Here is a 144,179-nt window from a genome sequence, read left to right on the forward strand (position 1 = left end):
AAATTGGTAAAATGTAGTTCTTTCACCAAAAGTGTTTCCAATTAAGTGGATAAAATTCCAAAGCTTTTAAACTTTAAAAACCCTCCCTATTTACTTCATCAATGTATTGTGAGAATTTAACGAAAGGGCTTATGTAAAACTGTTTTATGAATTCTGAGTTGCTGTACACATATACAGATATTAACATGAGATCCTCTATAAGAAATATGTATGGCATTGAAACTGCTGTATTGATACAGAAAATATTTTTCTCCTTAAATGGACATTTTGTTAGTTTCATTTGAAGTACTTGGCAACACTGAGGTGGGACAAAAGGAAAGGAGGAATCAAGATTTGGAACAGACAATGTGGGTGAAAAGATAAGAAAGGGGTTGAGAGGGAGTCACGTTGAAGTCTAGAAGAGGAGTGCTGTGACAAACAGGAGGCTTTGAATTCATCAAGCTGGCCTCTAAGCAGGAGTACGAAAGAACTGGGAGTGAAAGGAAAGGAGGGTGGAGTGGAGTACAAGAGTGTGGGTGGCATAGTTTTTACTCTCAGTCCTTTCTCAAAGACACATAGAAATCATCTTTAATGTGAAAGAGCAAGCTTTAGTTTCTATCTGTCTTAGGGATTATTCACTTGCAAAAAACACTAGGAACAGAAATCTACCCCAAGAAGATCAAAGAAAAAAAAACAGATTTATTATAAGGATTCAGGGAATCTCATAGAAATCATTGCAGGAAATAAAGCTGGAATTCACAGAAAATAGAAAATGATCAGGCCATTTCTCTCCAGCATTCTTCCTTCCCATTGCCATTCCCTGTCCCTTTCTTTCCCCCTCCCTCTATCCCCCTCCATCTTCTTTTACTCTGAGGCTACACGGTGCCTATTGTCTGCTTCTCTCTCCATATCAGCCTTGTTCTTTTCTCTCTGTAGACTGCTTTACCTGTTTGCTCATGCCTGGTCCCAAGTCTGTGGGGTTTCCTCCATAGTTAAGAGCCTGGACTCTAGAGTCAGGATGCCTGGTTGAAATCTTTAATCTGTTGTTTCAATCTGTGTCACTTTTACTGAAGGGACTTAATCTCTATATTTCTACATTTCCTCATCTGTAAAATGGAGGTGATGAATAATAACTATCTTCTACTGCGTTGGGTTGAAGATGAATTACAGTTGACCCTTGAAGAAGATGGATTTGAACTGCATGGGTCAACTTATACAGCGGATTTTTTTCAACAGTAAATACTACAGTACTACATGAACCGTGGTTGGTTAAATCCGAGGATACAGAGCTGCACTGAATACAGAGGCAGGGAGGATAAGGAGGACAGACTGTGAAGTTATAGGCAGATTTTCAACTGCACAGGGGTGGGCACCCCTAACCCCTGTGTTGTTTAAGAATTAACTGTACATTATTATATAAAAACACTTAAAAGACTGCCAGACTCCTAATAAGTGCTTCACAAGCACTTTATACCATCATTTAGTCAGTCAGGCTCCCCACAGAAAATTCACTCAGGGTCTTTGGCCAATTCTAACCTTCCAAAGGAGAGACTATTTCTTCAGTTCTGAAACTAACTTGCTATTTGAGCTTGACCAGCTCCCTTCCGTGCTAGGCATTTCGGTTTCCTCTAAAACAGAGTGAGAAGGCTGGATTTGATGCATTCCAAAAATTCCTGCTAGTATGAAGATTCTGTGATTCGATGAAATGGTTCCCTTGTATTGGACAAACACAGACATGCATTAAATCTCATTTACTGTGTAGTTCCCTTGTAAATAATATACAGTAAACAGCTAAGTTCCAAGAGTAAAGGTAAATCTAAATCACAACAGATATAAATATATTCTCAAGTTCCCCCACTCCCTGCACCCTACTCTCAGGGGGTTAAAATTAGCTACATTTCTGTGAGGCTTTAAAACATAAGGCATTGATTTGGCACACCAAATACACTCCATAATAAATATGCATTTGCTTAGAAACTGAAGCAGTTTAGATAGGGACTGGTTGGAAGAATGAGAATGGAAAGGGAAATTAGCAAGAACAAGTGAAGGAGGAATAAAGCATTGACAATCTGCATAGCTTTCGTTAGTCTCCATTAGGAGAGCAGAATCTGGCCATGTGGTGATATTATTCCACAAGCAGATGAGATTAGTACAGAGAGGGATAAGTGTAAATAAACAGGACTGTATTTTTCACTTTGCATTGTTTTGTTTCCAAAAGGGAAACATCCCTTCTGAGTAAGACATTTTCTTGCTATACATATAACACCAAAGGATATTACCCACCTTGGCAAACCAGGAAGCAGCATACCAATTAATAAACTGATTAGTGCAAGACCCCACTGTGGAAGGATTTTCTGAGCTTCCAAATTGAAAGCTTTGCCAGTTAACAAAGGGAGATGCTTCACTAGCTAAAACTAAAAGAGGTTCCTTTCTCCAAATGAAGCTTCTAGCTCCACAGGGAAATGAAAGCTACCTATCTAGGGGTTAGGAGGATGTGTGTGTATGTTTGGGTGTGTGCATGTTTGTGTGTGTGTGTGTGTGTGTGTGTGTGTGTGTGTAGGGGTAGTTGTGTATTCTGAGTGCTTTCTAAAGCATTACCAATTAGAAAACTCAAAAAATATTTGAATTTTCTATAATGCTTTCATCGTAAGAAACTGAATGCTTAAATGTGCTATTCTGTTTCATTTAGTTACTCTGTGATTAGTTATCTTGTCCAAATGAAACAGAACTCTAAACACATGAATAAAAGAGTTCATAAAAAGTCATGGTTAATGGCTACATTAAAAGGGAATTTGTTGCAACCATTTCAAAAATCTCAGTCTAGTTTTGTCTCCTCGTAAATATGTACATAGTATAAGTACCGATCACATATTTAAGTTTACTACGTTAAAATATGTGTGGAGAGCAACTGCTTAGTGTGTACAGGGTTTCCTCTTGGAGGGATAAAAATGTTTTGGAACTAGATAAAGATGGTGGTTGCACAACATTGTGAATATACTAAATGCTACTGAATTGTAAACTTTAAAATGGTTAATTTATGCTACACCTTAGTAAAAATAAATAACAAAAATGTGTAATGGGTGTTTTTAATAAGTTAACAGTTTCTGTTTTCTTTTGAGTATAATGAATTTAAAGTTTGGAGTTTTGGTCCCTCTGGAAGCTATATCTGGCCCCTGTTGAATGTCTGCCTACAAAGCACACTTTAAAATGGGCTCTCTATAATGTTGCTAATGTCATAGAGCTACTTCCTTTCAAAGTGGCATCGCATCACGTGCAGGATTTCTCTTGTTTCAACCCTGATCTCTTAATGATTACTTTGGTAATAGATGCTGGCTTAATCCAGCAGGGCTAAAGCAACTCAGAGACAGTATATTAGACTGGGAATACTCATTCTGTGACTGACTAGTAGTAAAGGCCAGAGTAAGTCCTATTCCTTTTCTTATACCCAGTTGCCTCATCTGTATAATAAGGAAGTACACTAGATGATCTCTAAGAGTCTTCCTTTTTCTAAAATGAGGGGATTCTGTGGTCTCTATAAACAGCTTTTTAATAACAAGTATTAGAGTGTACTTACTGTAAATATCAACTGCATGCTTGATACAGGGCTTTGGATCCTAATTAATTGAAAGGCATGGTTCCTACTCTTATTGATTTTAGACTGCTTTTGCAGAACTAAAATAAAACTCCGGGTTGTTTTAGAAACTACAGTGCTGTGGGTGGTTGTAAAAGATAAAGATGAATGCTGACTAGAGGCATGGGTTCTAGAGGGTCTGGAACCTGAGCCGGAATTGGGATGAAACAGAACAATAGGATAGTTTATTAAGAAGATGTCCATTTCCCCTATTGCGTAAATGAGGAAACACAGCTCGTAAGTGATGGAGGTAAGATTTTAACCTTGGTTGATACAATGCCACAGGCTATCAACTTAAGACCTTCCCTCTTGAATTCTTTCAGTCAATCATTCATTCAATTTACAAATATATTTAGAATCTGCTATGTGTCAGATACCAAGATAAGCTCTGAGATAGAACAATATATAGGACATAAGTGGTCCTGCCCTGATGGAGCACACAGTCTGTTGGAGTGGATGGAAATTAACAAATAATCATAAAAATGAAAAATCAAAAGCAGTGATAAGCCCTGTGAAGAAACACTTGAGGGTGTTAGAAGAGAATATCAGGACTTATACCATTTATATCTGGAGTTCTTGAGGACTTTCTTAAAGAAACTATATTTATGTGGAGATATGAAGAACAGATATGAGACAGAAGGTAGCCAAGGATGAAAGAAGTGGGAAAAAATTTTCCAGGTAGAAAGAATAGCATGTATAAAGGCGTTGGAACTGATAAAAGCTTCACTCCTTTGAGAAAAAGAAAGAAAAGCAGTGTAGCTCAAGTGCAAACAGCCAGGGAGCTAATAAATAAGAATAAATATGGAGAGATTCACATTATCTTTGTGAGGCTACTTGACATTCTATGATATGTTGATAAATACAAAATAAATAGAAGTATATACCATATTCATGGATTAAAAGACTCAATGTCATAAATTCTCCCAAACTTCAATAAAATTTCAATAAAAATCCTAGAAATGTGTCCCTGTGTCTGTGTGTGGGTGTGTGTGTGAGAGAGTGAGAGAGAGAGAATTCTACAAGTTATATGGAAACGCAATGGGACAAAATTTCTAAAGAAAATCAAAATATCATGAGGAAAATCAATGCTCTCAACCCAATAGCAGTCCTTGGATATCAGCATACACAATAAGGAATAACAAAATATGTAAATTATGTACTTTTATGTGTCTGAATTCCTTTGTTCAACATGTTGTTACATGTTTTTGTAGTTTGTTCATCTACACTGCAGTATACTGTTTCATTTTGTCATTACACTACATTTATGAATTCTTTTTGTTGATGCACATTTGGAAATTTTAACATTTGAGGTCTTACAAATAATGCTGCTATGGACATATTTGTACATGTCTTTTCGTAGAAATATACACTCATTTTGGGGGGTATACATCCAGGAGTAGTACAGCTAGATCTTAAGAGTTTTCATATATTTGGCGTTAGTATATATTCTGGAATGATATAAAGAGCTAATGGATGATCAAAATTAAAGTTTGTTAAACTGACAAGAGAACTTTATCTGCAAATGGCCTGATATTTTATTCTTAGCCTTGACTGCACTCCAGTCTCCTCCTGCTGAGTGACACCAATCGTCTCCATACAAAATAATAAATGGCTGACCCATGAGAATTCCCTATTTTCCTTGGGTTTTCAAAAAATTCTAACCTGTCAATTCAGATTCTCTAAAATACTACAAGTGAATTATTAACTATAACCACACTTGCCATCAACAGGTTGAAGCTGCTTTTCCTCCAGTTTTAACATCCAAACCACTCCATAACCTAGAAATTGGATCTTTAGTTATCTGGAGGCAATATCACTAGGAAACTAATCTTGAACTCTGTTTAAAGTGCCCATACTTCATCCTCCTTACTACTAACACTGCTCCTAAACTCCAGGAGGTCCAACCCTGTGTTCACGTTTCTCCAATTCAAGAGGTATAAGAGATACTCTGAATATAAGTCCATCTCAGTTAGAGACCTGAAACTTAGGCTCTCTCAAGAGCCCCTAGAAGTAGACAATGCACTGAGGTAGATAGCTTTCCCAAGAATTTTGGACCAAGTAGATGACATCATGAGGTAGTCAGATTCTATCCAAGATGTTTTTGAAACAAGACCCTCTAGGATTTCCTTGTCTAATTTCTATTCTTTCCATTTTTATTGTCCTTCTTTGCTGCATCGTTTTTCTTCTCTCTCCTCCAGCATCACCTTTGCTATCCACATAACTCCCACACTGCAACCTCAACCTTTTAATTTTACAACATTTTCTTTAGATTTCAAATATGAAATCATTGTCAAATGATGTGAGCATTTTTTTACTCTTTATAAATTTTATTTTTGACATATGAATTTCAAAACCCTTACACAATTATAACAACTCAAATAATAGAGAAGCACCCAAAGTAAAATTAAAATATATGATAATATCCAATTTGGTAAGGGTGTGAGGAATGATATTCTCATACAGAGCTGATGGAACTGTAAGTTGGCACATTCACTCTGGAGAGCAATTTAGCAATCAATACCTTGAAGAGTTGAAAATGTCCAAATTGTACAAACCAGGAGTTCCTCATTAGAGAATCTCTCCCTCAGAGGGCGAAGAAACACAAGCAACACTGCTCATTTTATAACTGTTTATCATAGTTAAAAATGGGAAATAGACTGAATGTCCATAAACATGGAACTAGATCAATGACTTGTTGCATATTCATACAACAGAATACTATGCACCTGTGAAAATAAATGAACTATAATGCTTTTCAACACAGATGAATATCACAAACATATTCTTGAGATTAAAAAAGGTAAGTTGAGGAAGGATTTGCAAAATTTGTCATTTATATGAAATTTTAAAAAGAAAAACTCTACTATATTTTTTCTATGGCTGTTTATGTAAAAAATAAAGACTGGAAGGATACCTTTCAAATTCATACCAGCGCTTATCTGTATGGGGAGTGGGAGAGAAAGAAAAGAGGATAGGGATGGAAGTTAAACAGGGTATGAGTTTTACCTGTAATATTTTAACAGAAGGTGATACAGTCGTTATATTCCTTTTGCAACTCCCAACTATGAGAGAGAGAGAGAGAGAGAGAGAGAGAGAGAGAGAGAGAGAGAGAGAGAGAGAGGGAGGGAGGGAGAGAGGGAAAGAGAAGAATATTCACAGTGCGTTATTCTGGACTGTGGATGTATCATTGGCTATTTTATCATGTATATTGTTATGTTTTGTTGTTTATTCTTTTGGAGGAGGAGGAAGAGGAGGAGGCATTAATGACTAATAAAACTATTCTTCCCTCTAATAGACCTCTATCCTAGTTTTTTTTTTTTTTTAAGCTGCGTTGGGTCTTTGTTGCTTCACATGGGCTTTTCTCTGGTTGCGGCGAGTGGGGGATATTCTTTGTTGTGGTGCGCAGGCTTCTCATTGTGGGGGCTTCTCTTGTCGTGAAGCATGAGTTCTAGGCATGCGGGCTTCAATAGCTGTGGCACACGGGCTCAGTAGCTGTGGCTCGTGGGCTCTAGAGCACAGCTCAGTAGTTGTGGTGCATGGGATTAGTTGCTTCGCGGCACGTGGGATCTTCCCAGACCAGGGCTCGAACCCGTGTCCCCTGCATTGGCAGGTGGATTCTTAACCACTGCACCACCAGGGAAGCCCTCTCAATCCTTTTAGTCACTCACTCACGTATACTCACATATGAATTTCTTTCTGTAGGTGGAGCAATATTTCAACCACCATGGCTCATAAATTATCACTTGCTAGAACTAAGACAATCCATGTGATCAAACTATTTAAGGATCTAGAAATATTCTGAGTGGTTTCCCATGATGGAGGGGCATAGGCAACTTCCTATTAAATGCTATACATGGTTGCCAACCAAGGAAAAAATTGTGTTACCTTATATTGTAATATATTATATATAATATATATAAAATATATGTATGTAAATATATACCTGAAATCAAAAGTCCATCAGAGTGGTTACATTTGGACTAGAATCTCCTTTCCAACTATGAATATGAATAAGAATTAAACTATCACCTAAAAAGCAGAGGGAATACTGCCATAGGTTAACTGCATTTTAATCCAAACGGCCTGAACAATTTAACTCATCATTAATCACTGATGATGTGTTCATGTCATCTCAAACTGCACTGACAGAATATAGAATAGTTTGTGCTCTTGTGCAAATGCAAATTATGAGCATTTTGGTGGCTTTTAAGGAGTAAAAAGCCAAGATTGTGTGTTACAAAATAAAAGTTGAATGGTGAATGACAACAGAAGGAAAGAATAATTAGAAAATGAACCTATCCTGTTTCTTTCTAAGTAAGGGATTCTGCCTTGGTTAGGATTACTATAACATGGAAATACTCTAGCTCAGATGGCTTTCCTGATGTGAAGTGCTTATGGAACATCAGTCCATTTCTGCCATGCATATCATTTAAGCCACATCATAGATTATCAAGCACATACTCAAGGGATAACTACTTGCTTATAATGTCTATAGTCTGTTACAAATCATTTAAGTATTATACTATATTTAACAAATCACAGCACTTGAGTATATTATCAGACTTGTTTTATACTGTATACACTATTAATATGTATTTAATTAAATATTTTCAACAATGAATTTTCTGAGGTTAAGGTGATTTTCAAAATTTCTATGTAAACGTTATTCACTCTAGGGCATTTCATACTTTTTTCAAATGCTTTTATGACTTCTGTGATCACTGAAGAAAAGTAAATGAGTGATTTAAAAAATATAATAACTTTTGATTAAGTGACTTCTTTCTTTAAATGACTGACCTTTTAAAAGTTCTGCTACCATTATGCCATTTTCCATAATACCTGCTTGACCCCATTCTAATTGTTTTTAAAATGTTAAACACTTAGAAATTTATAAGCACAACATTTGCAGATTTTATAATTTAATATTATAAATTTAGGTCAGCAGGAGAGATGCTACTACTTGAATTGTAGTGCACTTTTGTGCATACCCTTATCTTTAATATCCAGATGATGTTCTTGAATGTCACATAATAGTGAGATGTGTCTCTGAAAAATTCTAAAATCTGATGCTGCGTCAGTAACGTGAAGGTTACATTTTTATAGGGCAGCATCAATCATCTCAAGATCAGTAAACTGAGATTAAAACATGCTTTTTAAAATTTAAATGAAGTAGCATGCAAATTTTTACAGAACACAAAGGCCAATTTTGTTTTATTAAAGAAGCATTGATATTGTTACCGGGTCTTGGTGCTCAGTCCTGGTGTCAGGCCTGAGCCTCTGAGGTGGGAGAGTGGAGTTTGGGACATTGGACCACCAGAGACCTCCCAGCCCCACGTAATATCAATCAGTGAGAGCTCTCCCAGAGATCTTCATCTCAACGCTAAGACTCAGCTCCACCCAACGGCCAGCAAGCTCCAGTGCTGGATGCCCCATGCCAAACAACTAGCAACACAGGAACACAACCCCACCAATTAGCAGAGAGGCTGCTTAAAATCATAAAAAGTTCACAGACACTCCAAAACACACCATCGGACATGGCCCTGCCCACCAGAAAAGCAAGATTGAGCCCCACCCACCAGAACACAGGCACCAATCCACTCCACCAGGAAGCCTACACAAGCCACTGAACCAACCTCAGCCACTGGGGGCAGACACCAGAAATAATGGGAACTACAAACCTGCAGCCTGTGAAATGGAGACGGCAAACACAGCAAGTTAAACAAAATGAGAAGAGAGAGAAATATGCAGCACATGAAGGAGCAAGGTAAAAACCCACCAGACCAAATAAATGAAGAGGAAATAGGCAGTCTACCTGAAAACGAATTCAGAATAATAAGAGTAAAGATGATCCAAAACCTTGGAAATAGAATGGAGAAAATACAAGGAACATTTTAAAAGAGCAAACAAGAAACGATGAACAACACAATAAATGAAATTTAAAATACACTAGAAGGAATCAATAGCAGAATAAATGAGGCAGAAGAATGGAAAAGTGACCTAGAACATAAAATAGTGGAACTAACTCCCACAGAGCAGAATAAAGAAAAAAGAATGTAAAGAATTGAGGACAGTCTCAGAGACCTCTGGGGCAACATTAAATGCACCAACATTTGAATTATAGGGGTCACAGAAGAAGAAGAGAGAAAGAAAGGGACTGAGAAAATATTTGAAGAGATTATAGTTGAAAACTTCCCTAACATCAGAAAGGAAATAGTCAAGTCCAGGAAGCACAGAGTGTCCCATACAAGATAAATCCAAAGAGAAACACAGCTGGACACATATTAATCACACTATCAAAAACTAAATGCAAATAAAAATATTAAAAGCAGCAAAGGAAAAGCAACAAATAACACACAAGGGAATCCCCAGAAGGTTAACAGCTGCTCTTTCAGCAGAAACTCTGCAAGCCAGAAGGGGGTGGCGGGACATATTTAAAGTGATGAAAGGGAAAAAACTACAACAAAGATTACTCTACCCAGCAAGAAGCTCATTCAGATTCAACAGAGAAATTAAAATCTTTACAGGCAAGCAAAAGCTAAGAGGATTCAGCACTACCAAACCAGCTTTACAACAAATGCTAAAGGAACTTCTCTAGGCAGGAAACACAAGAGAAGGAAAAGACCTACAGTAACAAAACAATTAAGATAATGGTAATAGGAACATACATATCGATAATTACCTTAAATGTAAATGGATTAAATGCTCCAACCCAAAGAAATATACTGCTTGAATGGATACAAAAACAAGACCCGTATATATGCTGTCTACAAGAGACCCACTTCAGACCTAGGGACACATAAACAGACTGAAAGTGAGGGGATGGAAAAAGATATTCCATGCAAATGGAAATTAAAAGAAAGCGGGAGCACCAATTCTCATATCAGAAAAAATAGACTTTAAAATAAAGATTATTACAAGAGACAAAGAAGGACACTATGTAATGATCAAGGGACAATCCAAAATGAAGATATAACAAATGTACATATTTATGCACCCAACACAGGAGCACCTCAATACATAAGGCAAATGCTAACAGCCATAAAAGGGGAAATCGACAGTAACACAATCATAGTAGGGGACTTTTACACCCCACTTTCACCAATGGACAGATCATACAAAATGAAAATAAATAAGGAAACACAAGCTTTAAATGACACATTATACAAGACGGACTTAACTGATATTTATAGGACATTCCATCCAAAAACAGCAGATTACACTTTCTTCTCAAGTGTGCATGGAACATTCTCCAGGATAGATCACATCTTGGGTCACAAATCAAGCCTCAGTAAATTTAAGAAAATTGAAATCATACCAAGCATCTTTTCTGACCACAACGCTATAAGATTAGAAATCAATTACAAGGAAAAAACATAAAAAACACAAACACATGGAGGCTAAACAATACGTTACTAAATAACCAAGAGATCACTGAAGAAATTCAAGAGGAAATTAAAAAATACCTAGAGACAAATGACAATGAAAACACGATGATCCAAAACCTATGGGATGCAGCAAAAGCAGTTCTAAGAGGGAACTTTATAGCAATACAAGCCTACCTCAAGAAACAAGAAAAATCTCAAATAAACAACCTAACCTTACTCCTAAAGGAACTAGAGAAAGAAGAACAAACAAAACCCAAGGTTAGTAGAAGGAAAGAAATCATAAAGATCAGAGCAGAAATAAATGAAATAGAAACAAAGAAAACAATAGCAAAGATCAAAAAAACTAACAGCTGGTTCTTTGAGAAGATAATCAAAATTGATAAACCATTAGCCAGGCTCATCAAGAAAAAGAGGGAGAGGACTCAAATCAATAAAATTAGAAATGAAAAAAAAGAAGTTGCAACAGAAATACAAAGTATGCTAAGAGACTACTACAAGCAACTCTGTGCCAATAAAATGGACAACCTTGAAGAAATGGACAAATTCTTGGAAAGGTACAATTTTCCAAGACTGAACCAGGAAGAATTAGAAAATATAAACAGACCCATCACAAGTAATGAAATTGAAACTGTAATTAAAAATCTTCCAACAAACAAAAGTCCAGGACCAGATGGCTTCACAGGCGAATTCTATCAAACATTTAGAGAAGAGCTAACACCTATCCTTCTCAAACTCTTCCAAAAAATTGCAGAGGGAGGAACACTCCCAAATTCGTTCTACAAGGCCACCATCATCCTGATACCAAAACCAGACAAAGATATCACAAAAAAAGAAAATTACAGACCAATATCACTGATGAACATAGATGCAAAAATCCTCAACAAAATACTAGCAAATAGAATCCAACAACACATTAAAAGGATCATACACCATGATCAAGTGGGGTTTATCCCAGGGATGCAAGGATTCTTCAATATACACAAATCAATCAATGTTATACACCATATTAACAAATTAAAAAATAAAAACCATATGATCATCTCAATAGATGCAGCAAAAAGCTTTTGAGAAAATCCAACACCCATTTATGATAAAAGCTCTCCAGAATGTGGGCATAAAGGGAACCTACCTCAACATAATAAAGGCTATATATGACAAACCAACAGCACACATCATTCTTGATGGTGAAAAACTGAAAGCATTTCCTCTAAGATCAGGAACAACACAAGGATGTCCACTCTCACCACTATTATTCAACAGAGTTTTGGAAGTTCTAGCCATGGCAATCATAGAAGAAAAAGAAGTAAAAGGAATACAAATTGGAAAAGAAGAAGTAAAACTGTCAATGTTTACAGATGACATGATACTATACACAGAGAATCCTAAAGATGACACCAGAAAACTCCCAGAGCTAATCGATGAATCGGGTAAAGTTGCAGGATACAAAATTAATGCACAGAAATCTCTTGCATTCCTATACACTAATGATGAAAAATCTGAAAGAGAAATTAAGGAAACACTCCCATTTACCACTGTAACAAAAAGGATAAAATACCTAAGAATAAACCTACCTAGGGAGATAAAAGACCTGTATGCAGAAAATTATAAGACACTGATGAAAGAAATTAAAGATGATACCAACAGATGGAGAGATATACCATGTTCTTGGATTGAAAGAATCAATATTGTGAAAATGACTATACTACCCAAAGCAATCTACAGATTCAATGCAATCCCTATCAGACTACCAATGCCATTTTTCACAGAACTAGAACAAAAAAATCTTAAAATTTGTATGGAGACACAAAAGACCCCGAATAGCCAAAGCAGTCTTGAGGGAAAAAAACGGAGCTGGAGAAATCAGACTGCCTGACTTCAGACTATACTACAAAGCTACAGTAATCAAGACAATATGGTACTGGCACAAAAACAGAAATATAGATCAATGGAACAGGACAGAAAGCCCAGAGATAAACCCACGCACCTATGGTAACTAATCTATGACAAAGGAGTCAAGGATATACAATGGAGAAAAGACAGTCTCTTCAATTAGTGGTGCTGGGAAAACTGGACAGCTACATGTAAAAGAATGAAATTAGAACACTCCCTAACACCATACACCAAAATAAACTCAAAATGGATTAGAGACCTCAATGTAAGACCGGACACTATAAAACTCTTAGTGGAAAACTTAGGAAGAACACTCTGATATAAATCACAGCAAGATCTTTTTGGATCCACCTCCTAGAGTAATGGAAATAAAAACAAAAATAAACAAATGGGACCTAATGAAATTTCAAAGCTTTTGCACAGCAAAGGAAACCGTAAACAAGACGAAAAGACAATCCTCAGAATGGGAGAAAATATTTGCAAACGAATCAATGGACAAAGGATTAATCTCCAAAATATATAAACAGCTCATGCAGCTCAATATTAGAAAAACAAACAACCCAATCCAAAAGTGGGCAGAAGACCTAAATAGACATTTCTCCAAAGAAGACATACAGATGGCCAAGAAGCACATGAAAAGTTGCTCAACATCACTAATTATTAGAGAAATGCAAATCAAAACTACAATGAGGTATCACCTCACACCAGTTAGAATGGGCATCATCAGAAAATCTACAAACAACAAATGCTGGAGAGGGTGTGGAGAAAATGGAACCTTCTTGCACTGTTGGTGGGAATGTAAATTGCTACAGCCACTATGGAGAACAGTATGGAGGTTCCTTAAAAAATAAAAATAGAATTACCATATAACCCAGCAATCCCACTACTGGGCATATACCCAGAGAAAACCATAATTCAAAAAGACACATGCACCCCAATATTCATTGCAACACTATTTACACTAGCCAGGTCATGGAAGCAACCTAAATGCCCATCAACAGATGAATGGATAAAGAAGATGTGGTACATATACACAATGGAATATTACTTAGCCATAAAAAGGAATGAAACTGGGTCATTTGTAGAGACGTGGATGGATCTAGAGAGTGTCATACAGAGTGAAGTAAGTCAGAAAGAGAAAAACAAATATCGTATATTAACGCATCTATGTGGAACCTAGAAAATTGGTACAGATGAACCGGCTTGCAGGGCAGAAATAGAGACAGAGATGCAGAGCACAAACGTATGGACACCAAGGGGGTAATGTGGCGGGGTAGGGGTGGTGTTGTGATGAATTGGGAGATTTGGATTGACATATATTAATATGTATAAAATGGATAACTAATAAGAACATGCTGTAGAAAAAAATAAAATTCAAAAATTCAAAAAAAAAAAAGTAGTCTTTTGTCTCAAGGAGCTTACTTTTGTGTGTGTGCGTGTGTGTGTGCGTGTGTGTAGTAGTAGTAGTGGTGGTAGTGGTAATAGTGATGTGTATGGACTCTGGAGTTAGTAAGCTGGATTGGATTGATAGGTCAAACATTTAGTATTCATATGACTTTGGACTTGTTCCCTAACTTTTCTTCACCTTAGTTCTTTGTGTGTAATGAGAGGATATTATTATTATTGAATCATAAGGTTGTATGTGGATTTAAGAGATCACATATGTGGCAGTAGCTACTAGGTGTCCATCAAAATCTAATCAACCTATTTTCACTTAATCACCTATATCCAAATACAGTCACATTCTGAGGTGCTGGTGATTAGGACTTTAATATATAAATCTGGGGAGACACAATCCATCCCATAACAGTGAATGGCCCCAAATCAACAAATGAAGAACTCTCCAACAATTCGAGATGTAAAAAGCTGGCATGGGCTGTCTTGATAGCTCTCTGCTACTAGAAATGTTCAAGCAAGCTATAATTGATGTTTAAAAGGGAATTATTTTAATTGGGAGAGAGTTTTGGCTAAATTACGTTCCTGCTTTTTTTTATATGATGATAAATGAGTAATTTGAAATTATCCACATACATTATGATCTGTTCATAATTATGTTTCCTTATGCAACCAATTGGTAACCAATATATTAGTCAAATAAAGCTGTCTGGGTAAATTGATCAGTATAAGAACACATCTGGATATTTTTATAGAACTTTATAATTTACAAACTCCTTTTTATGTATGTCATTTTAAAATTTCACAGTAACACAATTAGTATGATAGAGGAATTATTACTATCTCCTATTTACAGATGTTGACAGAGAAAGAGAGATCAGGAAAATTGCCCCAGATCACTAGCAAATCTAAAGCTCAGATCCACATAAAATTCCTTTTTCTTTCTACTATTCAACCCTGGGTCTATGTGACACTAGGAAAATACAGCAGAGTATCCTGAGCCACAGTTTGCATCTTTCTGAAGCAAACTTTTTTTGATGGTAGTCAATTAAATCATTATGTTCAGATCTAAATAAACATCAATATATTATGAAGTGAAATGCAATCTCTATTTAAATTTTTAAAATAAAAAAGATTTACAGAAGTTTTTTGTTCATGGAAGACTTATATGGAAAAGCTCCAAGACATTCCTAGTTTATGGTTACTCATAGAACCTTCTATGCCTTTAGGAAGTTTCAACAGAAAAGTTTATACAAAACTCTGCCACAGGATGCTGTCACCTTGCTGTGAAGGGACACTGGTCCTACCTGAAGAAGTGATTTTTGTATGCAAGTGATCATCCATCTAATAGAAACTGCTTATAAAATACAGTTTACTGCAAGCATTTGCTTCATTCACAGCTCATTAATCCATCAGAGAGAGCCTCTGGTAGTAAAGACTTTTACTCCTCTCCAATCAACCTGGGTCAGATTTATACCCCTGACCCTGAGAGAAGACTCTAATCTTAAAACTCTGGATATGTCTTTTATAATATCTTCTGGCATGTTCAAAATAGGGATAGCCAATTAATGAAGGTTATTCTTTTATTTTTAATCTAGCACTAGAAAACACAAATTGGGTTATGTTGCCAAAGGGGTTGAATTCTGAGATCCTGCTTCTGAAACAGGATGGTTTAAAATGGCCAATTCTACATGAACATTTTGATTCTGGGGATATTTTGATATGACTGAGTCAAAACAGCTATGGTAAATTGCAATAACTTTTTTTTTTATTATCAAGGAATGTGAGTACTGTACATCCTTGGCTCTCATCTCATCCCTGAGACTTGTGACATTTGTGAGGGTTATGGATGAGTTCAGATGTAAGTGATGAGTATATATTACTTGGGTATTAAAAAAAACAAAAAGACATACTTTGATGCGGCTCTTTTGACTCAGCTGCACTAAAATTTTCCCCATATCTAATCAACTATATCCATTTAGTCTCTTCATAGTCCTTTTCCAGAACCTAAATTCAGCCCGGCCGGGCTATAGGTCCCTTAGTTGCCTCCCATAGCGTCTTTCAGCAGCCTCCCTCCCATCTCTAGAAACTCCAAGAGTTTCTGATTCATTAGGTTTTGTGGGGGAGTGGGAACAATAATTTGCATTTCTAACAATTTCCTGAATGATCCTAATGCTGCACATCTGGCTACTACACATTGAGGTCAACTTCCCTAGAATTAGGCCTTGCCTTCGATCTCAGTCTGGGTGGTCTAAGAAGTTCTTAGAAAGATGTAAGATCTCACGTTTGAGGGTATATAAACATCTTACAATGGTAATTATATTTAACTTCTCTCTTCTAGTTCATCAAAAGCCTCTGTCAACACTTTTCTATGCATTGTTAATGAGTGTTCTCAGTCCTGCAAAATTCTGTCCCTGGATCTCAGCACAAGAAGACCTTTTGCATCTGTCTTGCCTAGCAGGCAAGCCATCACTGCATGGATTTGCCTTGTGGTTTTCCTAAGAAATCTCCACTCAACTCCTCTGCTCCAGATGTGACACCAGCCTAGTGTCCATTCCATTCTGCAAATGCATCTTTTCCACAAGTCACTCTGGCATTAAGAGGCAAGTACCTGTTTTATGGTCTCATACCCACAGAATCCTGCTTCTTTTGATCTTTTACTGACAGTCCTCTTTTCTCTGTGTATAGTATTCCCAATGCCAGATTATCCTTCTAGCTCATTTTAACAGTACTGAGAGGCAGTGTTGTTGAATGGTTAAGAGCCCTACTTACAATGCTTAAAGTGCCAAGGTTCAAATGCTATCTTACCATTTACTAACTGTGTTAGTTTGGGCATATTATTGAACCTCTGTGTCTCAGTTTTTTACATGTAAAATATGGATAAGAATAACATCGAACCTCATATGGTTGTTGTTATGAGGTATGAGGATTAACTTAGTTATTATTTGCAAATGGTTTCATACAATGCCTGCCTAGTATACAGCAAGTACATCAGTGTTTGTTGGATAAACTATGTTATTATTTATTTCTTCCTAGACCTAAAATACTTATCCATCAATATTTCAGAAAATGCAATTTTATCCTCAATGTTGCTTAGAAATTCATTTGTTCAAACTTTGTTGATTTTTTTAAGCTCCCACTCCTCAATGTATTGCAGGCTTGCTTCTGCCACTAAGCTCTCCACCTTCTCAAGGTTGCCATCAATCTTTCATCCTCAAATTTAAAGTCTTCTTCTCTGTCCCCACTTTCCTTCAATACATCTTTCAACACTGTGGAACAATCCATATGATTGCTTAAATCATATTTTTCTTCCTCATTACAAAGCTAGCCTGTGCCAAATACCAAAGAAACAAATCTGAAAAGCACAATTAAAGATAATGAAAATCTCATAATCCTAAAAAATATTGAATAACATGTATTTATAAAGACTACTGAGAATCATGTGTGCCACAGGCAAGTTAATCACTTGGTACCCCTTCACATTAGTATTGCTTTGGAGGGTCTAAGTATCAGGTGAAAGAAATCAGACATTTAGGGGCATGGATCAGGCTTCATCTAGTCTTTGTGCTACTCTGGTCCCAAACTTGTACACCTCCCAGATCCAAACAAAAGTCACACAGTTAGTATAACTGAACCACTTTGCTATACACCTGAAACTAACACAATATTATAAATCAACTATACTTCAATTTTAAAAAAATAATAATAAAAGCCCTATAGGGAAATGAAATCAGCAAATTAAAAAAAGAAGCCATACAGTTAATTGGGTGTACTCTACTTAAAAGAAAATTTCATGACCATGTTTTAATACTAGAGTATGGGCTCACCACCCCAGACCCACTCTGATTGCCACATTGAAGTATCTATTCCCTCAAAATAGTGCTCTCCCAAAAAGATGTTCTGATAACTATGCTTTTCTCAGTCTCATTATTTTCCTAGTGATGCTCTAGTGTCCCAGATATACTGACACATATGGAGCTCCCTGCTGGTTTGCCCCTTCATTTGGCTCAGGCATATTTTAGTCATTTTATAGAATGGTAACTTGTTGGAATATTTTCAACAAATACTGTCCTGCAGTATAATTTTCAGTGGATAATCAGTAGTCCATGGGACCAAGTGTCACAATTTATTTAAAGAATCCCATCATTTTGGCATTTATATTTTTTCATATCTTGATAGTGTTCACAAATATACTGTACTACTTATATATCGCCGCCTAGAAATTTTTACATTTGTAATGGGTTATTTCCTTAGGAGGAATTCTTAGAAGAAAACTCAATGGTTCAGATAATATAAATAGTTTAAGGCATCTCATGCATATGTCCTTCCAAAAACACTGTCAATTAGTATATTTTGCAGATATGAACTATAAAACCAGGAAAATATTTGACAGAAGAATGTTCCTGGGAAGTGGAACCTGAGACCATGAGATAAGTACATGTTTGGTGTATTCCCGGAAAGATAAGGTGGGCAGTGTGGCTTGAACTGAGTGAAAGAGAAGTGGTAGGAAATAAAGTCATAGAGATAGCAAGGGACCAGACGGAGTGGTGGCCTCACAGGACATTGTAAGAACTTTGGCTTTCTCTCCGAATGAGATGGAGAGCCAATGGAATGTTTTGAGCAGAGAATAGACATGATGTATCTGGTTTAACAGAATTACTCTGGCTGTTGTGTTGAGAAGAGGCTGATGGGGTATAAAGGACAGAAGCAGTTAGACCCATTAGGAGACTAGTGCAATAATAGAGAAAGGAGACATGAGATGGCAGTGATTTGGAATGCAGTGATGGCAGTGACCTCACATTTTAAATCTATTTTGAGGGTGGAACTGACATGAGTTGTTAATTGACTGAATATGTGGTGCTAAAGAAAGAGAAGAGTCAGGAATGACTAAGCATCTTAGTCTGACCAGCTGGAAGGATGGAGCTGTCATTTAAGAAGATCCAGAAGATCGAAAAGAGGAGGATTTTTGAGATGCAAAGAGACCAGTTTATGTCCCAGACAAAAAGGGTAGGAAAATACATACCGTGATGGGTTAAGGACTGGGTCACTGACCTGAATAACTATTTTAAAGGGGATGGAACAAATCTGTTTTATTTACTTTCTCAATATCTTAGTCACATTTTTCCCTGTGTTATAATTACCTGCATGCTATCTCGGCTGGATCACGTACTAAGTTTGGGCAAGCCATTTAATTTTCTGAGCTTTAGTTTCCTCAGCTATGAGATAGGGCAATGGAGACAACATTATTTAATTGCAGGGATTAAATGAGAAGACACATAAAAGGTGCCTAGTACAATGCTTGCCATACAGTTACGTTTCAAAAAATGTTAGTTTCTCTCTTTTCCTCCACAAATTATTATTTCCTTCAGAAAGGAAACATTGCCTTTGTAGCAGTCACAGCATGCTGTACATTACCTTATATATACTAGGTATGCAGTATTTATTTATTGAAATGGAGTAAGTACTTAATAAGCACTTGTTTTTAACCACCATGATCAGTGATCCCAAATCATATGTATAAATGTCAGGTATGGTTAGTTACATATATAATTCTTTGTACTTAACATTCATATCATTTCTCTAGCCTACAGTTCTCTTCTGATAAAGTCTATTTTACTCAAAACTACTTTCGCTGCTTATATCTTTCATTTTCAATTTCAAGTAAAAGTGTTTTTTGTGTATATTATCTTCTGCCTCCCCCATTCAACTCCTCTATCAGAAGTGAAGGGCTCACTGACCCCTCTTCACCAGGCCTACGAAGAATGAACTCAATGTTGTTTCCTCTCAGGAAGAGGGACTACAAGGTAGCTGTGTCTGAGAAGTCTGCTCTGAGGTTGGGTACCACTGGCAGGGGTGTGGATGTCTTCCAGCCTCTGCCACCTGTGATACAAGATGCTCCACTCTATGTCATATCTCTTAGAAACAACTGCTTGGGCTCCACTCTCATGTTCAACATTGACATAATCATCTGTGGGTGCCAGGAGGGCTGGCTGTGAACACACAGACCCTCCTCCACTTTCAGCTTTGGTCACCAGTGGAGGAGAAGCAGCTTGGGGTTCTTCATGAGCTCTCCAAAACTCTTGAGATAACTGCCTGCCTCTTACTTCACACTGCCTTCGAGAGTCAGAAGAAATGGATGTTCTTTGGATTGGATGTACTCCATATACTAGGGTTCACATTCTTCACATCATAAGTCTAAGTTGCCAGGATACCCAATCTTCAGGCCACTGTGAGAAGGTGAATCGTGCTCCACGCATAGCTCAGCTCATACTCCTTGACTGAAGTCAAAACATCCCAAGTGATAGCATTTTTCTCTTGTTTACCATTTCAGGAATTGTACCCAATCACAAGGAGACATCTAATCAGCTAAATTGACTAAATTCAGACAGGATGTCATGGAAGTATTCCCAGACAGATTAGTATTTATCTTCTTTTTCAATGTCTGCAGGGCAGGTAATTCCCAAACCTTCTTCAGTTTATGCTAGAACTGAGTGAACTTCACCACCAAGAAATGCTTCTTTATTTCATACCTACCGCTCTCAGTTTGTGGCTTGTTCTTTTTTGTTCTCAACTCCTTTGACCACACAAATCTCTATTTTGCAAAGCCTTTTAAAATCCATGCTACATTAATTCCAATGGCAACTTAGGTAACAACTGTTCTTTAAAAATAAAGACTCAGTGTTTTCTAAACAAATCATCTTTTTTATGATCATGAAATATATCAAGTAAAACCCTCAAAATAATTACTTTTGTGCATTCTTAAGCCAGTTACAAATCTCAATTTAAATTGTAACAGCTTCTATTTTGTTTTTAAATTAACAAAGAGAAAGTTAAATGTATTTATATATATATATTTGTTTAGGTATTTAGATCTTCCCTCCTTCTTAAAAGGCTCTGAGGCATCTGGAAATCTAGGCTGTTACAACTCAGTGTTTAATAAAAGTCAGAGTGCAGTATACTAGCATATGGAATAAATTAAATAAAATGAATAAAGAACAAATAAGCTAATATAACCTTAAAAATAAAAATGAAAGATCAAGAAAATAAACAATTAATTAGAAAAGCAAAATATTACAGATGGGACCAGTCATTGAACACCGATGAAACAGCCAAATAGAGGAACCTAAATGCAAAAGGTCATGATGAAATTAGATAATGAAATAGATACTGGGATTCTCATGGTTTGTCTCAATTTTGGTTCGTATTTATAAAATTATAAGTGACTAAAGTTTAAGACATTTGCAATTTAGTGTTAAGCAAGTGTTGTTGTTGTTGTTTCTAAATATATGATTTTGGTCTTTATTTAAGTCAGTCTGTGTGGCCAAGGAATGATGGAAATCTAAAATGCCTGGCTTAAAATGATCACCTAGGAATAAGAAGTTCATGGAAATGAGCAGAGTGCCATTCATTAGCATGTCAATGATGCTTCTTCAACAGGATGCCATTAAATTATTGTGGTGATAATTGAGACACTAAAAAGAGACAGATGCTGGGCCTGTAGTTCCTAAGATCTTATAACCCATTAGCAATTAAATTTCAATGAGCTAACATAACTTCACTCTCACTAAATTAACAACTGGGAATATTCTTTTTGAAGCTGTCTTTTTTTTTTTTAGGCATGTTTCTGCCGGATTTTAAAGGCAAACTGCAACTCCATTATGGTACAGGATTCAGGAGACAGAGCATCCAGGTATTAGGGATGTTCTCTATTCTCCAAATTGGAACCTGGGTGGCAAGCAACCAAGGCAGGGCTGGAACTGGCAGTCCAATTAAATCAGAGCAATCTGATGGATACTGCCATTGTAAAGAGCAGAAATGTGTGGTCCGTTTCTTCAGGGAAGGCATGTGAGAGCTCCTAAGTAAGGAAAGCAACCTCAGGGATTCTTTGGATGTGAGATAGAAGGGAATATAGGAAGGCGACAAAATTCCAATCTGACTGGCCTGAATTAGTCAGGATAGACAAACATATGCTGCAGTAACAAATTAATACAAAAATTTCACTGGCTTAACACCACAGGTGTATTTCTCGCTCCCTCAATTCCCAATGCAGGTACTCTGATCCAGGCAGATTTGATCCCATGATGTTAGCATTTCGACATATAGCTTTGAGGTCTCTAGAGTAGGGAAAGAGGGAGTAGAGTGGAAGCTTGCAATAAAGATAAATAATAGGGGGAGGAGCTTCAAGATGGCAGAAGAGTAAAATGTGGAGATCACATTTCTCCCCACAAATACATCAGAAATACATCTACATGTAGAACAACTCCTATAGAACACCTACTGAACGCTGGCAGAAGACCTCAGACCTCCCAAAAGGCAAGAAACTCCCCACATACCTGGGTAGGGCAAAAGAAAAAAGAAAAAACAGAGACAAAAGAATAGGGATGGGAGCCGCACCAGTGGGTGGGAGCTGTGAAGGAGGAAAGGTTTCCACACACTAGGAAGTCCCTTCGCGGGTGGAGACTGTGGGTGGCGGAGGGGGGAAGCTTTGGAGCCACGGAGGAGAGCGCAGCCACAGGGGTGCGGAGGGCAAAGCGGAGAGATTCCCGCACAGAGGATCGGTGCCGACCAGCACTCACCAGCCCAAGAGGCTTGTCTGCTCACCCGCCGGGGCTGGCGGGGCTGGGAGCTGAGGCTCGGGCTTCGGTCGGATCGCAGGGAGAGGACTGGGGTTGGCGGCGTGAACACAGCCTGAAGGGGCTAGTGTGCCACAGCTAGCCGGGAGGGAGTCCGGGAAAAAGTCTGCAGCTGCCGAAGAGGCAAGAGATTTTTTCTTCCCTCTTTGTTTCCTGGTGTGCAAGGAGAGGGGATTAAGAGCGCCGCTTAAACGAGCTCCAGAGATGGGCACGAGCCGCGGCTATCAGCGCGGACCCCAGAGACAGGCATGAGACGCTAAGCCTGCTGCTGCCGCCACCAAGAAGCCTGTGTGCGAGCACAGGTCACTCTCAACACCTCCGCTCCCGGGAGCCTGTGCAGCTCGCCACTGCCAGGGTCCCGTGATCCAGGGACAACTTCCCCGGGAGAACACATGGCGCGCCTCAGGCTGGTGCAATGTCACGCTGGTCTCTGCCACCGCAGGCTCACTCCGCATCCGTACCCCTCCCTCCCCCCGGCCTGAGTGAGCCAGAGCCACCGAATCAGCTGCTCCTTTAACCCAGTCCTGTCTGAGCGAAGAACAGATGCCCTCAGGCGACCTACACACAGAGGCGGGGCCAAATCCAAAGCTGAACACCAGGAGCTGTGCAAACAATAAGAGAAAGGGAAATCTCTCCCAGCAGCCTCAGGAGCAGCAGATTAAATCTCCACAGTCAACTTGATGTACCCTGCATCTGTGGAATACCTGAATAGACAACAAATCATCGCAAATTGAGGAGGTGGACTTTTGGAGCAACGATATATATATATTTTTCCCTTTTTCTCCTTTTGTGAGGGTGTATGTGTGTGTATGCTTGTGTGTGTGACTTTGTCTGTATAGCTTTGCATTTACCATTTGTCTTAGTGTTCTGTACATTTTGTTTTTGTTTTTGTTTTCATTAGCATAGTTTTTAGTTCTTCTTATCATTGGTGAATTTGTTCTTTGGTTTGGTGGCTTCTTTCTTTCTTACTTTTTTTTTTATTACTTAAAAAATTTTTTTTAATAATTATTTTCTATTTTTTATTTGAATAAATTTATATAATTTTATTTTACTTTATTTTATTTTATTTTATCTTCTTCTTTCTTTCTTTCTTTTTTTTTTCTTCCTTTTATTCTGAGCCATGTGGATGACAGGCTCTTGGTGCTCCAGCCAGGCGTCAGGCCTCTGCCTCTGAGAGGGGAGAGCCAAGTTCAGGACACTGGTCCACAAGAGACCTCCCAGCTCCACGTAATATCAAATGGCGAAAATCTCCCAGAGATCTCCATCTAAACGGCGAGACCCAGCTCCACTCAACGACCAGCAAGCTACAGTGCTGGACACCCTATGCCAAACAACTAGCAAGACAGGAACACAAACCCATCCATTAGAAGAGAGGCTATCTAAAATCATACTAAGGCCACAGACACTGCAAAACACACCACGAGATGTGGAGCTGCCCACCAGAAAGACAAGATCCAGCCTCATCCACCAGAACACAGGCACTAGTGCCCTACACCAGGAAGCCTACACAACCCACTGAACCAACCTTAGCCACCGGGGAAAGACACCAAAAACAACGGGAGCTACGAACCTGAAGCCTGCGAAAAGGAGACCCCAAACACAGTAAGTTAAGCAAAATGAGAAGACAGAGGAACACACAGCAGATGAAGGAGAAAGGTAAAAACCAAAAAACCTGACAAATGAAGAGGAAATAGGCAGTCGACCTGAAAAAGAATTCAGAATAATGATAGTAAAGATGATCCAAAATCTTGGAAACAGAATGGAGAAAATACAAGAAACGTTTAACAAGGACCTAGAAGCACTAAAGAGCAAACAAACAGTGATGAACAACACAATAAATGAAATTAAAAATTCTCTACAAGGGATCAATAGCAGAATAACTGAGGCAGAAGAGCGGGTAAGTGACCTGGAAGATAAAATAGTGGAAACAACTACTGCAAAGTAGAATAAAGAAAAAAGAATGAAAAGAACTGAGGACGGTCTCAGAGACCTCTGGGACAACATTAAATGCACCAACATACAATTTGTAGGGGTCCCAGAAGAAGAAGAGAGAAAGAAAGGGACTGAGAAAATATTTGAAGAGATTATACTTTAAAACTTCTCTAATATGGGAAAGGAAATAGTTAATCAAGTCCAGGAAGCACAGAGTGTCCCATACAGGATAAATCCAAGGAGGAACACACCAAGACACATATAAATCAAACTATCAAAAATTAAATACAAAGAACAAATATTAAAAGCAGCAAGGGAAAAACAACAAATAACATACAAGTGAATCCCCATAAGGTTAACAGCTGATCTTTCAGCAGAAACTCTGCAAGCCAGAAGGGAGTGGCAGGACATATTTAAAGTGATGAAGGAGAAAAACCTACAACCAACATTACTCTACCCTTCAAGGATCTCATTCAGATTTGACAGAGAAATTAAAAGCTTTACAGTCAAGCAAAAGCTAAGAGAATTCAGCACCACCAAACCAGCTTTACAACAAATGCTAAAGGAACTTCTCTGGGAAGGAAACACAAGACAAGGAAAAGACCTACAATAACAAACCCAAAACAATTAAGAAAATGGTAATAGGAACATAGATATCGATAATTACCTTAAATGTTAATGGATTAAATGCTCCTACCAAAAGACACAGACTGGCTGAATGGATACACAAACAAGACCCGTATATATGCTGCCTACAAGAGACCCACTTCAGACCTAGGGACACAAACAGACTGAAAGTGAGGGGATGGAAAAAGATATTCCACGCAAATGGCAATCAAAAGAAAGCTGGAGTAGCAATTCTCATATTAGAAAAAATAGACTTCAAAACAAAGACTATAACAAGAGACAAAGAAGGACACTATATAATGATCAAGGGATCAATCCAAGAAGAAGATATAACAATTGTAAATATTTATGCACCCAACATAGGAGCACCTCAATACATAAGGCAAAAACTAACAGCCATAAAAGGGAAAACTGACACTAACACAATCATAGTAGGGGACTTTAACACCCCACCTTCAACAATGGACAGATCACCTATAATGAAAATAAATAAGGAAACACAAGCTTTAAATGATACATTAGACAACATGGGCTTGATTGATATTTATAGGACATTCCATCCAAAACCAACAGAATACATATTCTTCTCAAGAGCTCATGGAACATTCTCCAGGATAGATCTCATCTTGGGTCACAAATGAAGCCTTGGAAAATTTAAGAAAATTGAAATCATATCCAGTATCTTTTCTGACCACACTGCTATGAGACTAGATATCAAATAAAGGAAAAAATCTGTAAAAAATACATACACATGGAGGCTAAACAATACAGTACTTAATAACCAAGAGATCACTGAAGAAATCAACGAGGAAATGAAAACATACCTAGAAACAAATGACAATGAAAACACGACGACCCAAAACCTATGGGATCCAGCAAAAGCACTTCTAAGAGGGAACTTTATAGCAATACAATCCTACCTTAAGAAACAAGAAACATCTCAAATAAACAACCTAACCTTACACCTAAAGCAATTAGAGAAAGAAGAACAAAAAACCCCAAAGTTAGCAGAAGGAAAGAAATCATAAAGATCAGATCAGAAATAAATGAAAAAGAAATGAAGGAAACGATAGCAAAGATCAATAAAACTAAAAGCTGGTTCTTTGAGAAGATAAACAAAATTGATAAACCATTAGCCAGACACATTAAGAAAAAAAAGGGAGAAGACTCAAATCAATAGAATTAGAAATGAAAAAGGGGAAGTAACAACTGACACTGCAGAAATACAAAGGAGCATGAGAGATTACTACAAGCAACTATATGCCAATAAAATGGACAACCCGGAAGAAACGGACAAATTCTTAGAAATGAACAACCTTCCGAGACTGAACCAGGAAGAAATAGAAAATATGAACAAACCAATCACAAGCACTGAAAGTGAAACTGTGATTAAAAATCTTGCAACATACAAGAGCCCAGGACCAGATGGCTTCACAGGCAAATTCTATCAAACATTTAGAGAAGAGCTAACATCTATCCTTCTCAAACTCTTCCAAAATACAGCAGCAGGAGGAACACTCCCAAACTCATTCTATGAGGCCACCATCACCCTGATACCAAAACCACGCAAAGATGTCACAAGGAAAGAAAACTACAGGCCAATATCACTGATGAACATAGATGCAAAAATCCTCAACAAAATACTAGCAAACAGAATCTAACAGCACATTCAAAGGATCATACACCATGATCAAGTGGGGTTTATTCCAGGAATGCAAGGATTCTTCAATATATGCAAATCAATCAATGTGATACAGCAAATTAACAAACTGAAGGAGAAAAACCATATGATCATCTCAATAGATGCAGAGAAAGCTTTCGACAAAATTCAACACCCATTTATGATAAAAACCCTCCAGAAAGTAGGCATAGAGGGAATTTTCCTCAACATAATAAAGGCCATATATGACAAACCCACAGCCAACATCGTCCTCAATGGTGAAAAACTGAAACCATTTCCACTAAGATCAGGAAGAAGACAAGGTTGCCCACTCTCACCACTATTATTTAACATAGTTTTGGAAATTTTAGCCACAGCAATCAGAGAAGAAAAAGAATTAAAAGGAATCCAAATCAGAAAGAAGGAGTAAAGCTGACACTGTTTGCAGATGACATGACACTATACATAGAGAATCCTAAAGATGCTACCAGAAAACCACTAGAGCTACTCAATGGATTTGGTAAAGTAGCAGGATACAAAATTAATGCACAGAAATCTCTTGCGTTCCTATACACTAATGATGAAAAATCTGAAAGTGAAATTAAGAAAACACTCCCATTTACCACTGTAACAAAAAGAATAAAATATCTAGGAATAAACCTACCTAAGGAGACAAAAGTCCTGTATGCAGAAAATTATAAGACACTGATGAAAGAAATTAAAGATGATACAAATAGATGGAGAGATATACCATGTTCTTGGATTGGAAGAATCAGTATTGTGAAAATGACTGTACTACCCAAAGCAATCTACAGATTCAATGCAATCCCTATTAAACTACCAACGGCATTTTTCACAGAAGTAGAACAAAAAATTTCACAATTTGTATGGAAACACAAAAGACTCCGAATAGCCAAAGCAATCTTGAGAAAGAAAAACGGAGCTGGAGGAATCTGGCACCCTGACTTCAGACTATACTACAAAGCTACAGTAATCAAGACAGCATGGTACTGGCACAAAAATAGAAATATAGATCAATGGAACAGGATAGATAGCCCAGAGATAAACCCACACACATATGATCCCCTTATCTTTGATAAAGGAGGCAAGAATATACAGTGGAGAAAAGACAGCCTCTTCAATAAGTGGTGCTGGGAAAACTGGACAGCTACATGTAAAAGAATGAAATTAGAACACTCCCTAACACCATACACAAAAATAAACCCAAAATGGATTAAAGACCTAAATGTAAGGCCAGACACCATCAAACTCTTAGAGGAAAACATAGGCAGAACATTCTATGATATAAATCACAGCAAGATCCTTTTTGACCCACCTCCTAGAGAAGTGGAAATAAAAACAAAAATAAACAAATGGGACCTAATGAAACTTAAAAGCTTTTGCACAGCAAAGGAAACCATAAACAAGACCAAAAGACAACCCGCAGAATGGGAGAAAATATTTGCAAATGAAGTAACTGACAAAGGATTAATCTCCAAAACTTACAAGCAGCTCATGCAGCTCAATATCAAGAAAACAAACAACCCCATCCAAAAATGGGTAGAAGACCTAAATAGACATTTCTCCAAAGAAGATATACAGACTGACAACAAATACATGAAAGAATGCTCAACAACCTTAATCATTAGAGAAATGCAGATCAAAACTACAATGAGATAACATCTCACACCAGTCAGAATGGCCATCATCAAATAATCTACAAAAAATAAATGCTGGAGAGGGTGTGGAGAAAGGGGAACCCTCTTGCACTGTTGGTGGGAATGTAAATTGATACAGTCACTATGGAGAACAGTATGGAGGTTCCTTAAATAACTAAAAATAGAACTACCATACGACCCAGTCATCCCACTACTGGGCATATACCCTGAGAAAACCATAATTCAAAAAGAGTCATGTATGAAAATATTCATTGTAGCTCTATTTATAATAGCCAGGACATGGAAGCAACCTAAGTGTCCATCAACAGATGAATGGTTAAAGAAGATATGGCACATATATACAATGGAATATTACTCAGCCATAAAAAGAAACGAAATGTAGTTATTTGTAGTGAGTTGGATGGACCTAGAGTGTGTCATATAGAGTGAAGAAAGTCAGTAAGAGAAAAATAAATACCGTATGCTAACACATATATATGGAATCTAAAAAAAACTGGTCATGAAGAACCTAGGGGCAGGATGGCAATAAAGACGCAGACCTACTAGAGAATGGACTCTTGAGGATATGGGGAGGGGGAAGGGTAAGCTTGGACGAAGTGAGAGAGTGGCATGGACATATATGCACTACCAAATGTAAAATAGATAGCTAGTGGGAAGCAGCCGCATAGCACAGGGAGATCAGCTCAGTGCTTTGTGACCACCTAGAGGGATGGGATAGGGAGGGTGGGAGGGAGGGAGATACAAGAAGGAGGGGATATGGGGACATATGTATATGTATAACTGACTCACTTTGTTATAAAGCAGAAAGTAACACACCATTGTAAAGCAATTATACTCTAATAAAGATGTTAAAAAAAAAGATGAATAATAGGCACAGAACGAGGACACATCATTTCCATAGCCTAGAACTAAATATGTGGCCCCACATAACTGCAAGAGGGCACGGAAGTACATGTATATTTGTAATCAGTAAGTACATCTGAACCAAGGTCTGATCTGAAATAGGGGAAGATTATTACAAGCAGAGCAAAACTGATAAAAATCTTAAAGCTATAATCAGACAGGCAAAGTCAGAAAATCAAGCAGCGGTTCTAGAGAACACTGGGGCTAAAACCACCCTATTAAAAAGAAAGTGGCAGGGGATAAGGAGCAAGATCCAATTTCAGTAGTTTCATAACAGGAGCTTGGAAAGGCTGTGCCATGGTGTAGAAAGAATATGAATTCTAGACTTACACAGACATTAGATTATATCATAGTTTATTCCTTGCTTACTAGGATAACTTGGCAGGTTATATGACTCCTCTGATGCTTAACTTTCTTGTTTGATATTATGGGCTGAATTTTGTCTCCCCAAAATTCATATGTTGAAGTCCAACTTTGAATACTTCAGAATGTGACTGCATTTGGAGATAGGGTATCTCAAGAGGTAATGAAGTGAAAAAGAGGTGTTTACAGTGGGCCCTCATCCAATATGACTGATGTCCGTATAAAAAGAGTAGATTAGGACACGGAGAGACACAGAGGGAAGACCATACGAAGATAGCAGCGGAAGAAAGCAATCTACAAGCCAAGGAGGGAAGCCTTAGACAGCAGTCCCCAAACTGTTTGGCACCAGGGACCGGTTTCGTGGAAGACAATTTTTCCACGGACAGGGTGGTGGGATAGCTCAGGCGGTAATGTAAGTGATGGGGAGCAACAGATGAAGTTTTGCTTGCTCACCTCCTGCTGTGTGGCCCAGTTCCTAACAGGCCTCAGACCAGTATTGGTCCGCGGCCCAGGGGTTGGGGACCCCTGCCTTAGAAGAAACCAACCCTGCTGACGACTTGATCTCAGAATTCTACCCTCCAGAACCCTGAAGAAATCAATTTCTGTTGTCCAAATCTCCCTGTCCATGGTACTTGGCTGGCAGCCCTAGCAAACTAATACTAATACATGTGCCAAAGTATAATAACATCAATACTTGCCCAACATATATACTTTCCTGTGAAGCACTTTAATAAGTAGTAAAATGTTATCATACAGCTTATTGTTTTTGTTCTATGCTGTTTAAAAAAGAATGATTGCTTCTCAAAGATGGCATTGTTATTTATTACTGAATTCCCAGTGTTTCACGCAAATCCTGGGCATATATGGGTGTTCTGAAATAGTCTGTGGGAGGAAGGAAGGAAGGAAGGAAAGAAGGCCAGCCCAGGGGAACTTATTATCAGGGATCCAGAGAAGAAGTAACAAAAGTTATAACCCAGTTGAAGAGACTGGGAAGAAAACTTAAGACATCAGTAAGAATGACCATGGACACTGAGCCAATTTTTACTAATGCAAGTGTTCCTAATATGCTTGATGCTCAGGGCAGGAATCAGGATCCAAGGAGAAGACAGCTTATCTTTTGATAATAGACGTGTGCAGTTCTGAGGATCTAGGCATGTATATACTAAAAACATCAAATGATACTGACTTTACCATCTAATGACATTGTGAAATACTCAAGAACCTCATCATGGGGCTTCCCTGGTGGCGCAGTGGTTGAGGGTCTGCCTGCCGATGCAGGGGGCACTGGTTCGGGCCCTGGTCCGGGAGGATCCCACGTGCCGCGGAGCAACTGGGCCCGTGAGCCACAATTACTGAGCCTGCGCGTCTGGAGCCTGTGCTCCGCAACAAGAGAGGCCGGGACAGTGAGAGGCCCGCGCACCCGGATGAAGGGTGGCCCCCGCTCGCCGCAGCTGGAGAGAGCCCTCGCACAGAGGCGGGGAACCAACACAGCCAAAAATAAATAAACAAATTTATTAAAAAAAAAAAATGTTAAAAAAAAAAAAAGAACCTCATCATGAAGTTTTACTGTGTTTCAAATGACGGCAGTACATTTAGGACCTTATATGAGGGGTTTCAGTGTAAAGAGAACATCTTCACGGAGGACACCTCAGGTATAAAGAATGATTCAATGCGACAAACATTTAGTGAGCACATTCTCATACAAGGCACCAGCTCAGTTAGAGGGAATAGAAAGGTGACTAAGACCCAGTTCCTGGCACCAAGAGCTTGTAAAACTCTGCTATTTTGGAAATGATTCCTATTTTCTCAATCAAATAAACAAAATATCAGCAAATACACACCTGTGTTTGTATAGTTACATAAAAATAAACAGCAGCACAGCCAGGCTGGAAAATAACAATTGCATCTCAAATAATCCCCCTGAAGCTTAAAATAACTTATTTGCATTTTCAGAAAAGGAAATTGAATTTAAAAAATGCACACAGGCGCTTAGTAAATGCATACTGAATGGAACAGAATTAATTCTTGTTACAGTCAACAGCAAATACCTGCAGGTCAGCTAGTAGAGGTAGGTCAAGGATATAGTTTGTGGTTTAAAAGAAAAACAACAAAAAGCAAAAACTACAAAAGACTCTGTCCTGGATTGTCAAGGTGTCGAAGGTCAGGGCATGACCTAAGCACCTGTGATTGTCTCTTATGGAAGAGATTAAATATGTCATTCCAAACCTTCCCAAGAGAGCCTTCAAGATATTTGAAAATGTGCCTCTTTGGCATATATGAAGTGCCTTATCTGTTACTGTTCCCCACTGTATCTTTCTATTGTGAGAATTTGTCTGTGTATTGGTGTGTGTTTGGCAGGAACAGGATAACATTTTGGAGTAGTAACCAACCCAATGAAGTTTATCACCCTGAAATTAATTTTATTCCTACCTTTATCCCTCATTCTACACTGCAAGGGAGCAGAATGTCTTCCAGATGATCTGAGAGCAGGTGTACATGGTATTTTGAGTCAGCGGTCCTAGAGAGGCCCTACAGTCAGAATGAGGAGGGCATAGAGTGAACTGTGTAGATGGATGCAGGAAGGTGGGAGAAATAGTAGGGACATTTCAGCAGAGACGTAGATAATGATCCCAGCTTAGACTTGAGCTGAGATCACTGCTCCTATAGTAGAGATGAATTAACAATAGTAGCTACCATGTATTAAAGTGCCTACAATGTGCCAGGTACTATGTAATATAACTTACAGAAGGCATCCACAATAGCCATATGTGTCTCCTAGGAATTCATGTTGTTATGCACATTTTCTATTGTCAAACTGAATCTCAGAATAAATTCCAAAACATCACAAAGCTAGGCAGTAGAAACAGCAGAATTTGTACCAAGGTCAGTGTGATTCTTGATCTGCTACAGTACTCGGTGGCAAAAACAAAGACAAAACAACAGAGTAAAGCAGCCATTCTCAGCCTCAGTGTGATAACACATCATCACATCACAATTGTTTATTTTTATTGTAGTTGATTTACAAGGTTATATTAAATTTAGCTGTTAGTTTTAATACGCATCTCCAACAGCGATGTGCTGATAATTGTTTAAAATTTTTCTGATTTGTAGCATTTGCTTATTTCTGTGATGTAGATACCCCTCCCATGGTCAATTTTGGGCTCTTCATGTGAAGGTGCTGAATCTGCCATTGGGAAGAGATGTTCACAGCCAGCTTTCCTGAGTTGTTTGGGCCAATTTCAGCACACAACCAATGGCACAGGTCATAGCTGCTGTGTTAAAGTTTGAAGAATGGTTTCTATTTTTATATGCGCTAGAGTGGATTCAGGATTATCCCTAAAATATCAACACACTTAGGCACTTGCAATCAAATATATTTCTTTTATTAGGAAAATGTACCATACATGTAAGTGTCATCATCATGTGTATTAGAGAAAAAAACAAAAGGCCAAGAACTGAATTTAATGCTGTACATCAGCAAAATCTAGCATTATGTAGCAGTTTGTTGAAAACTGTTTTCACATGCTGATCAGTAATCTAGCCACATCTGAATCAGGTGAGATTGTGTTAAAATATAGATCCCTCTCCCATCCATAAGAAAAGGAAAATGGTCTGAAAGTGGGACCATGAAACTGCAACACGGCAGCGTGATTCAAGTGTGCAGGAGCCACGCTGAATGCAAGGTTTGATCAAGCTATTGTCCCATTTTCAAGATCTATGTCAGTCAACTGTCAGTTAGTAACATGAACGGGAACGTGACTTCATAAGGACTTAGTGTCCTCAACAGCCAGTCGCCTAGTTAGAGGGACGATGGGCTTGTTCCAAGACTTGGCTTAGCTTATATTCAGCATGCCTGTGAAGGTTTCTCAAGAAGTGCCTCCAGGATCCTTGAAAGCCAAAAGGGGACTTCTGATTATCTAGAAAAAAGATGGGAAGGGACTCCCACACTTATATCAAGATGATCAAGGCTTGAACTAAGCTTATTAGAGTGCCCTGAAGTGGCGGAGTGGGGAATGTATCCACCAGTTACACACACACGCGGTACGTCAGTAGATGTTAATGTGTAAATAAAAATGGTCCATGAAAAATTAGATTTGGAGATGCTGGATTAAGTAGACAAAAATGAATTATTGAAAGACTTCTTAGAGCATTTATTATTCAAATAACTTCTGAATCTCCAAAAACAGGATACAGTATGTGATGCTTCTGAAGCATAGTTCACCATGGAGTCTTTTGTGTGTGCGCATGTGTGCATCTGAGATTAATGTTCAGTGGTTTGGGATATGCTGAAATAAGGAGATCTCAAGAGAGTTGATTTTAGTTATTATTAGGTTAAATGGAAAAATTAAGGGTCTAAGATACCATGATGCTCTAACCTTCTAGCTGGGGAGAAAAATACTTCTTGATTCTTGTACATATCTCCTTCCAGACAATATAGCAGTTTAAACTTTGACATTTTATTAGATGTTTTATATGTATTTTGATGATCTATGATAGGATTTACAAATTTTTTAAAGGGCCACTTAGTAAAACATTTTAGACTTTGTGGGCTACATATGGTCTCTGTCAAATAGTTTATCTATCTATCTATCCATCCATCCATCATCTATCTATATACATACTTATTTTTATAGTACTTCCAAATTGTAAAAAAACAAACAACAAAAAAAAACAGCTCACTAACTATATAAAAATATGCTGCAGACCAAATTTGACCCACACGCCACAGTTTGCCAACCCCTGATCTATGGTGACAGTTTCAAAGCTCATTGAAGGATTCAACATCAAACTGAAGGACAGACAAGCTTTCAGTGTTCTCAAAAGAGGCTTTCCACTCCTCCTCATCCCGAGCTCTCCTGATATGAGTGTTAAGGTCTCTAAGATCAGACCTATTCTTTCTATGCTTCTGAGAGTACACAGCCCCTCGTGACAGCCAAAACCAATAATCTTCCCTCTCCTGGTATTGACAGGTCTGTGTTGTCCCTTCCCAGATTGTTATGTGTGATCAATAGAATGTGGCAAAAGTATGTGATATCTGAGGCTAAATTATAAAAGACATTGTGCCGCCTGCCTCACTTTCATTTTGCTTGTTGATCACTTGCTCTGTGGGAAGGCAACTGCCATATTGTGAAGATACTCAAATGCCCTAGTAAGGAACACAGTAAGGAACTAAGGCCTCCTGCCAAAAGGCATGTGAGTTATGCATCTTGGAAGTGAATCCTCCAGCCTCAGTCAAGCCTATGGATGACTCTGCATCCCAGAGGACAGCTTGATGGCAACCTCATGAGACACCCTGTGCCAGAACCACTCAGCTAAGTGATGCCCAAATTCCTCACCCACAGAAACTATGAGGTAAAAATGTGTTGTATTTAAGTTGCTAACTTTTGGGATAGTTAGTTACACAGCAATAAATAATACCCTCCTTTAGCTAACCATTCTGACACAGCCAACTTGATGTCAAGAATATTTTTTTCAGTCACTTTCCCATAGGCATTTTTATGTAGGGATACTTTGACAAGTCTGTTCTGTTTAACCTTCTAAAAAGTACATGGATTACACAAATTCAAACTCTCCTGTTTCCAGCTGTGATCTAAATGGTTAGAGACAGGTGAGATAAGGGATGGGCTGAAGCCTAGAATTGAAGTGAAGCTCAGGAATAAATTGAGAGTACAGTAAGACGTAGGGATGGGCCAAGGATGGGGTGCAGGTCAGATATCGGTTGGAAAAAAACAGGGTTAGGGTAAGTCTGCTTACATCCTTTAATAATTTTATTTTTTATTTTTTCATAATCAATTGACAATTTTTTAATTTACAATATTGTGTTAGTTTCAGGTGTACCACATAGTGATTCAATACTTTACAGATTATACTCCATTTAAAGTTATTATGGACCTAGAGATTATCATAGTAAGTGAAGTAAGCCAGACAGAGACAGACAAATATGATATCACTTATATATGGAATGTAAAGAAAAATGACACAAATGAACATACAATAATTTTTAAATGACCATTATTTTTGGCTAGGCCCATCTTGATTCCTCCTGCTTTATTTTTTGAATAACCAAATTGTTATGCAGGTTGTATACAGGCAGGACAAAAGACTTAACACATGTCAATTACAATTAACTGAATAATTTACTCTATACCCCTACCAACCCATCCCTTTCTACCCATAATTACTCATTTATACATTCGTGAATGCTAATCAACTGCATGTATTTTATCAAGTGAAACAAATACAAGCTACTTGAGGGCAAGTGTCCTTAGTTCTCAATCTTTGTATCCTTCCCGGTGCTTAACATGGAACCAGATACATAGTATGAAGCTAAGCAGAACAAAATCCACATAATATAGGACTGTGGGTTACAATGCATTTCTTCTACTTCCAATTAGTAGCTTACAAGAGTCATTTTGATTATTTGAGTCTCAATGACCTCACTGGAAAATGGGGATAATAATACTTTCTCACAGGGATATTTTGAGGTTCAAATGGAATGATGAATGTGAAAGAGCTTTGGCAACTTGGAATCTATGGAAACGTTAGGTGTCGTTAAAACAAAGCTCCATAAATATGCACTGAGTTAATCTATTCAAATGCTTTAGGGACTCTGATATTTTTGTTTTCTAAAAATATGAGTCAAGTTTCTTTAAATGTATCAGTTAACAACTGTGTTTCCCTATTAAAGGAAAGCCTGGTCTGCATTTTAAAGACGAAATGAAACATATGGAAATTCTGATATAATCCATCTATATCAGCATAAATATATAAGAAGGAAATGCCAACATTTTATGTATGTTTTGGTTTTGTCGCTTTTAAAAAATTTTACTCTATAGGAATTAGTACATATTCCCACCTGTGATTAAAATGCATGACTTAAATTTAAAAATCTATTTCAGTCTCTTCAAGAATGTGATGTTAAATATGTTATCTCTCTCAGTCATGTGGTGAGATGCCTGAGATGTTGCATTTTCTTTCATTACAATTCAGTTCTCTTGCTCTGAATTCCTCTTTGTTTCAATTTCTTAAACTATAAAATCAGGGCACGTTGCTTGGTAATGGATTTGCTATTCGTTATTTTCTGGCACAGTAGTAGCTTAACTAAATCATTCACAGTTCATCAGTCTAAAAGAGATCCCACTCCAGCACTGCCATAGGGTGTCAGGATGTTATTAATTTAGAAAATATACAGATTCTTATATGTGACCCAAGTGTTTCGAATCCAAAGAGAGCAAGAGAGAGCTTTTTGAAACTGAAAAGAAAATCTGATCTTGCAGAAAAATTTTGCCAGAAGCTCCATTCTCAGACTAGACAGACTAGCAATTCACACAATTGAACAGATTTTGGCATCAATGGATGTAAAAAAATAACTCTTTATGTTTTCAAATAGAGTTGAAGAGGTTACATGTTATCTGATTAAATGCAATAAACATTTCTTGTGTTCATTTAATGTACAGTCATTGTTCTATGTGCTGTGAGGCTGTAGAGATGATCTTTGCCCTTTAGGGGTTTATACATTAGAAGACATATAGATAAATACTTTGCATTATATGAGACATGATGAAATAAATGTTAAATCCATGTATAAGTTTGTACTCTGGATGCAGAAAGACAAATGATTAATTGTGAATAGAGAGACCAGGGCACTGAACCTGTGCCTGAGGGAAGACGGAATCTAATAAGCAAAAACCAAGTGGGGCATATAGCCAACCAGACAGAGGGAACAGTCTAAACAGAAATGCTGAGGCAGAAAAGTGTTTAGGATCCATAGAGTTAAGTGCTTTGTTAAGGACTGAGTTCCATATTCAAGGAATGGTGAATTTGGAGAAACTGAAAAAGTGGTTTGGGGGTCCAATTGGGAATATCATGCTAAGAAGTTTGGAGTTTATTTTGAAGGAAATTGGGAGTCACTGACAAATTTTGAGAAACAGAATTTAAGATGTCACCTTTGCTTTATAAAGACAATTCTGAAAACAATATGAAGATTGGTCTAAGGATATAAGAGACTGGAAACAGGGTTGCTAGTGAGACCAGAAGAAAGAAGTGTGCCTGAATGAAGGTAGTGGCAATTTGAATAGAAAGGCAGGGGATAACTGGGACTGACGTGGAAGACATTGCAAAGACAGGATCACCAGGATTTAACTGATTGGGTGGGTGGGAAAGTATGGATATGAAATAATTTAGAACGAATTTGAAGTGTCCACCATGGGTGACTAGGAGGTGTGATGTGCTGGTGATCTGGAAACTGAACAATCCAGTTACAGAATGGTGTTGTCAGAAATGTTTGCATACGCAAGAATCTACTTGTGGATTGAAAAAAAAAAAAGATAGGCTGGAAGCGATTACTGTTCCTTATAGAAAAGGAACAGAACAAGATGCATCCAAAAATCATGTGTACATAAGTTAAAGATGGTGACTTCTAGTAAAACGACATTAGTTCACCTCCACGTGGAGAAATAAGGAAGTAGTCAGCACTTAGCATATAAATCATGCCTTCCGCTTAGGTGAGCCAGGCTCACAGCTGGAATGGTGGCAGGCTTCCACGTGGTCTTTGAGACCCAGAAGAGTAGAATAAAGAATCATCCTGCAGGAATGGCCAGTTAAAAGTCAGGAAAGATTTTAGAGACATGGAGACACCCCAAATGGAATGACTTCTCAGGTATTCAGCAAAATAACAAAAGCTACAGCTAGCCTTGATTGAATATCTATTATGTGCCACAGACTGAGCTGGATAGTTCACATCTATCATTGCATTTAATCCTTACAACAATCATATGAGGTGGTGATTGTTATTCCAAAATTTTAGATAAGGAGATGGAATGTGAATTTAAGACATTTTCTCAGAGTCACAAATGTAATTATTGCAGATAGAAACTGAACACGTATCTGTTTCAATTCAAAGCTCACTTTCTGCTTTAACTCAGGTTACTTATTCAGGAAACTTCTGTATAAAACTGAAGAAGGAAAGTTGGGGAATTACAGATATTAGTCAGAAAATCTCTGGGAAGAGGTAGGCGGTGAGTGTGGAAGTAAGCAAGAAACTTGAATTGGCAGAAGTTTTCCAGGTGGACATGTGTGAGGGGAAAAAAGCAAAAGGAAGGGAAAGGGGAGCAGAAAACACCAGCCAAAGCACTGAACTAGGAATGACCACACAGTGAAGCATCAGAGACCTGGTCTTCAGGAACCCACTGCCATATTGAAAGATGCATAGCACTTCTCATTTTTAGAATTGTGACCCAACTTCAGTCAGTGAACCTCTGGGAAACTCCACTGGGATGTGGCATGGTTCTGTGGGTGATTTGTTTCTTCCAGTTCCACCTCTGCCCAAGTTTTTAATTAGCTGAATGCTCCTAGAAATCTGTGAAAGTGTAAACAGGTTGCAGCATAATATATGTGAAAGCAACTTCCAGCTGTGAAAAGCTTACCTACTGGGCAACGAGCTTTCAGGTTGTTGCTAAGTACAGTGCAGTTCCAGTTCTGAAGCCCTGCTGGAAGGTTGCCGCTGCAGATGTGTGTGTCAGCAAACAACTGTTGCATCTCCCAGCAGGAAGCTACCTGAATCACAATGCCCATTGGAAGCAGCACTGTCCTGGGACTGAGCTTCATGGGGATCTGATTGTAGTCTAAGATTGTCATTTCATATCCCTATTGTATCCTTTGATGGCATGCCTTAATGAGTTGATTCAGGACCAAAATTATGGGAAAAAACTGTTACTAAAAGCAACGAGTTCCCACCAATATGTTTGATCCAATCTCTATACTTTATATAAAGGAAACAGAGACTGACATTCATTCATTCATTAAAACTTTTAAATCTCTCTCCATTTCAAAAACTGTGGTAATCACTGAGAGCAGGATATAAAAATTAATAAGATAGTCTATGCTTATCATCAATTACAGTGTAGAAAGAAAGATAGTATATCTCGATATAATAGTATAATGCCTTGCTTCTGAAAAGAGTGCCTGCGGACATATTCTCAGGGTTCAGAGATGAATCTATCAGATTGTGAGTGTGCAGATGTGTAATTCTTCAGAAACTTAATAAGTAATACAAGCCTATTTGGATATCTGGAAGTCTACTTTATTATAACATATGTTATATATTATATATGTTATGTTATGATATGTTGGACTATAACATATTATAACTTGAAATTTCAGAGCCCAGAGTTCTGTTTTTGTTTTAAAGGAGGTAAGTGCCAGGTTTGTGTTTATGTTTTTAATCAGATTGGTGCCAATTAGTATCCTTTTTGTTGTCTAGTGGAAATGAAAGGAACAGTTTTATGGTACATATAATGAACTCAGGCCCTGCAAAGGCCAAATCATAGCATGATGTGATGTGCAAACAAAAGTGTGATAGGAGAAAAGTCACGGGAGAATTCAGTCATTACAAAGCTCAAGCTATTTGACAAGGTACTTTATATAACTGTAGATTAGTTCTGAGATGTACTTTGATTTCCATACGATAACACCATTGCATTAAATTATTTGAACTGTGTATTTATGTGCTTAAATTGTATTTTTTGGTAATAGCATATACATGATTTTAGGTTTGGAAATATTTGAGTAGCATGATAAAAATCCTTTGTTACATAACAATTTTTCCTTTAAAAATGGTCCATATATTACCTAAATATTGGAAATCATTGTTATCCTATTATCTATCCTGCCTGCCTCCACCCCCCAAGTGCGCTGATAAAGATCACGTGATGTTGATCTCCTAATATCCCAGTTTTATGGCCTCTCACTAGTCCTCATCTTTTTTGAGTTTTTGGAGGTATTTGATACTGTTTTATATTTCCGACTCCTTGAAACTCCTTTTTCTTCTGACTACTGAAAAATTACTCTTGTCTTTTCTTCTGCCTCTCTGGCCGTTCTTTCTTATTTTCCTTCTGGAATTATTATTCTTGTCAGTCTAATAGGTATTGACATGTCTGAGAGTTTTTCCATAGTTTCTTTTTATTTTTATCACCTCTTACACTTGACATGGGTAAATGCTCCTAATGTTTCAATTACTATCTATAGGATAATGACAAAATATAAATAATGTAGCCAAATCTCTCTCTGAAGCACTTCTATAACTACAACTCTCTACTGGGAATCTTCACCCAGATGGTCCATAGCCTTCTCAAATTCAAGATGTATAAAACTGAACTCATCAGCTACATACACACACACACTCGCAACCACTCCTCAACTCCTTCTTACTTTAGTGTCCCCCATCTTGTGAATGGCAGCCATTTTGCATTCCTTATCTATTTTTACCATGTATCCAAGTCAGAAATCTGCAAGTATACTTAAGAAGCTATGCTTAGTCAGATGCAAGCAGACAGCAACTTCATTCTTTCTTTCCATTTTCTATTTCAAGTTTACACATATAACTTGTTTTAATACCTGCAGATAAAATAGTTGGGCAGCTCCAATTGGTTTTTCACTGACTTTCAAATTCTTGTGAGAACAGGATTAATTTATGGTTTTGTTTATTTTGCTCACTGCTATTTCCCAGATGAGTTTTCTCTCGTCTTTTTGCTGTCTAGTGGTTCACTCTTTTTCTGGGATCACCTAGCTCTCCAATAGTCCTTTTGGGCAGAGTCCCTACCCAAAGGGCTTAGTCTGCCTGTCTTCCTGTGGACTCCCCATCTGGCCCACAGGAAAAAGAATTCCATGTTTTTCACCATAAACTCTAGAAGTACAAGCCATTCACTATGCAGCCCTATGTCTACATTCTGCAGAAATGCGGATGAACTTAAACCATAGCTTTTTTACTTCCAACTTTTCAGATGTGAGTCAGATAACAAACCCTGAATCCCTTAAAACTCCAGGGAATGCATGTCAAATTCTTCTTGAAGCACCCCTCACTTGATTTGAGGTAGGTGGAAGCTTGCTCCTCTCTTCACCCATGGGAAGCAAAACATATCCACAACTCTGTCCAAATAAATCTGAATCCCTGGCTTCTTCAACCTTCCATGAATTCTTAGCCTTTTCTTAAGAATATGGTTGGCGGGTTATTGCTGGCAGAATCAGTTTGTGGCTATCCCTTGACAAGTGCTGTTAAAATGACTAGTGTCTGTCTTTAAAATATTGCTTTTATTTTTATTTGACAACTATTGCTTTCTCCTCAAGTTTTGATGACCCTTCTGAAATTCATTGACATTAGGATAATTCAAATATGACTTCTTATAATGCAATCTTGGCATTCCCTTTCCCTTATCCCTGAAAGCAATATCTTATATTTTATGCCCAATTAGTCCCCTATTCCTTCATTGCTAACTTTTAATATCTAACATTCATTCATTCTCATATCCTCTCTTCCTCACACTATTTCCATATTCTAACTTACTCACTTATCTCCACTGATACCATCTTCTTTCTATATACTAATTGCAAACTACCATCCACATATCAAATTGGATGGTGTCTTCAAAATGCTGGTTTGGTCATATCAAATAACTCTCAGCTTCTTACATGCTATACTCAGAATTCCTTGAAATAGTATATGAAGCCTTTTATGATCTAACCTATGCTTCCACCTTACGCCTTCTCTCTTATCCTAAATTTTATGAAGGTTCCATCCCAAAATCTGATATGTCAACCATACTGAAACACCTGCACTTCCTGGAATTATCTGTTTGAAACTGCCTTGATTTTACCTATACAATTTCTTTTTTCTAGAATGTCCCTCCCTCCCACACCATCCCATTTCATCTACAATCTGGTTGAAAAACTTGCATTCATCTTTCAAAACTCAACTCAATGATGACCTACTCTACAAAGCCTTTCCTGATCTTTCCAGAGGCTTATGAATTTATCTATTATTATTAGAGGCCCCCCCCCGTGTTATTATGGAAGGGCTGTCACTACCATAAGTTGTCATTAACAGTCTCCAGTCACATACCTGATTTAATCTATGTTGACTTCTATTCTCAATCTACACATGGGTCGAGCTATCAAATATCATGGATGTTTGAATTAGGAAATTTGGAGGAATATTTGTATTGTTTTGCTTGGCATGGTACCCAGAAGCGTTTTTTCCAATATGTTGGCAAATTCGTAGGGTAAAAATTGCTTTAGTTTCTTCCTTATAACATCCTACTAGAATATAGCAGAGCTCTCTGTCCTAATTTGCTCAGTCCCCTCACTCATTGCTTATCTCCCACCTTTGTAACAGAATAACATGGATCTTCAATTATTTTATAGGTTCTATTACTAAAACAACACGTCCAAATCTACATATATTTATCTCTCTTAACCCATATTGATTACTAATTCCACTTTTTTTTTTTTAACAATTATCATCAGCAAATTCAAAGATATAAGATACCTAAATGAAATGGATGAAGCAGATATGGAGCCTATATGAACCAACTGCATTATGACAGAAAGCAGACTGTGAGGTCCTCTCTAGGTTCTGTTACAATTACCTGGCACAGCCTAATATCCAATGAGATCTGCTGCTTATTGTCAATGGTTATTATTACAGACAGCTGTGCATGGTGCTCCAAAAACAAAAACAAATAAATACTTATCAACACATCACTATCTTCTATAGCTAAATTGTAGCACTACTAACAAATGTGACAAAATCTTGGAAAATGTTAGAAGACTAAGAAGGAGTCAGTAGTTACTGCTCAACAGTGCAAGTAGATAAGGTGTGTCGTGGTTACATTTTTGTGGCAGCAGTGCTTTGGGTAAGATTAAAAATTTCTGGGTATATTCTGTTAGAATTACTTGTAATTTGTTATGAAGAGCATTATCTTGTTAATGGAGCAATTTTTCTTAATTTACTTAATTTTTGAATGGATAATACATTCCCATATTCATTTATTCAGGCTGCTATAACAAAATACCGTAGATTGGATGGCTTAAGCAATAGACATTTATTTTTCAGTTTTGGATGCTGAGAAGTCCAAGATCAATGTGCCAACCAATTTGATCCCTGGTGAGGACCCTCTTTGGGGCTTGCAGATGGCTTCATTCTTGCTGTCTCCTCACATGACAGAGAGCAATCTCTCTCTCTCTGTTTCTTCTTATAAAGCTATTAATCTCATCATGAGGGCCCCACCCTCATGACCTCATCTAACCCAAATTACCCCTAAAGGCCCCATTTCCAAATACCATCATGTTGGGAGTTAGGGCTTCGACACACAAATTTGGGGGTACATAATTCAGTCCATAGCAATCCCTATGGTTCAAAATTTTAAAAGGATAAAGGGCTATACAGTAAGATGCTTTTCTATTTCCCAGCTATTTACATTGTCTCTTATACAAGCACTATTAGTTCCTTATATATTGTGTAGAGATATTTTACCCATATACAAGCACATATAAATATCTTTCCCATTTATACATGAATGCTAACATACTATATACACTATAGTTCACTTTCCTTTTTTCAGTTAACAATGTATCTTGGCAACCACTTCATATTGGAATACAAAGAACTACCTCATTTTTTTTTATATAGCATAAAATTCCATTGTTGGTTGTACTACAATTTATTTATCCAATCCAATTTATTGATTGATTGATTGGTGTTTTGTTTCAAATGTGTTGCTATTAGAAACAATGCTTCATTAAACAAACTTATTCAAATTTTATTTACATATGTGGGAGTATATCTGTAGTATAAATTTCTGAAAGGGAAACTGATAGGTAAAAGGATACATATTCATAATTTTAACTAAAATTCTAAAAGTACCTTTCACAAAGGTTGTGCCAATTTACATTCCTTGAAAACATAGTATGTTTTTAAAATTTTGAATATTTGCTGATCCAGTGAGAGAAAAAATAGACTTTTAATGTAGTTAAATATAGCTTGATGCAGTTTAAATTTTCATATTATAAGTACATTATTTTTTTGTTTAAGATCTATTTTTATTTCCTTTACTGTTAATTGTCTATTCATATTATTTACCCAATCTGATGTACTGATGTTCTTTCCTTTATAAAATAATCACATTTCTTTTTCTTAGTTTGATGTTTATCTTTTGGATTTGTTTATGATGGATTTTGACACCTATTTCCTATTAGTAATATATATTTAAATATATAAATTATTTATTTGATGGCCTATGAGTTTATATGAACATTAGGAATGACTTTTCCACACCAAAGCTATAAAAGATTTCTCCCATAGTTTATTCTAGGGTTTTCTTTTTTTGTTTGTGTACTTGTTTATTAGTTTCACCTTTTAAATTGAAAACCTGACCCATGTGGTAGTGAGCCTCTAAGATAGTCCCCACTTCCTGGTATTTATATTCTTATATAATCTTCTCTCATACTATTCCAACGTTGGTTTGTGAGAGCAGTAGGAATTAACAGAATTGATAGTATGTTACTTCTGAGTTTAGGTGATAAAAGATACTGCAGCTTCTGTCTTGGTTGTTTGTTATGTCTCAGATCATTTGATCTGGGGGAAGCAAGGTGCCATGTGATATTCAGCCTTCAATGTTTCCTTTCTTTTCTTGAAAGTAATACATTCTATATCCCTAGATGTATTTAAGCAGAAATTATACGGTCATTAGTTAAATGTTATCAGTTCAGTATGTTTTCTGATAGGTCTATTTTGAGAATGTTTGCAACTCTGACTTTCTATAATATTCCAATATGTAATGTTATACATATTATATAATGTATAATAATATACATTATATATAATATATAATAATACAATTATAAAATTTTAAAATATATTAGCATATATAATAAATATAATAATATACTGTAATATAATATAATAATTATAAAAGTTAAAAATATGATATTAGCATTACCAGAGCTCAAGACCCAAACTTCCCCAACTCATAATCATGCCAACCAAATAAAGGGGGTATTTTTGTTTGTGGATATTTTTTTTTTCCAGTATGAATCTCATGTCTCAAAATCCTATTAGGAGCTTCTGCTCTTGCTTAGAATACAGAAAGTTACAAGAGAACATTGCTCCTTCCCCAACAATATGAACAAGCAATTTACAAAACCACAAGTTTAAAACTCCGTCAGAGAGTTCAACAAGTAACAAAGAAACCTAAAAAACTAAAATACAAATTCTGATGTTCCAGTCAAAAAAAAAAAAAAAAAGAAAAGATACTCATGACTTTTTTATATTTGACAGTTGATTGGGAGGAGGAGAAAGTTTTCACAGATTCTGGTAAGAGGAAAACAGCTGAACTGTTCACAAATATCTAAAGGCTGAGTGATTTAGATTTGTCCAATAAAACTTTTTTGTGATGATGGAAACATTCTATGTCTGCACTATCCAATATTGTAGCCACTAGCTATTCATGGCTTTTGACAACTTGAAACGTGCCTAGTATGACTGAGGAACCAAATTTTTAGCATAATTTAATTTTTATATATCCACATGAGGCAAATGGCCATCATACTGGATGACACAGGTTTTAAATCTCTAGGATCTCCATAAAAATGATATATTACCCATCAAAAACTATTTCCCATAGATTCAACAAGTATTCACAAGAAAAACTGGGCTTGGGTCAGGAGATCTGTTAGAACACCCCCTGTGAGAAAAACCCACTGGTACTCTGGGAATTAATCTGAGTATGAAGCAATGGTTATCTACAAATGCTGGAGGGGTAGAAGAGGGTGAGAAGCCCCCTCTACAAGGGATAGGCAAGTGGGTCCTCCTGAAGACTGAGAACAGAGCAGATATATGAAAAAAACAAACAAACAAAAAAAACCCCACCAGGTACTAAGACACAAATCCTGCCAAAAAAAATCCGATTCTTGCATCAAACACTTTCAAGCAAGTAAATTGAATCTCAAAAGTCAAAACCCAGGCAAGACCCAGCTTAAGCAGAGGCTAATAATTCAAAACTCAGCACTAATGGCCTGATTGGATAAGAGGCATACCTTTTCTTTGGTCTAAATATTATTTGCATTAAAGGACACTAACCTCTCACAGTAAATATCCAACATTTCAGAAAAAAAACTATACCCAAAGAGTAAGACAAAGTGATCCATCATCAAAAGAAGAAATCATTTATATACTCAACCCAGAGATTCTTCTATATATTATGAAATTATTCAAGGGATATTTTAAAATATCTAAGAAAAATATGTCAGAGTATCTAGTGGGAAGAGTGTACAACATGCTTAAAGAATTAAGGCATTTCAGCAGAGGGCAGGAAACTATAAAAATGAGTCAAATGAAAATACTAGAAAGACAAACTATGTTACTGGATATGGGGAATGCTTTCAATAGGTTTATTAACTGGAAAACAGAAGAAAAAGCAGTGAAATTGAAGGAAGGTCAATAAAATTATCCAAAGTAAAATACAAGGAGGGAAATGAGAGAAAATAATGGAATATAGCATGAATACCATGTGAGACAATATTACACAGTCTAATGTATGTATAATTGGACTAGCAGAAGGAAACAAGAGTGAAAATGGAGTAGAAGAAATATTTGAAGAGATACTAACCAAGCATTTTTCAAAATTTAAGACATCTATCCACAGATCCAAGAAACTCAGAGAAAGCCAAGCATGATGAATACGAAGAAATCAAACATCGTATCATCATAGTCAAATGATTGAAAATTGAAGACAAAAATAAAAGATACTTTGATGGCATCTAGAGACAAAAGACACCTTAAATAAAGAGAAACAACAAGAAGTCATGTGTCATCTTTATTAACCGAAACAAAGGAGTACAGGAAACAATGAAGGGAAATCATTTACATGCTAAAATAAATAATAAACCACCAGCCTAGAATTGTATATCCAGGAAAATTGTCTCCAGAAGTGAAGGAGAGAGTGAAAATAGCTAGTGAAAAATAGCTAGTGAAAATACCTGAAATCATTAATTTTCAGTAGAGTTAAGCTACAAGAAATCCTAAAAGAGATTATTTAGGCTAAAATAAATGATACCAGATAGAAATCTACTTCCACAGGAAGGAATAAAGACAATCTGAAAGAGTGCATATGTCAGTGAATATACATGACATTTTTATAAATTAGTGCTATTATATGTAAAATATATTATTTCTGTTACATACACACATGTACATATTTTTAAAAAGACTTCACTGTTAAAAATAATGTAATTTGTGATTATATCATATGCAGAAGCTAAATACTGATATATAACTAATAGGGCATAGAGACTAGGAGGGGTAATTAAAAACACATAATTGCAAAGCTCTAATATTATTGGTGAAGTAGGATAATGCTGAAAGGTAAGCTATGATAAAATAAAGATACATATTATACTCTACAGACTATCTAACAAACATATACACATTACATGTGCCTGTATACACACACAAACATGAAAAATATAATGGAATACTACAAGATACTTGATTCACCTCTCGCAGTGAAAGCAGCAAAGGAGAAACAGGCACAAGAAGTCAGGTAGTACTAGTGAAAATAAAACAAGAAGAGAGTAGACTTAAACCCAAGCAAATCAATTATTATATTAAACATGAATAGACTAAAGATTTCAAATAAAAATCAGAGATTGTCAGAATGAATAAAAAAGCAAGAACCAACTATATGTTGATTATAAGAAACATATTAAATACAGAGAAACATACAGGTTAAAAACAAAAGGATGGGAGGGTATGTATCATGGAAATACTAAGCATAAGAAAGCTGGTATGGCTATATTTGCAACGGGCATAAGACTTCAAGATGAAGAGGCTTACCAATATTAAAGAAAAGCATTTTGCAATGTTAAAAGGGTCAATTCATTAAGAAGACAGTTATCTTACTGTAACAACAAAGCTGTAAGATACATCAAGCAAAAATGACAAAAGTAAAAGTAAAACATTGTTAAATCCATGATTATAGTTAGAGATATTGATAATCTTCTCTTAGTATTAATAATTAATAGATCAAATACACAGCAAATCAGCAAAGATACAGAAGACACAAATGACGCTATCAATGAAGCTGACTTAATTTACATTTATAAAATACTATGCCTGACAACTGCTAAGTGTAAGTGCTAAATAAAACTGCTAAGATACACACAGATCAATCACAACAATAGAATATATATAGGCTGTTAAACAAGTCTAAATAAACTTAAGTGGATTTAAATCTTATATAGTATTTTTCCTCATTAAACTTGTGAGGCAAAAGAAGCCAGACACAAAAGAGTACATGCTGTATAATTCTGCTTAAATGAAGTTGAAAACAAATGAATCTAATCTATGGTGATACACTTCAGACTAGTTGTTGTTTGGGGTGGCAGGGTGAGTGGTGATGGCCTGCAAAGGATCATAAAGGAACATTCTATGGCAATAGAATAGAACCACCATAGCTCGGTGGTTTGTGACCATCTAGAGGGGTAGGATATGGAGGGTGGGAGGGAGGGAGATGCAAGAGGGAAGAGATATGGGGATATATGTATATGTATAACTGATTCACTTTGTTATAAAGCAGAAACTAACACACCATTGTAAAGCAATTATACTCTAATAAAGATGTTAAAAAAAAAAAGAACAAAATGTGGAAAAACAAACACTTAACAAAAACTGATCCATTAACATATGTGTGTGGGGAATGGAGGGGGAGGATAGATTCAAACATGAAAGACGCTTATAAGAAGCCAGTGTGATATCAAATTCTCCATGTCATTTAATAAGCAGACTACCCACGACTGGGTGTCTGACCTTTTGACCCAAGTAACTCATAACTGAAGTGTTTGCTAGATAATTTTCATCCAACAACAAGGCTCCACCTTCATGACCTTAGCACCTCCCTAAGACCCCACCTCCCAATACCATTATCTTTAGGGGTCAGGCTTTCAACGTATGAGTTTTAGGTGGACACAAACATTCAGATCAAAGCAATGTGATACCACTCTCCTGTACTTATCCCCAAAGACCATGCCCTTTGAGAGCTGGCCTTTGTTCACACCGAGCCTTCATTCTGGAATACCTTGTTCCAACTATAAAGATACTACTACTCCCTAAAGGCTTCTGCATATTTGTATTGTCATCTTCAGTACAGAAGGACAGAGATCTTACCACTATACTAGACATGTTTATAATAAATAATTTCATGGATTCTCACAAAAACTCTGTGAGCTATTATTTCTGCACTTTACATAAGAAGAAACTGAGTCTCAAATAGGTTAAGTACCTTGCTCAAAGGCACACAACTAATTCATGTAGGAATCAGCAGCTACCATGTCCAATTCTGTCTAACTCCAAAGCTTGCATTCCTTCTATTCTTCACAGTGTTGTCTCTAAAGTGCCATACTCATACTATAAAAAACATGTTTTTTCCCCTCTGTAATGTTAAGTGGAATCAAGCAACTAGTTCTAGAGTGTCCACTCCTGTGCTAAGCAATGGCAAGAGAACGTTAAAAGAAACTGTGTTTATCACCATCCTCCTCAAGATAGGTAAAGCAAGTTATTTATCTAGTAGACCTTGACTCCATAGTAGCTTGACCAACTGCCCCAGTTTGAGCGAGATTGTCCAGTTTGAGCACTGAAAATCCCCCATCTCGTGAAACAACTCAGTCCTGGGCAAACTGGAAGGAATGGTTGTCATAACTCTTCCAGCAGAGTAGAAACACCTTGAAATATTTTTTTTTAATTTTTTTTATTTATGGCTGTGTTGGGTCTTCGTTCCTGTGCAAGGGCTTTCTCTAGTTGCGGCAAGCGGAGGCCACTCTTCATCGCGGTGCGCGGGCCTCTCACTATCGCGGCCTCTCTTGTTGCGGAGCACGGGCTCCAGACGCGCAGGCTCAGTAGTTGTGGCTCACGGGCCCAGTTGCTCCGCGGCATGTGGGATCTTCCCAGACCAGGGCTCGAACCCGTGTCCCCTGCATTGGCAGGCAGATTCCCAACCACTGCGCCACCAGGGAAGCCCACCTTGAAATATTTTTAACGCTCATAATATGACCAATTAAGTAGGAAAGGGGGGGCAAACATCAATATTTATTTTTAAGTTGCTAGAATTAGGAAACACTGTTCAAAAGCAGTGGTTCTTTTTGAACCAACAGCATACACATCACCTGGATACTTGCTAGAAAAGCAAATACTCTGACCCTACCCCAGACCTAGGAAATCAGGGGCTCTGGGGCTGTGGCCCTAAAATCTGTGTTTTAACAAGCCCTCTGGGTGATGCTGATGTGCACTCAAGTTTGTGAGTCACTGCTCTAAAGAAATGACAGGAAAGCACCTGTCCCCTCCCAGTGTCTCAAGTGCCATCTCCCGTGAACTCTGCTGTGGTCAGCCTGCCGTCACACTGCTGCTTTCCTTTGTCAGCTCCTACATGCCATTTCAGTCTCCTTTTGCACTTATTTGCCGCTGCTTTGAATATGAATAATAACAACATTGTGACATGTTTATAGATTAGTAAACCTTTCATAAATTTCAGTGCCTCTCAGAATTTTTTTCCCACTGAAATACCCATAAAGTAGAGGTGAGGGAAAGCACATCCCCCCAGGCCTCCCGGAAGTGCTGCCTGAAGCAGCCCACTACAGAAACAGAACGTGATTGAAGCTTCGTATTTTAGCCTCAAAATTCACGTGGACCTTTTGTTTCTACCTCTTAATATATTCATGTTTGTTTTATTATAAAAATTATTTCTTCGCATTTTCAAGTAAACTTGACTTTGCAAGAGGACCTTTGTCCCCAGTTTGGGTTGGCTTTTTGTTTCATGCCCATGGGGTGCACATATTTCCGGCTGCAAAACACAAGAGAGGTTACTCCATTTCATTCTCACAATGCCCCTGAGAAGTGTTAAACCTCACCATTACTAAAGAGGATACGAAGGATCTGAAAGGTTAAGTCAGGGGTCCTCAACCCGAAGGCCACGGACAGGTACCGGTCCTCGGCCTGTTAGGAACCGGGCCGCACAGCAGGGGGTGAGCGGCGGGCGAGCAAGCCAAGTGTCATCTGCCGCCCCCCATCACTCGCATTACCGCCTGAACTATCCCCACCCGCGACCCCACCCGCAACCCCGGTCCGTGGAAAAATTGTCTTCCACGAAAACGGTCCCTGGTGCCAAAAAAGCTGGGGACCGCTGGGTTAAGTGGTGTGCCCAAGGTCACAGAGTGGAGAAATGTCTGAATCGGGCCTGTATGACTAAAGGTCTGCTTCTTTCCTCGCTCATGTATTTATCTGACGTTTTGGCCTATAAACTCCTGAATGACAAGGACAAGGGCACTATTTTATATTCTATATGCAATATAATGTAATACTTCATACAGTACCATATATATTATATGAATGAATAAAAGTGTATTAGTAATTTAAGAAGTTGACTGTTTTTTCTTTTTATTCCCTTATACTTTGCAAATTATGGAAATATTTGTAAGGACCTTTTCAGCTCCACAGATATGGGTTAAAATGCAAAACAGAGTCATGAAAAAGACTGTGGGCTTTGACTATTAGATTAAGTACCTATGAGTATTAGAATTCAATACCCCACCATGGCCACCCCCTCCCACAGGCTCCCTGAGACAAACAGATGTATGAGGTTCTATGGCAAAGGACAGTCAACTACCAGTGTAATGTGAGCCTGGCTTATATCCAAACACAGATTCAGGGAATGTGGGCACATGGTTTAGGTCCAAACTCAAATCCTAGGATCTTACCAAACTCTAGCACTGCCAAGAAAGCATAAGACAGCCAGGGTGGCCCAATAGAAAAGAAGGCTCTAGTTCACTGTACCACTTTAGACATAAGGAAAGATGATTTAGAAGAGAACAGGGGGAATATGTGTATCACCTTTTAACACAGCATCCCTGCTAACTGGTAAAGAGTCCAATTCTCGGCCGCTGAATCTAACTGAAGATCTGTATTCATTGAAGAAGGAATTTGGAAATGAGAGAGAGGTACTGAACTTTCTCCATCACCTACCCCCAACTCTCATTTGGAATACTGGAGTTAAAAATAAATATTCATTCTATATTTAGGCAGGCAGCCTAGAATAAAATAGTACTTCTCAAAATGTTTTCTTAGGAGTAAAGGGTTCTCTTGTCAATTAAATTTGGGAAACCCTGCGCTGTACGGTTTCTTTACTGAAAGTCTTGTTCGGGGTGCTTAAAATACTGTGAGCATCAGGAATCTTAAATAAAGGTCACGATATGCAACCTTTTCAAAACCTATTTGGCCAACAAACATTTTTCCCCATTGAAACACCCATTTTACCAAATACATTGTAGGGATGCCAATATAGAGGAAAAGATAATGGGATTTGGCATTGGAGAAACGTCATTTCACTTCATGCTACAGCACTTACTAGCTGCATTAACATGATCTGATCATGTAATACATCAGAGTTTCTGTTTTCTCATATGTGATGAAAGGATAATAATCCCAACCATGCAGATTCATGAAGGTCTTATGAGTTGACAGATATAAATTGTCCATAGGATTGTGCTTCATTTTAGAAGTTGCTCAACAAGTGGTACTTCCTTCCCCTCTCTCTATTATTTCCATATGCCCTTGCTTTGGCAAGTGTTTGTAAGTACCAAGTCATTGAAGAATTTAGTCGATTAACTGAAAACAATCAGTCAAATATATAACAAGGTAATGGAGAAAGCTAACTCTCCAGATGATGGAATACTCAGTTGTGTGTAATGCTGTGGTACTGCATGCAACCCTTTCTCAGTTATTACCACTGGTCTGGGAGAGCTTTCAAAGGTTGAAACTCAATATCTGTGAGTCGTTTCTGTTCTATTATATACATTCGTTTTATTTTTTAGATTCCACATATAAGTGATAACAGACTATTTGTCTTTCTCTGTCCGACTTATTTCTCTCAGCAGTATACTCTCTAGGTCCAGCCACATTGTTGCTAATGGCAGAATTTCATTCTTTTTATCACTGAGTAACATTCTATTGTATATATATACCACGTCTTTATCCATTCATCTGTTGATGGACACTTAGGTTGCTTCCGTATCTTGGCTACCGTAAACTGTGCTGCTATGAACATTGGGGTGCATGTATCTTTTCGAATTAGCAGACTCACAGATATAGAGAACTAGTGGTTACCAGTGGGGAGAGGGAAGGAGGTAGAGGCAAAATAGAGGCATGGGATTAAGAGGTACAAACTACTATGTATAAAATAAGTAAGCAGTTAGGATATATTGTACAGCACAGGGAAATATAGCCATTATTTTGTAAAACTTCAAATGAAATATAATCTGCAAAAATACTGGATCACTACGTTGTACACCTGAAACTAATATAATATAGCAAATCAACTGTACTTCAATGAAAAAAAAAGGTTGAAACTCAGAAAAGTGGCATGTAACTCAGTGAAAAAGTTGACTTTTATTTTTACTCTGCCAATGTTTATGGGTATATTAGGGAATGTCTCCTCTGATTTATGCAAAATAAATTTTGAGCTGCTATATTATATCCTGGAAGCAGACACCAACCATTTACTGTTTACAAGAAAGTATTACTTCAAAGAAAGTCAGAGCTAGACCAGTTTGGGGTTTGCATTAAGTAAGTAGTTTAGGTCAAGTGTTAGAAGCAAAGAAATCATATCCGATCTAAGTAGGACCCTCCATTTTGGAGAAAGTTTAGGTTTGTAAAGAGTTTTTCCTCCAGCCAACTTTTCCGTCCAAAAGATTCAGCAGTACTTTCTTTCATCAAACAATGAAAGGCCAATACTGTAGTAAAGAGTCTTGAAGCCTTTTGTCCCTCCATCCTGAGTGAGTGAAAGATCTAGCAATTTTAAAGTTGAAGCTCAGGACTGGCCGTATTTAGGGGACACTTTTGGGTTGCAATGCCTGGGGTTTAGGATATGAGTTGATGTTTCTCAAGGTATGGTCCCTGGACCAGCAGCATCAGCCACACCCCTTGGACTTGTTAGAAATGCATATTCTTGTGACTTTCTCCAGACCTATTACATCCGGAAATCTGGAGCTGGAGATGATAAGCAGAATTTTGTGTTTTAACAGGCCTTCTAATTCTGATACATGCTAAAGTTGGAGAACCACTGATTTAAATATTGCACACGTGTGTGTGTACAAAAGATGCTCCTAAAGAATAAGGTTCTTGGAGTGACATCAGCAAGATGGTGGAACAGGAGATCCCCATTCATATCCTCCACAGCAACAATAATTCGGCAGCCATCCACAGACAAAAGTGTCTTTGGGGGAGCTTCAGGAACCAGGTAGGGGGTTATAAAACACCAGTGGAGCCCAAAACTGAGCAGGGCCATTTTGAGAAGGCAGGCCCACACCAGGTAGCAGGCTCACCAACCGTGGTCCCAGCTACAGATACAGAAACAGCCCTGTCTCCCCCTGGACTTGGCTATGGCTGCGTTTGGCCTTGGTCCTGCTATCAGCACCATCCACCAGGGAACCTGGAAGGAGTCACACCTGACTATGCCTCCAGTAACAGGCCTGCCAACTTTGATTTGACTGTGGATACTGAAGCAGTCCTGTATCTCAGTTCCAGCCCCCTTCCAGCCATGGCTCAAGAGAAGTCCTATCAGTTCAAGGACCCACCAGGAGAAACACTATCTGTGCACCCAGAGGCGGGCCTGCCAAACTTGGTCCAGCTGCAGATCTTGAAGCATCCCTGTAACTCAGCTGCAGCCCCTCCCAGCTGTGGTCTGGGAAATGGCTTGTCCACACAGGGACTCAGTATCCTTGTGCTTGGAGGCAGGCCCACAACCCCAATCCAACTGAGGATCCTGCAATGGCACTGTAACTCGGCTACAGCCCCTCCCAGCTGTAGCCCAGGAGCGGTCCTAATCACCCAGGGACCTACCCAGTGTCCCAGCAGGAGCTCTACCAAGGGACCTGGAAGGAGTCAAACACATCTGCATACTTGGTAACAGGCCTGCCATGTGCAGACCCAACTGCAGACCCTGAAGCGCCTTTGTCCCAGTGCCAGCCCTACTGACCAACATCCTGGAGGTAGTCCTATTCACCCAGGGACCAGACAGGGTCCATAGCCGCCCAAGCCCCTGGTAACAAGCCTGACAAATACAGACCCCATTGTATATCCAGCAGTATCCACGTTACCCAGCCCAGACCCTGCTCGACTGTGATCCCGTAGGCTATCCCATCAGTCCAGGAACCTGGCATGAGAAGGCCTCTACCTGCTGAAACCAGTATGTAAAGACTGAGAACGGTGTTTACCCATCAAATGCTCAGACCCCAATGCAAGGCTACACAGATCACAAACAGGGAAACGTGATACCACCAAAGGAAACTAATAGAGCCCCAGCAACCAACCTAAAAAAGTAGAGATCTCTGAAATGCCTGACAAAGAATTCAAAATAATCATCTCAAAGGAGCTCAACGAGATGCAAGAGGACACATTATTCTGCCACAGAAAAGAAGGAAATCCTGTCATTTGCAACTTGTATGAACAGGGAGAATATCACGCTAAGTGAAATAAGCCAAACTCAGAAAAACAAATTTGCATGATCTCACTTATTTGTGGAATCTACAGCAGTCAAACTCACAGAAGCAGAGTACAATGGTGATCACCAGGGGCTAGGTGGTGGGGGAAATGGGGAAATGGTGGTCACAGGATATAAACTTTCAGTTATAAGATTAGTAAGTTCTGGGGATCTAATGTACAGCATGGTGTCTAAAGTTAATAATACTGCACTATATATTTAAATTTGCTAAATTAGTAGATATTAAGTGTTCTCACCACAGGATAAAAAATGGTAATGATGTGAAGTAATGGATGTGTTAATTACCTTGACTGTGATAAGCATTTCACAATGTATACGTATACCATATCATCACTTTGTATACCTTAAGTATATACAAGTTTTATTTGCCAAATATTCCCCAACAAAACTGGAAAAAAAGGTTCCTGCACAAATAACTCTCTATTCATAGTAGGGCTGACACATCTGTGTAACCAGTTATACTGCAGGGCAGAGTTGAACAAATTCTATAATGCCATTGTATACAGAGGGCTAGGGAATTCTCTTTAAAGGAAGTAGTATTAGAGCTAATACTCTAGTATGACTTTCTGTGATGATGGAAAAGTTGCCTGCCTGTGCTGTCCAATATGGCAGCCACATCCTGATGTGGCCATTGAGAACCTGAAATGCAGCTGGTGAGATAGAGGACAATTGTTTTTAATTTAAATAGCCATATGTTTCTAGTGGCTACCATATTGGAGAGCCCAGTTTTAGGAATTATAATAATGATATCTCCTCTATACGTCCTCCTCCCCAATACAAAGACAACCTCATGACTTTTCTAATCACTAATCACACAGCTGCATTTGTGAAGGACATTCCTGGGCTCCTTGCTTTTAACTTGCAACTCTTAGAGAAAATTGTTTATGTGGATAAAATGCCCTTGAATTTTTTCAAGTTCCAGAATGCCTTGATATGGCACTGTCTTGGAAACAATACATTTTTGGAGCCAGCCTGGGCTGGGAAATTCAGGATGACAGCATGATTTAAATATCATTATGTTTGTAGCCCCTCAGGTCAGAAGGCCAGGTTATTTCTTAGTTTTTGTATTAATGAGCAGGACTGTCCTTTAACAGATATTCCTTTTAAAACCATCCCTTTTGTGTTCATCTGTACATATAATCCCAAAGGCTAAGTAAAGGAGATAATTAAATTGAGTTAGAACCTGTCTTTTGACTGTCTCATTGAACTTTACAAGATTCCTTTTCAGGATTTGTGGGGTTTTGGGGAAACTGATTGGGGATGGGGCCAGAGACCTGCATTGCTGCCTGTCTCTACAACAAGACAGGTATGGCTTGTACCGGTAGATCCTCCCCTTAGTGGAGAAACAATGCAGTGAGCACTGGCCCCTCTCATCCCTGTAAGTGAAAGCAGTGGCTTCAAAGCCAGTTATGAATAGATGGTGCCTGAACACACTGAAATCTCAGAGATTCAACAACTGGATGATTCTAGCCCCACCCTTTCACAGAGCTGGATGAGCTATGTTAATAAATAGAAATTAGAAATTATATGTTCTCAATGATGTTAATATTTAAAGTATGTTGTCCAAAGTTCTTTCTCAGAAACTTTGTTTAAAAAATGAGACAATCAAGATTAGAGTGGTGAAAATGACATGGCAGATTTAGAGCTCAAACTTTTGTGTGTCCGACTTCAAGTCAACTGCATACAACTATATACTGCAATTGTATACATTGATCCTTAAAGGCAGAACCCCGTTGGATTTAGTTCCTAAATCTCCATAAAGGCAACTTGTGTGATTGTGCCCTAACATAATATCTGCTGATTAGAAATATATTTCCAACCCCCTTTTTCTTTCTCTGTATCTATGTATTTCATCTTCCTCTCATACACTCCTAGAGCTGCATGATACCAGGATAAACCATTCTCTCTCATCCCGTCCCCCAAGCAGAGAACATATTTTTGTGCAGGTAACTATGGTTCACATGGACATGAAAGGCAGTCTTGGAGGAGTAAGTTATCAGCAGTACATGAAGCCAAGCAGGATGATCCTTGGTAGTGGGAGTATGGAGGGAACATTCTAGGCAATTGGCCTTAGTTTATCGGTAATAGCACTTAAGCAAGATTTCTTTACACATTTCTAAGTTCTAACACACTCCACATTAACCTTCAGTTTATGTTATAAATGTACTCATCCTTTGTAATCCATTAGCAGTTAGCCAACCGATATTTATGAAACACTTACTAAGCAATAGTTACCCTGTTAGGTGCTATTGCATTTCATAAATCTGACCAATGAATGTGATTTTAGCACCAAAGGGATGAAAGAAAAAAACAGTGTAGGATTAATATATGTTACCTTTGATGCAGGAGTGTTTCTGGCTGGGGAGAGACTGACTTGGGACCAATTCTAAGTTCTTCTGCTATGAGGGCTGGTGGGAAAGAGATGGAACTAAGACCTGCTATGGGTTGGAAACTGGCAAGCACTTTAGAAATATTGTGTCCTGTAAGCTTCCAACAGCCTTATGAGGTAAATACCATTATGGCCTTCATTTTACAGATGAAGAAACTTAGGCTCAGAAAAATGGTCACTTGTCCAGGATCACAGAGCTAGTGAAAGGATGAAACTGACTGCAACGCATGTGCTTTCAACCACTATGCTCCACTGTCTACTTAGGTGCTCCTGTAATCGCTTCTCCTTTCCAAATACTCTGCCTCTGCAAATTTAGAGGAGTTGTGCTCAGAATCGGTAGGAATGCTTTTGACCTGACAAGGACAGGATATTTTTTTCCAGATCTGAGCAATAATAAAACACATTCTTCATAGCAAAGAGAGGACCTATTCAGGTTGGTTTGAACACAAGTCCAGAGATGAGGCTTTGGGAGACGGCTGAGCACTCCTGACATAAGGATAACAACCATTATCATTTAAAGAACTCTTACTATGTTTCAGAGCCGTTTTATACATTTTCTTTTGAAATCCTCATAATGAACCTGTGAAATATGGATTATTTGTGGACCCATTTTACGGATGAGGACAAAGGCACAGGGAAAAAGAGACTAACTGCTAAGTAATTCCACATTGACTGCGATTTGCTATTCAGTTTTCTGTCTTCTGCATTAGAATAGGAGTTTCTTGGGTAAAGGTCATTCATTATTCTTTTTAGGATCTGCAGCACTGAGCCCAGGGCTTAGCACAAAACAAGCATGCAATAAATGATAATCTTTATTATTATCACTGTAGTGCTAATTCCAAGAATATGAATATAAGGCTGAATGCACCTAAGAGTTTGGTATGTTAATTTTTGCCTAAAGAAATGTATTATCTATAAACATATTCACCACTATTCTAGATAGTAAAGGGAAAGCTATTTCCCTTTTTGGAAGATGGGAGGGAATATATACGGCTATAGCTAAAGTTTATGATAACTTCCTCTTAAATCTTGCCACCTACAATAACATTTTAATAGGTCTTGCTAAACTGTGATCCTAGACATCAGATCACCATGTTTATCACAAACACATTGATGGGAAAAACATGCTCTGATCTTTACCTTTATGAGAGTCCAGAAAATCAGAGAAATGACCTGAGTGTAGGGTAAACAAACTTGAACACAAATAAATGTTTGTAAATTACGGAAACAGTATTGGGTATTGTAAACTTCAGACTGTATACTGTCCATGTTTGATTTGATTACTGAATTCATCCTAAAAAAAAATTGGGGCTTTGGTAAAATATGTGTCTTAACCATGTTATAGTAGATTCAACAGCTGCCTTTTGGTAGATCTGAGAGGTTTTTATGTCCTCTTTTATTTTTATTAAAACTTTTAAAATTTCAAAATAGTTTAGGACTCACAAGAAGTTTTTCCTTCACCAAACTCCCCTCACAGATAATATATTAAATAAACATAAGACAGTATCAAAACCAGGAAACTGATGTTGGCCCAATACTATTAAATCAGTTACTTACCTTATTCAGATCTCACCAGTGTTTATCTGCGCTTTGGGTATGTGCATGTATGTAGTTCTATGAAATATTGTCACATGTCTAGATGCAAGTAATCATCATCAAAATCAAGATTCAGAATTGCCCCATCACCACAAAGAAACTTCCTCATGTTATCCCCCTGTGATGGTTAATTATATGTGTCAACTTGACTAGGTCATGGGGTGCCCAGCTGTCTGGTTAGGCATTATTTCTGGGTCTGTGAGTATGTTTCTGGAAGAGATTAACATCTGAATCTGTAGAATGAGAGCACTGCCCTCCCCATTGTGGTGGGCATTAACCAATCCATTGAGAGCCTGAATAGAACAAAAACCTGAAGAAGAGAGGACGCTTGCCCTCCTGCCTGCCTCAGTGTGGACATTGGTCTTCTTCTGCCCTTGGACTTGGATTTATACCACTGGTTCACCCAGTTCTCAGGTCTTCAGACTCGGATTGGAATTATACCACTGGCCTTCCTGGGTCTGCAAATTGCAGATGGAAGATCGTGAGACTTCTCATCCTCCATAATCGCAATTCCTCATAATAAATATTGTTGTTTATGTGTATATGTACATACACACATACATGCACACACACACACGTGTGTGTGTGTGTGTGTGTAACCTTTCGGTTCTGTTTCTCTGGAGAACCATGACTAGTACATCCCTTAACGGTTACACCCTTCCCCCACCGACACCTGGCTACAACTAGTTTGTTCTCCATCTCTGTAACTTTACCATTCTAAAAATACCATATAAATGGGATCATACAGTATTGTAACCTTTGGGACTGGCTTTTTTCACTCAACATAATGCCCTTGAGAGCCATTCAAGGTGTTGCCTGCACCAATAATTTGTTCTTTTTCATCGTTGAATAGAATTTTATTGTACACAGGTGCTATTTGTTTAGGCATTCACCAGTCGAAGGACATTTGGATGGTTTCCAATTTTTAGCTATAACAATTAGGGCTGCTACGAACAATAGTATACAGGATTTTTGCAAACATGAGTTTATATTTCTGTGTAATAAATGCCCAGGAATATAATTACTGGGTTGAAGTTCAGGTGCAAGTTTAATTTCTTTTTCTTTTTTTTATAGAAGCCATCATGTTCTGTTTCAGCATGGCTGTACCATTTTAGACTCCCACCAGCCATACAAGAGACCCAGTTTCTCTGCAACCTGGCCACCACTTTGTATTGTCACTATTTTTTTATTCTAGCTGCTTTAATAGGTGTGTAGTGATACCACATGGTGGTATGATTTGCATTTCTTAATAGCTAATGATATTGAACACCTTTTCATGTGCTTATCTTTCATCTCTATATTTCCTGCAGTGGAACATCTCTTCATGCCTTTGCCCATTTTCTAACTGGATTGTTCATTTTCTTTTGTTGAGTTTAGAGGTTTTAACAATATATAGCAGACACAAGCAGTTTGCAGTATTTCCTTCCAGTTTGTAGCTTGCCTTTTTAAAACATTAATTTATTTATTTTTGGCTGCACTGAGTCTTCGTTGCTGCATGTGGGCTTTCTCTAGTTGTGGCGAGCAGGGGATATTCTTCACTGCGGTGCGCAGGCTTCTCATTGCGGTGGCTACTCTTGATGCAGAGCACAGGCTCTAGGTGCACGGGCTTCCATAGCTGTGGCAAAGCGGGCTCAGTAGTTGTGGCACACGGGCTTAGTTGCTCCGTGGCACGTGGGATCTTCTCGGACCAGGGCTCAAACCCTTGTCCCCTGCACTGGCAGGCGGATTCTTAACCACTGTGACACTAGAGATGTCTTGTAGCTTGCCTTTTACCTTTCTAACAGAGTCTTTTGTGGAGCAACATTTTTTTGAGGTCTACTATTATCTTTTTTTTTTTTTAAATAAATTTATTTATTTATTTATTTTTGGCTGTGTTGGGTCTTCGTTTCTGTGCGAGGGCTTTCTCCAGTTGCGGCGAGCGGGGGCCACTCTTCATCGCAGTGCGCGGGCCTATCACTGTCGCGGCCTCTCTTGTTGCGGAGCACAGGCTCCAGACGCGCAAGCTCAGTAGGTGTGGCTCACGGGCTTAGTTGCTCCGCGGCATGTGGGATCCTCCCAGACCAGGGCTCGAACCCATGTCCCCTGCATTGGCAGGCGGATTCTTAACCATCTGCGCCACCAGGGAAGCCCCTATTATCTTTTTTTTTTCTTTGATGGACCATATCTTTATTGTCATATGTACAAACAATTCTCCTAACCATAGGTCATGAAGATTTTATCCTACGTGTTTTTCTGTTTTTCAATTTATGTTTCACATTTAGATCTATAATCCATCTTGAGCTAACTTTTGTATAAATTTGGGGTTTGCATAGAGGTTAATCTATTTGCCTGTGGACTTCTTGGATCTAGGAGTTTAAATATGCTTAACACATATATGGGTTTACAATAAAGCAAAAGTGACAGGAAAAAGAGCTAAAGGAGAATGAGCTACCTAAGTAGGACCAAAAGGAAAGGGTTCTTTAAAAAGTAATTTACCGGACCTTAAAGATGGCGGAGGAGTAGGACATGGAGATCATCTTCCTCCCGACAAGTACATAAGAAATACATCTACATGTGGAACAACTCCTACAGAACACCTACTGAACACTGGCAGAAGACCACAGACTTGCCAAAAGGAAAGAAACTGCCCATGTACCTGGGTAGGGCAAAAGAAAAAAGAAAAAAAAAAGACAAAAGAATAGGGACGGCACCTGAACCTCTGGGAGGGAGCTATGAAGGAGGAAAGGTTTCCACACACTAGGAAGGCCTTTCGCGGGCAGAGACTGCGGGTGGCGGAGGGGGGAAGCTTCGGAGCCACGGAGGAGAGCGCAGCCACAGGGGTGCGGAGAGCAAAGCGGAGAGACTCCCGCACGGAGGCTCGGCGCTGACCAGCGCTCACCAGCCCGAGAGGCTTGTCTGCTCGCCTGCCGGGGCGGGCGGGGCTGGGAGCTGAGGCTCCGGCTTCGGTCAGATCGCAGGGAGAGGACTGGGGTTGGGGGCGTGAACACAGCCTGAAGGGGTTAGCGCACCACAGCTAGCCGGGAGGGAGTCCGGGAAAAAGTCTGCAGCTGCCGAAGAGGCAAGAGACTTTTTCTTCCCTCTTTGTTTTCTGGTGCGCGAGGAGAGGGGATTCAGAGCACCACCTAAACGAGCTCCAGAGATGGGCGTGAGCCACGGTTATCAGCGTGGACCCCAGAGACAGGCATGAGACGCTAAGGCTGCTGCTGCTGCCACCAAGAAGCCTGTGTGCGAGCACACGTCACTCTCCACACCGCCCCTCCCGGGAGCCTGTGCAGCCCGCCACTGCCAGGGTCCCGTGATCCAGGGACAACTTCCCCGGGAGAACGCACTGCGCGCCTCAGGCTGGTGCAACGTCAGGACGCCTCTGACGCCGCAGGCTCGCCCCGCCTCCTCCGTACCCCTCCCCCCCCCCCCCCCCCCCGGCCTGAGTGAGCCAGAGCCCCCGAAGCAGCTGCTCCTTTAACCCCGTCCTGTCTGGGCGGGGAACAGACGCCCTCAGGCGACCTACACACAGAGGCGGGTCCAAATCCAAAGCTGAACCCTGGGAGCTGTGTGAACAAAGAAGAGAAAGGGAAATTTCTCCCAGCAGCCTCAGAAGCAGCGGATTAAATCTCCACAATCAACTTGATGTACCTGCATCTGTGGAATACCTGAATAGACAACGAATCATGCCAAATTGAGGAGGTGGACTTTGGGAGCAACGATATATATATTTTTTCCCCTTTTTCTCTTTTTGTGTGTGTGTATGTGTATACTTCTCTGTGTAATTTTGTCTGTATAGCTTTGCTTTTACCATTTGTCCTAGGGTTCGGTCTGTCCATTTTTTTGTGGTTTTTTTTGTTTTTTTTAAGTATAGTTTTTAGCTCTTGTTATCATTGGTGGATTTGTTTTTCAGTTTGGTTGCTCTCTTCTTTCTTTCTTTCTTCTTTTTTTATTACTTTAAAAAAATTTTTTTAATAATTATTTTTTATTTTAATAACTTTATTTTATTTTATTTTATTTTATCTTCTTTGTTTCTTTTTTTTCTCCCTTTTATTCTGAGCCGTGTGGAGGAGAGACTCTTGGTGCTCCAGCCAGGCATCAAGGCTGTGCCTCTGAGGTGGGAGAGCCAAGTTCAGGACACTGGTGCAAAAGAGACCTCCCAGCTCCACATAATATCAAACGGTGAAAATCTCCCAGAGACCTCCATCTCAACGCCAAGACCCAGCTCCACGCAATGACCAGCAAGCTACTGTGCTGGACAACCCATGCCAAACAACTAGCAAGACAGGAACACAGCCGCATCCCTTAGCAGAGAGGCTGCCTAAAATCATAATAATGCCACAGGCACCCCAAAACACACCACCAGACGTGGACCTGCCCACCAGAAAGACAAGATCCAGCCTCATCCACCAGAACACAGACACCAGTCCCCTCCACCAGTAAGCCTACAAAACCCACTGAACCAACCTTAGCCACTGGGGACAGACACCAAAAACAACGGGAACTACGAACCTGCAGCCTGCGAAAAGGAGACACCAAACACAGTAAGTTAAGCAAAATGAGAAGACAGAAAAATACACAGCAGATGAAGGAGCAAGGTAAAAACCCACCAGACCTAACAAATGAAGAGGAAATAGGCAGTCTACCCGAAAAAGAATTCAGGATAATGAGAGTAAAGATGATCCAATATCTTGGAAATAGAATGGAGAAATTACAAGCAATGTTTAACAAGGACCTAGAAGAACTAAAAAGCAAACAAACAGTGATGAACAACACAATAACTGAAATTAAAAATTCTCTATAAGGGATCAATAAATGCTGGAGAGGGTGTGGAGAAAAGGGAACCCTCATACACTGTTGGTGGAAACATAAATTGATACAGCCACTATGGAGAACAGTATGGACGTTCCTTAAAAAGCTAAAAATAGAACTACCATATGACCCAGCAATCCCACTACTGGGCACATACCCTGAGAAAACCATAATTCAAAAAGAGTCATGTAACACAATGTTCATTGCAGCTCTATTTACAATAGCCAGGACATGGAAGCAACCTAAGTGTCCATCGATAGATGAATGGATAAAGATGTGGCACATATATACAATGGAATATTACTCAGCCATAAAATGAAACGAAATTGAGTTATTTGTAGTGAGGTGGATGGACCTGGAGTCTGTCATACAGAGTGAAGTCAGAAAGAGAAAAATAAATACCATATGCTAACACATATATATGGAATCTAAAAAAAAATGGTAATGAAGAACCTAGGGGCAAGACGGGAATAAAGACACAGACCTCCTAGAGAATGGACTTGAGGATATGGGGAGGGGGAAGGGTAAGCTGGGACAAAGTGAGAGAGTAGCATGGACATATATACACTACCAAACGTAAAATAGATAGCTAGTGGGAAGCAGCCACATAGCACAGGAAGATCAGCTCGGTGCTTTTTGACCACCTAGAGGGGTCGGATACGGAGGGTGGGAGGGAAGGAGACGCAAAAGGGAAGAGATATGGGGACATATGTATATGTATAACTGATTCACTTTGTTATAAAGCAGAAACTAACACACCATTATAAAGAAATTATACTCTAATAAAGATGTTAAAAAATTTTTAAAAAGCTACAGTTAGAAGTATGGATGTGTGAATGATAAAGTATCACCAGTACCAAAGTGTCCATGAATTTATAATTCTGTGTTCTTCAACAATATTATGTTTGCCTGTTAAATGCAAATTTCTGAAGTATATTTCACTCCAGAGGATGTGCCAAAGATACCCGTGTCACTATTAAAGGTATATGTATATTTTACAGCTCTAGGCAGGTCTATAAAAAGATTTTGCTGATAAAAGAGAAAAATGGTGGAGGGACAAAAAGGCAGAAACATAGAGTAAGAGTTGACAATGAAATGCTTTTCTCCACACCAACCAATTGTAACATATATCTAGACATAAACAACATTTTGGTTTAAGAATAAATACGAAGAAATATTTACAACATGATTGATGGGAGTATTGTTATTTATTTCTTAGCCCCAAAGGACAGTATGTCTGGAATTTTTATAGCTTTACACTTCAAGAATTGCAAATGCATTAAACATGTATGTATTACGGAATGTATTATTGGTTGTGTGAGATAAAAGGGTGATTAAGGCATAGTCATTACATCAGTGATTTTCCTTTAGAATGGAAATATTGAGAGTGCATTTCCACCCCTTATAAAGATTTGCACTCTCAAATTAGACAGATCTCAATTTCAATGTTGGTCCAATTTTTTACTAGTTCTATGACTTTGGGCAAGTTTCTTAAGCTCTGTGTGCCTCAATTTTCACAGCTGTAAAATGATAATTTAAATAATACTACCAGGTACTTTCAGTTGCTAGTGACAGGATAGTTAGCTCAAACGTGCTGAAGCAAAAGGAACATTTATTTGCTCATATAACCAAAACTCAGAGGGAAGAGTAGAATTGTCCTTCAGAAAGACTAGAACCTAGGACTCAAAATCCTATAAATTTTAGAATTCAGAAGCCCATCCCTTTATTCATAATTAGTACATTCTCGTCAGGATGATTTGTCTCTTTCTGTTTCTCAACACTAGTGGTGTTTTTAGAGCTCCTGTTCCACTAAAATAAAGGAAAGAACCTGTTTTTTAAAAACAAAATTTGATACCAATGCTACTATTTATTTAGAAGAGGTCCATGTAAATAACCTGAAAATTACTCTTCATTAGGCTCATGGTAAATTCACCTCCTACTAAATCATAAGCTCTTTAAGAGCAGAGAATTTTGCTTTTTCACCTATGTAACTCATTTTTTATTTTTAAAGTAAAGTCTAAATAAATGCCAAAAAAAAAAAGAAGGGAAATTTCTCCCAGCAGCCTCAGGAACAGTGGATTAGATCTCCACAATCAACTTGATGTGCCCTGCATCCGTGGAATACCTGAATAGACAACGAATCATCCAAAAATTGAAGCAGTGGACTTTGTGAGCAACTGTAGACTTAGGGTTTGCTTTCTGCATCTAATTTGTTTCTGGTTTTATGTTTATCTTAGTTAAGTATTTAGACTTTATTATCATTGGTAGATTTGTTTCCTGATTTGGTTGCTCTCTTACTTTTATTTTTTTTAACATAGATATATATATATTTTTCCTTTTTCTCTTTTTGTGAGTGTGTATGTGAATGCTTCCTTGGGTGATTTTGTCTGTACAGCTTTGCTTTTACCATCTGTCCAAGGTTCTGTCTGTCTGTTTTTTTGTTTGTTTGTTTGTTTGTTTTCTATAGTATAGTTTTTAGTGCTTGTTATCATTGGTGGATTTCTTTTTTCATTTGGTTGCTCTCTTCTTTCTTTTTTCTTTCCCTTTTTTATTACTTTTAAAGTTTCTTTATTTTTAAAAATTTTTTAAGTTTTTATTTTAATAACTTTATTTTATTTTATTTTATCTTTCTTTTATTCTCCCTTTTCTTCTGAGCCATGTGGCTGACAGGATCTTGGTGCTCTGGCCAGGTGTCAGGCCTGTACCTCTGAGGTGGGAGTGCTGAGTTCAGAACATTGGTCCACCAGAGGCCTCCCAGCTCCATGTAATATCAAAGAGCAAAAGTTCTCCCAGAGATCTCCATCTCAACACTAAGACCCAGCTCCACTCAATGACCAGCAAGCTACAGTGCTGGATACCCTATGCCAAACAACTAGCAAGACAGGAACACAAACACACCCATTAGCAGACAGACTGCCTAAAATCATAATATGGTCACAGACACCCCAAAACACACCACTGGACGCAGTCCTCCTCACCAGAAAGACAAGATCCAGCCTCATCCACCAGAACACAGGCACCGGTCCCCTCCACCAGGAAGCCTACACAACCCACTGAACCAATCTTAGCCACTGGGGACAGACAACAAAAACAACAGGAATTACAAACCTGCAGCCTGTGAAAAGGAGACCCCAAACACAGAAAGTTAAGCAAAATGAGAAGAAAGAGAAACACACAGCAGATGAAGGAGCAAGGTAAAAACCCACCAGACCAAACAAATGAAGAGGAAATAGGCAATCTACCTGAAAAGGAATTCAGAGACAAGACAGTAAAGATGACCCCAAATCGTGGAAATAGAATGGAGAAAATACAAGAAACATTAAATAAGGACCTAGAAGAACTAAAGTGCAAACAAACAATGATGAACAACACAATAAATGAAATTTAAAATTCTCTAGAAAGAATCAATAGCAGAATAACTGAGGCAGCAGAATGGATAAGAGATCTGGAAGATAAAATAATGGAAATAACTACCACAGAGCAGAATAAAGAAAAAAGAATGAAAATAATTGAGGACAGTCTCAGAGACCTCTGGGACAACATTAAACGCACCAACATTTGAATTATAGGGGTCCCAGAAGAAGAACAGTAAAAGAAAGGGACTGAGAAAATATTAGGAGAGACTATAGTTGAAAACTTCCCTAATATGGGAAAAGAAATAGTCAATTAAGTCCAGGAAGCAGAGAGAATCCCATAGAGGATAAGTCCAAGGAGAAATATACAAGACACGTTAATCAAACTATGAAAAATTAAATACAAACAAAAAATATTAAAACCAGCAAGGGAAAAACAACAAATAACATACAAGGGAATCTCCATGAGGTTAACAGCTGATCTTTCAGCAGAAACTCTGCAAGCCAGAACGGTGTGGCAGGACATATTTAAGGTGATGAAAGAGAAAAACATACAACAAAGATGACTCTACCCAGCGAGGATCACATTCAGAATCGATGCAGAAAATAAAACCTTTACAGACAAGCAAAAGGTAAGAGCATTTAGCACCACCAAACCAGCTTTACAACAAATGCTAAAGGAAATTCTCTAGGGAAGAAACACAAGAGAAGGAAAAGACCTACAATAACAAACACAAAACAATTAAGAAATTGGTAATAGGAACACACATATCAATAACTACTTTAAATGTAAATCGATTAAATGCTCCCACCAAAAGACACAGACTGGCTGAATGGATACAAAAACAAGACCCGTGTATATGCTGTCTACAAGAGACCCACTTCAGACCTAGGGACACATACAGACTGAAAGGGAGGGGATGGAAAAAGATATTCCATGCAAATGGAAATCAAAAGAAAGCTGGAGTAGCAATTCTCATATCAAACAAAATGGACTTTAAAATAAAGACTATTACAAGAGAAAAAGAAGGACACTATATAACGATCAAGGGATCAATCCAAGAAGAAGATATAACAATTGTAAATATTTATGCACCCAACATAGGAACACCTCAATACATAAGGCAAACGCTAACAGCCATAAAAGGGGAAACTGCCAGTAACACAATCATGGTAGGGGACTTTTACACCCAACTTTCACCAATGGACAGGTTATCCAAAATGAAATTAAATAAGGAAACACCAGCTTTAAATGATACATTAAACAAGACGGACTTAATTGATATTTATAGGACATTGCATCCAAAAACAACAGAATACACTTTCTTCTCAAGTGCTCATAGAACATTCTCCAGGATACATCATATCTTGGGTCACAAATCAAGCCTTGGTAAATTTAAGAAAATTGAAATCGTATCAAGTATCTCTTCCAACCACAATGCCATGAGACTAGATATCAATTACAGGAAAAAAATCTGTAAAAAATACAAACACATGGAGGCTAAACAATACATTACTAAATAACCAAGGGATCACTGAAGAAATCAAAGAGGAAATCAAAAAATACCCGGAAACAAAGGACAACAAAAACATGACAACCCAAAACCTATGGGATGCAGCAAAAAGCACTTCTAAGAGGGAAGTTTATAGCAATACAATCCTACCTCAATAAACAAGAAACATCTCAAATAAACAACCTAACCTTAAACCTAAAACAATTAGAGAAAGAAGAAAAAAAAAAACCCCAAAAGTAGCAGAAGGAAAGAAATCATAAAGATCAGAGCAGAAATAAATGAAATAGAAACAGAGAAAACAATAGCTAAGATCAATAAAACTAAAAGCAGGTTCTTTGAGAAGATAAACAAAATTGAAAAAGCATTAGCCAGACTCATCAAGAAAAAAAGGGAGAAGACTCAAATCAATAGAATTAGAAATGAAAAAGGAGAAGTAACAACTGACACTGCAGAAATACAAAGGATCATGAGAGATTACTACAAGCAACTCTATGCCAATAAAATGGACAACCTGGAAGAAATGGACAAATTCTTAGAAAAGCACAACCTTCTGAGACTGAACCAGGAAAAAATAGAAAATATAAACAGACCAATCACAAGCACTGAAATTGAGACTGTGATTAAAAATTTTCCAACAAACAAAAGCCCAGGACCAGATGGCTTCACAGGTCAATTCTTTCAAACATTTAGAGAAGAGCTAACACCTATCCTTCTCAAACTCTTCCAAAATATAGCAGAGGGAGGAACACTCCCAAACTCATTCTATGGGGCCACCACCACCTTAATACCAAAACCAGACAAAGACGTCACAAAGAAAGAAAACTACAGGCCAATATTACTGATGAACATAGATGCAAAAATCCTCAACAAAATACTAGCAAACAGAACCCAACAGCACATTAAAAGGATCATGCACCATGATCAAGTGGGGTTTATCCCAGGAATTGCCAGGATTCTTCAATATACACAAATCAATCAATGTGATAAACCATAATAACAAATTGAAGGAGAAAAACCATATGATCATCTCAATAGATGCAGAGAAAGCTTTTGACAAAATTCAACACCCATTTATGATTAATAACTCTCCAGAAAGTAGGCAAAGAAGGAACATACCTCAATATAATAAAGGCCATATATGACAAAACCACAGCTAACATTGTTCTTAATGGTGAAAACCTGAAAGCATTTCCTCTAAGATCAGGAACAAGACAAGGATATCCACTCTGACCACTACTATTCAACATAGTATTGGAAGTTTTAGCCACAGCAATCAGAGAAGAAAAAGAAATAGAAGGAATCCAAATCAGCAAAGAAGGAGTAAAGCTGTCACTGTTTGTAGATGACATGATACTATACATAGACAATCCTAAAGATGCTACCAGAAAACTACTAGAACTAATCAGTGAATTTGGTAACATAGCAGGATAAAAATTAATGCACAGAAATCTCTTGCATTCCTATACACTAATCATGAAAAATCTGAAAGAAAAATTAAGGAAACACTCCCATTTACCACTGCAACTAAAAGAATATGATACCTAGGAATAAACCTACCTAAGGAGACAAATGACTTGTATGCAGAAAAGTATAAGACACTGATGAAAGAAATTAAAGATGATAGGAACAGATGGAGAGATATACAAGGTTCTTGGATTGGAAGAATCAACACTGTGAAATGACTATACTACCCAAAGTAATCTACAGATTCCATGCAAGCCCTATCAAACTACCACTGGCATTTTTCACAGAACTAGAACAAAAAATTTCACAATTTGTATGGAAACACAAAAGACCCCAAATAGCCAAAGCAATGTTGAGAAAGAAAAATGGAGCTGGAGGAATAAGGCTCCCGGACTTCAGACTATACTATAAAGCTACAGTAATCAAGACAGTATGGCACTGGCACAAAAAGAGAAATACAGATCAATGGAACAGGATAGAAAGCCCAGAGATAAACCCACACACATATGGTCACCTTATTTTTGATAAAGGAGGCAAAGATATAGAATGGAGAAAAGACAGCCTCTTCAATAAGTGGTGCTGGGAAAACTGGACAGCTACATGTAAAAGAATGCAATTAGAATACTCCCTAACACCATACACAAAAATAAACTCAAAATGGATTAAAGACCTAAATGTAAGGCCAGACTCTATAAAACTCTTAGAGGAAAACATAGGCAGAACACTCTATGACATAAATTACAGCAAGATCCTTTTTGACCCACCTCCTAGAGAAATGGAAATAAAAACAAAAATAAACAAATGGGACCTAATGAAACTTAAAAGCTTTTGCATAGCAAAGGAAAACATAAACGAGACGAAAAGATAACCCTCAGAATAGGAGAAAATATTTGCAAATGAAGCGACTGACAAAGGATTAATCTCGAAAAAATTACAAGCAGCTCATGCAGCTCTCAATATCAAAAAATCAAACAACCCAATCCAAAAATGGGCAGAAGACCTAAATAGACATTTCTCCAAAGAAGATATACAGATTGCCAACAAACCCATGAAAGGATGCTCAACATCACTAATCATTAGAGAAATGCAAATAAAATCTACAGTGAGGTATCACCTCACACCCCTCAGAATGGCCATCATCAAAAAAATCTACAAACAGTAAGTGCTGGAGAGGGTGTGGGGAAAACGGAACCCTCTTGCACTGCTGGTGGGAATGTAAATTGATACAGCCACTATGGAGAACAGTATGGAGGTCCTTAAAAAACTAAAAATACAACTACCATATGACCCAGCAATCCCACTACTGGGCATATATCCTGAGAAAACCATAATTCAAAAAGAGTCATGTACCACAATGTTCATTGAAGCACTATTTACAATAGGCAGGACATGGAAGCAACCTAAGTGTCCATCGACAGATGAATGGATAAAGATGTGTCACATATATACAATGGAATATTACTCAGCCATAAGAAGAAACGCAATTGAGTTATTTGTAGTGTGGTGAATGGACCTAGAGACTGTCATACAGAGTGAAGTAAGTCAGAAAGAGAAAAATAAATACCATATTCTAACACATATATATGGAATCTAAAAAAAAAAAAATGTTCTGAAGAACCTTGGGGCAGGACAGGAATAAGACCCAGACGTAGAGAATGGACTTGAGGACACGGGGAGGGGGAAGGGTAAGCTGGGACGAAGTGAGAGAGTGGCATGGACATATATACACTACCAAATGTAAAATAGATAGCTAGTAGGAAGCAGCCACATAGCCCAGGGAGATTAGCTCAGTGCTTTGTGTCCACCTAGAGGGGTGGGATAGGGAGGGTGGGAGGGAGACACAAGAGGGAGGAGATACGGGGATATATGTATATGTATAGCTGATTAACTCTGTTATAAAGCAGAAACTAACACACCATTTTAAAACAATTATACTTCAATAACGATGTCAAAAAAAGTAAAATAAAATCCATATAGAAAAACAAAATAAAAAAGAGGAAGAAAGAGGGGGAGTAGGATGATGACTAACCTTAATTAATATTCAAACACATTATAAGCCTTTACTAATTTAAAGAGTATGGCCCTGATTCACGAATAGATAGATCAATAATGTAGCATACAAAATCAAGCTAGGTATGCAAGTACATACAAGAGAGTTTTTATGATACAATACCCTGTTTGTGGGTAAATGTCAATTATTCAATAAATGGTTTGGGGGCTTCCCTGGTGGCGCAGTGGTTGAGAGTCTGCCTGCTAATGCAGGGGACACGGGTTCGAGTCCCGGTCTGGGAAGATCCCACATGCCGCGGAGCAACTAGGCCCGTGAGCCACAATTACTGAGCCTGCGCGTCTGGAGCCTGTGCTCCGCAACAAGAGAGGCTGCGACAGTGAGAGGCCCACACACCGCGAGGAAGAGTGGCCCCCGCTTGCCGCAACTAGAGGAAGCCCTCGCACAGAAACGAAGACCCAACACAGCCAAAAATAAATATAAAAATAAATAAATAAAATATTAAAAATAAATAAATAAATAAATGGTTTGGTATCTGGGAAAAAAAATTAAGTCAAATCTCTAACCTCACACTTCAAACAAAAATAAATAAATTTCACATGGAGCAAATATTTAAAAGTAAATAATCAAACCATAACAATTCCAGAGAAAGCTATGGAATGTTTTTTTCTTTTTTTCCCCAATAATTGCTGGATAGAAAAGGCTTAAAAGAGTAGCACAATACCTGAAGTCATCAAAGAAAAACCTTTTTAAAAGACCGTATTTTTAAAATTCCATGAAAAGTAACACAGTAAAACTCAAAAGAAATTTTAAAATAGTAAAAACATACAGTTTTAAAAATTTGTAACTCACATTATAAAATGCTCATCTCCTTACTGTATGCAAAGTCCATGTAAATAAATGAAAGAAAGCTTAAAAACTCAGTAGAAAATTAGGCAAAGGATCCTAATAGGCAAGATAGAATGAAAAAAAAAAGAAAGGAATGGAATTGAGTGATTTTAAGGTGTTCTCAGAACCTGCTTTGCAATCTTTTCTAGATATACTGCTGATGTCCCATATCACGTGGATAGGTACATCCTAGCATAGATCTTTGCTTTGTGCTTCTACTTGAAATTGAGTCTAAATCCAAGTATTGGCCAAAGCCTAGAACTGTGCTGTTCAATAGGGCAACCACTAACCACATGTAACTATTTAAATTTAGATTAAATTTGTAATTCAGTTCTTTGTCACACTTTGCTTCATTTCAAGAATTTAGCTAGGGGCTTCTGCATTGGATAATACAGATACAGAACATTTCCATTATCACAGAAAATTCTGTGGAGCAGCTCTGATGTACAGCTCAGACTAAAGAATCTTTCTTTCCTAAACCTAAATATATGTCAGATTCGTCAGAGAAGCTTATTAAAATATTACCAACTTCCATCTCATATGTAAATGGCACGCCACTGCTTATCACTAATATCAAGGTTGGGCAAACTATGGCCCTTGGGTCAAATCTAGCCCACTGCCTTTTTTGTCAATAAGATTCTATTGGAACACAGCCATGACCATTCATTTACATACTATTCATTGCTGCTTTTGCTTACAAAGGCAAAATTGAGAAAGAAATGAGTAGTTGCAACGGAGAAAGTATGGCCAGCCAAGCCATATTTCCTCTCCGGCAAAAAATGTTTGCTAATCCCTGACTTAACAGGAAAAAGTCTAAGCTTTGGCCTGGCCTACATGGGTGGTACCTAAGGCCCTCCAAACTCTAGACTTTGCTTCTCTCTCCAGCATCATCTTCCATGTCATGAGCCAGTAATAACTAACCTGTTTTGGTTTCCTGAGCATGGCATCCTAGTTCCTTCTACTGTGCCTCATCTATACCATGTCTTTTTCCCAGGATGTCTCCCCTGATTCTCTATTTCTTTTGCCTCCTTTCTATCACATCTCAACTTGGTTCTCACTTCCTTTGTGAAGCTTTCCTAACCCCAGTGCTAGGTGAGCAGTACGTCCTATGTACTGTCCAACACCCTGACTTTCCTTTCTTCCTACACCACAATGTGCGATAATAAATAGGAGAGAAAAAAGGAAAACCACACTCTTCAATCTCCTCATACTCTGCCAGGGGCTTACCAACATTTTAATGGCCCATACCAGTCGTTAAGGACAAAGGAAACAGGTTCCTCACCAGAAAAGATTCAGAATCTAATTTTTTAAAGCATCCCCGCTTTTCTACATGTATGATCAAATGTACTTTGCCTATCACTCCTCACTCCCATACATATTTTGGTCACTTCTTTACCATAATATTGCAACTGCCTGTTTACATGTCTATTTCCCTCAATAGACTGGGAGTTCCCAAAGGAAGGAGTCCTGGCGTTCATCTCTGTGACTCCAATACCCAGGACAAGCCCAGCACTGAGTCAATGCTCAGAGAACACCAGTGAAATAAATCTTCCTCACCCACAAGAATTCATCTTGTGGAATGAGAAATCAAAGGGAATAGGCAGAGGGGCAAGTTGTTGATCAGTTTTCCCATCTCCTGTGAAGCTAAAATCAAAATTCTGGTGCCCTCAAGGCAGTAAAAAAAAATCTCTTGGAATTAGCATATTACTGACTTTCTTTTATCATGGTTGCTTTATCTAGTTTAATATATTTTAATTTTTTGTTGTAAAATTCACATCTTGAGGTAACTTTATTATAGCAAATACAAGTTTAAAACTCTACTATATAGGAGAGACAGTGTGTTTATATCTCTAATATGTCACGAATGGAATAAAAATAACTAATGTGATTCCAGATTACCTTTGGAGCTGAATTTGGATCAGACACAGCTGGTAAATGGGTTTTTGTATGAAGCTCATTTATTAGGGATTTCCATGTACTATCTATCTCTGTATTTTTATAGGATTTTCAAGGCTTAATTTTGTTCTAAGTATTCAGGACACCAAAGCAGAATAAACTGATAGCCATCTCTTGTGTGCAGGCAGGAGGAAGATTGTTTGGGGAACCTTTGTTCAATTGGATTGACTGGTGGCTAGTAGGGAAATTTTTCAGGTTACCAATCCTGGAATCCTTCAGACATAAAAATCCACATTGGTCTCAAAGCTTTCACAGAGTTCCCTTCAAGACATGCTTTTCACATGAATTGTAGAACTATGAATTCAGCTTAAATCTATACTATTGACTCCATATTATTGAATTCAACAATCTAGAATCAACTTTGGCTGTTCAATGTTGCCATATCTACCTATGTAATTGAGAGCACATCTTCATCCAAAGAGAAAGACTCCCCTCCCCCAAGGAATTTGAACTAAGATTCTCTGTGCTAGAATAGCATGGCCTTGAGACCCTGCTTTCACATACAAGAGCAAAACTGTCACACTTTATATTGTGGCTTTGATTTTTAATTCTCTTGAATTTCTTCCTTTCTTTGAGTCAGTCAAGTATATTTTAAATACACACTTCATATACAACATGAGCAAAGTGAAGTAGAAAGAATAGTAGCTTTCTGGCAACTTTGATCCATTCCCATGCGAAGAACTCAATACAATTTTTTTAAAAACCCTACTTAGTAGATCACTCCTCCACTCCGTACTCAGGAAGGGTCTACTGCTCCTTCAATGCTTAGCTCAGACTGACTTAGCAGTTTTGTTGTGAAGACTTGCTCAGTTTCATTGCTCATCCTACACTCTGTACACATCATGTTCCCTTTTCCTTCATTTGTTGTTTAATTATATAATAGAGAAGAGAAAAAAACTATATTTTTAAAGCTGACCAGCTGGCATCTTCTTAGGAGAGTATGGTTTTTATTTGGGAGGATAATTTGATGGTTACTGAATGTGTAAAAGTAAACGCCCCCCTCCCGCCTCAGCCACCTTAGGGCACTTTGGGAATGGGCTACGGTGAGACAAATTTAAAAAGCCAAAACATCTCATTTAATAAAATGGGAGGGGTTGTTTTTGTTCTGGAACAATTTAAAAATGACAGGGTCCAAGTGCTAATAATCAAAAGGAGAAAGAGGGACAGAGAGGGTTTAGCAACACGACAGGAGGCCAGGAATCCTGAGGAAGAGTCAACCAGTGTAAGGGTCCTTGTGATGAGAACGACCACGGGACTTAAAATCTAGAATTATACATTCCTATTTAAGTAAACTTCTTTGCTTTTTGTAACTTTGCCTCTGTTACCCATGAATCTTCTATATCCTATGCACACTTGCCTCTGAGAGAGAGGTGTTTTGGGTAAATTAAGGAAAAGATGATAAGTTCAGAGTTGCCAGATCAAATACAGGTTGCTCACTTAAATTTGACTTTATGAAATTCAAATTTAACTGGATTTTTTTTAATGTTGCTAAATCTTACAATTCTAATTAGGTTACATGTCTAGATCAATATAGAGTGGATAGAAGGGAATAGCCACAAGAAACAAGATACAGGTAAGACAGAGAATTCAGTCTATGTAAGCCCTCTGAGGTATCGGGGGTGGGATGGAGCCTTTGTTTTCCTCCATAAGTGAGTGCGACATTTTTAAATATTCAAGGGAAAGGTAAGTGCACAGAGCCAGAGAACTTGGGGACACCTAGTCGGCAGAAATCCCGGTTAAAATTCATTCAGTTTTGCATATGTTATTACCTTACAGGCATATTTCTCACACTAGAGGGAATTCCCAGAGGGTTGAGTTCCCCACAGCTGTGAGAGAAATTGTATGTGGTTGTAACATCAACAGCATTTAGAGTAATTCAGGCAACTCCAATTTCCCCTATACTTCTTATTCTGAACAAAGCCACAGTCCTGCAGCCAGAACAGAAATATCCCTGGTCTTCCAATGAATGTGAGCCTGGGGAAATGAGAGATTCAATACTGTTTCTGAAAAGGACTCCAGTAACTGACAACAGTGGTGTGTCTGCCACGAGTTCCTGAGCACAATGACATACCACTCATAGGGTATCAAGAGTAGTTTTCTTCATTTTATTTATACAATCATTTATAAATAGATGTGCAGATATGTATTACTTGTTTCAACACCTGGCTGTAGATTCATTTTTTTTCTCCTAAGGTTGCTTTTACTTATTTTCTCTCCAAACCTTTTGTTATCCTGTTTACTCCCTTTGCCCTGTTCCAAATGGAGAGATTACTTCAATAATGTAGCTCAAAATTACGTAGTTTATCAATCAAAAAGAAAGCCTTACTACTATCCTTCCCTGTATCTATCATGTGTATAATTTTGCTGAAGCCAGGATTTGCCTTAATATATTGCAAAGCTTATGTAAAGCGACACATTGCTTAGCTAGTAAGTCAGTCTAGCCATCTGCCCAGTATACCCTTCTTGATTTAGCTGTTTTCCTTGCGTCAGAGAGTACATATTTTTGTGGTGGAATGACATGGTATTTAAGAATTGGTAAAAGTCCTAGGATGCTTTATTTGTGAATGAAAATATTTAGTGTGCAATATGATGATTAGGACAGACAGATGTTCTCATTCCTGTGAATGAGAGAGGGACACCAAACTCAGGCTGGACCAGGTAGTGTCAAGAAACTTCCCCAGAGGAGAGGATGCTTGTGCCAAATCATGAAGCTACCTTTAGGAGGAGTAGCAAGAGAAAGAGAGGAGGGGGAGTGGAGGGGCAACGGACAGGAGGAGGAGGGGGAAAGGGAGGGGGAGGAGGAGGAGGAGAAGAAGAGGGGAGAGAGTTTCAGGTAGACTGAACAGCATAAACAGAGGAGCAGAATGAAAGAACATGGTTTATTTTGAGAACTGCTGACTGGTATGACTGTAGTTGAGAATGTGAAGGGTAAGATGAGTGAAGGCATGGCAGACGTAGATAATAACTATATAGAGGTAGTACCGATGGAAGAAGTAAGGGATAGAAAACATTGACAAAGTATGAACATCTGCACCAAGAAATCAGAGCCCAACTTTCTTTTCCTCCAATTGCTCTATATACAGGTACCTATTGGGACACAGTGGAGACAGAAACAATGAGGCTACTCCAGGCCTAAAGGGGGTCAAAAATATTTATCCTTTCCCTGTCAGCAGCAGGCTCAGTTTAGTCTTGAAAGATCTGAACGTTCGTAACAGCTCTTTAGTGTTCTATGCTTTTGACTGACCATATCAAAGTTATATATTACACATTCAAATGAAAAATATCTATGTTGAATCTACAGTGAGGACTCCTCCCCATCACAGCCCTGCTGGTATCATAGGTGACCAGCGATGGTTGGCATGTATCAGAGGTCATGGCACTGAAAAATATCAAGTAGATGTCTCTTGTCTCTTACATATGCCAAGTACAAATGATCTTATCTATGACCTAGCAATCAGTACTTAAAGATTCAATTAAATTAATGATATCAAATGTAAAAGCTTCTTTGAACTATTTCAACTTGTGTTAATTTGAAAGCGCCTGATGTATGATGTTGATTAAGAGGATATCAACTTAATAAGTCTTGCCACATACAAAGTTCTCTATTGCATGAAAATCTTTGAGCCACAACATATCAGAGACTAATTATGAAAACTGACTTTTCAATTTGCTTCTCACTATAATTATCCAACTATCGTACATTATTTGCTTGGAGTAATTTCTATGTAAAATGGTCTTTTTATTATCACCAGCAAAAGAGTCAGGGAATTGTGACCAGTTAAAGGGTCTGTGTCTTTTTTAGATTTACTTCAGTATAGAGATTTCTGGGTGAAAAGAGGGAAAGTTACACAGATAATAGACTCAGAAAAGGTTTCTAAATAACTTATTAATAGGAATGATTATATATAATGAGGTACACCCTTCAAAGTCAAGTCGTTCAATACAGATGACGTAACAAAAAGCCTGCAATCAAAACAATGTAGGGATGAAAGGAGCTATTGCAATTACCCCACCCCAAATCCCAACTGACGCAACATCCACAAACACCAAATCCGTACAATTGCCCTGCAAGGTAGATATGATTTTCCCCATTTTACACACGATAGAGTTGACTGTCAAAGAGTTTATATAACTTACTCAATATTTTACTGAGAAGTTACAGATTCAGACTTTGAATCTAAATCTGTCTGATCCAGACACCCATGTTCTTTCCACTTCATCCGATTGCTGGCCACCTCCATATCCACTTCTTCTACCATTGGTCCAGGCCTCAGGAGGAAATGAGGCATTTGGTCAAATGCCCTATGAATTAGCATTTTCCTCTTTAACAAACTCAAAATGTTATTTAAAAGAAAGCGCAGTTAGTTTGGATGAATTTTTCATAGTTAGCCCAGACTTATTTTTTGTGAACATCACTTTTCTCCAAGTGCTTTCTAAATATATTATTATTATTATTATATAAAAGTACATAGCACTTTCTATATACAAGGTACTGTTTTAAGCATTTTATATTAATTCATTTAATCTTCACAACAACCCTATAAGACAGGTACTATTATTATCATCGTTTTAGAACAGGGGTTAGAACCCAGACAGCCAGCAGCAACCATGCTCTTAACTGCTATGGTAGATTAGCTACACTTACCCATACGTATGTTGAATAATTCACTCTGAAATCTTGCCACAGATTGTTCTCACACTTATTGATCTCTGTTTTCCAGATTGCACCATTTTCCCCTTTTTAATAAAGGGAGAAGTATGTGTTCATCCCCAGTCTCCTGGTTTTTCTCTAATATTCCACAGCTTCTCAAGGGTAAAATTGGATATTGTTTTTGACCTTGATAATTTATCTGCATATAGAGCCTTCAACTCCTTTAAAGAGTTTAGATACTCAGAAATGTCTTACTTGCATATATACACTACCAAATGTAAAATAGATAGCTAGTGGGAAGCAGCCGCATAGCACAGGGAGATCAGCTGGGTGCTTTGTGTCTACCTAGAGGGGTGGGATAGGTGGGGTGGGAGGGAGATGCAAGAGGGAGGAGATATGGGGATATATGTATATGTATAGCTGATTCACTTTGTTATAAAGCAGAAACTAACACACCATGGTAAAGCAATTATACTCCAATGAAGATGTTAAAAAAAAAAAAAAAAAAGAAATGTCTTACTTGGACTTCAATTCCCTTTTATCCATGTTTCTTCACTCTATCCAGTCTTAAGATTATTCTCTTTAATGTAAAAGCAGCTGAGGACTTGAGCAGTTCTGCTCTTTTTTTTTTTTTTCCTATTTCCATATGCCTTTATCACATATAAGGAAGGAATCACTCCCTTGCTGTCTGTGTGTTGCAAAGTTAGATCAGGATTTTGTAATTATGAGGAATAAAAGTTTGGGTTTCTATGGAATCCAGGTAATACTATGGTCAGGGATCCAGGAATGTCTGAATCCCGCTTTGCCAGGCACCTTCCTTCCTGTGGGGAAACACACACACACACACACACACACACACACACACACACACACACACACACACACGATAGCAAATGAACAACAATGTACTGCCTCATCAGTAGTTCCACAAGTGCCTGACTTTCCTGTACAACTCCTTAGTAAAGTTTTGTTGGAGTAGATGGCCTTGCCCAAATATCCATAAGGGCCTCTAGTGCATATAAGTTCAAGATCCAAATCTGTGTCCTTATCTCTCTCTGATTGCCACCTAGGACAAGAAATTATGTTGATTCAGCATATCATAAAGATGTTTCCTGCATAATGACTATACTAGTGAACAAGGAAGAAACAAGAATGCAGGTGTGGGGAATGGAGCAAGAATTTCCTCCCCCATAGAAGGATTTTCTACCTGAGCTAATTAAACCATTTCCTCAGTGGTCTCTAGGACTCCTAAATCCATTCTTCATCAAATACCAGAAGTTCTTGTTCTAAAGCACATCAGAGTTTGTAACGTCTCTTCAGTAGAAACTTCCAGGGTCCTCTATCCAGTCACCAGTTTTGTGGATAGGAGAGAGCATAGTTACAGGAGCAACAGCTCCTTGACCTCTGGATCACATTTACGATGCTGTAACCTTGAAATCAATATCCTCATGGAAGACCCTCAACTTCTGTTCCTCATGGTCTTACTATAATTTGTAAGCATGTAGTTGCCTGTATCAAATGTATTCCTGCTTTAAGTAGCTAGAGTGTTTTGTTATCTGTACTGACTTACACACACATGTATTAAAAGAGATAATGAACTAAGATCAAAGAACTTAAAATGGAAACAAAAGTCTCCCACTCCAAACCTCTCTATTCTTAGACCTACTCCAGAAGCAATCTCTGATGGACGTTTGTGTTTAGTTCTTGTGCTTACCTCCACTGCATTATATAACATCTCTGTGTTAACTGTTTCTCAATTTACGAACTTAAGAAAATGAGGACTACAATCACTTATACCACCTCAACTTTTTCATCAGATCCTCCTCCAAAATGTGGATAGTTTTACTGTAATCATAACCTTTCTAACCTTACGTCAAATTCACGAGCCTCCATTTCTCATTCTATCACCTTTAACGGTAACTCTGGATGTTTCATTATGCAAATCTGTGATATGACTGTCCTCTTCTCTTCTTTCCACCTTTTCTCCTCCTTCTCCTGGCCTCATTCCTGTCAGCTATCCTTTCTAGTGCTGTAGAATCAATGCCCATCTCTCTAGAGAACAGCATTCCTAGCATTTGTTTAAAAATGCACTCAGGATTGCCTGTTCCTCTGTCACTCACCACTCTCTGCACAGGTAGGGAAGTTGACACTGAAGGCAATTCTCCAAGTTACTCTGTAAACAATTTCAAGAATCCCCCTGTTTTCAGCACCGCTAATAAACCCTGTTACCTGTAACCACCAACTCAAAGACCAGACCTAGAGAATCGATTGGCAGTCACCGCAGTCCTCCCCTGGGCTGTTTGTTCTTCCGTTCAACTTCATTTGCTAATGTTGCTATTTTCAGTCTTCCAGAAATATGCTGAAATACCTTCGTCACTAGAGGTGCCCTTCCCAATCTCTTCCCTCATATCGATTCATTCCTGTTTCAGTTATCTATCAACTCAATAACAATGCATGACAACAAAGCACAGACCCTCAGTGGTGTACAAACATACACGTTTGTTTAGCTTATTTTTCCCTGGTGTTCAGCTGACGGGAGCTGGACTCAGCTGATCTGAGCTGTGCTCACACATGCATCTATAGTCAGCCTCGGAAGCACTAGGTGCTAATCTCAGCTAGGTTTCCTCACACGTCAGCTGGGGCAATTCTGTTCTGCTTTACGTGTCTCTCACATCTCTCCGGCAGGCCAGTCCAGACACATTCTCATGGCAAAGGCAGAGGTACAAGAGCAACCAAATTCAATTTTGTAAGCACTTTTCAAGTCTCTGTTTGTGTCACATTTGCCAACAGCCTATCTGTCAAAAAAATCACACTCTGGCTAACCCGAGTCTGAGCAGGAAGGTGCCAAAAAGTTGCATGGCGAGAAGTGTGGAGGGGTGAAGAATTAGTACCACGAATGAAATCCATCTACCACATTTTTTCTGCCGTCTTTACTCTCATGTTAACAGTGTCTCTGGAGAGAAGGCAGGCAGATGTGAATGTTGAGTGCATCAAATGGAACGGGAAGCCTTCATGCTCTTTTAGTTCACATACCTTTACCCATATTGTTTCCTGTATCTGGAACAACCCTTTCTCTCCCTTCATCTATTAATATTCTAACCATCTTTCAAAGCCAGATCAAACGTCATCACTTCATGCAAGCCTTCTGTAAATGACATCAATTGTTTTTTCCTATTTATCAGCCATTCTCCATTGTTCTAATAAAACTTCAGTTTCACTTTGGAGAATTGACATTTCACATCCGTTTTTAGGGTTTCCCATGAGAGAGAACCCATTATTCAACTCAAGGGGGGGTGGTGGTGTATGATCTGGCCGATCGGCATATTCCTACCCTGGTGGTAGTGGTTGGTTCAGATATAGGCATATCGACCAAACTGGTCCAAGTCAAATATAGTACTGTGATTTATGCTGAAATAACAGGAAAGAGGCTGATGAATTTCACTGGAATTGCCAAGTTGTTAGGATAGAACCCTAAATCTCCTGGTAATCATCTTTCTCACAACATGGGTAGAGCAGACAATGAGTAAAGGCAATGCTAAGGAGAAAAGAGCCAAGTGAGGGACTTCCCTGGCAGTCCAGTGGTTAAGACTCCGCCTTCCAATGCAGAGGGTGCAGGTTGGATCCCTGGTCAGGGATCTAAGATCCCACATGCCTTGTGGCCAAAAAAAAAAAAAATCCAAAACATAAAACAGAAGCAATGTTGTAACAAATTCAATAAAGACTTTAAAAATGGTCCACATCAAAAAAAATCTTTAAAAGAAAAAAAAAGAGCCAAGTGATGGAAACAAAGATTTCTGAAAATGTGATCTAAACATCTAGATCTAGACCTAGGTGATTTTTTTTTCATTTACTTTTAGTACTTTTTAAATCCCTGGATGTTTCAGTTACTTGAACCAATAAATTTCATTTTAACTTAGGCCCATTGCTTATAATCCAACACATTCTGACTAATAAGATTCTCCAAAACCCAAGCCCTGCCTGTGCTTTACTATGACCATTAAGTGCACAGATCTTGAGTCTTACTCCATCCCCTCCCCACCTCTCTACTTTGGAGATTCTTAGTGGAGGCACACATCCAGTGGAGTCATACGGAATCACTAGAGGGGAGAGCTTTTTCCAACCACATCCCTTGCTCTGAAGATTCAGATATGCCCTCCCCTCCAGTTGCCAATTAATTCTGCAGTGAACTACTATAAAAGTGAGTTTTTTGGGTCCCTAAGGTACCTTGTGATAGAGGTAGGTAGGTTGTGTCATAATGTGCTCTTTGTACAATAAATTAGTATTTATTTCTATGCTTGATAAATATCTGTCTTTTACACTACACTGTAAGATTTATGATGGCAGTGGCTAGATATGTTTAGTTCATCAATTTATCTTCAGGTCCTAAGACAGTGTCTAGTACATATTAGGGACTCAGGAGATATTTGTTGTATTAATAAGTGTTGAAAATAAATTCTGTGTTTTATTTATCTCTATACCACAACAGCGATGAACTTGATAAGTGCTTGCTAAAATAAAATGAAAATAAATGACACGATCTGCTCCAAGCCATGAATTTATTGTTTCACAGTCTACAACAATCATTTCATCCTCCTCTCCATCCTCATCTTCTCTCTACAAAGTCCTTTCTATTCATACTTAGCACTTTCACAGCTTCAGAGAGATTTTCCATGCTCGTCCTTGGTTATGTGCTTCTCCTTATATTTTTTACATAAGACTCTTTTAAATTAGAGATCTTCCTTCCTGTGAAACTTCCTTCATTTTATTTAATGCCTTCTCTTTTGCTTTCACAATGATTATAATTTGGATAGCCCAAACTGCATTATTCCAGCCTCCTTCCCTCACTAAGCTATTTTTATTTATTTTTACAGTTCCCTTTCTTATGACCTTTTGGATCTAAAAGTCAAGGGTAAACACTACCTCCACCCTGTCTCCAGACCACCATCATTAGGAGACAAGAGGGAACCACAGAGCTACTCATCTCAGGATTAAACCATCTTGCCCCTGTTTTCCTCATATCATTTTTTGAAGAAGCAGCCCTAAATCCCTGTGTGCCAGAGAAGACTGTTTCTCCTCTAGACTCCAAATTTCCATTGAAAGGAGTTAAATAAAAGAGTGCCTTCCTCCTGTATGCTTTTAGTAAGATACTCATCCCTCCCCCACTCCCATCATTCTGCCTTTAGACAACCAGGAGTAACCTTACTATGCTCTTCATTTACTTAGGTCAAGTTATGATAAGCAGCCAGATCTCCTAGGGCATTCTTTATCCTCTGGATTATAATCTTTATATTCCTCAGAAAACCCATTTTCTGACCCCACTGCTTCTCCCTTTGAACTTCTGAAGACATGCTACTGTTCTTCCTGGACCTCATGGTACATCTTCAGCAACCCCCCCTCCCCCATGTTTTTAACATCTTCTCTGTGAGTTTCCTCAAGCTTCTTGCTCTAAAGAAAAGCTGGCTCTCCCCTTAGGACACCACAGCCTCCAGAGAATTGTTTCTGGTGATTGTGTTCTCTCTCACACTCTATATATATAAAGTCAGAAACAGTTCCTCATTGTCGTTTCCAGAATATCAAATTCAACCCTCCATACGCACAGATTCTGCATCCACAATTCAACCAACCACGACTGAAAATATTTGGCAAAAAAGAATTCAGAAAGTGCCGAAAAGCAAAACTTGAAATTTCTGCATGCAGGCAACTATTTACAAAGCATTTACTTTGTATTAGTTACTACAAGTAATCTAGAGATGATTTAAAGTATGCAGGAGGATGTGTGTAGGTTATATGCAAAGACTATGCCATTTTATATGAGGGACTTGAGCATCCACTGATTTCAACATCCACGGGGTGTCCTGGAACCAATCCCCTGCAGATACTTAGGGGTAGCTATATTCCTTTCACTTACCTAAAACTCCTGAATTTTTTTTTAACATCTTTATTGGAGTATAATTGCTTTACCATGGTGTGTTAGTTTTCTGCTTTATAACAAAGTGAATCCACTATACATATACATATATCCCCATATCTCCTCCCTCTTGTGTCTCCCTCCCACCCTCCCTATCCCACCCCTCTAGGTGGTCACAAAGCACTGAGCTGATCTCCCTGTGCTATGTGGCTGCTTCCCAGTAGCTAGCTATTTTACATGTCGTAGTGTATATATGTCCATGCCACTCTCTCACTTCGTCCCAGATTACCCTTCCCCCTCCCCGTGTCCTCAAGTCCATTCTGTACGTCTGCGTCTTTATTCCTGTCCTGCCCCTAGGTTCGTCAGAACCTTTTTTTTTTTTTTTTTTTTTTTTTTAAGATTCCATATATATGTGTTAACATACGGTATTTGTTTTTCTCTTTCTGACTTACTTCACTCTGTATGACAGACTCTAGGTCCATCCACCTCAATACAAATAACTCAATTTCGTTTCGTTTTATGGCTGAGTAATATTCCATTGTATATATGTGCCACATCTTCTTTATCCATTCATCTGTCGATGGACACTTAGGTTGCTTCCATGTCCTGGTTATTGTAAATAGAGCTGCAATGAACATTTTGGTACATGACTCTTTTTGAATTATGGTTTTCTCAGGGTATATGCCCAGTAGTGGGATTGCTGGGTCGTATGGTAGTTCTATTTTTAGTTTTTTAAGGAACCTCCATACTGTTCTCCATAGTGGCTGTATCAATTTACATTCCCGCCAACAGTGCAAGAGGGTTCCCTTTTCTCCACACCCTCTCCAGCATTTATTGTTTGTAGATTTTTTATGATGGCCATTCTGACCCATGTGAGGTGACACGTCATTGTAGTTTTGACTTGCATTTCTCTAATGATTAGTGATGTTGAGCATCCTTTCATGTGTTTGTTGGCAATCTGTATATCTTCTTTGGAGAAATGTCTGTTTAGGTCTTCTGCCCATTTTTGGATTGGGTTGGTTGTTTTTTTGATATTGAGCTGCATGAGCTGCTTGTAAATTTTGGAGATTAATCCTTTGTCAGTTGCTTCATTTACAAATATTTTCTCCCACTCTGAGGGTTGTCTTTTGGTCTTGTTTATGGTTTCCTTTGCTGTGCAAAAGCTTTGAAGTTTCATTAGGTCCCATTTGTTTATTTTTGTTTGTATTTCCATTTCTCTAGTAGGTGGGTCAAAAAGGATCTGCTGTGATTTATGTCATAGAGTGTTCTGCCTATATTTTCCTCTAAGAGTTTGATAAGAGTCTGGCCTTACATTTAGGTCTTTAATCCATTTTGAGTTTATTTTGGTGTATGGTGTGAGGGAGTGTTCTAATTTCATTCTTTTACATGTAGCTGTCCAGTTTTCCCAGCACCACTTATTGAAGAGGCTGTCTTTTCTCCATTGTATATTGTTGCCTCCTTTATTAAAAATAAGGTGACCATATGTGTGTGGGTTTATCTCTGGGTTTTCTATTTCTGTTTTTGTGCCAGTACCATACTGTCTTGATTACTGTAGCTTTGTAGTATAGTCTGAAGTCTGGGAGCCTGATTCTTCCAGCTCCGTTTTTCTTTCTCAAGATTGCTTTGGCTATTCGGGGTCTTTTGTGTTTCCATACAAATTGTGAAATTTTTTGTTCTAGGTCTGTGAAGAATGCCATTGGTAGTTTGATAGGGATTGCATGGAATCTGTAGATTGCTTTAAAAACCCCTGAATTTTTAATCTCAACTTGTCAGACTTTACCACCTCTGCCTTTCCTTGTAACAGGCAACTGTTGATATTCTAGGTCTTTACCTTAGAAGAGTTTAGTTCTTGGCTCTGGGAAGTTTTCTCCAACACTACTTCTGTCACAATTATTGGTGATTTCAATATCTACATAAGTGATAATCCTAATAAAATGTACAAAATTTCTTGACCTTTCCTCCTCATCTCCTCAACCCTGTTTTAGCCACTTACTTTCATGGTTGTACTCTATATATTGTCATTATTAATCAGTACAACTCCTCCATAATACCATTTTCAAACCCTCTGCTTTCCAACCAACACCTTCCTACTGTGAAGACTACTCTCCCTAATTCAACTCCCTGACTTTAATAATCCTTTGACTCACCAGTATCTTCAATCCATTGATACTAACTCTTTTCAACTGCCTTCATCCCTTTGATATCCTCACCTCCCTCCTTTCCCACCTTTAAATTCTATGGTCCATCATTATGATCACTTTCTTATACAATCTTACAAGTTACAGCCCTGTAACTTCCTTAGTCTTCTCTCACTTCATTGCATTCTCATGGCAAAATTGCAGCCTTGGCAATCCAGATCATCATGTAATCTATGTCTAAACATGTACGGCAGAATGTGGCTCTGGAGAAATACACAACGATGCTGACTTGTCTCACTTTAAATTTGTGACTATTCATCTCAATACAGTACTTAATTTCCACCTTCTTTCATACTCATGTTCCTGTTCTCTTAATATTGGAGTGTCCCAGGGATCAAATCTTGAAATATTTTTATCTACTTTGATTTCCTTAATGATTTCATACAATTTCATGAGCATAAAATTTCTGCTCTATACCAAATGTATATTGTCAACCCAGCACTTTTGCCTTAAATCTAGAGTCTTACATCCAACTACATACTTGTCATCTGTAGTGTCTAACAGTCACCATAAACTTAACATTTCTAAAGAAATTTCCTGATATTTGCTCTGAACCTGCTCCTGCAATTCTCCCCCATCTCAGTTGATGGCAACTTCATCTTTACATTTGAACAAACCAAATCCTTGGAGACATCTTCTTTCACATTCCTTTACTGAATCCATGAGCAAAATCCACTAGTTTTACTTTAAATTTATTCAGAATTGAACCAGTTCTCAATCTCTTCACCACTATCATTCTTACCCACACCATTATGACCTCTTATTTTTTTTTCAATAGCTACCTAAATGATGTTCACTCCATCCTAGCCCCCTACAATGTATTTTCAGCATATCAGCCAGCATAGTCTTGTTTAAAAATATAAATCAGATCATGTCACTCTTCTGCTCTAAACCCTCAGTGACTCCCCATCTTACTCAGAATAAAAACCGAGTCTTTAAAATGGACTGAAGACTCAACATGATCTAATCCACCATTTCCTCTTTAACTTCATCATCTACTAGTTTTCTCCCTGATCATTGCACTGCTTCCTTGCTTACTGTTCCTCAAGTATACCAGACATGCTTCCATCACAAGACCTTTTAACGTATTCTTGCCTCTTCCTGGAATGCTCTTCTCCTAGATATTACCATTACTTGCTCTTTTACATCCTCCATTAGGTCTTTGTTCAAATATCACCTTGTCTCTGAGGCTTTTCTTGATTACCATTTTAATAATTATAGTCTCCAATCTGGTATTCCTCATTCCTCTTTTACAGTCTTGTTTTTTCTCCATGGCACTTGCCACCATTTTACCAGCTAAATAATTTAATTATTTGTGTTTTTATTGAGCCCCCAATTACAACCTCAGTGCCAAGACGGTAGGAATTCTTCTTTGTTTTATATGCTAATATGTCCCCAGCACCTAGAACATTGTCTATCATAGAGTAATTGCTCAATAAAAATTTCTAAAATATGTGAGTAAATCCAGCTATAGCTGGTTGCCCTCCTTCATTTAATGTCATAAAATGTAATAAAATAATGCTTTATTTTTGTTATTTCCAAATATCTAAGCTGTATTTCTTGGTCAGAATTCAGACTTGGATGGTGAAATTCCCTTTTTATTATCTTTTGAACAAGTCAAGTCAATAATTCAATTAACTGACCCTCTCTTAGCTAATAAATGCTTCAGTAGATATCTCCCATCATTAGTGTATTATATTTCACAGAATATTTTGACATCTGTGACCCTAAAGAAAATTCCATTTTTGTATCCTCAAACACCAAAATCAGTCTTGCTTTATACTTTATTCTTATTGAAACTATCACCACCAAGTTTCCCTCTCATGTGTGTAGAATTCTAAATACAAATGAATACTTCCTTAACTTTCTCTCAGAAAACTTTTTTTCACTCCAACCACAAGTTATATCAGCAAACAATAGTGACATCTATCAAATCACATTTACCTTCTTATGATAAAAATATCATGTTTGTCTGAACATTTATTACCTTGATTTTTTGGAATCATGTAAAACAACTAGATATTTTACTATGCAAGACATTTGCATATTTTATATACTTCTGGATTTAATGCTTTTGTAAGATTGAGTTAAACAAAGGAGGAAAGTTGTCATAATTCCCAAAAGGTATCAAAGAATTATGGTATCATTATAGTATCAGGTATTTATCTGACTTGCTCTGACTCTCATTATAGTATCATTATACTTCTTTTCAGTGTTATAGTAGTACTGGATTCTCTCTCCTGATCCAGTTCCTATAGTTCACTAAAGAGTAAAAGAGAAAGACTTATGGTTAAAAGTGGTTGATTGAGCTCACACTTTCACCTCCACCAAGTCCCACTGAAGCAACAAAACTCATAGAAGAAAAATTTATAGGAAGATGCAAGAGGGAGGAGATATGGGGATATATGTATATGTATAGCTGATTCACTTTGTTATACAGCAGAAACTAACATCCCATTGTAAAACAATTACACTCCAATAAAGATGTTAAAAAAAGCAAACATGTATTAAAAAATAAAATAAGCCATGATAAATGTCAAAAAAAAAAGAAAGAAAACCCTTCCTCTCTCACACATCACTCTATCCCCAGCACCTAGAACATTGCCTGTCACATGGTAGTGGATCAGTGCATATTTGCTGAATAAATGAAAATGTAAGAAAAAGAAATTTTTCCATAATAAAGCTAAACAATAGGGAGGAGGCTAACAATTCATACTTTGCATAATATATGAAAAAAAGAAAGCATATATCAACAAAGAAAATAGAATGGAGTAAACTAAAAACATCATATATTCTGGGAAATTTTTCTACAGTTGGATTTTTAAATTTTCAATAAAAATTCAGAAAAATACCAAGCTTAGAGTCAACAAGCTTCAAAATCTGATTGGCCATGGGAGTTAAAATAGGAGAACTAAATTAAAATAACTTCATGGCCAAAAATTCTAACATTTATTAGTAAGATTACTGCATGAGAAGAAAGGATTGTAAAAATTAAATATAAGGAGGAAAGAATGGGCCAACCAAAATAAAAAACATACAATAAAATTATAGTAAGTAAAACAGTACAGAATCCTCATATCATCCAACTTTCTTAGGTACTCAATTTCTTCTCTAAACATCCTTCAATCTCCTTCACTGAAATCTGGCTTTCCTCTCAGAACATTATTTTTGTTCAGTCCTTTCATAATTCATGTATTGTTGATACTCTATAAATCATTAATTTAGAAAGTTAAGTTGTACCTTCCTTGTTGCCCTTTCTTACTTACAGATGGCTCCTTTAAAACCTCATTAAGAATACCCAAAGATTAGAATCTAAGCCAATTGACTGTATCTCCTTCTCCATGTCACATAAACCTGAGAGGTTTATGAATCTCTCAGGTATTTTCCCTAACTATTCAAAGACTTTTTCTCTCAATCGTAACTTCTGCCAAATTTTGGCTTTCTTTAATAACCATAAATACAAACTTCTAAGATTCAGGCTTCTAGGCTCTTTGACTGGGAATTCTAGTCCATTATAACTTGTGCTCTTCACTCCTTCTATATATGCCTTCAATTATGTGGTTCTTCATGTCAATAATGTTCTCACCAATACTCTAAAGTGAAAGGTCACTCTTGCCCTTTAAATACATAGTAAAAAACAATCCCTGAAAGAACTAAATTATCTACTTTCTCTGTGACCTCACCCACAAAGCACAATACTACTGAACAACATGGTAGATGCATTCCACTATAAATCAAAAGCACAGACAGTGAACGGGCTCACAACACTAATAGCAATCCTATTTCATTCTGTAAACTCAAGCTCCCTTTACCCACAACAACTATAACAAAACTTTACTCAACAAGCATTCAATGTTGTACCTCCCCTCTGACTGCCAAGATATGATCTTGCTTGTAACTTACAGAGAGAAAGAACAGAAATACTTTGTCCTCTTTGCATATTTGCAGCCACACTCTCAATCTGAACATTGTATCTAATCCCTACACCATTTCTTAGGAAACCGACATTATTGACAATTCCCTCTCTCTTATCTGTATTAAACCATAACCTGTCTGCCAATTATTTTTCTTATCTCACTGTTGAGACAAGTTGAAAGCTGTAGAAACTGTGTAAGGTGTGATCACATTTTTTTTTAAATACAAAAAAGTACGTGTGTGTTTGTCTCTGTGAATGCATGTACACACATGTATATGTAAAGATACACTCCAAATGTTAACAGGAGACTTGAACTTTTTGCTCCATATTCTTTCATTTTCACTCTTTAAAAACTCTCTCTTAATAACTTATCACTAGTATATTTTAAAATATAAACTCGAAGAAGAAACAGAAGTCAGATGCATCCTTACATCTAGTGAATCAGTCTCCGGGGCGGGGATCAAGCAAGTGTTATTTTTAAAACTCAAGAGGTGATTCTGATGCACAGCAAGAACCGAGACTGTAGAAAACAGTCTGGAAGCACTTCACAACATTAAAGATAGAATTACTATATGATCCAGCAATTCTACCTTTGGGTATATACCCCAAAGAATTGAAAGCAGACACTCAAACAGATATTTGTACACCCGTGCTCATAACAGCATTATTCATAATAGCCAAAGGGTAGGAAAAACCCAAGTGCCCATTGATGGATGAACAGATAAACAAAATATGGTATAAGATACAATGAAATATTATTCAGCCTTAAAAATAACAAATTTCTGACATTTGCTACAATGTGGATAAACCTTGAAGACATTACACTAAGTGAAATAAGCCAGACACAAAAGGACAAGTATTGTATGATTCCTCTTATATGAAGTACCTGGAGTAGTCAAATTTAGACACAGAAAGTAGAATGGTGGTTGCCAGTGTTTGTGAAGGGGAAAATGGGGAGTTGTTGTTAAATGGGTACAGAGTTTCACTTTGGGAAGTTTCCCAAATAATTTGACCTCATAAGCTGAGAATAACATGTCAGAGTAAAAATCCACAATCTGAAATTTTGAATACACATATACTATAAAAATCTGAGCACTTTATTCAATGATAACCTATGTCAAACATTCTTTACAACTTTGCTGGTTCAATTATGCATTGCCTAGGTGGTGAGTTGGTGACTTTAAGGTACAAGGACTAATGAAAAGTCAAGTAATAGGTTAAAGTGGTCAGTTCAGTTGCACTAGTTCACAGTTTGGGAGATGGGAATGGAATTAGCCCAAATTCTCCTAAGTCCCCAAAAATGCCCTGAGTAATTTGTATTAAGGCAAGATGTTTTTATTTAGCTTGCTGGGTAAATTTTACTCTGATGACCAAGCTCGAAGCATCTATTATATATTGTTATCGTCAACTGGTCTCTTAATATTGCTTTGGTGTGGAAGAAGTTATATAACTTAATAGACTAGACTTTCAGCATGTGAAAACATCCCAAATACAAATACTACACCACTTCCGAAATTTCAGGGTTTTACATTTTAACCTATGCCAGTAATAGTTAACCACTAATCTTAGCATACAGTCGATTAAAATGCCTTCTTAGCATGTAAAATGCAGAGATTTTTTTTTTACAGTTTCCTATAATTCTGCTCTATTTGCTCAGAAACCAAATGCAAATCAACATTAGCTAGAATATTATATTTATAGTTCCTAAACATAAATTACAACTTCAGTTTGATTAAAACAGGAGTGCATGCAGTATTAAAATCTTCTTCTCCCCATGGCATCCAATGCCAATTTCCTTCCGTCCATAAAAATCACCCGATTTACTGTGGCATATATGAAATATTTAGTTTTCCTGATTTATCTTATGTTGTGTCTTCTGAGTGACACCTAAAAAGTAGGGATGCAGATCTCTTGCTGTGCTCTAACTGTACCTACTGGGTAAAGGGTGAAGGTCCAGCACTGTTCATGCAGGGATGACAATTTCTTCTTGGACTCATCCTCAGCAGGTGGTGGGCCAGAAGCAAGCTAATGTTCTCAAACAGGTCATGTTGACTGACACCAAGGTCCATTAGAGACATATTCTCAAAGGTGTGGTGTATAAAAGGCAGTGTACTCAGTGTTGGGTACCTAACTAAAGTGAATTCTGGGCATCTGCCCTTACAACAGGCATGAAAAGAGCCATGGTGATGTCTTAGAATTTTCCTAGCCTGTGTAGAGGAGAAAGTCCAGACCTGAGATTGTTAGGCTCAGTTTGGTTTAAAGATACATCAGTACCATTGTCTTCTGTCATTATAGCTTTTCAGTGATTGGTATCAGCAGTAGTGGATGATTACATATCATATCAGAGTAGGCACCCCATTTCCTTTGTGGGAGAACCGTAACATTTCGTGGAGGTTAATGGATTTGCAGCAAAGTAGGATCAGAGCAATACTGTTGATCCTTAGTAACTACCCCAGTCTTATCTCTCACTTCTCCTCTACACATACCTTAGGTTCAGACCAATCTGACTTTTCCCTGAATATGCCCCCATGATGTCATACAATCACATCTTTGCTTATGGTAAATCTACCTAGAACCCATGATCATCCTCAATCCCCACCTATAATTGTCAGTAATATAATCGTTTTTCATACTTTCTATCAAATAGGATTCTAATTGTGGTTTGTATTTAATTCAACATTTTAAAATAGTTATCAGGCGCCTTGCTATGTGATGAAGATCCTCTTTCCTTTTTGTGCCCACGTATCATGACTTGTCTCACATGACACACTTAATTTATGTAAAATCTTCGGGCATACTTTTCTAACCCTTGTTTAACAATAACTACTCAGGGGCACAGACAAACTCATCACTCTAACCAGTGAGAATTTAAGGCAGGGTTTAGCACTAGAATATCTGTTCAATAAATGTTTATTGACTAGAATAGCACAAAAAGATGACTGTTAAAATCATAAGAGCATTTTCATTCAAAGTTATATCCACTCTGTACTGCCCACTTTTTAAAGGACACTTTGTGAGACTTCTAAAATACTGCCCAGTAAAAGTGTATTTATAGCATCTCCTATTTGAAACAGAATGATGTGGGGAAAAGAATAAAGCTGAAAAAGTAAAAGTCCAACCTCAATTAAACTAGGAAGTGGCTACTCCTCAAACATAAAATATGAAGATTATCCAGTTCTACATGTAGGGATCTTGGAAGTCACCACTCTATCCTAACAGGTAAAAAGCTGAACAGACTGAAAAATCAATAACTCTTCTAAGATCCATAAGACAGGGGAGGACACTGCACAAATCACTGCTCCTGAGATTGGGGAGAGACAGGTGAATACAGGGAGTCCTGGCTTAAAAGAGCAGAGACACATGTGTAGAAACCTTCAGAGGAACCAGAGCAGGGGCAGAAAATCCTGAACTGTAATTGACAAATTGTTGGAGGCTCAGTGTGGAAACTCTGACAGTTAAAGACTCCAGGGGGGACCCTTTCATAAGGGGGTCCCCCCAATTTTGTGAGATTTACCTCCATGGACTTGACAGATTCCCACAATAAATGTCAGGAAAAAATTCTCTCCTGCTTCCATCAGGGGCAGAGGAAAAGGAACCATTTTGAAATATACCTTCCAAGGCCAGCCCTCAGAGGAAAATAGTTAACCAGAGCCTAACCTGCTAGGGTATTATAAGAGCCTCACTTACCTGGGGGGAAGGGAAATATTCAACTCAAGCCCACTCTAGCTATCCTCTACCACCAAATGATGGAGAAAAAGGCTGAGAAACATTTGAGAAGTTCACAGTCCAGAGGCAAATATCCAATATGGGGGAGAGAGGAGGAAAGTCACACTCATGCACCAATGATAAGAGTTTAACTTGACACTGCCTTTTTGGAAAGGGAGGGGGGAGGGATAAATTAGGAGTTTGGGAATACATATACACACTATTATATATAAAATAGATAATTAACAAGGACCTACTATATAGCACAGGGAACTATACTCAATATTTTGTAATAACCTACAAGGAAAACGATTCTGAAAAAGTAGATATATATGTATGTATAACTGAATCACTGTGCTGTACACCTGAAACGAACACAACATTGTAAATCAATTATACGTCAAAAAAAATGTTTTTAAAAATTGACACTGCCTTTTTGAAGGGCAGTCAGGAAATATCCATGAACACAGAAAATGTTCATTCTCTTTAATCGAGCTATTCCAAATTTAGTAAATCTTGTATACCTAAATTCAAAATTCAAAGTTATGCATTTAGGTATGTTAAATACTAATTTTAATATAAAAAAGGAAAAACCTAAATGTTTGCCAGTAGGTATATGGTTAAATAAGTATAAAGCATCTATACCATGGAATATTTTGCATCTGTTGAAAAAGACTGAACCAGATCTAAGTGGATGGAAATAAAAAGATATTCAAAATAAATTAAGATAATGATGTATACTGTAGAAACTGTGTATGGTATGATCACATTTATTTTCTTAAAAATACAAAAAAGTACATGTGTCTGTGAGTATGTGTAGACATGTGTATGTAAAGATAGACTTCAAATGTTAACGGGAGACTTTTACTTTTTCCTCCATGTTCTTTTATTTTCACTCTTTAAAAACTACCTCTTAATAACTCATCACTAGTACTTTTTAAAATATGAATTATAAAAAGAAACAGAAGTCAGATGTATCCTCACACGTAGTGAATCAGAGTCTCCAGGGGTGGAGATTGAGGAAGTGTGTTTTTTAAAGCTCAAGAGGTTATTCTGATGCACAGCAAGAACTGAGACTGTAGAAAACAGTCTGGAAGCACTTCACAACATTAAAGATAGAACTACCATATGATCCAGCAATTCTACCTTTGGGTATATACCCCAAAGAATTGAAAGCAGACACTCACACAATTATTTGTACACCTGTGTTCATAACAGCATTATTCACAATAGCCAAAGGGTAGAAAAAACCCAGGTGACCACTGATGGATGAACAGATGAACAAAATATGGTATAAGACACAATGAAATATTATTCAGCCTTAAAAATAACAAATTTCTGACATCTGCTACAATGTGGATAAACCTTGAAGACATTACACTAAGTGAAATAAGCCAGACACAAAAGGACAAGTATTGTATGATTCCTCTTATATGAAGTACCTGGAGTAGTCAAATTTAGACACAGAAAGTAGAATGGTGGTTGCCAGTGTTTGTGAAGTGGCAAATGGGGAGTTGTTGTTAAATGGGTACTGAGTTTCAGTTTGGGAAGATGAAAATGTTCCGAAGATGGATAGTAGTAACAGTCGCACAACAGTGTGAATGTACTCAGTACCACTGAACTGTACACCTAAAATGGTTAAAATGATAAATTTGATGTTATATATTTATTTTTACCACATTAAACAATTTTAATGGAATTAGACCAACTCAAAAAAGAAAACAAGGACAGATAAATGTCTTTACAACCTCTAGTGGATAGGGAATTCTCTAAAAACAAGATAACTTGGTTCCTGAAAATTCTAATAAGCAATTCATCATTTAGAATAATGAGGTCCAGAGGTACAGACAGACTCAATAAGAAACTGAATATCTGTAGTGAGTGTCCTTTCTAAATCCAACAGTGGAAGGGGAGATACAGTAAAAAGAGAGACCACATGGGAATTCTTGCTTTATTTTTTGGCATTTTCTCCTGAAATCTGAGAAAAGTTGTAGAGGTAATACAGCTTGGAGTACACAGTGGAAGGTGAAATCAGATTTGTAATTGTTGACTAAGGTTAATTGAGCAGAAGAAAATGAACAGAAAATCTCAAAATAAAAAACCAATGAGATACAGGGAAAGCGACATGACATTCACTCTAGTTGATTTGCTTATTTTAAAAAGACAAATAATCAAAAATAGGAGAAATATATTCCTGGGTGAAAAGACATTTATAGATAAGGTCCTCTGAGAACACATTACCTGATCAAAGACCATAAATAACATACAACAGAGGAAGGACTACTTCCCTCTGAAAAGCTTTCTCTTGACTCCACATACCACTTGATCCATTATATGGCTCACCTTTTTTTACTGCAAATTTATAAAAGAAATTGTCTAGACTCACTGTCACCAAAATCTCTGCTCCTATCTTCTCTTGAACCTGAGCCAGTCAGGCTTGCCCCATCACACCTCTGAAACTACACTGATCAAGGTCACCAAGGAAGTTTTTGTTTCCAAATATAATAATAATTTCTCATATTATTTGACCTATCAGAGCATTTGACACAGGTGACCACTCCCTCTTCACCGAAATTCATTTTTCACTTGGCCTGCAGGATACCATTTTTACCTAGCTGCAAATTCACAGTGTATTTGCTCTTTCCTCTTTTCCTGGACTTCTGAAGGTTGTAATAGCCCAAGCCTCAGTCATTTTACCTATTCTCTCTTATATCTGTACTCACTACTTTGGTTAGCTCATCCTTAATACCATCTATACATTGATGACTCACAAATGTCTATCTCCAGTCCAAACCTCTCTTTGGAAATCTAGCTTTCTGTAACACGTTTTTAACTTAACATCTTCACTCATATGGTTGATGGAAATACTAAACCTAACAAGTCCAAAACTGAGCTACTAAACTTTCATTTTAAATATGTTCTTGTTTAAATATTCCCCATCTCAGTTGATGACAACTCCTTTCTTTCAGTTACTCAGACCAAATACCTGGGTATCCCCTTCTTGTTTCCCCTCTCTCTATGATTCTACATCCAATCAATATATAAATCCTATTAGCTCCACCTTCAAAATACAGTATATCCAGAAATAAACCACTTCTCACCATCTCCACCACAACACCCTGGTCTTTGTCATCATACTATCTTACTTGGATTACTTCAAAGGCTCATTGCTTGTCCTCCTGGTTTTACCCTTGCCTCACTTCAGCCAGTTTTCCATATAGCAGCCAGAATGATCCTGTGTCATTAGAGAATAAACTCTTTTTTAAGTACCCACGTATCCCATATTAAGATATGAATAAAAGCTTGGAAAAGTTCCCAAAGTAGAAAATGTGCAGATCATTCAAGTACAGAGCTATAAAACTAGAAGGTTTTAATAAAAATAAAAGTAGACAAAATATACTGACATAGAAATTACAAGCAACAAGAAGCATACAAATTCTTTGCTATGTGGTTCTTATGTCTCGTAGGAAACTGAAGGTAAAATTGCAGAACATCTGGAAAATGCAGATAATGAAAAGACTATGTATCACAGGATTTGACCAAAGCCATGTCAGAAGAAGTTACATTGTTATACAAAATTAGACCATTAAGTATGAAAGAATAAAAATTAAATAAATTTAATAACTAAAAAAAATGAAGTTAACAAAAGTAAAGCAGAAAGAAATGATTAATAATGATAAATCAGATATTAATCATTTTGAACATTGAAAAAATGGCAGAGCAACTAAATACTCCTAAGAATTTATGAAAAATCAAGAAGATAAACAAATCATTAGCTAACATAATCAGCAAAGAATTGAGAAATCACAAATATAGCAAATTGCAAATTACATGGGGAAAATAATTTTAGATACAAATATTGTTTTAAGTAAAACATAATAACTGGCATAAATTTTATGCAAATAAACTTTAAAAAATCTGGATTAAATGACTTTCTAGAAAAATATAAATTACCAAAATTGATTCATAATGATAAATAAGACCTAAGCAATCTACTAACCACTATCCATGGAAGAAACTGCAAATATTTTATAAAGAGCAAATCTTCCCAATCATTTCCCACCCATATAATTTCACAGATGAGTTTTGGAAAACAGCGAAAACACAGATAATTCCAAAGCTATTTAATCAGGTACAGAATACAGAAAAATAATTCAAACTTCCATGTTTTTAATAAAGTCAGCATTATACAGATAGCAAAATTTGACAAACTTAACACAATGAAAACTACAGAACAATCTTGTATGTTATTGATGTCAAAAGCTTAAATATTGGGTAGACCTTCCTGTAGCATATTAAGAGAGTAGTATCAACCACTTTATACCTCAGTTTCCTCACCTAAACAATGGGGAAATTAAAAACCTCCTAGAGATTTTATGAGGGTCAAATGAGTCAATTCCATGTAAAGGGCTTGGAGAATAGCCCCTGGCTCATAGTAAATGGATGGGTGGATGGATGATGGATGGATGATGGATGGAAGGACGGACAGAAAGATAAAGGTAGGAAGATAGAGATATACATTTATTTAGAATCATATTTAAGATTTATACTTAAAGTATTTACACACACACATACATCATACCATATTGGGTGTCCCCTTGTATTCCTATGTTTCTATCTCAAAGAGGTGTTACCATCAAAAGAACATAGATCTGCAGTCAAAAATTAATTTAATGAAAGTGAGTGTTTTATTTGTGTCTTTAACACTGTGCTAAGGACAGAGTTCCAAGAAATACTTCTTCAAATTGTCTTTCTTTCCTTCTCTTATCGATTTCCCTCATATTTGAAAACTACTTCCATGACTACATCCTCAGAAAACCCTGAAAAGTGAACAAAGCTCATCAGTCTTTAAATTTTTCCCTCCTTGTTACCACCTGCCCCTCAATTCTTTAGTGTTGGCTTAATCAATTGCATTTAAACCCCTTCCCTCCTCTTTTAGCCTCTCCAACCATGTTCTCTCTTCACATACTTAAAGTGCAAAAGCTAGAAACATCCCCTTGCCAGATCGATCCTCTCTCATAGGTCCAGGGAAAGTAAAAATAGACTGTCTTAGAACCCGAATTTTCTTAATTCAGCAGAAGCAGCACAAATGCTGAGACACTCAAGCAATAGTAACTTTTATCTTGTTTCCACATGTACACACTTGTATGCATACATGCATGCATATGCATACACACACACACACACACACACACACACACACACACAGAGTCCATACACACTGTAACAGAGCTAGGCATCATTCCACAGCAGTGTAAACAAAATTATTGCCTTCTGTTCAAAGGATATATAATATTTGATTGTTTGGCTGAAACATTATTTGATTGCTCTCCTATTAATGTATATTTAAGTTGTTTATAGTTTATCTTTTGTTTGAATATACTCCACTGAATATTCTTATACAAATACCTTCAAATACCTTTGTGAATTCATGAAAATGTATGTTTGTGTGTGTGTGAATATGTTTGTGTGTTTGTGTGTATATATATATGTGTGTGTGTATATATATATATATTTGTATATATTTAGGATAAATCACTAAAGTAGAATTGCTGGGTCAAACAATATGTGCATTTAACATGTTGATAATGCTGGACTGATTTATATCACACGGAAAGTGTTCAAGAACCCCCAATCTGCCTATCCTCACCCATTTTTAAATACTTTCCAATTTTATACGTAACAAATGTTTTTGCATATTTACTTTAGTTCATAGTAAATCATGATTGAGATTAATCATATATTTTCATATGTTTATTGGTCATTTGTATGTCTCTTTTCTGTGACCTGCTTATTTAAAATCATGGGCCACTTTCCTACTGTGTTATTTTTTGTTGTTATTAATGTTAAGTCACTTTATCCATCAAAAATATAGTACTATGTCATATGTGTGTCAATTTTTTCCAGTTTGTCATTTTCCTTTTGATTCTTTTTGTGAACATAACTTTGAAACTTTAATAATATAGTTGATCTTTAACATCTTTTAGATTTTCTCTCACTCTGAGAAAACTTGTACCCACACAATTTATTTTCAAAAGGTCTATTTTTGTCTTGACTTTTTTCCTTGCCTTTTTAAACATTTTAGGCAATGTCTTCTTAGTTTGTTAGCCAACTGTCCCAACAACACTCATTAAAAAAAAAACTCCATCTTTCCCCACAGACTTGACATGTCAAATTTATGCAGATAGTTGGGTCTATTTCTTGATGCTCCATTCTGTTGCTAATTCCTGCACTATTATAAAGCTCTATTGATTACTAAAAATTTATACGATATAGACCCAGATACTCCTCATTAATCTTTTTATCATAGTTTTCTAGTTGTACCCCTCCAACTCCTATCCCTTTTTTACCTCCTCACAAACTCCTCAATGAATCTGCCTATAGTCATTACCTTGATTTCCTCTCCTCCAATGCATTCTTGAACCCAGTGGCTTCTTGTAACTCTAAAGTTCATTTCACAAGCCCAAATCTCTTCTCCAAGTTCCAGCACAATATGTATAGCATGATCCCGTTTGCGTGTGCGCATGCATGGAGTAGAGTAAAAGTGATTAATGTATGAATGCACGACTAACCATTGTTTCCTCAGTACCTAGCACTAATATGTATTTCCCTCTGTATTCATTGTCTGTCTTACTTTCTATAATGCAAGATCCATATGCCAAGGACTTTGTCTTGTACCATGCTTCATCTTTGTTCCTAAAGGATATTTTCACTGAGTATGGGATGGCATTATTTCTTATGCTTATAAAGTCACTGACTTCCAATAAATAGGAGTTTTGTAAACCAACTGGTAGAGAAACAAACTTTCTCCTTGCTGCCAGCTCCAGCAGATCTGGACATGACAGCTGCCCCCTTCCCTGTGAACCTTTGGATCACCCTAGCTTAAGAAGGATTTCGTATATGAAAACCACCTCTTTGGGGGAAGATTAGCTTATTTTGGCAAGTGTGGCACCATTTCCCTAGAATGCTGCTAGGACTACTTGAGAATGGGAAAAAAATGTCATATTTTCCAGGCTATCCTCAACCCAGGCCTTTCAACCGAGTACTACAGGGTACTAGGGTACGATTTTCTCACCTGACAGGATCTAACCCACTTTCTCAGAGCCAAATTTGCTGGGTTAGTAAGTCTCCTCCTGGGTACGTATGTGCTTCATTGAAATCCATTGGAGCCACTCATCAGAGGACTTAATTGCCTGTCCCTGTGAGGCTGTCAGCCATAAAAACCGTGTCACTGATTTTAAAGGCAAAAAGTGAGGGTCCAAATTCATTCCATTCTTAATAGATGGGGTGGATATGTCATCAGTAACATTACTAAAACTCACGCCTGTGTAGGGAGCATAGAGTGTCCTATTTATAAATATAGAACATCATTAGAGCATCCACTCACTGGTATCTCACTTTTCTTTTCAAAAAGCTGTCTGCAATTTGTCATAATCAGGCCTATAGGTCTGACTTTGGCAAGCCTAAGCTATCTGCAGGGTAGATTAAGCTTCAGAAGCAAAACGTCAATCAAGACAACATAATAGTTAAAAGACACCTTTAGGATCACCTACTCCACTTCCAACATTTTGCAGATAAAAAAAGAATGAGAGCCTGGAAAAGCAATGCATTTTCTCCAGCATGCCACCACACTTCCATGCCTATCTGAAGTAAATGCATATGGATAATAAACATAAAATGAAGATGTACTTAATAATCGGTTCCAGCTGAGTGATACCAAAGAAGAAGCCTCATTTATGAAGGATGTGTCACATGTAAAACATCAGGACAACTTCTGATTTGAAATGGCATATAAAATATAGTCACTTCTGGAATGGCAGAGTAAGGAATTCCAAAAATCTATTCTTCCAGAAAAGCAAGAGAAATACTAGCAAAGGTTGTCAAAATCAACTCTTTCAGAATTACAGAAATTAACAAAAGGCTTGCAACTATCCAAGGAGTGTTTGAGAAAAACGGCTGAATTTCAGTAAGAACAGTAAGTTCTATTGTGTTTTAGTTGTCCTATTTCCACCCCACCATGCTTCACAGTACACTTAAATACTAAACAGCCTCACAATCACAGCAGTTCTTAAAATCATCAACCTAATAGCCACTATAGGGGGCAGAATGTGTTTGAAACTCCCCATATCACCCAATCCCTAAAGAATTGTTACTATTTGACCTGTTTGGCAGTTCCCTGGAAAAGCCCCACCCACAATGCTTCTCTTTATTTGATCTGATTCAGAATTCTCTCAGGTTGAAAAGCCCTCTCCCCAGGGTGCTTGTCAAAAACAACCAGCAGCAATTGTTTAATACTGCAGCTATATGAAGTAGTGATATCAGTTAGGACAAAGGAGTCACTGGCCAAAAGTTAAAACAAATACTTGGGGAATGAGCTATCATCCATCAAGGGCTTTGAAAAGCAACCTTTTTTTTTGAAAATTTAGAAGTCAATTCACATGTGCAGGGTTTTGTAAGTGCCCAAAGAAAACCTGAAAAGACTCAAAACTTTCACCTCAGACTGATCTTAGGGTTCTACACAGGTAGGAAGTGAAAGCTGAGACAGGATTGTCAAATGCCTGCCTGAGAGTTGAAGGCATGCCTAAGCACAAATATAGGGACCCTTGGAAAAAATCAAGGAGAAATATTCATTCAGGCATTTAAGTAAACCTCTATTCCATCACTTTGTTTGCTTGGATTATCAGAGAACCAAACTGAAGGTAGCATAAAAATAGTAAATCAGTATAGCAAATATGCACTCAATGAAAGATGCTGAGAAAAGGAATCAGGAGATGTGTGTGTATAGATCTTATTTTGACAAGGCATTTCATTTTTAAAGTCACTAAAGGTGGCTTATATTGCTATTGGATGTAGCTATTGCTCAGTTTTGTGGGACATATAGGCAGAGAAGTCCAGAATAAACTCAAAGTATATATCAGGGGAGAAAACTGGCCTGCAGATATGACTCTAATAGTTAAAACATCCAGTTGTTATTTGAAGCCATGAGAGAGAAGAGACCACCCAAGGAGAGAGTGAAATATGAAAAAGAGAGGCTTCAGACAGACCACTGAGGAGTGCTGCATTAATTGATGAGGAGACTGAAGGGAGCCAGCAAAGGAGCTAAGAAGAAAAAATCAAAGATGGGAGGATAACCAAAAGAGAACAGTACCTCAAAATTCAAGAGAAAGAGCACTAAATATGCTACAGGATAGAGAATTAACATAAGAAATAAATGATGAAAGCAGGGAGATGTTAGACTATTGTGCTGTTCTTGGCAAGAGAAAATAAGGGTGGTGATTGTATGTATGTAGTGGACAGAATATATTAGGTATATATTCAGGAGTTAATATTGTCAGGACTCAGTAATTATCTGGATGCAAAAGGTCAGAAAGGAGAAGTCATGGATCTTGCCCAGATTTCTGGCTAGGTATATTGGATACATAATTAGTGCCAATCACTAATTAGTGCCAAGAAATATAGATGGAAGAGCTGTTTGGTAGAGACAATGATAAGTTCAGTTTGGGATATTTTATTTGTAAGTGCCTATTCTATATTTAAGTGGATATATATGTATCAAGTAGACAGTTGAATACAGTTGGCCCTCTGTATCCACAGGTTACACACTAAAGGATTCAACTAACCGTGGATCAAATTGCCATTGGTTGAATCCTTGGAAATGGAGCCCTCGGATACCAAGAGCCAATGCTACGACACCATTTCATGTAAGGGACTTGAGCATCCATGAATTTTGGTATCTGCAGGGCATCCTGGAACCATTCCTCTGCGGATACTGAGGGATGACTGTATACAGTTGCGGAATTCAGAGAAAAGATCTGTGCTGGAGATATAACATTGTGAGTCATCTGCTTCTAACTGAACTCAGGGAGTTTATGAGATTGCCCAAGGCAAAAGTGAGAAGTGAAGAGGGACAAGGAGAAGTCCCTGAGGAATGCCAACATTTAAGGGCCAGCTAAAAGATAATGAGTCTGCAAAGGAGAATTTTAAAAGAGCAGCTAGAGAGGTAGGAGGAGAACCAGAAATAGGTGGTTTCTCAGAATCCGAAGGAGTGTTCACGAGAGAAGTCAATTCTGTCATATGTAATAGGGCTGTCTAGTGCAAAGAAGACTAAAACTATTAACTGGACAAACATTGAGGTCACTGGTAAGACACTTTGTGGAAAGATTAATGGTGGAGAAATAGGAGTACACTGGAGGGCTTCAAGAAGTAAATAGATCATGAAATAATGAAGATAGTAAATACAGGCAACTCTTAAGAAGTCTGCCTCTAAAAGAAAAGAGAAAGAATTAGTTGAAGGGGGAAACTTTTAGTGCAACTGTAAAGTATTTAATTTTTTCATACACCTTCTTATTGATACTAGTGTGAGGCTGAGGTCAGATTATGAAGGGTCTTAAATACCATCCTAAGTAGTTGGGGGCTTTTTTCCTGTAGTCAGTGTGGGATCACTGGGAGTGATGAACAAATCTAGATTTTAGTGAGAGTAAGCAGGTTTTTAAGGATAAGATTAACAAAAAGAGACAAACTTGGTTAGTACTGTAACAGTCCAGGCAGTCTAAAATAAGGCAGTATTAGTGTATTTAGGAATATTAATGAAATGTAATTAACAGGGTGTGGATGTAAAACTGAGGAAAATACAAGGATGACTCATAAATATTAATCTTGAGTAAATGGCTCAGTGGTGGTGTCACATACAGATGTGGGAACACAGGAGGGACGAGTTTATGGGTAAGGTAATGGTGGGATTTGAAAATACTGTACTTGTGAAATGGCCAAGTAGAAATGTGTAGTAGATGTATGGGAAGTGAAGAGAGAGGATCAGGTGAAAGAATCACTGCATTTAAGGTGTTTCATTGCATAGAAGTCTGGTGCAAATTCTCAATTTCAAATAAAGAAACATTTTTTGTTTGAAGCTATATTTATGTTTTCATTTTCCTAGATTGAATATACATAATCATCAAATGTACAGTTTCATTAACTTAAAAGATTTTCCATCTCTAGGAAACTCTCTATCAAGAGCTCTATAAAAGAGTTGTATAATTCAATAAAATCCCAGAGGATACTTCAGGGGAAAAATAACTACCAAAGAAACCAACACATTTGGACTGACAACTTTAAATGATTTATTTGTTTTCACTGAAAATAAACAAATCTTTGGCTTAGTTTATTATTAATATGGTCTGTCTCATATATGCTTGAAAATTACCCGCCAAGATACATAATCATCTTGAATATGTAGTGCCCTACGTTTATCTTGATGGGTTGAGGTTGATTGCCTTTACGCAGCACTGGAATGCGCAAGCCTTTCAAATCAATGTCAGCTCATTTTATTTGGAAGGGGAGTTTGTTAACAGTTTAAATGAAATTTAGGGAAAATATTATATCACATTTGTTTAATGAGTCAGCATGACATATAAGTCTGTAAATGCATTTCACTCCAACTACCACCTCCAAAGTCAAGGGACCCCAAGTTGGAAACTTTATTCTTTGTCCACACTCTGCTAAATTTTGATACCTGGCACAGACACAGTTTAACATATACCCATTTTCCCCAGGGATATGGTAGGTATGGAACTCTCCTCATCTTACAAATAAGATACTTTTCAAGTTTCTTTTTTGCTCTAAAGACATTTGCTCTTAAAAATATTATGTTATAGAAAGATTCTGCTGTAGTTGTGGTTTCATTAACTCCAGGCAACAATACACATATATATGGTGTGAGGAGGACAGAAGCATTTAATGGAGTAGGTAGACTGACTGGAGATTCAAGTCTATGGATACCAGGCAAACTGTCTCCATGTGTAGCCTTGAGCAAGTTATTGAACCTCTCCAAGCCACAAGCTGGAGCTACGTGAAAACATCCAGATAATTAACTACATTCAGAAACTTTTATCATATGTCCCTATTCTGGGTTAAGTTGACCTTCTCCATCTTCCCAGAGTAGTCTGAGGAACTCTGTTACTGGCCTTACTACATTATTAATAAAGGTTCTGTGCATAGGCCTGAACCATGAGGTTTTTACCATGTCTTCTTCACCTGTTTATCACCCACACATAGCAAAGGACAGGGAACTACAGTGAGTGCTCAGTAAAGCTATATGACACTGAACTGAATATTTTCCCATTTTCATCCTAATTATCTCACTAGTGTAGGACTAACCACTGGTCTTTGTAGCTTCACTAGCAAGGAAGATGTGTCATTAAGTATCCATTCAAAACAGCAACTGCTCTAAACGGTCAGAAGAGTTTTCAGTCAGATTTTGTTGAATTATAAAACACTGAACATAATTTGCAGTATAAAGACCCCATTTGATTGTTATTTATTCTGGCTGATTATATAGCTAAAGCCATGCCATGAATAATGAGTTTGGTTTCTGATATAAAATCTATGAAGTATGTAAGTGATGGGAAGGAAGGGTCAGAGCCCTCCAGCCTCAAGACAATCAGAAACTCACTCAAAGCCAATCTTAGTGTAGACAAGTAAGCAACTGAGGGATGATTTTATATAAAAATAAGTATAGATATATTTCTTTAAGTCAAAGTAAAAGTGGGAAAACTTCAAAAATAAGTACATGCCCTAGAGCAGTTTTGCAGGAGTGAACACAGACCATTGATGTAGCATGCTGAAATGGGAAAAAGATTAATTATTCAAATTAATTTCAAGTCAATAATTCAGCAAGAATATATTTACATACGGCAGAGTCCTTGGTACTCTGTGGGCAATGCAAAGCTATAACCGATTCAGTACCTAACCTCACAACACTGGTTACCTAGGGAAATAAAGACATAAATTCAGGTCATTACAATACCAAACAGACTATAATGGATGCTAGAGCAGAGGTTCAAAAATACTATTGGAACACAGATAGCAGGAGAAATTCATTTGACCAAAGATTGACAAAGAAAGGAACACTTAAGCTGGATATTCCCTGGAAGGACAGATAATACTTTGACAAGAAGACATAAGGAGGATGGTAGAAGCAATGGCTCTAAAGTGGAAAGAAGCACACTGGAAAATTGCAGGCAGCTGATCTAAGTGGGGCTAAAGCACAGTGTACAGGATATACCTGGTATTTATTGCTTGGGCTTGCCAGCATCTCTTTTTCTTCTAGTAATGGTACCCCCAACACCTTTTGGAGTCGATATTCTATTTTCCGTTCCTTTAGTGCAATTGGAAATGAACTGAGTCCACTGACGGAGCAGAAGACCCAGGCCTGGCCAACTGAGTCACAGAATCCCCTCAGCCACAGTGATTAGCCCACAAGTGGACGTGTAACCTCAGCTAGTCCAATTAGAGTGAGCCCTTGGACTTGTACATAACTTACTGGGAAAACATATACTCTCTTTTCCAGTGTACTTGAATTTGGGAAATCATAAGCCTGAAGATTCTGCAAGTCACCATGTGGAGCCTGATAATGAAGGCAACACAGGTGAGAGCAGAGCTAAGAGTGGAGATAAATCATGCCAGGATGACAGTGTTTGGGCTCCTAGCTCAGGTCTCACTCAAGAATTTTTTACGTGAGCTAACAAAATCTCCTTTCGCCTGTTTGTGTTAGGTTTTCTGTCACTTGTATCCAAGGGGTCCTGTCTAATAGTCGCAGGATTAGAATATGAATAAGAGAAGGGACATCTAGAAAATTAGGGTATAACTTGCATCAGACACTTGCCAGGTCTGCCTCTTTTTGATCTTCTCCCCACCCTCCCAAACACAAAGGCTGCTTTCTTGAAGATTCAAACACTGCCAATGGGCCAGTAAGCAAAGTATGAAAGGCCTGTGCACGGGGCCTCAGCAGCTCATTGGTCTTCTGATGAGGCTTCTCATTTTTTCCATCTGTGCAACAACCAGTTAACAAGCAGCCGTTCTCCTGGATCCCAAGTGCCTCACTAACTTTTTTCAAAAAGTAGCAGAGCTGATGCCACGACCATCTAGAATCTCTGTGGGATGTAATTTGCAAGAAAAGCTTTGAATATAATTTTCTATCTTAGAAAACCGTACCATTTTATAGGCATACATACAGAAGTATATGACCTCATTAAAAATAGGTTGCCCTCAGTCATATTCAAAAATATAAAAGTTCTTATAAAGAAAGGTGAGGTTGATGGAAATGATGACAAGCTCGTTTTAGCAGAAGATTGCAAGAGCCTTTAAAATATTAATAACAGTAATCCTCACTGATTTTATAACATTCCATTTATTACTTCTTAAAACATTCACTGACTGCCTACCATGCTAGATGTTTTGCTGATAGAGATGAATCTGTTGTTCCAGCCCTCAAGGAGCTCAGAGTTCTAGTAGGATAGATAAGACCATCTTTCCTGCCTTTATTCATTCAGCCAAACTGCCTCCTATGTGCCAGACACTGCTAGGTATTGCAGATTGAATAAGAGCAAATATTAAAGGCGGAAATCTGGTCTGATTTGGGAAGGCTAGGCCTTGACAAAATGCCAGGCAAAAAGCTGAGCGAAGTGATAGATTAATCATATGTGGTAGCCAAAATGCAGGCAAATCATACGATGCCAGTTCTAGAAGAAACAGCCTCCACACTGCTTGAGATTGTTGCTCTCTAATGGACCGTGATTCTGACAAGGACTTCTTTTTTAAACTTCTTATTTTGAAATAATTAAAGGTTCACAGAAAGGAGCAAGGATAGTACCTTGTATCCTTACCGCATTTGCCCTCAATAGCTACCTCTTATACATAATATGATTATCAAAGCTAGGAAATTGATATTGATACAATGCGGAGCTACCATTCTATGTCCTTTGATCACATATGCAGCTTGGTGAAACTACCACCTATCCCATCACCACAAAGATCAATTATACCTTGTGTGACCCTTTTATAGTCATAATCACTCCCCCGCCCCTGTCCACCTTCTCTAACTTCTGGCAACCACTAATACGTTTTTCCATCTCTGTGGTTTCTATCAAGGACATTTTAAAATCTTCTTGACTTGCAAATCCAGTCACGAACCCATGTGTCAGCAAAACTATTAGAAATCTGGAGGTCTCCAGATGAGCACACTGCCCCTGATTTCTGACTATGAAGAAAGGTAGCAGAGCACGTGCTTCCAGGGTGTAGTTACAACGCAACTTAACAGTAGAAACAACAGAGAGGACTCCAGTGGAGTCTGAATGTCTTGTGTTGGCAATGTTATTTTAACATGTGAGTTTTGGATCATCATTCAATATAGCTTAAGATATTGGTAAGATGTTTTAATATTGAGAGTTTTTTATATTAAGATGCAGAACTATCATCTCTGTATTCATCACTAATTAGTATCTGGAAAGAGATTACTTGATCCTTAGGGTTGACACCAAGTATGAAAACACCTAGTGACAAAACCAGTGAACAGTAGACAAAAGGAAGTAGAGATCTAGTAAAAAGTCTAGAAAGAGCAGATTGGCCAGTTCAACTTACCTAAAGAGATAATACCTTTTATATAATAAAGCACCATTTGGGGAATACCATCAATGGATGTTTGTTTTTTCCACAATATTCTATGTGGTCAGTGATCTGGGTCACCCTGTGTGCATTATACATGCAGGTTCCTCACAGGGTTTTTAGTAAGTTAGAACAAAATTCTGGCCACTTCTCAAGGCAAATGGTTTAATCTTCAGGGTACAGTTCTCCTGCAGAAAACCATTGTCTTGGACATCTGCTGAGTAACTAATATCATTTGTGCACATGGAAAGCTGGGCTATATAGAGGACATCTTTCTGTGCCAGAAAAAGCACATGTTAAACATAAAAGAAATCATTATGAACTGGATTAATAGACGTATAGAGAAAGAGGTTGAGAATCTGCCATTGGTAAGATTTGGCAACAGGTGCAGGATATTCAAACCCTAATTTCTCATGAATGAGAAATGAACATCTGCTCAGAATAGAAATGGAAGAGAATAATCAGCTCTCTACTAAATACACTTGCAAAAACACGAGCCATGGGACCATAACCAAGCTATTTTTTCAGTACCCATTTATGTGCTAGTTAATACTTCACTAACTCTACATTGAGCAGTATTCTACAGCAAAAGTTCCAATGCTGGTTGTGCATTCTGATCACCATTGGAGTTTATTTAAAATGCTGATACCTGTCTCGCACCGGAGGAGTACTGAATCAGAAAGTCCTGGAGTGATGTTCTAGAATATGTACTATTGCAAAGCTCCTCCACTGATTCCAATGTGCAGCCAACTCTGGAAATTACTGCTCTAAATGCTGTTCAGTAGAACATGTCCAGAACTAAATTTACCATTGCCACCCTAGATTCTCAGTCAATGAGCCATCCAAGCCATTCCACCTTCTATGTATGTACTTCTTAATTCCATTTCCTCCTCTCAGGCCTTACTGCCCCTGCCTTAGTTCCAGGCATATGAACCTGGACCATGGCAGTAGTTAGATAACTTGTCTCTCGAGCTTCAGTCTTGTACATCTCCATTCTGTCCTCCACAACTACAGAGTGCATTGACACATTACATCTCCAGTATCCAGCCACCAATGGATTGGCTTCACGAGAGCCTTGCTTGCAGGACAATACACGTATTCCTCACTTTTCAAAAGTTTGCTTTACACCACCTTTTGCTTTTACAGAAGACCTACAATAGTACCTGTTTTCACTAACCAAAAGAAATCTGAAGAGGATTTTTTGCTTTTAGAAAAACAGGCAAAAAGTGAAACTAGTATTCAGCAAGCCATTATAGTGGCAGTGCACACCCCAAGCAGTGAGAGTGGCACCACCGAACGCCTTCCCCAGAAACCACACTCAGCATCTCAGCGTTCAGCTGCCATAGCTTTGAACTGTGTCTGTGAGTATCTGTGCTTTATCTCCATTTATTTTGTGGATCCGTTAGCAAGATGTGTCCTAAGGTAATTGTTTCTTCACTTTACACCACTTCAGATAAGCAAAGGTTTCATAGGAACACTCTATGTTTGGATAGTGGGGGAAACCTGTATATAGCATCTATTTGGCTCTTGATGATAGACATTATTTTAGAGATCCTGCAGGAGAGAAGAAGCAGGTGTGATGAGGCAGCTGGTAGAGAAGAACCAGTGTATTGTGGAAGAACAGTCAGGAGTAAAGAGTTATGTCAAATTGGGTATCTGATTTTATCTCTACAGTACTTTCTCCAAGAAGTATTTATTTCCTTGCAACGCATGGAGATGTTAGGATTATATTTAAATCTGGCTTGTCATGTCCCCACCCCCGCCACTGACCTTGTTATAAATTCTAGTTCTTTGAATGACACTTTATGAACTGTGCGGTCTGGCCCCTACCTACCTCCCTTCCTCATCTTCATTTGTTTTTATACTTAATGCTTCCATAATATGAACTGTCTAAAGTTTCTTCAGTATACCAGGCTGTTCTAAACTCTCTACCTTGGCACGTGTTGTTTCTTCTGTTTGAACCTTTCCTATTCTTCCTTCAAATGTTCAATTCAGATGCCATCTCCTCTGAGGGACTGCCCCTATACACCCTAACCCTAAACATAAATAAGCATTTATTGTTCTGTTTATGTCCTTTGTAGATCCTTCTACTCTGAGCTTAATCATTAACTTTTAATTATTTATTTGTGTCTACATCCCTACTATATGATCAGTTCTCTAAAGCTATCACCTGCCTTATTTTTCTCAAATGCTTAAATATTTTTGAAACATATTAAAACTTAATTGCTGTCAAATATTTCATAGTTTATATATATATATATATAACCATTCCCCAGTTTCTGGCATTTTAGGCTTATTCCCATATTCTCTTTTATAAATAACACCAAAAAGGACATCTTTATCTGTAAATATTTGGCGGTTTCAGTGTATATTTCTTTTGGAAATATTTCCAGAATTTGGATTAATGCTTCAATAAATATGGACCATAAGACCTTTTGATTCAGATTGTTAAAGAGCACTAAAGAAAAATTGTAAATTTTGAACTCCCATCAAGCAGTATGTTATGCCTCCTCACATTCAGTAGTATTCATAGATCCTCTTCTCTTTTCTATTGACACATTAATCCTGGTAAAATCATGTAGTGCCATACCTCTACATGTAAAATATATAATAAATGTAAATGTAAAAATAATATATAATATAAATATATATATGTATACACACATATTTATAAATTTAATCATAAATCTGAACCTCTGACAGGCCCTAAATTTTCTCTAGAACTTCATACATTCAAATGCCTATTTGTCATCTCCGCATAGTTCATAAAAAGGTATCTCAAATTTAACAAAGTAAAAAAGAACTATTTAATCTCCCATAAACCAACTTTTTCTTTCCCAGTCTTCTCCATTTCAGTAAATGATGTCTCCCCACATCACACACTGCAAAATCTAGGAGTTATGCTCAATTTCTTCTTGTTTCCTCAGGTTTCCATAGGCAATTCTTACCACACACTATGAATGCTACCTCCAAAATCTATCCCAAATTTGTTAACTGATCTCCATCTTCCCTGCTGCCACTGTGGTCTCAGTCATCATCTTTTCTCACTTGGATTATTGCAAAGCTTCCTAACGGATCTCTTTGCCTTTAATCTTGCTCCTTTCTGGAAACAATTCTCCAAAAAGCAGCCAGAATAATTTTTTGGTAAACTCAGCTCATATGATACTACTGTCCTGCTTTAAACCCTCAAAGGGTGTCTCAGGGACACTTTAAGTAAAATCTACTTCTTACCCTATTTTACAAGCCTATATAATTTGGCCATATTAACTTTCCAGCTAGCTTTACCTCGTGCTGTAGTCCTCTTCCATCTTTACATGATTGACTTGCTATTCAGACCCTCAATTAAATACCATCTCATCAGGAGCCTTCCCTAACCACGCACTGTTAAGAAGTCATCCAGTTATATTGATATCCTACTTTAACTCCTGGCATAGCATTTATCTACATCTAATACTTTTCTTATTTTCTTATTTTTGTTAGTCTAAGCTCTTCCCACTGAAAGCAATTTCCATGGAAGCATGGCTCCTACATGCCTTGCTTTAAAAGGCATTCCCAAAATTTCAAAACATACCTGACACATAGCTGTTCATTAAACTTCTTTTTGCTTAAATATATTTTTAGTAACTTTATCCAACTGGATGAAAGGTATCTCATTGCTTGAACTTGCATTACTTTGTTTTCTCACAGAACTGAATGTTTTTCATATACGTAGTAGCTATTTATAGTTCTGTCAATATTCTATTCCTACAGTGAAATAAATGCTTCATGTCCTTTAGTTTTTCTTATAGGTTACCAGCGCTCTTACTCATAAGACTTCTTAAAGATACTTAGTACTTGTCAAATATGTTGCACATATTTTACTAGTTTGTTGTTTACCTTTACTGATTTTTGGTGCATGAAATATTTAATCCTTATGTAGTCAAATATACCAGTCTTTTCCTTTGCCACTTACTGTATACTTAAAGTTATACTTCATATTACATTTAAAAATTCCAGAGTGCCGATGAATAGTCACTAATATGCTTTCAGTTTAAGTGATTTTACGTTCTATATTATTTAATCTGCCTGATATTGTTATAAAGTACAAGAAAATTATCCATGTTTTCAAATAGTGCATTTGATTAATAGGCACTAATTCTCTAGTATTTTTAATACATTTCTCATAAATTTAATTCATGCACACCTGTGTGTGTGTATAGTAATAGTGGTGGTGGTGGTTATACTATTGCTTATAAGACTAGTGACGTACATGGACTCTGGAGTTAGTAAACTGGATTGGATTACTACGTCAATCATTTACTAGCCATGTGACTGTGGACACGTTCCCTATATTCTCTGTGCCATAGTTCCTTGTATATAAAATGGGAATAATAATAGTACTGGATCATAATACGTGTGGATTAAAAGAGAGATAACGTGTAGCAGAAGCTTCTAGCTGTCCAACAAAATCCATCTTCCCCTTCTTCAAGCCCACAGTTGGATAACTTTTTCCCAGCTGCCCATCCAGTTAGGCATGGCCATGGAACTAAATGATATATGAAACTTCCAGATCTGGCCTACATAAACCTCCTCCATGCTCTTTCTGTCTCTGGCTGATTGTGTTGGTGGTAACCATGGGAACCTTGGAAACCACTTATGTCACATTTTGAAAAAAGACAAACTCTGGCAGCCTGGGTCCCTAAATGATTTACATAGACTACAGCAACCACTAATCTGGAATCTCTACTCAAGACTATTATATAAACAAGATACGAACTATTCTTTCAAGCTATTATATGCCTGGGTGTATTTGTTACCACAGCCTAACCAACTGCAATATCACATATGACTTGATGAATAGTGTAACTAATTAGCACATGATAAAAGCCTAAACAGTATAGATACATAGCCAGATAAGAAATGTACAAATACAGGTAGATATGAGGTATCAAATATTAGTTGCTTGTCTGTATGTTCTGCTTCGTGACCTTGCCAATTCTCATAACATCAAAACAGTTTGAATACTGTAAACTATACTGTATTCCTTAATATCTTGTAGACTGAATGCTACTTTGTTACTCTTCTTTTCTATAAATATCTAGAGTTGTTTTTCCAGATGGATTTTAGAATCATTTTGTCAAATTAAAAGAATTATAAGGGATTTTTGATTGGATTGTTATTAAACTAATTAAATTGGGGATACTTAATACATTCACTTTATTCATTTTTCTAGTGTATTAAGCTGTTTATATCCACTTAATATGATTCTTTAAAATAAAGAAATAAAATGTATGCTTTTATTAAACTCATTCTAATGTTTTTATAATTTTGTAATGTTTTGTAATTACTCTAAGATTATTTTCTTATACTACATGCTTTAAAAGATTATTGCCCATACAGAATTACCAATCACAAATATATAAAATCACATATGTAGCAAAAGCTGCTAGCTATGCATCAAAATCCCCAGCTGCCCATCCAGTCAGGCATGGCCATGGGACTAAGTTGTTTCTAGAGGAATAGAAATGGAAGTGATATATATATATATATATATATATATCTCCAAAACATATATACATATCTCCAAAACATATATACATATCTCCAAAACAAATATAGACATATAGCTATAGATATATCCATGTTATGGATATGTTCGTGTGTGCATGTGTATGACATGACCATTTTAGTGAGCTTTCATTATTTATATTAATTTACATAGTATTATAGTTTTTAATTGGTTATCTTAGCTTCACTAAATAGTTATATGATCTGTCAATAATAACCCATCTCTTTTCCTACACTTCAATGTTCTATCTTTCTGCGATGACTAAAATTTATAGAATACTACTAAATATTAGAATTGATAGACAATACTGTTATATTGATCCTGATTTTAATGTAGACACCTCTATGGTTTCAGTATGATGCTGGCTTTTTAAGAGTCACATATTTTTAATCTTATTAGGAACTGATTTATGTTTTCTAGTTTTCTATTTAGGATCCTACTTTAAGAGTGGTCTTTAGTTTTAGTTTATTGTGCTTATTTTTATTTTTATTTTTTTATTTTTTTAATGGCTGTGTTGGGTCTTCGTTTCTGTGTGAGGGCTTTCTCTAGTTGCGGCAAGCGGGGGCCACTCTTCATCGCGGTGCGCGGGCCTCTCACCATCGCGGCCCCTCTTGTTGCGGAGCACAGGCTCCAGACGCGCAGGCTCAGCAATTGTGGCTCACGGGCCTAGTCGCTCCGCGGCATGTGGGATCCTCCCAGACCAGGGCTCGAACCCGCGTCCCCCGCATTGGCAGGCAGACTCCCAACCACTGCGCCACCAGGGAAGCCCTGTGCTTATTTTTAAAAGGATTGTATGCCAAGCTTGTATTATAATTTTAAAACAAACTGAGAAATTTTATATATTTTCTATGATTTGAGACATTTTATAGAGCAAAGCACAAATGAATCACTCATAAAATTGTCTGTTCTAGAGTTTTTTGGTTTCAGCTTTCTGATGACTTTCTTTAAACTTTCTTTCATAGTTAATGATGTATTAGTATTTTCTACCTTTTGAGAATTTCAGTTATTTATATTTTCTGAAAAATTATTGATTTCAGTTCGATTTTATAATTTGTAAGCATACAATTGAACACAGCATTCTCTCCCATCTCCTCCCCCAATCCCCTTCCTCCCCCTCCCTCTCTCTCTCCATAGATTCATTTCTGTGGCTATATGCCATAAAAACTACTTTCCACATACTTTGTCTTTTTTCATCATCATTATACGTTGTAGAGATTTTTTTTTACTTTATTGCCCTCCACCCCAAACGATCTTGATTATTCATTCACTAAATTTTTCATTATTTTTTTCTGTTTCTGTACGATTTACTTCCTCAAAATTCTTGAGGAAATGATTTGAGGAAGACTAGTTTCTTTTCCTCACCTCTCTAGGTTGTAAGCAACCGAGAAACATTATAAGAATACAAATGTGGATGGAGTTACAGTACTGGAACCTGAATGTAGCTAGAGGTGTATCAGACAATGTATCAAAGTCTCCTATCCTTTTCCTGGTATGAACTTACATAGCCAGTCATATGCATGCACAAAAGGTGGATAGTGGCTAAAAGGTGTGGACCAACTCCGGTAGTCGGCTTAGACAGGAAGCAAAGTACATATTTTTGAGGGCTTCCATGTGTGAGAGGGAAGGAGAGGGAGACACGCCCATGATGCTTGACTTTTCCCCAGTGACTCTATCACTGATTAACATAACCACCTGGGCATTAGGACCTACTTGTTTTCACTAATCAGACACATACTTCTTCCTCTGGTGAGGAGGCCTGGTCTATGGGACTTAAAGAGGGGCCAGAAAGGTTAACTCCAATACTTTGTCCTTCTGGGAAGTGCTATGGGCTCTGGAATCTGACTGTGCATGTGTAGTGTTGGCTGCTGCGACGGTTAGAGCTGAGTGCCTCCTGTAAATTCAATTAAGTGGAAAAGAGCTTCCATTCCCAAGGTCACACTCATTCGCCAAGGGCAGCCCAAATTTAAAGTTGTATGGATTTAAGGGTATAAAGATGTCCAGCTACCTTTCCTTAATTTGGGATAAATATGGAGGGCTGTCCCAGCTGCAGACCTCCCTGTGGCAGAGACCTCTGCTGTAACCACTGAAGCTCAACCTTGCCCAATCCTCCTTTGTTCACCAGTGTTGTTGCTGAGAGTTTCCCAAAAAACTTCCTCTATTCAAATCTCTATCACAGAGACTATTTCCTAGGGAACTCAACCCAAGACAAATGCACACTGGATATACTCAGGAGCTTTTAAAGAACACTAGACCCAACACAGATATTCTGATTTAATTGGTCTAGGGTAAAGCTTAAGTATTTTAAACGCTCCCCAAATAATTCTAATGTGCAGCTAGGGATGAAAACCACTGTCTTAACACATTGAGCTTAGTAATGAAGCATATGGTGTGGCCATTCCCTTGGGAAAGTAAACTAGTAATATTTCAGAGCAGTACTGTTCCAAACCTGATGAGGTAGCTCTCTTGCATCCCTAGTATCAACCACTTCTATTTTATATATCCTCTTGGGACCAGCTATGAAGGCAGTTCAAATTTTTGCCCTCAGAAGACTATAAAATAGGTCAAAATAAGACATAAATAAAATTACTTCTATGGTGCATTTTACCCTAAGCAAAGTAGTTTCTCTTTGTTCTATTTTCCTTTCAAATTAGGCCCATCTGCATTGTTTAACATAGCTCACCAGAGATTATGCAATCAGCCCAAATAACTACAACATGAAGGATGTCCCAAATTAGAACACTCTGAATCCCCCTCAATTATTTCTTTCCCAAGGAGAAATTAAAGAACAAAAAGGAAATCTCCTCAAATTAAAAGTCCAAAGAAATTAAAGTTTAAAATGTTAGCCCTAAATAACATGCAAGGGAATCCCCATAAGGTTAACAGCTAATCTTTCAGCAGAAACTCTGCAAGCCAGAAGAGAGTTGCAGGACATATTTAAAGTGATGAGAGGGAAAAAACCTACAACCAAGATTACTCTACCAGTAAGAAGCTCATTCAGATTCAACGGAGAAATTAAAACCTTTACAGACAAGCAAAAGGTAAGGGAATTCAGCACCACCAAACCAGCTTTACAAAAAATGCTAAAGGAACTTCTCTAGGCAGGAAACAGAAGAGAAGGAAAAGACCTACAATAACAAACCCAAAACAATTAAGAAAATGGTAATAGGAACATACATATCGATAATTACCTTAAATGTAAATGGATTAAATGATCCAACCAAAAGACATAGACTGGCTGAATGCATACTAAAACAAGACCCATATATATGCTGTCTACAAGAGACCCACTTCAGAGACCTAGGGACACATACAGACTGAAAGTGAGGGGATAGGAAAAGATATTCCATGCAAATGCAACTCAACAAAAAGCTGGAGTAGCAATTCTCATAACAGACAAAATAGACTTTAAAATAAAGACTATTACAAGGGGCAAAGAAGGACACTACATAATGTTCAAGGGATCAATCCAAGAAGATATAACAATTGTAAATATTTATGCACCCAACATAGGAGCACCTCAATACATAAGGCAAATGCTAGCAGCCATAAATGGGGAAATCAACAGTAACACAGTCATAGTAGGGGACTTTAACACCTCACTTTCACCAATGGACAGATCATCCAAGATGAAAATAAATAAGGAAACACAAGCTTTAAATGATACAATAAACATATGGACTTAATTGATATTTATAGCAAGTTCCATCCAAAAACAACAGAATATACTTTCTTCTCAAGTGCTCATGGAACATTCTCCAGGATAGATCATATCTTGGGTCACAAATCAAGCCTTGGTAAATTTAAGAAAATTGAAATCGTATCAAGTATCTTTTCCGACCACAATGCTATGAGACTAGATATCAATTACAGGACAAAATCTGTAAAAAATACAAGCACATGGAGGCTAAACAATACACTACTAAATAACCAAGAGATCACTGAAGAAATCAGAGAGGAAATAAAAAAATACCTAGAAACAAACTACAGTGGAAACACAACAACCCAAAACCTACGGGATGCAGCAAAAGCAGTTCTAAGAAGGAAGTTTATAGCAATACAAACTTACCTCAAGAAACGACAAACATCTCAAATAAACAACCTAACTGTACACCTAAAGCAATTAGAGAAAGAACAACAAAACCCCAAAGTTAGCAGAAGGAAAGAAATCATAAAGATCAGATCAGAAATAAATGAAAAAGAAATGAAGGAAAAGATAGCAAAGATCAATAAAACTAAAAGCTGGTTCTTTGAGAAGATAAACAAAATTGATAAACCATTAGCCACGTTCACCAAGAAAAAAAGGGAGAAGACTCAAGTCAATAGAATTAGAAATGAAAAAGGAGAAGTAACAACTGACACTGCAGAAATACAAAGGATCATGAGAGATTACTACAAGCAACTCTATGCCAATAAAATGGACAACCTGGAAGAAATGGACAAATTCCTGGAAAAGCACAATCTTCTGAGACTGAACCAGGAAGAAATAGAAAATATAAACAGACCAATCACAAGCACTGAATTTGAGACTGTGATTAAAAATCTTCCAACAAAAAAAACCCAGGACCAGAGGGCTTCACAGGCGAATTCTATCAAACATTTAGAGAAGAGCCAACACCTATCCTTCTCAAACCCTTCCAAAATATAGCAGAGGGAGGAACACTCCCAAACTCATTCTACAAGGCCACAATCACCCTGATAACAAAACCAGACAAAGATGTCACAAAGAAAACTACAGGCCAATATCACTGACGAACATAGATGTAAAAATCCTCAACAAATACAAGCAAACAGAATCCAACAGCACATTAAAAGGAGCCCACACCATGATCAAGTGGGGCTTACCCCAGGAGTGCAAGGATCTTCAATTTATGCAAATCAAACAATGTGATAAACCATATTAACAAATTGAAGGAGAAAAACCATATGATCATCTCAGTATATGCAGAAAAAACTTTCAACAAATTTCAACACCAATTTATGATAAAAACCATCCAGAAAGTAGGCATAGAGGGAACTTACCTCAACATAATAAAGGCCATATATGAAAAACCCACAGCCAACATCGTTCTCAGTGGTGAAAAACTGAAAGCATTTCCTCTAAGGTCAGGAACAAGACAAGGATATCCACTCTCACCACTATTATTCAACATAGTATTGGAATTTTTAACCACAGCAATCAGAGAAGAAAAAGAAATAAAAGGAATTCAAATCGGAAAAGAAGAAGTAAAGCTGTCACTGTCTGCAGATGACATGATACTATACATATAGAATCCTAAAGATGCTACCAGAAAACTACTAGAGCTAATCAATGAATTTGGAAAAGTAGCAGGATACAAAATTAATGCCAAGAAATCTCTTGCATTCCTATACAGTAATCATGAAAAATCTGGAATAGAAATAAAGGAAATCCTCCCATTTACCACTGCAACAAAAAGAATATGATACCAAGGAATAAACCTACCTAAGGACACAAAAGACCTGTATGCAGAAAACTACAAGACACTGATGAAAGAAATTAAAGATGATACAAACAGATGGAGAGATATACCACGTTCTTGGATTGGAAGAATCAACATTGTGAAAATGACTACACTATCCGAAGCAATCTACAATTCCACGCAATCCCTATCAAACTACCACTGGCATTTTTCACAGAACTAGAACAAAAAATTTCACAATTTGTATGGATACACAGAAGATCCCAAATAGCCAAAACAATCTTGAGAAAGAGAAATGGAGCTGGAGGAATCAGGCTCGCAGACTTCAGACTATACTACAAAGCTACAGTAATCAAGACAGTATGGTACTGACACAAAAACAGAAATATAGATCAATGGAACAGGATAGAAAGCCCAGAGATAAACCCACCCACATATGGTCACCTTATTTTTTGAGAAAGGAGGCAAGAATATACAATGGAGAAAAGACAGCCTCTTCAATAAGTGGTGCTGGGAAAACTGGACAGCTACATGAAAAAGAATGAAATTAGAACACTCCTTAACACCATACACAAAAATAAACTCAAAATGGATTAAAAATAAACTCAAAATGGATTAATGACCTAAATGTAAGGCCAGACTCTATAAAACTCTCAAAGGAAAACATAGGTAGAATACGCTATGACATAAATCACAGCAAGATCCTTTTTGACCCAGATCCTAGAGAAATGGAAATAAAAACAAAAATAAACAAATGGAACCTAATGAAACTTAAAAGCTTTTGCACAGCAAAGGAAACCATAAACAAGACCAAAAGACAACCCTCAGAATGGGAGAGAATATTTGCAAATGAAGCAACTGACAAAGGATTAATCTACAAAATTTACCAGCAGCTCATACAGCTCAGTATCAAAAAAACAAACAACCCAATCCAAAAATGGGTAGAAGACGTAAATAGACAATTCTCCAAAGAAGATATACAGATTGCCAACAAATACATGAAAGAATGCTCAACTCACTAATCATCAGAGAAATGCAAATCAAAACTACAATGAGATATCATCTCACACTGGCCAGAATGGCCATCATTAAAAAATCTACAAACAGTAAATGCTGGAGAGGGTGTGGAGAAAAGGGAACCCTCTTGCACTGTTGGTGGGAATGTAAATTGATACAGCCACTATGGAGAACAGTATGGAGGTTCCTTAAAAAACTAAAAATAGAACTACCATATGACCCAGCAATCCCACTACTGGGCATATACCCAGAGAAAACCATAATTCAAAAAGGCACATGCACGCCAATGTTCATTGAAGCTCTATTTACAATAGCCAGGTCATGGAAGCAACCTAAATGCCCATCAACAGACGACTGGATAAACAAGATATGGTACATATATACAATGGAATATTACTCAGCCATAAAAAGGAATGAAATTGGGTCATTTGTAGAGATGTGGATGGACCTAGAGACTGTCATACAGAGTGAAATACATCAGAAAGAGAAAAACAAATGTCGTATATTAACGCATATATGTGGAACCTATAAAAATGGTACAGATCAACCGGTTGCAGGGTAGAAATAGAGACACAGATGTAGAGGACAAGCATATGGACACCAAGTGGGGAAAGTGGCGGGGGGGTTGGTGGTGGTGGGATGAATTGGGAGATTGGGATTGACATATATACACTAACATGTATAAAATGGTTAACTAATAAGAACCTGCTGTATAAAAAAGTAAATAAAATTCAAAAATTAAAAAAAAAAAGAACTTTCTGCCCAAGAAACGGATGGTGGTATGGACTAGCCCAGAAGTCTTGTTAACCATCAACAGTAAAGGAAGTTGAACAAAAACATGCTAAAATGAAAATGCATATAATTTTCCTAAAGAACTGAAAACTCAAATATAAGTGTTCTTTAAATGCAAAGAGTCAAGACCTACTGTTGGAACAGTAGGATGCTACAGTTGGAAGCTATTCACTAGTACTAAAGAAACAGGTCATAGAGTTAGTTATCAATTCATCTACTTCTTTGTATCTAGTTAGTTATCTCCTCAGGCTTGCTCAACCTCACCCTATTCTCATACTGTTTTAATCTGGTACTTAGGCATGTTCCCCAGATAGACTTACTTGAGGGGCTCCTGAAATCAACCTGCCTAAATGGGAAACATTGGAAACCTACATCCAAATAACAGGTGGAATTTGAAATCTGTTGCATCATTATAGGCCACCATCCAATATACCTAGAAGAAACCCTCAACAATTCTGGGTACACCAAAAGTAACTTGACCTTACCAAGCTAATCTGCTCTCTATTCCTACCTTATTTTCTGACTATCAGTCCTATTCCTCATGGCTTATGGAAACCCTTAATAACTTTTTCTTGAGGGCCAGAATCTTGATCCTTTTGTGATAGCTGCTAACAATAACTGATGGGATTCCCATGGCTGTGCCTAATAATTTGAAACTCCTCAGATACAATCACCTCCAAGGATCCACACTCAGACAGTATCCCTTATGGCTGGCCCGACAGGTGAGATTCCACAGTCTCAGTCCAGACTTAGGGTTTAGTTGCTATGACTGCAGAACACACCTGCCCGCCTCCCAACACACAGACACACAACAGTTTATTTATATGCTTAAATGTGTTTGCTTTGTATATGGCAGATAGGGAGAAAGTTTGGATGAGAGAAATTTATCTGAGGACGTACAATCAGTATAGCTTTATTTATTTATTTTTATAAATGTATTTATTTTATTTATTTTTGGCTGTGTTGGGTCTTCGTTGCTGAGCGTGGGCTTTCTCTAGTTGCGGCAAATGGGGGCTACTCTTTGTTGTGGTAGGAGGGCTTCTCACTGCAGTGGCTTCTCTTGCTGCAGAGCACAGGCTCTAGGTGCATGGGCTTCAGTAGTTGTGGCTCGTGGGCTCAGTAGTTGTTGCACGCCAGCTCAGTTGTGGCTCGTGGGCTCTAGAGAACAGGCTCAGTAGTTGTGGCACACGGGCTTAGTTGCCCCGTGGCATGTGGGATCTTCCCGGACCAGGGCTCGAACCCATGTCCCCTCCATTGGCAGGAGGATTCTTAACCACTGTGCCACCAGGGAAGTCCCAGTATAGCTTTATTTCAGTGTTTTTAATGACTGTAAACTATCCTCTATCATATGGATGCATTATTATTTATTTGATCATTCTTCTATTAATGGACATTTACTTTATTTTCAGTTTTTTAATAAACAATACTGAAATAAACATCCTATTAAATATGCCCTTATATACTGGTGGGATTGCCAAGTCAAAGACATAAATAATATAAATATATGTATATGTAAATGTAAACATAAAGTATAAATATAAATCTCCAGGTCACTTTCTAAAATACTTGTAATGCTTCACATCTCCACTATCAACAGGTAATTATCTTTTTAATATTGTCCATCTAATGGGTGTAAAATGGTATTTAACTGTTTCTTTTAGATTTCCTAACTGCAAGTAAAATTTCATCATTTTTACATATATTTGTTGGCCATTTGCATTTGCTTTTTTGTGAAGTGTCTTGTAGTAATTTTTTGCCCATTATCCTTTTGGATTATCTTTTCCATATCAGTTTGTAAGAGTTCTTATAGTTTTACAAATATTTGTTTCCATTTCTATCATTTGTCTATGAATTTTGTTTATGAATTCTGTTTATGGTATTTTTGCAATCAAAATTTCTAATTTCATTGTGAAATATGTTTACCTTTTATTTTACAGTCTTTGGATTTCTAGTCTTAGCTAAGAAGTTTCCATGAATCCCAAATTATACATTTAATCTCATTTATTTTCTTACAAGATTTCATGGATTAATTACATATGTATTTAATACATTGGAATTTTTTGGGGGGTATCTTATAACGTGGAGATCCATTTTCTGTATCTTTCAGATGGATTGACAATTGTGTCAGGACTGTTAAAAAATTATTTTCTGACAGAATTGAACTACATATAACTAATATATTAAAATCTCATATATACTAATATATATCTCTCTATTCCTAGTATGTTCTAGTGATATGTTTTCTATTTCTTTACCAAACTCATATTTATTTCACTACAGAAATTCTTTGTTCTTATATTGATTAAAGCACTTATTTTATTTTTATTAGCTATTTTAGAACATATACATTCATATAAGTTCAAGATGATTTTATATGTCTCTCAAAACATAAATTTGTTGGGATTCTAACTATAATTGCATTAAATTTATGTATTAATTTCAGAAATTAATATTTACTGGTTTAAAATGTTCTACATGGAAACATTGACATAAGGGATATCTAAAGTTGATTACAGTTAAAAAGTATGAACTAAATATATATCTAGCTATCTAGCTATCTACCTAGTTATACTTTAACCTGGATAAATCTTAAAAAAAATTAAGTTAAAAAAGAGCAAGACACAAAGTAATATGTAATGTATGATATTTTTGTCCATTTAAAAAATATAAAACATAGTATAAATATATTATTTATAAACACCTATATATGTAGTAAAAATATTTTTTAAAAAGTAAGTGGAAAAGCTGAATATCAACTCAGGAAAGTGGTCATCTCTGCAGAGAGAGAGAAGTAGGATGGTGAGAGGAGTTTTACATATATGAAATTTATATCTCAGTTTAAAAAATATTTGAAGCATATAGCAAAAATGCTAACATTTGTTCAAAATAGATGGTGGGTACACAGGTTACATAATTTTCCATAAGTTTGAAATATCTCATAGTTTACTGATTACTTGTTAAATATTTCTTCTTTATTTTTGAAGTTCAGAAATCTCACTGGTGCATGGCTATTTGTTGTTTTTCTTTCACTCTGCTGGCTCTTGCTGGGCCCTTTTGATCCCCAAAATCAAGCTTCTATTGTAGCTTACAGGTACTTTTCTTCTATGGTTTCTCCTCCATTAGTTTTTTCCTCTCTTATCGCTCCTATTATTATAGACTATCTGGTTCTGTCATCTATTTATCGTATCTTTTCACTCATTATTCCCATTTTAACATTTAAAGAAATTTGCTCTGGATTATAGAATACGTCTTCTAGTTTATCTTCTAGGTCAACTATATTCATTGTTTTATCCTGATTCTAATGAATTTTGTATTTAAGCAAGCATTTATCCAAGAAATCTTTATATTTATACTTTTGTGGTAACTTTTCAATTCTAATCTAGAATTTACCTTAGTGTGTTTCATCTTGTCTCCATTAAATCTGTTTCAATTCTGTACTGAATGTTCAGTGTGATCCCCCTTCTTCAAGCTATTGATTCCCCTTAAAGGTGAAACAATTTATTTTTCTTGCTCATTTGAGGGCATAAACAGTCCTGCCTACCCGTTAATCAACTGGAGTGAGTTCCTTCAGTGTCTCTACATGTCAAGCTGTTGGACTCTCATAGGCAGTGGTGAGTCAGTAGCTAGTGAGGCACTGTGAGTACAAGTGGAATACCTCTCCTTATGGTAATATAATGGATTAGTTCAACTCAGCTTGCAAGCCCCCTCAAGACAAGCTTGCATCAACATGGCTTCTTCTAGAGCTGGAAGCTGACAGTGGTCAAGGTTAATTCTCACCCACCATCCGTATGTGTCGAACAGACACACTCTGGCTATATGCTGATCTCCACCTAGCAACTTCAGGTTAGTAGACTTCCTCCAAATTCTCTCAGAGAAATAGGTATCCTCTCAAATAACACATTCCCCATTCATGTTCCACCCCTCCACTATAATGAATAGTGAAAGAGAACCTGCCCTTCAATGGATCATATCTATAAAGATACAGACAAAAAGTTCAGCAGGTATATCAAACTTTGTTGAACTGCTTTAGCATGATTAAAAAGTGAGCATTTAACATTCAGATTCTTAGATCACCCTTTATGGAGAGAGGTAAAGGCATAAGGTAATAAGGCACTAATTCAAGAGGTAATTTGTGAGACTCTGGGCATAAGCAGAGCTCCTCCAGGGACCAGGTTAAAAAAAATGTATATCACAGTTGATCTCCCGCCACAGAGTACCCAGAATAGAACCGAGCAACTCTTGGGCACCTTGTGGAATTCATTCTACAGGAGTCTCCTGAGATGACAACCCTTGATATGGACACAGATATGCCCATGGAAGGTAGTGGAATCAGTGAGGTTTCTCCAGGAGGTTTTTCTAGCAGTGAAGGAAACAGAACAAGAAAACAAGGTCAATGTGGAGGCTCTGTAGTGACTACAGCTGCCAGACAGTCAGACTTGGTTGTGATTACATGTGAGACAACCTTATTTGAGAACTTCTAGAAATAACCAAGGTGCACCTTGGGTGGGGGGACTGAGATCACTGTTCATGTATAGGTACACTATTAAGCCAATAGATAGTTGGGTAGCATGGTAATAATAACCAACACTTATCAAGTTCTTTCTATGTACCAAGAAATGTGCCAAGTGCCTCTTTTACTTGCATTAACTTATTTAATCCTCTCACCTACTCTGAGTTTGTTACTGTTATCACACCCTATTTTACAGGTGAGAAAACTGAGACTTAAACAATAAAATGACTAGTCTAATGTCACAAATCTTCAAAACCTGTGAACTCTTTAATCTCGGCATTCTATATTATATATATTAGAACTGGACACTTCACACTGGGTAAATATTGAGGCCCATAACAATACCTGGTTGTAAACTAATAGGCACCAAAAAGAGTTTAAGGACACAGAAACTTCTAAAAGAGATAAGCCGGCTAAGTAAGGCATAAGTTGTCAACAAGTTGATCAAAGGCTGCCACAACCAGAAGCCAATCACAGACGACCGACCGGATCAGATTTGTCATCTGTTAAACATACTGAAAACATTATTAAAGACATACCTGTGAAGATTTACCAAAGTCTCTTTTGGCTCAAGATGATGAACTGACCCAGGAATTAAACTCAAGTTTCATCAGGCAAGTATTTAATATGTGCCTCAGATTTTATTGAAAACAAAAACTGATGAATTATCACAAGAAATACAGAATAACTGGATTGAAGCAAAGGTAAACTGGACAAAATATGTGAAATAATACATTTTCAAAAATTTTTCATTGTGGGGATAAAAGGACAATTTCATAGGAAATGAATCTAGCCCCTTGATAACTTTGTAGGAAGGGTTCTTCAGGTAAATTTTGAAATGCTACTTTGAATGAGCTAAACTCTCCAGGTTCTAAGATTCAGAACCCTGAATTGGTCTGAATTCTCTGAACTGTTAGAGTCAAGTAGCCAATTGCTCTTTGTGCTTATATGAGGTTCTTTATATATAAAAAAATAAGTCTCAGAGATCTCAACACAACCACCAACCTTATTAAATGTAATGTCTGTCAAACAGAATGAATGGGAATCGATTCATAAACTCTTTTAGAGTTCACAGTAAAAATGGGTGACTGAAGATAAACCTAGACATCTTTCTTCATGATTAGAAATGTTTCAGAAAAGTTACTTTCCACCAAAAACACAAACAAGGAAAATGGATACCTAACCTCACCTGGTCTTTGTTACAAGCAAGTTAGTATTTAATAAGTGATATGTCAAATGGTTGTGTATAAAATATTGTTAATATATGTTTGGCCGCTTAGTTTGTGATCAATTGTATAGTCTTCCCATGATAGCTATACAATCACCACAGCTACACAGCTATAGAAATAGGAATGTAGTGTACATTTCTTGTATTTGGTCAATCATTAAAGACTTTAACTATAACCCATCCATGTATTCATTCACTCAACAAACATTTATTGATCTCTTACTATGAGATGGAGATAGAGAAGTTAAAAAAAAAAACAAAAACAGACAAAAATCTCTTGTCTTCCTAGCTAACAATGCAAGAATTGTATTTGAGGAAAATAATTTCTCTTTTCCTTATTAGTGAGTGGTATTTCCATAGCAGCTTCCTGAGAAAAGTATCATTATGAATATGTACAAAGCAAATTTCATTAGCCTTGACCAGGGGTTAGTAAACTTTCTCTGAAAATGTCCAGATAGTAAATATTTTCATCTTTGCAGGCTATATGTTCTCTGTCGCAAATATTCAACTTTGCCCTTGTAGCACCAAAGCCGCCATAAATAATATGTTCCAATATAACTTTTTTTTTTTTTTTTAACACAAAATTAGGTGGTTGACTGAATTTGGCCCATGGGCCTAGTTTGAGTCCTTATCTTGACCATTTTCAAGTTAAAAGGAAAAAAACTTAATTGATTAGAAATGGATTATCAGATGAAGTGAGTTAATTTTACATTTAAATAGAATATACATAGATGGCCTACATAAATTAAGATACAAGATAGTGTAAACGTATACTCTACACGTTTATGTGTCAAATGGATAAAGTAATGACAAAAAATGATAGCAGAAAGCTGTTGAATTGTACTGCCAAAAACCTATAGAAAATGTGTCTTTAGATCAAGCTCATATTGGAAGTGACTTTTCCCACCAAGAAGATATAAAAATTGCCTCCAATTGCAAAAAACCAAAGAACTCTGCCCACACAGAGCAATGGAGCCACCAAAAAATACAAGTATGGTTACATAATATTCTGGTTTGAAATACAGAGCTGCAGCAGCATAGTTCCACAGATGGAATTAAGCCTTTTGTACGATTGATAAAAACTCAGATTATAAGAAAATCTATTCTGAGCCAGTACATAAGCAAAAACTCAGTCTTAGCAATAATATCCCTGAAACCTCATTACTAAGTATGAGTGGGACAAGAGCATTAGAACACACAAACTGGAGGCCATATGAAACCATAACCCTTCCCTTGACCATACTGATTAAGGGTTATCAGAAATTCCTTTCTGAGGAAGAATCAGGGAATGAGAATGAGGACCTCCTCTATCTCCTATGTTTCTCATTCCAGAGCATGACATTAGCCATTCTCAACTGATGCTTTTATAATCTTCATAAAGTCATGAGTCAAAAAGCCACCTTGAGTGCAATTAAATATTGATATCTACATTTTTCAGACCTACCTGATTATTAAAGTTAAGCCTCTGTTGCCCACAAAAGCCAACTCTGATGGGTTTCCACTGATCCAGGATGCTACAACTTGATTATCAAGAAGGATAATAAGTGCAATTGGATTGATATATAGCAAATACACAAACATCTAAGAGTTCATAATAATACTAAACAATAATTCATTGGACAACATTGGAGGTTGTAGACACCCACCAACTCATTACTATAAAAAAAATGATAAAGAGAAACATTTACCTTACTTTTTTTTTTTTTTTTACAACTATACCTCAGGGTATCCAAATATTTGAAGAGGGACAAATGTATTTTTTACACAAGGATTCTAGCTAACAAAGGCAAAATGAAGGATGGTATTAGGAAAAACATTTTTGCAACCCTGAATATCATAATAGGGCAAAGCCATTATCATCCTGGTTTTAAAATCATCAGATGAAATATTAATGGGAACTTAAACAAGCAGGAGGGATCAGATTGATATACCTGAAGGCACTGATCACTCTTGACATCACTAAAAATGGGACCACATATTATATGTCTTATGATTTCTTGCAAGAGAAAGTACATAAAACCACATATGAAGTACTCTTACATAAAATTCAATTTAACCTAAATCTAATCATGCCTCCAGATCTAACTCATAGTTTGGAGGAAATACAAGCTGAACATACCACAAAATATCAGCCAAAGCTAGAATGTGAGCCATTCTACAGGACAAAGGACCTATGTTCTCTAACAAATCAATTGCATGATAAAGAGGGACTTGGGAATTATTACAGAATAAATGAGACTTAAGACGCAGATCAATCAAATGCAAACCAACTGTAAAAAGACATTTTGAGACAATCATGGGAATCTAAACACGGGCTGAGTGTTTGATGATTTTAAGTAATTATTGTTAGATGTGATAATGATGTAATGGGTATGCAAAAAATATCCTTATAAGTTAGAGATTCATACAGAAGTATTTGTGTTAAATGACATATGTATAGGATTTAATGTAAAATACTCCAATAAAAAAATGGGAGACACAGTGACACAACAGAGTAAAATGTTGGAAATTGTTGAAACTGATTAATGGATACATGGGAGTTCATTACAGTATTATTATTTGTTCTAATTTTGTGTATGTTAGACAATTTGGGGGATAAAGACTTTAAAATGCTGGTACCCAGACTGGCAAAACCAAGTAAACCACCCTCAATATAGAAAGTGAACAAAATGAGACTGGTTTTGAATTGGATGAGCTTATATGCTATGTTCACATACAATCAAGTATGCTATTTTTAATTTGAAATTACCCAGTATTTTGGCTCAATTTTCTAGTCATTAATTACTAAATAGTCAATAAGCTAGCCTTACATTCAGTAAAGTCATTTCCTGTTTTCCCATTATAAAGGAAAGGATCTGTGTTTCATTCTGTGTGTGAATGCTCATGTTAATCAAATTATCAATATCTGTTCAAATCTCGAATACTCAACGTCATATAAAGACAAAGAGCTGTTGATTATCAAGAAGTCAGAGACAGGTCAAAGCACTGAAAAGTGTGTTTGTGCAGACACAGAGTCAAACAAGATTTCATTACCAAAACGTAAAAATGCAAGAAATGTCAATGGCATTTTTAAATAGAGGCATAGTATTAATAGATAGAGGGTAGTGGTAATATGGAGTCCAATCTGGTTGCAATTCAAAAGATGATGAGAAAATACTCCAAATGGCAAGAGTAGTATTCTCTTCATAGAGTAGTATGTCTTTATACTGAGACATTTTCTTCTTTGCTTTACATTTCAAAATTTCTTCAACAAATATATATCATCTGTGAAATCAAGGTTAATTGTAAGAAAATAAACGCAAAAATATATGGGAAGATGTATGATACCTAGGTGATCTCATGAATGTGAGTTTAGTCTATGTACATGAAATACAAAGAAACGGTGATCAAGATCAGAAAAAGGACAAGACAACCAGGTCTGTAAAGATGCTATTCTTTCAAAATATTAAGGAATAAGGTTATGTAGCTACAGACAACCTTTCTAGAAAGGAATAAGTAAGCTTTGCTTGTTGAAATTGTATTATGGACCAAGTTATGTGCAAAGAACATGAAGTTGAGGACTTTTGCCTGTTTTTGTTAATTGCCTCATCCCTGGTACTTAGAGGAGTAGCTGGTGCATAGTTGGCATTTAAATATTTGTTAAATGAAGGAATAACTGAATGCATTTTCTCAATCTTCCAAATAATCCTTTGAAATAGATGATGATAGAGGGATAGTGGAGAGATCAGGTAATTTGCACAATATCACATGGGCAATATAGACTGGAACCAGAAGTATCTGACTAGAAAAATGTTTGCACTGTCCACACAAATTCACTGAAATTGTGTGTCCTGTAATATTATTTACGTGGCACTAGTAAAATTAAGGTGCACCAGTAGGTATCATTTGGAATCAGTCAACCTACAATGCACCCAATAAACACTACAAAAGTCAGCCTTGCTCTTGCAAATTGTAGCATATTACTATATGGAAATGGAGAAGGTTAAAGTTGTGATAGTAAGTGCAACCAAAGAGAACAGTTAACAAAAGATCTAGAAAATAAATCTATGTAACATGACTGTAGGTGTGCTAAAATTGGGTGATACAAATTTTAAGGCTTGTAAAACTACAGAGAAGGAAACGGAGATTCCATAATGTTGAAGGGACTGACCTTGAAAGTCATAGTGAAGAATATAAAAGAAATTTCAGGTGAGGGGAACAAAACAAGTAAATGCAGGCAGGAAGGCTGAGACGAGACCACTCAGCTCCATTCTACGATCTTAGTGAATTCCTGTCCTTCTCTAGACCCCAATTTCCTTGCATCGAAAGAGGTGGCTATATTAGTACAACAGACACATTTATCTGCTGAACCATTTCCCAAATCTACTGTTTTCTGAAAATTGCCCCTTCTCCCTGCCCCTCGCTCCCCTCTGTAGTATACAGGGTTATAGAGGGAACGGCCATGTTTCCACAAGATCAACCCATCTTCTTTTACCACAATGTTGTGTCCCAGAATTGGGGGTACCTGAACCAAAAATGAGAACCCCTCCCACATTAATTTGAACTAGAATTATGACATTCCAGTCTCAGTATGATTGGTCTCTGGAAGAAAGGGAATGTAAAACCCAAGAGCTGTGCAAAAATGAAAGAGCTAGTTTGTATCAAGATTGATGAACCAAGAAGACAAGCAATGTAGCAAAAAGACGAGAGTATGAAAAAGACAGTCACTGGTTCTATAAGATGTCCCACTATCCTTAAATAGTAAATCTTTCTCCCTTTTCTTAAGCCAGCTAAAGCAGAACTTAGTTACCTACTGCATAATTCCTGTCCCATACAACTAGAAACTTTTTAAGTCATTTTTGGTTTTCCTATTCTCAAATTGCACAGGTAATTATGCTATACTTGTGGGGCAGTATGCACATAAAACTGACTCAAGTGTGGTTAGAATGCAAGCCCCGTGAGAGCAGATATTTGGTGTGCTCACTGATGTGCCCTAAGTGCCTAGAACAGTCCCTGGCACACAGTGGGTGCTCAATATATGTTGAATGAAGACAAAGGTATATAGGAGATCAGTGAGCCATCTATTTCCACATATCAGTGGAGCCAGATTATAGGTAATTGGAAAGGGAGCCCTGAGAATAAATGTTATCTAGAAAGAGTTACAGAGCCTATGCTGAACCACCAATGTAACAAAAGTCAGGTTTCAGAAAAATATTTCAAAGAATTCCCGTTGGTTTTGAAATAAATAGAAAAATACTTGGAATTGACTTTAAAAGCATACGTGGACTGGCCCCCAACCATATCATCCACAAAACTCTCAGCAAGCTCCTCGTCAAGTCAATGCTTAAGCCACACAGCTTTCTTTGTTTTTTTCTTAAAAAAAATGAAAGAAAGCTGCTCAACATCACTAATTATTAGAGAAATGTAAATCAAAACTACAATGAGGTATCACCTCACACCGGTTAAAATGGGCATCATCAGAAAATCGACAAACAACAAATGCTGGATAGGGTGTGGAGAAAAGGGAACCCTCTTGCACTGTTGGTGGGAATATAAATTGATACAGCCACTATGGAGAACAGTATGGAGTTTCCTTACAAAACTAAAAATAGAACTACCATATGACCCAGCAATCCCACTGCTGGGCATATACCCTGAGAAAACCATAATTCAAAAAGACACATACCATACATGGAATCTAAGGGGAAAAAAAAAAAAGGTCATGAAGAACCTAGTGGTAAGATGGGAATAAAGACAGAGACCTACTGAGAATGGACTTGAGGATATAGGGAGGGGGAAGGGTAAGCTGTGACAAAGTGATAGAGTGGCATGGACATATATACACTACCAAATGTAAAATAGATAGCTAGTGGGAAGCAGCCGCATAGCACAGGGAGATTAGCTCGGTGCTTTGTGATCACCTAGAGGGGTGGGATAGGGAGGGTGGGAGGGAGAGAGATGCAAGAGGGAAGAGATATGGGAACATATGTATATGTATAACTGATTCACTTTGTTATAAAGCAGAAAAAACAAAACAAACACATGCACCCCAATGTTCATTGCAGCACTATTTACAATAGCCAGGTCATGGAAGCAACCTAAATGCCCATCGACAGACGAATGGATAAAGAAGTTGTGGTACATATATACAATGGAATATTACTCAGCCATAAAAAGGAACGAAATTGTGCAATTTGCAGAGACGTGGATGGACCTAGAGACTGTCATACAGAGTGAAGTAAGTCAGAGAGAGAAAAACAAATATCGTATATTAACGCACATATGTGAAACCTAGAAAAATGGTACAGATGGACCGGTTTGCAGGGCAGAAATAGAGACACAGATGTAGAGGACAAACATATGGACACCAAGGGGGAAAAGCCGCGGGGGGGTGGGGTGGGTGGTGGTGGGATGAATTGGGAGATTGGGATTGACAGGTATACACTGATGTGTATAAAATTGATGACTAATAAGAACCTGCAGTATAAAAAAATAAATTTTAAAAAAACCTGCTGTATAAAAAATAAAATTAAAAAAAAAATATATGCCAGGTGCATTTATACCACAGAAAACTGTATGTATTATTCCATCTATCTGGAAAAATATTCCCTCCCCAACCTTCCTGAGTAACAAATCTTACGCATCCTTCATATTTTATTTCAGTTATCACTCCATCAGAAATGTGTCCCTTGTCATCTTCAAGGTTGACATTGAGTATTTCTTCATGTGATTTGAAAAAATTAGCAACTGTCTTTCTTACTGGGCTGTATGTGAAAGAGAATGAGTCTTTCTTTACTCATCAGAGGACCCTCTGCTTCTAGAATATACCCAGTATATACTAGCTGCTCACTAACAACATTTTAATTAATGAGTGAATGAGGAAACACAATTCTGGCAGTCCTATTCAAGATTAATTAGAAAAAGCAAACTAAGATGGAGGTGCCAGATGAGAGACAGCGTTAATAACTGTGGTATGGGAACAGTAACTTCTAGGCTAGGGCCATGGCAGTGGTAATGGAGAAAATGATAAAACTGTGGGGCTACTTTTATTAGTTTTTTTTTTTTTTTTTTACTATAAAAGCAATAGTTATTATTAAAAAAACTTCACACAGCCAAGAAGAGTAAGATATAAAAAGTAAAAGTTTTTAATCCTAGTCACCTGAACCCCATGTGCCCTGTATAGTTATTGTTAAGCTTTGTTTCCTTCCAGAACAAAAATGTAAATATGTACACAAACACACGTTTTCTTTTCATTATACACATGTGTATACACTGTACACATACAAGATATCTGCTTTTGCCCCTATATATCCATTTTCCATCTTCTTCCACCCTGCTCTTTTCCTAAGACTGAAATGTATGGATTACATCACCCTTGGCCTCTTGCCCTCTGGCTTCCAACTGGGTTCAGCCAATGCGAGGCTCTGGCAGAAGGTTAAGAAAGAGGAAGGCGGGCTTCCCTGGTGGCGCAGTGGTTGAGAATCTGCCTGCCAATGCAGGGGACACGGGTTCGAGCCCTGGCCTGGGAAGATCCCACATGCTGCGGAGCAACTAGGCCCGTGAGCCACAATTACTGAGCCTGCGCGTCTGGAGCCTGTGCTCCGCAACGAGAGGCCGCGACAGTGAGAGGTCCGCACACCGCGATGAAGAGTGGCCCCCGCTTGCCGCAACTGGAGAAAGCCCTCGCACAGAAACGAAGACCCAGTGCAGCCATAAATAAATAAATAAATAAATAAAAATTAAAAAAAAAAAAAGAAAAGAAAAATATCCCCCAGGAATCTGAAAACAAAGACTAGATTCCAAAATAATTACTGTGAATGTACAGGGAGCGTATCTTTTTAAAAAAAAAAAAAAAAAAAGAGGAAGGCAAGTTGCATAAGAATAGTTACCTCTCTGCTCCCACCTCACAAGGGTGCTTTACACTGGCTGTGCCCCTCCACGGAAGAAATTTCTCCTCTCAATACAAGCTGCTTCACATGATTCACTCTCCTTCCCAATCCTGCTAAATTTTTCCGTTTCTCATCACTGTGGCCCTAGGAGCGGAATTAGCTCTACTGCTACTAGATGCAGGGTCCTACACTATTCCTTGTGGCTACCCCGTGACCCGCCCGCAGCTCTGTAATTAGCTGCTTTAGAAATAAACCCTAATTTTGATGGGTCATCAGTTTCCTGCTGCGATGTGACTGATATGGGTATCATGCTCTATATATTGTAGTGTCCTTGATTTTTCCACTTGCTTCATTTTACTGATTCTGTGATGCACATTTTCCACATTTTAACATCCCTGTAATTGGGATGCATTTTACAATAAATGCTGCACCACAGCTTAACTCTCAGTGTTTTTACTTCCTTAGTGGTACATCAAATAGCGGTGCCTCTCAGAATTTATGAAACACAATAATATATCCTGCATCTCTATGCCTATCAGTAAAAAGAGATAGACTACAGAACGTCTGGAGAAGAAAATTAGTTGTGGGGGCTTCTGAGAGATGAGGTAAACATGACCATATGTTCAAGCTCAGATACCTGGCAGAATAGTAGTGCCACTGACAGAACTGGGGCCTTGAGCAGGGGTGTCTGGTGTGTATAGAAGGTAATACTGAATTTACAAAAGTCCACAGGGTACTTGGAGGTAAAGCATTAAGGCTTAGATTAGAGGACATCACCAGGGATCTAGATGAACTTTTGAGAAAAAGCCAGTGTCTTTGGTGTGGGCTTGTCTTAATCAGTTCAGGCTGCCACAACAAAATACCATAGACTTAAAAAACAGACATTTATTTTCTCACAGTTCTGGAGGCTGGAAGTCTCAGATCAAGTGCTAGCAGGGCCAGGTTCCAGTGAGGGATGTCTTCCTGGCTTAAAGATGGCTACCTTCTCACTGTGTGCACACATAGCCTTTCCTTGGTGCATGCACATGGAGAGAGACAGAGAGACACAGACAGGGAGAGATCTTCTCTTACAGAGCCACCATTCCTATCGGGTTAGGACCCCACCTTAATGATCTCATCTAAACCTAATCAGTTCCTATCTCCAAATACCATCACACTGGGGGCTAGGACCTCAACATATGAATTTTAGGGGGACACAATTCTGTCCATAACATTCTGCCCCTTGCCCCCACCCCAAATTCATGTTCTTCTCACATGCAACAGCCCAAAGAGTGTTAACTCATTTCAACATCAACTCTAAAGTCTGAAGTTCAAAGTCTCATCTAAATGTCATCTAATGAGTGAGACTCAAGGTAAGATTCATCCTGGGACAAAATTCCTCCCAGCTGTGCACCTGTGAAACCAGACAAGTTTTGTGCTTCTAAAATACAATGGTAGGACAGGTATATGATAGACATTCCCATTACAAAAGGAAGAAGTCGAAGAGGAAGAAAAAGTGTCAGATCTCAAACAAGTCCAAAACCTAGGAAGACAAATGCCATGAAACCTTAAATCTTGAGAATAATCTTCTTGGCTCAATGTCCCATCTTCCAAGTCCACTGGGGTGGCAGCATTACCCCCATAGTTTTAGGTGGGGAGTTCTGCCCCGACAGCTTTGCTGGGCTAGGGTTCTATTGGGTGTTCCAGCCCCCAGGGCTCCACTAGGCTTGTTCCAGCTCTTTTAGGTGAAAGTATTTTGCCACAGCTGTCAAATAAAATAGCTTTCTAAATTGCCAAGTAATCTGTAAACTAGACAACATCAGTTAATTTCTAATTCTTATACTATGTCCTGTCTTCACACTGTACTGAAAAACAAGGATGTATGGAATCAGAAATTAAGAAAAGAAAAAACATGGATCAAGAGTCAGCTACGAGGGATAGCCAGAGGTGTCTGCTGACCACTTCGCCTAGTACTTCAGAGGTGATTGTATATGTTGACATTTGGTGTCTTATGAAAATGACTGCAACAAATCAGCACAATTAATTGTTGTCATTCAATCATGGATGACCACTTTGTTCCCTCTTGCCCTAGCTGAAACATTCTTTCATCCATTCAATTATCAATTCAACATTGATAATTTTTTGTGCCAAATAAAGGTCTACACATTGTTCAGCATTTTTTGCGCCAAATGAAAGTCTAAACTTTTTGGATAGAGTGAGGAATAAGACAGGTTCTATCCTCATGGAACTTAGATAGTAGTGGAGGGTATAGACAAGTAAACAGGAAATTATCATAAGGTGTATTTGTATGAGATGAGAAATGACCTGGGTGCTATGGAAACACTGAGAGGCATCTACCCTAGAGTCAAAGTGTTGGGATGGGAGATGTTGGGGTGACTCAATCAAGGAAGGAGTGGAGGGATCTAGGCAGAGGGAACAGTGTGCACACAGGTTTTGAGTTCACACAAAACATGTGGCATGCTTGAGGAAATTAAAGATATTTGACTGCTAAATCAATCAATCAATCAATGGTAACCTTGGTATAAAACAGTGATTGTCAACTGGGAGCAATTTTTCCCCCCGAGGGACATTTGGCAACATCTGGAGACAGTTTTGATTATCACAACTGGGTGGGAGGTGCTACAGGCATCTAGTGAGTAGAGGTTAGGGGAGCTGTTAAATATCCTACAGTGCACTGGACTGCCCCCTACAACAAAGAATTATCTGACCCAAAACACCAATAGTGCCAAGGCTGAGAAACCCTGGGCTAGATTCTACCATGTCCCCATAGTCACTTGTTACAAGTTTAAGTAACTAATACTAGAATACTTTTATGGCTATCTCTTCTGCTACACTGAAACTCCATGAGGTCCGAGACTATGTCCTGTTCATCACCATGTCCCTAACGTCTAGTATAATTTTTAGCACATAGTGGGTATTCGATAAGCATCCCCTGACTGGTTTAAAGGGTGATTGATAAATGACCAGGGATGAGGGTGGCCAAAAGTGAAATGAATTTTAAGGAGGTGCAAGTCATGTAGGGTCATGTCTTAGGGGACAGATCAAGAGGGTGGCTTGGAAGAGGGGCAATCTTTTCACCAATATATTGTTAGCCATCTTCCCAGTCTCTGGTATGAAAAGTTGACATTTTCTCAAAGCGTTGCAAAGTGCTATGCAAAATCAGTTGTAAGATGAGTTCACTAACTCCTGATTCTGAGCACATTTATCACCATAATCCCCTCCTGTAACTGCAAAAGCATTTTCTGTATATGATTTCTGGATGGGCCACTGCTGTTGTATTAAGGGGCTTAGACTTTTTCATGGAGAGAATGAGCAGTGACATGATCAAACGTTCATTTTAGAACATTAACTCTTGCTGTAATGTTAAATGGTTTGAAGGAGGAAAGGCTGACTACAAGGACAGTTAGCAGACAGCATTAATCCAATAAGAGGTTGTAGAAGCTGAGACTAAAACAGGCAGTAGAGCTGGAAAGAGGTGGATATAATTTTAGATCTATTTAAAAGGATTAGGAGGAGGTAAAAAAAGAAGTCAAAAATGATCCTAGATTTTTGCCCTGGGAAATTAGGTGGATGTGACAGGAGAGAAGACGGAAGATGAGCAGATTTGAAGGTAAAAATGTTTTTTATGTTAAACATGTTGAGATTAAGGTGTATGTAAAACATCTTAGTAGCGATACGGGGTATCCTGTTGCCGATGTTACTTTGAGGTTCAGAAGCTGATCTGAACTGGAAATACAACTTTGTAACTCATGAGAACATCGCTAATGTGAGCACTGGGAGTGTCTAAAACCACCCAGGCAGTGGGATGTATATTGGGACAAGAAGAGAACACACAACAGAATCCTGAAACTTATTCTAATAAGAATTAGAAATTGACTGATGTTGTCTAGTTTACAGATAATTTGGCAATTTAGAAAGCTATTTTATTTTACAGCTGTGGCAAAATACTTTCACCTAAAAGAGCTGGAACAAGCCTAGTGGAGCCCTGGGGGCTGGAACACCCAATAGAACCCTAGCCCAGCAAAGCTGTCGGGGCAGAACTCCCCACCTAAAACTATGGGGGTAATGCCTCCATCGCCACCTGTGTACGCTGTTGGCGCACACTTTGGTGTCTGCAGGGGTGGTCGCTTCTCTGCAGGCTCCTCTGGGGACGCAGCAGACGGCTGCCGGTGTCCAGGCATCTCTACACACAGGGCGGCTCCGGGACGGGACGGGCTGTCCGCGGCGTCTCGGTTCTGCTCCGGCTGGAGCTGTGCTCTCTGATTTTGATTCCTCTGCTCATCAGCTGGAGGTAACAGTCGGATGTCGTTGCCCTTGTTTCTCTCGTGCGCTTTCTCGAACAGGTGATAGATGGTTCAGGGGATCTGGGGACTGCACACTCTTGCAGGGACATTTCTACCCACCTGGCTACCTTCCGCACTGGGCGGGGGGGGGGGGGTTGGCAACAGGTGAGCACGGAGCACAGCACTAGTTTGGGGGAAGAAGATGGAGTCTGGGTGGGGAGGGGGCTTCACATGGAGTGCAGGCTGAGGAGGGGGTTTGTGCCTGGCACGGACAGCGTAGGCGTCTGGGGCGGGGGATCCATGAGGAAGAGGAGGAGCATGGGTGGGGTCATCTGACCTTGGCACTGTCTCTGCACTTGGAATGACAGGGGGTCATCCTCTCCTTCACTTCTTGAGTGCTTGTGGCTGGTTGTTCTCCACTTGTGGTTGGTTGTTCCATGCTAGGGGCTGGTTGTTTTGAGCTTGCACTTAGTTGTTTCACACATGTGGTTGGTTGGTTGTTCCATGCTAGGGGCTGGTTGTTCTGTGCTTGTGGTTGGCTGTTCAATATCTGTGCTAGGTTCCTCTGATTTGCAACACACCTCATCCATGTTGAAGGCAAGCAGTGATCTATCCCAGGGCTCCTATCTTTCCTATATATACCCCTCCCAAGTCAAAGAGGATCAATTACCCTTACCCTTTGTTTGGTCATCAAGTCATTGCTCCAGCCAGTGGTAGCCCTGGGGTGGCTAGACATCTCAAAGCACTGCTCCCAACACCTCTATGGTGCTGGTGGTGGAGGGGTTGAGGTGTCGGGGAAGCCAAAATGCTCTGGTTGGATGAAGAGGGGGTTTCTTTAGCACCCTCTAAAGATGCATCCCAAAGCGACTTGCCATCTCTTCTTATCTCCCCTGGTTCCATTCTGGTAGTGCACATGGCAGGGAGAGAATGTTTCCCCCATGCCTTTCCCCACTGGCCACCTCCACTAGTGGTTCATGCTGTTCTCTCCCACCCTTCACCATTGTCTATTATTTTGGATGTCTTATCTAAAATCCCTCTAAGACAAAGTGGCCATATTTAAGTGGAAATTTGAATCACCCTACTTCCCTTCTATGACTCCCTTTTATACACCTTGAAGAACTTACACTTCTCGGCTCCTACCAGGGAACTTTTCTGTCCCACCTCCTTTTCCCTCTGTTCACGTAGTTCTCCTCAGTTTTCTATTTCCAGACTGAAATCTCTTTAGGTTATCAAAGTTCTTAGTGAATAAACTTGTTCTACTG

Source organism: Balaenoptera ricei, chromosome X, assembly GCF_028023285.1.
Source record: "Balaenoptera ricei isolate mBalRic1 chromosome X, mBalRic1.hap2, whole genome shotgun sequence".
Lineage (NCBI taxonomy): Eukaryota > Metazoa > Chordata > Mammalia > Artiodactyla > Balaenopteridae > Balaenoptera > Balaenoptera ricei.